Below are 144,179 nucleotides of genomic sequence, written 5' to 3'. Positions count from 1 at the left end.
CGCAGGATCGTTTTTTGGTGGGAAGGCTAGAGGGGTTTTAGGGGTTGTCTTTCTCCTTTTTTTATCATTAATATGCGTGGCTATTGTTTCTGTTGTTTATTTATTTATTTATTTTTTATGTTTGTGTCTATATAATGTATCTAAAATTACCCGCATTCCCTTTTATGGAAACATCTGTTTGCTTATTTGCAATAGCGCACTCCGAGAAATGGCTTCCCACACATCATGTTATAATAGAGGGGGGCAAAATTATAATAACCACAAAAAAAAAGCTGAGCTGATATGACTGATCTTAAAATAATTTCTTTAAATGTTAAAGGGCTTAAAGGGTTAAAAGACAAAAAACTCTTTCATTTTTGAAGAAGGAAAAAACACAAATTGCATATTTATTTAATGTATTAGAAAGATTTGGCTTAGGTGAGGGTTTTATTGCATGGATTAAAACTATCTCCAAACTTCCAGAAGCTTGTGTCATAGCTAATGTTGTACAATCATCAGCATTTCCACTTCAAAGAGGTACGAGGCAAGGCTGTCCCCTGTCCCTGTCTCTCGGCATGTCATAGCCGAGAGACCACTTTATTGGCTTTCTCCAGGTTCGTAAATTTGTTCATTCTAAAATTCCACAGTCTTCAGAAATAGTTATATATGATGATATTGAGACATTTCTTATTAAGCAAAAAGACAGAACTCATTTTATCTCAGCCCTTTACTCTCTCCTATATACTCTCAGTAGCAACACATTGAGCGCTATTCATAAATGGGAGAGAGATCTTACTAATCAATATACCGAAGAGGAGTGGAAAGGAGCCATTAACATGGGTAGTTCCACTTTTACTTGCAACCGCTTGCGAGAAACCCAATACAAAATCATACATCGCCTTTATATAGCTCCTAATGTCTTGCATAAGATTGCATCGCATATTTCCCATTTTTGTAATAAATGTCAAAAAGAAACTGGTACTTTTTTCATTACTTTTGGGAATGTAAATTAATCAAAATATTTTGGAGCTTCATATCTCAAGAACTAAGTAATATTTTCAACAATCTGATTCAAAGGGACCCCGGGTATTTTCTTCTTGGCCTGAAAATTATTTTTAAAGATACAGCAAATACTTACTTTTACTGTTGTTCTTCAGAAAGTCTTGAATCCTCAAACACTCTTCTGATCATCAGGTTGGGAAAAAAATCCATATGAAGATAAAAAGTGTGAGCTTGGTATAATCCATCCGCTTTCCCTGTAAGTCAAAAGGAACCTGATTAAGCTTTGTTCAACACGAGCAATTATAAAAAAAAAAAGTGAAAAAGTGGCTGAACTCAAATCTGTACCATGTAGATGAACCAACTGACTCTTGTTTCGCTTTGACATCCTGTTTTAGAGACGCGTCTCAGGTATGTTTGCTTAGCAAAACCAAAACCAATACATTTGACCACATATGCAATGTGAAAAGGGGTTTTACATTAACAGGAAATGAACATGAATATAAAGCTCTTCTGGAGAACTTTGTCCACCTTTGATTGTCTTTAAGTTGTGTTGGAGCCACAGAGAGCAAATCTTTGTTCTTCATGTAGAACCAGTGAGGCTGTTTGGACTTTCCTATGAAACATCAGTGCAGGAGTCTCTCAGTACATCTGTTTACAGTGAGGACAAAGAAGCAGCAGAAACAGAGAAAACATGGAAAAGACAAGCAGCAGCAAATAGTCTGCAGGGCGAGAGAGCATGCTGCTGCTGCAGCACTTCCTGGAAATCACATGAATGTAATCAGAGTAGAGGAGAGTAACTGAGTGCATTTGATCTTTTTGATTGTATTAATTTTGTCATACTGAAAACAATGACTTCAAGTTCCTGCTTTTAAAGCTGAATCTACAAGCTACTGAGTTATGGGGTGTACTTAATATTTCACACACTACATTTTGGCTTCATTTGTGTTGATTAAATTATGACAGTTTATTAGGTCACATGCTTGTTATTTATCTCAGGTTGTAACCTAAGACCCAGTTACAACATTATTATCATGTTTGTAAAAGTCTGAAAGATAGATTTTTTTTAAATACTTACTGTTGTTCAGATGAGATCTATAAAATCCCCAAAGACTCTTCTGATCATCACAATGGGGGGAAAAAAATCAATTTCCAAGTTCTGTCCCTGTTTTTATACAAAACAAAGGATGGCAGCAATCAGATGTCTGACTTTCTTGTTCTGAGAGATGAAGTAATAAATGCTCGACTCTGTTATCCAATCTTTCATGAGTCTTCTTCCTCTTTACCAACTAAGGGTCGCCTCACCCACGTTCCTTAATTGGATAAGTGAAAACCACCGGGAGAAGGCTCCGTGACAGACCCAGGATACACTGGAGAGATTATATCTCTTAGCTGGCCTGGGAACGCCTTGGTGTTTCCCCAGACACACTGGAGGAGGTGGCCGGGCAGAGGGATGTCTAGGCTTCTCTGCTTAACCTGCTGCCCCCACAACCTGGCCGCAGATCAGTGGAAAAAGATGGATGGATGGATGGACAGTAATTGTTGGTGTTTGATTGGTGGTTGGAATCAGAATTGCATTCCTATGTTTCAAACTGTTGTTCTAAAGCAGGGGTGCCCAATCCCAGTCCCCGAGAGCTACTGTCCTCTTTTAGATGCATTCTTGTTCTGACACACCTGAATCAAATGAATGGCTTGTTACCAGGTCTTTACCAAACGTGATGGCATGCTGAAGAACCATTCAGTCAACCATTTGATTCAGCTGTGTTGGAATAGGGATGCATCTGCAAGCTACAGGACAGTAGCTCTCGAGGGATGGAGTTGGAGACCATTTGTGGCAGGGGTGTGGTCTCAGGTCTGCTGCAGTGAAGAGGTGGTACGGTACGCTCACGGGGCAGTGCTGGGAGGCCGGAGGGGACAGGTAAGAGAGAGATTGGGACTGATGTACGCTCCTCTCTTTTAGTGTCTAGGATTGGCAAGAAGCGGGGTGTGTGGTGTAGGAAGGAGCTACAATCTGGCTTTCCAGTGGAACAAAAGGTATTGAAGCAGTGGGAAACGCTGTGTTTTCAAAATAAAGGTGCTACAATTGACACCCGAATGCTGTGTGGGTCCTGAACAGTTCACACCATTGTTTTAACCCTTTATTGACCGGCCCTTCAAATTTACCTGTAAAATGGGCCCGCCGGTGGGCCCATGGTCAATAAAGGGCTAAAATATTCTTCATATTCTTTATGTTCTTAATTATCATTGTGCTACACTTTCTAATGCAGGAATAATGACTTAATGACTATTTATGTTACCTTTCTTTTCTTTCTAAGCGTGGGTAATCTTAGGGAAATGATGCATCGCGATGACAAGAAGTGAAGTTTCTTTTAAAAAGAGCAGCTGGTTTTCTGAGAACAGAGACGTGTTATATTAAACACACACAGCCTCTGTTGTGACCAGAATCTTCCACTGTGGTTAAAATGTGTTAAAACTTCGTGTTCACTGTGCTGCAGATGTTGAGAAATTAGAGCAACGGGTTTAATGAGCTGCAGCAGTTCCTTAAAGCTTTTTTTTCTCTTCCTGTCACCTCTGCTGTGGACCAATGAATGATGGATAGAGATATGAGTTGTTTGTGTGAACAGGAAGGTGGCGCCCACAAACCTTTCATCTTCTTTCAGTGCAGACTGAGACACCTCACCACAAGCTGCAAAAACCCCCTGCAGCGTGAACTCTCACATTCAGATGAACTACGGTCGTCAGCAGGATGTTGCTGCTGTGTTTTACATGCAGAACTTTAGAAATGACGCTTCACCTAAAGGACAGATTGAGAGGCTGAAAACACATAACTAAAGATCTTTGGTCTCTTTATGTGTCTCATCTCAACGACTTGTTTGTGAAGCACATCTGGGCCTCATACGTGCAGCTACTGCACTGCCAAATACTCTGTGATCCAGATTGTGGCCCAAAAATCAAGATATTAAAGGTTAATAACTTAAAAGCTATATCACAGCAGAGGCGGAGGCAGACATTTGAAACACCCGGGGCTTAGCCCTAAAGGGTAGTATGCATGTGGGATTTGGGGTTGGGTTCAAACCCATGCATTACTACATGCATTACTTACTACATGCATTACTTACTACATGCATTACTGACTATATTAATTTCCGTGTGGATAACACCGTACCTACCAGGACTGTACGGTGTTTCTCCAACAACAAACCTTGGATTACCCCGGAAATTAAAGCCGTCCTCAAGCAGAAGAGGAGGGCCTTCAAAGACAAAGAGGAGTTGAAAAGGGTGCAGAGAGAGCTGAGGGGACTGATAAGGAATGGGAAGGACAGCTACAGGCAGAAGATGGAGAACCAGCTTCAGCAAAACAACGTTGGTGAAGTCTGGAGAGGCCTCAGAACCATCTCAGGCCACAAACATCAGAACTCTCTGCCTGGCAGGGATGTGAGGTGGGCAAATGAACTGAATCATTTCTTCAACAGATTTGATTCAGCCATGAGGCAGTCTCCAACATCGGCTGCAGACTCACCCACCCCCACTGCTGCTGTTCCACCTCTGACACCTCAGACACTTCACACCTCCTCTATTCACCCTGCTCACTCCTCCCCACCCCCAACAACAGCATCCAATACACACTCAACACAAGGCTCCAGCCTGTCTCTCTCAACCACCCAGGTTAGGAGGGAACTGAGGAGGATTAAAGCCAAGAAGGCAGCGGGTCCAGATGGCATCAGCTCGAGGGTCGTCAGGTCCTGCGCGGACCAACTGTGTGGTGTGATGGAGCACCTCTTCAACCTGAGCCTGAGGCTGGGAAGAGTCCCACAGCTCTGGAAAACCTCCTGTGTTGTTCCAGTGCCAAAGACTTCACGCCCCAAGGACCTCAACAGCTACAGGCCGGTGGCTCTGACATCCCACCTGATGAAGACCCTGGAGCGGTTGGTCCTGGCTCAGCTTCGGCGCCTTGTGAGCTCATCACTGGACCCACTTCAGTTTGCCTACCAGCCTGGCATTGGAGCGGATGATGCCGTCATTCACCTCCTACATCGTTCCCTCGCTCACCTGGAGACCGCTGGAAGCACTGTGAGAATCATGTTCTTTGATTTCTCCAGTGCCTTCAACACCATTCTTCCCTCGGTTCTGAAGGACAAGCTGGAGAACTCAGGAGTGGACCATCACCTCACTACCTGGATTTTGGACTACCTCACCGACCGACCACAGTACGTGAGGACTCAGGGCTGTGTGTCGGACAGGGTCGTCTGCAGTACGGGGGCCCCACAGGGAACGGTTCTGGCTCCGTTCCTCTTCACCATCTACACTGCAGACTTCTCCCACAACTCCACCCAGTGCTTCCTGCAGAAGTTCTCTGATGACTCTGCAATAGTCGGCCTCATCACTGATGGGAACGACAAGGAGTACAGAGGACTGACTCAGGACTTTGTGGACTGGTGCCAGCTGAACTACCTCCAGATCAATGCCAGTAAAACAAAGGAGCTGGTGGTAGACTTCCGCAGGCACAAACATCCTCCACTGCAACCACTGAACATCCAAGGTATGGACATTGAGGCTGTGGACAGCTACAGGTACCTTGGTGTTCATCTGAACAGCAAACTGGACTGGACTCATAACTCAGACGCCCTCTACAGGAAAGGGCAGAGCAGGCTGTACCTGCTGCGGAGACTCAGGTCGTTTGGAGTGGAGGGCCCACTCCTGAAGACCTTCTATGACTCTGTGGTGGCCTCAGCCATCTTTTATGGTGTGGTCTGCTGGGGCGGCAGCATCTCTGCTGGGGACAGGAAGAGACTGAACAGGCTGATCCGAAGGGCCAGCTCTGTTCTAGGATGCCCTCTGGACCCAGTGGAGGTGGTGAGTGACAGGAGAATGGTGGCTAAGCTGTCATCCCTGTTGGACAACACCTCCCACCCCATGCAAGAGACTGTGACAGCACTGAGCAGCTCCTTCAGTGGGAGACTGCGGCACCCACGGTGTGGGACGGAGAGATTTCGCAGGTCTTTCCTCCCCACTGCTGTCAGACTCCACAACAAAGACTTTAACTGATCAAACACACACATCCACAAATATGCAATAACACTAATATGCAATAATCTTTTCTGGCATCGTTGTATTTTTACTGAGTTGTATATAACATGTGTATTCTATTTTTATCTTATTGTATATTTTATTCTACTGTGTATATAGTATTTTATTTTATTCTGTACAGTTGTGTACTGTATTTATTCTTATTTTATTTTATTCTAATTTTTGCTTCATAACTTTTGCACTGTCCACTTCCTGCTGTGACAAAACAAATTTCCCACGTGTGGGACTAATAAAGGTTATCTTATCTTATCTTATCTTAAATCAAAATCAGGACTACTTAGGACTTAACCAAGACAGATCTAGAATCAGAACTAGATGACAATAGCACTAAAAATCATCATAGACCTGCACTACACTTATTTTTTAATTCTACCAAAGTACACTATTTAGAAAAGTTTATATAATTATTTAGCCTTGTTGTGCAAACAAGCCTGCATAACTTAATAAATATAGAAATTGAGAAATAACAAACCTAAAAAGAAACACTAGGTACTAGATACATGAGTACCTATGATACAGTGATACTTTTGGTAAACAACCATTTGACTAACATGTGTGTCTCACCTGCTCTTGTTCCATCTCTGTTCTGTCCTCATTCTCCATCTCTCTCTCTGCTCCTCTCTCTCCCTCTCTGTTCCTCTCGCTCTCTCTCTCTTTGTGCTGACAATCATCAAATATACAATGGAAACCAGATATTTACATACTCTTCAGATCAAAACACAAACACTTTTTTAATTGTAACATCAAATCAGACTAAATGTTTATTTTTTTAGATTGATAAATATAAAAAACATATTTGTTAACTTTAAGAGTAAAGAGAGAAATTGTCTGTATTTCTTAATTGCAAATGGCACCAAATTGTATTCAAAATTGAGCCACACTTATGGAGCTCCACAATTCTTTTCCTGGTGTTTTGGTTGACATCTCTTGATTTTCCCATGTCAAAGAAACAGGCTCTGTTTCTTTGCCTTATATGCATCCACAGCTGTGCCACCAATTTACTCACATGGACTCTACGAACCTATCAGAAGCTTCTTCAGCTCAGAATGGAATCATCTGGAGTTTTCTTATTAATTAACAATAAACTTAGTGTATATGTACTCCTAAATTTGATGAAAGTGATAAAAAATAGACAGCTCTGTCTCTCTTTATTCTGACATTTAACTAATTCAAAAGATATTTCAATATTTATTTATCCAAAACAAAACAAGTTTACTCTAAATTGATGTTGTACAGTAAAAAAAAAAGTTCTTGTGTTTTCCATAAAGTGTATGTAAATAGCTGGTTTAAACTGTGAATATACTGCTGAAATTCCTCTTGTTTTGCATAGAAATATACTGAACAACATACAAAGTATAATATATAAAATAACATCTACCAGAGCTTTTTCTTTGAAAGAAGCTCCTTATGTCCATTCTTGTATATCAGTACATTACTGAAACTGGTAACAACTGAAAATATGAAATAAACACACGTAAGCTAAGACTCTCTAAAGAAACAGCATTGTTGTTGTTCGGCTTTTCATTTCACCATTTGTTGATTCACTTGAAGAGCAAGTAACGTAATATGGGTCAAGTGATCAGTTCGATAGCAATCTTTCGTGATAAACCGTCATATTTAAATTATTTATACAGTACAAATGATTTGCTTTGGTACCTGGTCGAACTTAAGCTCTCCTCTGTCTGCCTGGCACTAGCAGGCAGCAGCTCCCCCCGCCCCCTCGCTCCGTCGCTTAGTGCCTGAGCTCGGATCATACCAATATTAGAGGGGATTTACGCACAGTCGTAAATTCCCACAATGTGCGCTATGTGCTTCGAATTTTGTGTGTAGTTTTTTGTTTTTTAAAGTTGTCAGCCAGGCATCTAACTATGACAAAATTACACTCCAAAAGACCCCGGGCTTCTGAAAAAACAACCCGGGCTTAAGCCCAGTAAGCAACCCCCACGCTCCGCCAGTGATTGTGCTCTCAACCAAGCTCTGGTCATGTGACCATTGCAAACTCTACCTCATACAAACGTTACAGCACTTTACATATTTAACAAACCCATATTTTGTAATCAGATATTTTAGACATGTTTTTTAATCAATGATTAATCAGTGATTAAGCACTTAATTATCAGCAGGAAATGTTTGGAAAGGGTCACAAACATCCAGTTTCTGGGATTTTACAAAAACAAGGGCCTGAACCTGTGGTTTGGTGGTTTGGGAGTTTATAGAACAGTTGTTTTTATTTGCAATGTTCTTAATTAGTTTTCATGACTATTGTGATTGATCACTGCACTGTTCAGTGGAGAGTATTTCAAAGACTGAGGATGTGTCTACACTAAACAGAATAAATTTGAAAATGGTGTCTAAAAACGCTCCGCGTCCAAACAGTTGTTCATACACACTGAAACAGCCGAAAACGCTTATGTTCCAGTACTGCGCATGTGTGAAATGTACGACGAGTCAACCTGCGTCATTTCTGACGCTCTTTGAAACGTTGCGGAAAAATGTTGAGGAAAAGCACAGAGTTTTTTAAATGGACTCACAATGAGGTGGAGTTGTTGCTGCGAGTAACACAAAAGTACAAAGTTTCAAAAGCAAGTGAGAATTAAAGAATTTGAAGTGAAGCTATCTGGAGCATGTAGAGACTGATATTAATCTTTATTAGGGCTGTCACAATTGAGCGCAAACAAAACAGTTGCTGTGTAATGCCGTCTGCTATAGTTTAATTGGTCACATGACTGCATCACAGGACTAAAACGCATCATCAGCTCATGTCTCTCTTCTCTCCACCTCAACAGGCTGAGCTGTGATACTTAAACACAGAAACCACCAGCAGAGTCTGAAACCTGTCTGCTGAGCAGCTTTGTAGAATCCCCAGTTCACAGTCATTTAACCTGATTTTGGGCCTTGGTGCAGCACCTGAGTTCATTTATGTGAAAATGTCTTATCAGAGTTTCATTCTTAAATATTTTGTGTTCAGAAGAAAAAGAAGATCTGGTCTGGTTGACACATTTTTATACACTTACTGCATGTTACAGATGTGTTTAAACAGTATTTGTAATGAAGCATCACACACACAGTAAGTGGTAATTTTTATAATTTTTTATAAACTGTTGCTATCAATGGAAAATTGTACTTAGTAGCCAGTATAAGCTTTCAATGATATAAGTTTGCATATGATAGAATACTCCATGGTGACCTTTTTATGACTTAGACCAGCGGTCCCCAACCTTTTTTGCACCACGGACCGGTTTATGCCCGACAATATTTTCACGGAAAGGCCTTTAAGGTGTCGTGGATAAATACAACAAAATAAAACTAGTACCGGTACTGTAAAAAAGAAGATTTATTCATAACACACGTGAAAAGACCCAGGAAAACCGAGTTAACAATAAAAACGATAACAAAATAACGCTGAAAACCGATTAAAAACCCTGAAAACCATACATTTCACACCTGAGCCTCAACTCTCGCGGCCCGGTACCAAACGACTCACGGACCGGTACCGGTCCGAGGCCTGGAGGTTGGGGACCGCTGACTAAGACTGTTGTCCACTATAAGATTTGTTTCTGTTTTCTAAATTCTTTCCCGCAGCGATAATAGCTGAACAAGCAGTTTCTCTCCTACCAGGAAGAGGAGAGCTGGACACTTTTATCTGTGCTCCCTAACAAGAAGAGGGGCCGCGTCCTTCTGTATCCCACAACACACATACGCACTAACATTCCTCTGTCTATGAACAGACGTATTCACTATTGTATTATTTTTTTGTATATAAATAAAGACCAGAGTGATAACAGAGGGCACTTCACAGGGCCCCCACTCTCTGATGTGAGCGCTCTGTGACCAAAACACTATTTTGGTTAGGATTCGCCGAAATGAACCGAATTAGACTTAGGCTTTAGAGGTAGCCGTAATTACTTCATAACAAATTGTAATAGCGCGCCAATGTCTATATGTGTATGTGTCTGGAAGTAAGTTGATTTTACAGCACAATACGCTGCTGAACTACTTCTATTTTATTTTTCTTTGCTGAGGCTCACGCACTGGTGACAAAGGAGAATGCTTGAGTTTCTTCTCATAAAACTCATATTGCTTCACCTCTAGGGTGAAGTCGAAGGCCGTATCAGGAAACCACTCTGAAGTCAAGCATGCCCGTGACGGCCCACCAAAATCATTGAAAATGGAGAATAAACAAGCAAAATTAACACCTGATGAGGAATGGTTAGAAAAACAACAAGCCGGAGCAGGAATAATCCAAAAGAAGGGGAGAGGAATGCATACGGCAAGAGCAAGAGGTAGAGGCAGGTTTAGACACACACCAAACAGTGGCTTTAGCACTAAATGCTGGGAGTGTGGAGAAAAGGGAAACCTTGCACGTGACTGTAAGACACAGAGAATGCCCGACACAGAATGTTTAGCTGCAACCACTGTGGCTGCAAGCACCCAGACAGATGAAGGGGAGAGGCAGACCAACCCGTTCTCACTCCCGAGGCGTAAGGAGCTTCTTTCAAAGAAAAAACTCTGGTAGATGTTATTTTATATATTATGCTTAGTATGTTGTTCAGTATATTTCTATGCAAAACAATAGGATTTTCAATACACAGCAGTATATTCACAATTTAAACCAGATATTTACATACACTTTATGGAAAACACAAGAACATTTTTTTACTGTACAACATCAATTTAGAGTAAACTTGTTTTGTTTTGGATAAATAAATATTGAAATATCTTTTGAATTAGTTAAATGTCAGAATAAAGAGAGACAGAGTTGTCTATTTTTTATCACTTTCATCAAATTTAGGAGTACATATACAAGTTTATTGTTAATTAATAAGAAAACTCCAGACGATTCCATTCTGAGTTGAAGAAGCTTCTGATAGGTTAGTAGAGTCCATGTGAGTAAATTGGTGGCACACCTGTGGATGCATATAAGGCAAAACACAGAGCCTGTTTCTTTGACACGGGAAAATCAAGAGATGTCAACCAAAACACCAGGAAAAGAATTGGAGATCCATAAGTGTGGCTCAATTTTGAAAACCATTTTTGTGCCATTTACAATTAAGAAATACAGATAGTTTCTCTCTTTACTCTTAAAGTTAACAAATATGTTTTTATATTTATCAATCTAAAAAAAATAAACATTTAGTCTGATTTGATGTTACACTTAAAAAAGTGTTTGTGTTTTTATCTGAAGAGTATGTAGATATCTGGTTTCCACTATATATTTGATGATTGTCAGCACAAAGAGGGAGAGAGAGGAGCAGAGAGGGAGATGGAGAATGAGGACAGAACAGAGATGGAACAAGAGCGGGTGAGACACACATGTTAGTCAAATGGTTGTTTAACAAAAGTATCACTGTATCATAGGTACTCATGTATCTCGTACTTATAGTGTTTCTTTTTAGGTTTGTTATCTTTCAAGTTATATATTTATTAAGTTATGCAGGCTTGTTTGCACAACAAGGCTAAATAATTATATAAACTTTTCTGAATCTAAATAGTGGACTTTGGTAGAATTAAAAAATAAGTGTAGTGCAGGTCTATGATGATTTTTAGTGCTACTATCATCTAGATCTGATTCTGGTTCTGTCTTGGTTAAGTCCTAAGTAGTCCTGATTTTGAACTGTTGTAGTCCTGTTTTAATTCTGGATCAAAAACTAGTTTAAGGTGTCCTGCATATGTGATATATATTTTTCCCTATATGAAGTCATTCTTTTTTGAACAAAACTCAAAACAGAGCCAATTAATCTTTCAGTCATTTCTAGACCCCCCCCTCAAAAAAAAAAAAAAAAGAATTCCACATGCTAACTACCCGTTAGGGCTAAGCCCCGGGTGTTTCAAATGTCTGGCTCCGCCTCTGATGCACACAATTTTGCCATTTTATTTATTTTCTCTAATTAATTTTAAACAGCAGCCCTATGTCTAATGTAGGCCTACTGTGTGTTTCAGTGTTAACAATAAATTTTGTTCAAATGTTTTTAACTTGTATTTTCATTGATTTGACAGTCTATTGTTCATACGTTCAGATATTGATTAAAAAAAGGCTGCTCTATCAAAATCATAACACAAGTGAGACATTATGATGTCCCGGACCTCTGCTTGAGAAGATTTTCTCCAACTGGACCTCCTCAAATTTTTGTTTAATACCCCTGTTCTAAATGGTTCTACTTCATGCCGCTCTGTGAGGTCACCACATTGACTTTCTGCAGCCAATAAGCAAAAACCTGGCTGTGACCCTGATAGTGACGTTTTCATCTGACCAATCAGGAGTAGCTCGCAACATTTAAACTTCTACGTACTTCCGGAATTAACGTTCTCGTCTCTCACACTGATGATGATGAAATGTAAACTAACAACGGTAAGCTGATGAAATGCACAAATAGATAGCTGAATGTTGAGATGGCGGTTGTTTGTGTATGATTTGTAGAAACAATAGATCATATCTGACATTCGATCGTACCTCCATTCATTATACAACTAGCGCAAGTGACAGGAAGTCAGCTTTTATAGGTACGCCCGATACATCTAGTCAGCCGTACTTGTCTTTCTTAAAGTGAAATGCTGTGCAGCGAATCTTGAATCTACTCTCATCTATTATATTTTGCTGGGAAGTTGGGATGGACATTTATAAAGCGGAAACTGAGTTTGTGTGACTACTTTTTACTCTTCAGTGCAACCCTGAATCTAACAAATTCAGGGTTAGATAAGATAAGATAAGATAACCTTTATTAGTCCCACACGTGGGAAATTTGTTTTGGTTGCAGGTCCACTTAAGCCTATTACAGTGTGTTGCTAGCTAAAGGTCCAGCTGCTGTATTTCCCAGGGAAAGAAAAGAGTGTGAGATTTTTTCATCTGTGATGAAGTTGGTTTAAAGAAAAGACAGGACAGGAGTGGAAAATAGTGGTGTGCGATACTGCATATTTTGGTATCGATCCGATACCAAGTAAATTCGGGCGAGTATCGCCGATACAAATACCGATACAATACTTTTCAATAAATAAGGTGGATGCCTCATTGAATTGCTAAATCGCAATTAATTTTCATGACCTTGAGTGTTTTTGTGATGTTTCCTTTGGTATTATTAATTAGTTAAAACCCAAGACAAAATTAGGAGAAATAATTTATTTATAATTAAATAAAAAAATGTTTTATTATTGTGGCAGCTCGTGGTCTGCGCTGCAGGTGAGATGGACTCACCTTCACTGCATCTACAATGATGCCTCGCCGGGTTAAAACCTGTGCGCTGCTTGTGCTGTTGTTGTTTTTGGTGTTGATGTGTACAGCTGGCAGCAGGAGGGCTGCAGCCGTTGAATGCAGGCTACTGTTACAGCAACCGTGTGATCACTGTAAGGGTGGACAGCGCGCGGCACGGGGTGAGCCGGAGGCTGGCGCGCCAGCGGGACCTGCCAAGCTGGAGACAGAGGTCAAGGTGCGTGGGGGTCCTGCCACGCCTGAAGGCGGCATGCTGTCAACTTCGGCACGCAGGCTGCGTGCATGCCGGTGTTCCAGATCAACTGGCGTTTTGATCAACTGGCGTTGGTTGAACAGATGTGTGGCAGTCTTGCGTTTCAGGAGCTGCTACCGACAAACCAGCAAAAAAACCGCCAAATGTGTCATCCGTGACACTTGTGAGGTTATCTCAAACACACTCCGTCAGTCTTGATGCCGTTGAACAACAAAATGTGTAAAAATGTCGCGAGTTTACCTGGTGATATCCTCATGCGCGACGCGATCGCGAAAACCGCAAACAACTAATACCACGCCGGTGTTGTTCACAGGACAGGAAGAGTAAACGATCAGGAGACTCTTGTCGTCGTTTTCGTTCCCCTCGCACATTTTATTTCTCCGGTTTCAGCGTTTTTGCGTCACGACTAAACCCTATATGAAGTCATTCTTTTTTGAACAAAACTCAAAACATGTTACTTTGTGTGCACTAACATGGACTCGAATCAACCAGCGCCACCTCTGGCCAAGTGCCACAGCCTACAGCCAGATCAACTTGTGACACACATCTGCAGCACGTTTGAATTCGTTTCATGCACAATACATTTGTACCTGTCAATTGTGTCTGTTTGTGCATCATGCAAATAAACCTTTGAAAAGAATGAAATGATATCATATATTTATTGTGGCCTATATTTGTACAAAATTCCAAATTATATACACAAAGTCATAGAAATCACCACTCCAATTGGTCATCATGATTTTAATATTCTCTTTTTCCATAACAATGAAATACGCCTTGGACAAATATGACACATCAATATTTCATTAGTGTTGTCACATCACATCCTGTAAGCATCTTCTGTCTGTGTCTTTTCTCTGGAAATGAATATTTCCAGCCAATATAGGCAATCCATCAAAATGTCTGTATAAGTGTGGTTAATCTAATGAACATTTGTAAGGAGATGGCAGTTACACAGTGATTAGTAATAAAAAGTCAGATAATGACTCTGACAGTCTTTCAGATTGAATGCACCTGCTGCAGAAAGTGGTACCACACAGTGTGTGTGGACTTCCCCTGTGCAGAAGGTGACTACAAATGTTGTGGGTGCTAAATAAACAGAAAAAATTGATCCCTGTTGTCTTTGCTTACTGATTGTTTTTAGTGTTGACAATCCACATTGCTGGGATTGCATCTTTCAACATGTTTGTGGGTAGATTTGGATGTACCAGGGGTAAGTGCAGCCACTCAGCCTCTACTCAATGTGATCATAGCAGCAGGTGCAGATGTGTCACAAGTTAATCTAGTAGTAGGCTATGGTACTTGGCCACAGGTGGCAGCAGTGGACTGGCCTCATTTGAAACTGCTCCAGCTGCTATGTGATAGTGGATCTGCTACAAATTGAAGATCATATGCACGTTTTGGAAATTAACCCTTGTATTATGTTGAAAAACAAAAAAATGACATTGATTTTGTTGCAGGTCATTTTGACCCGTACTGTGTAAATCCACTCAGAATTGTCAAGAAACTGCAATAAAAGTTTTTATTTTTTTACCCATATTCTATCGTAATACTTTATTTTCTTATCGTTGCCCAACATTATACCATTATACCATTATTACTGTGAACGGTATGATATGGCCCAGCCCTAATTAGAGCAGATACTTTCTTCTACAAACAGGATGAAAAGTAGCACATTTAAAACATATTTGACTTTATAACAATTAAATCTAACCTGCACAAGCTTATCCAATGAAATGCCGTTGGTTGCATAGCCTTGTGTTGGAGAGGAAGGTCACCAAAAATGTTCAGATTGAGTTTCAGTGGAGAGATGTTTAAAGTTATTTTTAGCCTTTTTGGGAAAACATTGTTTCATGCCTGTGGGGAAACTTCTATTGGTTTCTTCCACCTCTTGCTGATACTTAGTGTGTGCGTGTAATATTGTTTTGTATTAGCATTAAAGCTGGTGAACTGACTGCATGTCTAAGGCTTATGACCTATTCAAATAGTGCCTCCTACAGGTCACATATATATTTTCTGCACTTTAGTTTTGTGGCAGCTGCACATTTGAGCTCAGAATCTTCACCGTAGAAACATTTAAACACTGAGGTTTAGTCAGTGTGTTCAATTCTGTAGTGATGGGAAGTTCAGCTCTTTTCAGAGAGCTGGTTCTTTTGTCTCCCAAATGGCTCTTAATTTATTATCTTCTGTAGCCTCATATTTTAGCTTTACTTGGCAAACATGAATGCTTTGCGAGTTTAGTTTGTGGACTGATTTAAGTGAAATTTATTACTGACTGAAGGTTATTGTCAACTCCTGCAAATTCAACAGTTTATAATCTACACACTCATCTTGAAGAAGAACAGGCACTCATTCATTACCTAGCTCTTGGAAGTTTAAGAAATTTTAAAGTGTTTGTGTTGATTTTTTAATTTTTTCCTGATCTGTAAGATGCTTCACTCTGTTTGATCCGTCTGCCACATTTGCTCATGGTCAGTGCTCTGTGTTTGTCTCATTCAGTGAGTCACAAATACACAAGCATCACAGTACTGATGTTTATGTCACCACTCCCATCCTGGACTGTGAACTCTGGTTTGCTGCAGGTGCTCTGACATTCAAGTTGAAAATCCAAGTTGAGGGAGTGTTTCATTTAAATTCAAAGTGGGAACTTATGTTTACGTATACGTATTTGGAAATGCAGCACAACCAGGAAGCTCATATAGTGGTAAATGTAATGTTTTAGTCATTTGTTATCAGTAATGATAGTTGTTACTCTATAATACACTTTATTACAAAGTATATATTCAGACACTGAAATGTGTGAAACAAATAATTTTATTGAAACTTAAAAAACTTAAAATAAGTCAAACATTTTCACCATTATTGAGTCTGCTTTTATTATCAGGTGATAATCAAGGTTTATTAGATTAATATTTTGGGAGGTGTAATTCCCCCCATGACATAATTTTTTTCTAAGTGTTATCACGACTTATTCTGCCACATTTAGCACCTGCATTATTTTAGTCTGAATATCACATTTTTTTAAGCCACAGGAAGCTGAAATGTTTGGACGGGGTGATGTGATTTGGCCTGATCGGTCACAAACATACTGAACTGTGATTACTGGCCATTATATAATGAGATCATCATCTTGACATTTCTGATCTCTCTGTACTGATTCAGTGTTTAATGTGCATTTTAAAGGGAGCTGTTTAGTGTTATGAAACTTGATTCTTTTTACTGAATCGAGTTTGAATGAGTCACTCACCAAAATTAATCTGGTTTTTTGAGTCGTTTGAGTCACTGAGTCAGTTGCCCAGAGAGTGTAAAAAATGTACATTTTCACTCAAACTTAATTTATTTCTCTTTTCCTGTAAATCCTAAGATGAGTGATTGAAAAAGAAAAACAAATATTTTATAGAGCAAGAAAGAGCAAGAAAATTAAGATTTCTAAAGGGAACATTTATTTTATTGTATTGTATTTTCCAAAAATGTGTCAAATATATATTTTCTCATCTAAATAAATTAGTGAAATAGCAAATACTGATTATTTTACTTACATTATTGCAGTAGCAGAATGCGAGTCAGACCCTGTATTTTTTTAATAGTGGTGGAACTGAGTTAATATATATTTTTTCTTTAGTCTGCTTATTATCTTTGCAAAACAAACAAAGTGTAGCCTGAATGTTATACTGCGTCAGTCAGACTATAAGACTTCATCTCAGGTGAAGAAGCGTCTCTTCCACGGTAAAACGCTTGTCTTGATGTGAGCTTTCTACTCAGGATTTTTTCTTTCAGTCCAGAGCAGAAATGTTTTTGTTAAGAAACTGGCTGTTGTTGTCTTTTTCTCACAATTTTAATTATAAGCTAGATATATTGCTGCTAATGCAATTAGTTGGCTAACAGTAACAGGGATGAGTTAGTGAATGACTTGGGAATCATGATTCACAAGTCAGTAAAGTGATTCTTGACAAGACAAAAACTGAGCCAACTCTAATAAACTGAACTAAAACACAGAAACTCACTCTTACAGAGACCATAAACATAAAACAAGAATCATAATCTCACTGGAGGATCATCAGAAACATGTTCATCATGAGAAAAGAGGTGAAGTCACTGTATAAAAATGTATATTGTACTGGAGGAGGCAGCATTTAGCTGTAGCCTCCATAAAACCACAGAGAACTTTGTCCACCTTTGATTGTCTTTAAGTTGTGTTGGAGCCACAGAGAGCAAATCTTTGTTCTTTATGGAGAACCAGTGAGGCTGTTTGGACTTTCCTATGAAACATCAGTGCAGGAGTCTCTCAGTACATCTGTTTACAGTGAGGACGAAGAAGCAGCAGAAACACACACAGAGAAAACATGTAGAGACAGGCAGCAGCAAATAGTCTGCAGAGAGCTCGTCTGCCTGCTGCAGACTTGTTGTAAGTCACAGATCAGATTACTTGAAAACAAAAGTGTTTTTAACACTTACTGTTTTGCAGGGATCACTTGAAGACTCCTCTGATCATCAGGATTGAACGTTTATCCATTGAAAGATTAAAAAAAAGTGTGAGGTCTGTTTTTTCAGTGGTAAAAAGAAACCTGCAGTTTAATTACACTTAAAAAGTTTTACAAAAGTCAATTGTTCATTAATCTAAAGATTAATAAAGAAAAAAGTTAGGTCTCTGTGGGTAAAGCGACCTCTGTACCAAGCAGCCACAGACCAAACTAACCTGTATTATCGTGTATCAGCCTGTTTTACACAACACACCCTGCACCTGTGTGACATCAGTGCCATAGCAACACCTTAGCAAACACATTCCTATCTCCACTGTTGCACACCTGCAGGGGCAAAGTAACAAAGTAACAGCCTATGGATCCAGATAAACTTGGTCTTACAACATGCTGAGAGCAGAGGTTCAAAATATATGTTACATTCAAGAGGTAAAAAAAAACAGATGTTATGAATCAAAGCAGTTATGAACAAAAACTCAAACAAAGAAAATAAAAAACAGAAGCACTTTCTATTACAGCTCGGTAATAAAGTGGCAATAGTATTGTAACAAGGTGAAAATCGAACGTAATGATGCTAATAAAAGGTTATTAATACTCAATTACCAGTAATAACCAGTTAGTATTCATGTAATATCATTGTAGCAACAGTGGTTACAGTTGAGTAATAGTGCACTGAAATTTATGTAACTGCATAATAAGGGCCCAAAAACCTTCTTTAGATCGATGTCTCTCTTCATTGTAGGAGTCCGTCATCTGGTTCAGGGGATAACACCACAAAACAAGCATGGCCCAGATCATGGATCAGACTAGATGCCCCAAGCCTTTCTTGTAATGCTGTTAAAGTTCTGCCGCAGGTGGGAGTTGAAAATCTCACAGACTAGGACCTCTGCCAGGTATTCTCAGCTCGCCCTCACCATATGTTTAGGAATACGAGGTCTGTCTGGCATCCTCCCTGCCATCTGAATACCACATGAGTTTAGAGCTGGCAAACTGTTTCTCCCAGTCACACCCGTCCAGGTTTTGCTGTCATTGTCCACATGATCATTGACATCTCCCAGTGGGACAATGGATTCACAAGCTAGAGCACCCTTAAGCACACACCCAGTAACTCCAAGAAAGATGGGTACTCTAAACTCGTTTGGAGCATAAACACAAACAAAGGTCAGAACCCGTTTCCAGTCCTGGAAGAAACCCTCCAGTTCAGTGGCTACAACCCAAAGTACAGACAGCAAGCTGAAGGAACACAAGAGTACCCATCCCTGTCTGCCGCCTCTCTCCGAAGACTAGGGCTAGGAAGGAAAAACTCCTTTGACAGGAAGAAACCTCCGGCAGAACCAGGCTTAGGGAGGGGCGGCCATCTGCTGTGACTAGTTGGGGTGAGAGAAGGAAAACAGGATAAAGACATGCTGTGGAAGAGAGACAGATTAATAAAAACTCATAATTAAATGTGGAGCGTTGTATAAACACATGGTGACTGAAAATGGATGAGACAAAAAGAAACACTCATGGGAAGCAGGTCGAAAAGGTCAAAAGAGCAGTTGTAAATAATCTACAAAAATACAGCAATCACAACACAAATGTACTAACCAAACACACAACATAATTTGCTTCTACTTTGAAAACAAGATCAGACACAGTGAGTCCAAACGTTCCAGTGTTTGAAGCAGCAAACAAAAGTGTGAAAAGAAAAAATAGCCAAAAACTCTACAGCACACAAATACTTTACAGATATTTCCATTGCAGTTTTAAACCATTGAATGGTCTTCCTACTGCTTTAAGTCTGCGGTTGTGGTCTAATGTTTTCTGTTTGTTTTCCGCCCTGAAGAGAGGAGTGTAGCAGTTAACCACAATCAGACAGAACAACTCAAATGTTCCATCTGACACTTTGGTGAAACCCACAGAACCACACGAGGAAAACAATCGAGATCTTTTTACAAGAAACAAGAAACATTCACTTGGTTGGTTGTTGTTAAAGGTTTCTTTTCACCATGGAAATTATTCTGCTATACCCAGGTCTTTTGCCTTGCTGAGTGCTTTCTTTCTCTCTCAGGATGAGCCAAACTGCAGATTTTTGCCACTTTTACTATTGCAGCAGTTTCTCAAATGTCTTTTTGCTGTTTTCATAGCTCAGGGATGGTTTGTTTCACCTATATGGAGGAACCCGCATGTTGTCTGTTCACAGTTAGCGCCATACCTCAAATCAACTCCAGGCCTTTTAATCTGCTTCATTGTTAATAATATATTGAAAGAACTGCCCACACCTGCTAATGAAATAACCTTTGAGTCAATTGTCCAAATACTTTTACTCCCTTTAAAAACTGGATGGCACATTTTAAGGAGGAAACTCCTAAACTGTTCGTCTAATTTTAATTTGGATACCCTCAAATGAAAGCTGAGAGTCTACACATTGTGTTCATGTCCATTTTATAACTATATTTGGAATATGTTTCTTTTGACTGTATCCAAATACATACGGACCCAACTGTATAAGTGGCCGTTATTCTTTTTTACAATCTGTATCTTATATCGTTAATTCCACTAGACTCAAAAAGCTTAAAAGAAAAACCTGAAAAATCTACTGTCCTCTGTAGGGATGGGTATCGTTTAGGTTTTATCCGATACCGGTGCCAAACCGGTACTTTTGAAACGGTACCGGTGCTTAAACGGTGCTCAAACCGGTGCTTAAAGAATGGAAAACACAAAATTGGTCCAAAAACCTCTCATGTTTAGCTGTTTTTTTTGTAAAAAGATAACAATGTTAGCCTTTTCTTCAGCTATAAGGCATATATGGTATCACTCTTGGCTGGAAGCAGTGCTTAATCAATGGAAAAAACACAAACTTTGTCCAAAAACCTCTCATGTTTAACTGTTTTCCACTTTTTCTTTGGTCATTTTAGCCTTTTTGGCCAGGGTGAAGGGAGTATCTGCCATCAAACAAGAAGACAGCCGCATGTAACTACGACAGTGTTTGCTAGTTCATCTTACATGCATTAATGTAATAACGTGGTTAGCCTACTCAACATAAATTACATACGAACAACATTAAGCTACTCATGCAGAGAAGAACGGCTGCTGCTGCCATCATCATCCTCATCATTTCTGCTACACTGGCAGGGCTAGGGGCCAGGACTCTACTCTTCGGGTTTTTGGGGGATGTTGCTAACTCCGGGTCCGATAACAGGCACCACACCCGCAGTAGATGTGCACGGTGTGAGGTCTCGCAGCAAGCTATCAAATACAGCGCATTTCTCGGCTTTAAAGAAAAACGCTATGCCTCGCCAGGTGTTTCATCAGATTCGAGGTGTTACCTCCTTTGACAGCATCACAGTATCACCTTAAAGCACTTGTTGCAGGCTGCTGAGTTTGCATCTTTTGCTGCGAAGTACAGCCAGACTTTTGACCGCTTCGCCTTGGGCATTTTTAATGTGTAGCTCTGCTCTAAAAGAACGTACGTACCTGGGCCCGCCTACTATCCTCGGAAATGTAAAATGATTGGCTGGAATTGGATGAGGAAAAAAAAAGCACCGAAATGTGCACTGCTTTTCGGTCTGGTTACTACCGTTTGTGTCAGAACGACACCGGTACCCATCCCTAGCCCTCTGATATCATATGTGTTTGGTTGATGAACAAATTTCCACGTAGTTATGTCCCCCTCAGTGAGAGAGGCAGATATGAGCTGAAACACAGGAATCAAACCAGGGACGCTGCTGTTATGGAGCTGAACTGGAACCATTCAGACACTGAGGCCCTCTGAACACATTTTAATTACAGCTGTGCAGAGACACACTGATGACTGACTGGAACACTATGGTTCACATTTTACATTAACACCATCCTCACACATGCTTTATATATGGCCACTGTTGGACTTTAAATGCCTCACAATGACACAGATGTGCATTTTTTACTCATAAGGCAGTTTTTTAATTCACTATACATAAAGTTAGTCTCCATAGATTCATCATTGAGTTCCAATAATCTTACTAAAACACTTAAACAGTTCACCCCTGCTGATATTCAGCAAGGCATCTGCTGATTTAAGCTCAGCTGAAAGTAACATTCAGGTGTCAGTGAGTACTTGCAAAAGTAAAAGCACTCAATTACAATTGACAGTCTTGGTGCTCATCTGTCTGACATTGTGGTGGAGTTAGAGGGAGCTGAAGTCCAATTCAGTTCAGTTTTATTTATACAGCGCCAAATCACAACAACAGTCAGCTCAAGGTTCTTTATATTGTAATCTAGACCCTTCAATAATAGATACAGAGAAAAACCCAACAATCATATGACCCCATATGAAGAAGCACTTTGGCGACAGTGGAAAAACTCCCTTTTAACCAGAAGAAACCTCCGGCAGAACCAGGCTCAGGGAGGGGCGGCCATCTGCTGTGACCGGTTGAGGTGAGAGAAGGAAAACAGGATAAAGACATGCTGTGGAAGAGAGACAGGGATTAATAACAAGTACGATTCAATGCAGAACATTGTATAAGCACATGGTGAGTGAAAATGAATGAGACAAAAAGAAACACTCATGGGAAGCAGGTCGAAAAGGTCAAAAGAGCAGTTGTGAAAGATCTACAAAAATACAGCAATAACAACACAAATGTACTAACCAAACTTTCTGCTTTTAAAAGTCGAAACGTTCCAGTGTTTGAAGCAGCAAACAAAAGTGTGAAAAGGAAAAAATACCCAAAAACTCTACAGCACACAAATACTTTACAGATATTTCGATTGTAATTTTAAACCACTGAACAATGTTCCTATTGCTTTAAGTCTGCAGTTGTGGTCTAATGTTTTCTGTTTGTTTTCTGCCCTGAAGAGAGGAGTGTAGCAGTTAACCACAATCAGACAGAACAACTCAAATGTTCCATCTGACACTTTGGTGAAACCCACAGAACCACACGAGGAAAACAATCGAGAACTTTGTTTATCCAAAAAAACATAAAGATAAAATAAATTGTTGATTTTACAGTAAAATACATATTTAGATAGAGACAAAAGACATAAAAGATATAAAAAATCTGTAGATGTCCTCTTGTCTGAGGTGCTGGGGGGACCAGTTAGAGACCAGCAGCTGGGTGTCAGTGGTTTGACTATTGGACTACTTCAGTGAAGAGTAGACGACGTCTGGCTCTGATTTAAAGTCTGAATACAAACACACACAGTTCAAACAACAGGAAACATGATTACAAGCTTTGTAGTTCAATCAACAGCTCCAATCTCCACCTCTCTGCATCACACACAGTCCCAGTTCAGACTTTACTGGGAACCAGCTCAGATACAAATCACAGATTGTGAGGTAGCATAACTTAAGCAGCAAGGAAGATGATAAGTGGTGATGTGTCCTGTGTGTCGAAGCGTCGAAGCGTGTGTTGGGTAATCTCGGGGGAGTTTTTGTGAAGCGGGTATCGAGGCTCGCTTTGATTACGTATGCAGTGACTTTCGAGGCCTCGCAGGCAGTCTGTACCATGTGACTGATTCAGGAACTGTCTCGCCGGTTTGCGCCAGATTCGAAATAAAATGGACAGCAAAACACAGCTGATTTCCCATCACATTGTGTTCTGGAATTGGATTACGTACGTGCTACATAGTTACTTGAGCATTTCTTCTTCGATGGAGCCTGCAAGGAAGAGGTTTTTTTATTTCATCTCTCCTAATAAAGTATGCACACAGTAATAAATATTACAAATGATAAGTACCATAATATAAATCAACAACACTACAGATCCCATAATCTGATTTCTGTCTTTTAGTTTATTAAAAAGTGAAGCACCACACTAGTTTGTGTCATTATCCAGATGTACATAAGCATGATTACACAGTTACACAATCATACCAAAACTCTGTCCTGATAGTTTCCATTTTCTATTTTGAATCAGACATACCAAGACAATATTCGGGATAAATAACCATGAAAACAATTTATTTATTCAGTTTAGAAGTTAACACATCACATCATTATAATCACAGAGCCTGTTTCACTTTAATCGTCCACTTGATGGCGCAGTCGAGCAAATGAATCATCACAGTGCTTTGAACCATGAGTCGACCAGTTGGATGGAAAGCTTCAGCTCATCACGAGGCTTCATCTCACCATCAGTAGTGATAAGTAAATAGCATCAGCAGACCATTTAAGCTTCTTTTAAGTATACTTTCTGGCATCTCCATTCTACCAAAAAACAATCAACCAGGCATGCAAAAATCCCACTTGCTTTATACAGGACTTTGCCCACACCTGACCTCATTAGTCTCTACCATTGAAACAAATAGGTCAAGTATCTTTCAATACTCGAGAATCACTTTACTGACTCGTGATTCATGATTTACAAGCGCAACTGACTCAAATGACTCAAGAAACCCGATTCACTTTGGTGAGTGACTCATTAAAACTCGATTCAGTAAAAAGAATCGAATTTACCATCACTAGTAAGTATAACCAAAGCAACATAAAGAAACATAATTTACCTGACATTTGCCTGTGAACAGAAGAAAATTCAAATGACCTGATGGCTCATAGTGTTTGCTTTACAAAAACGTGTGCATGGATGTAATGGATGTAACTACTGCTACCACAAACAAACCCAGGATACTGTGTGTTAAGCAAAGTTACACCAGCAGTGTCTAAATTAAAGCGATATGGCTGACTGTAAAATAACAAAGAAATAAATTATCAAAATGGTTAAGGGAAAAGTGGTAAATGACTTCATACCTAACCACTTTGTCACACAGATTTCCATCACATGTTCTAAGTCTGTTTCTGTCCTGCTCAGCTTGGTGCAGCTTGAAGTGGTTTATTCTTCATATGCCTGAGATGTGAGTTCGAGTCATGGTGTGGTTTGGTTAGCCTAGCTTAGCATGTCTGTAAACAGGGTGAGCAGCTAGCTTGTCTCTGTCCACAGTCAAAGATAAAGAGCAGCTGTACCTGGGCCTCTTTGATTGTCCATAACTGACGTCTTCAGCTGGTTCACGCTCTGCAGATTAAAACACGTTTAAATTATTGCAGGTGATTTTTTTATGCAGCTTCATGAAAAGATTATTTTAATAAAAGACAGCAACTTTTTACAGTTTTCTCATTTTCACACCTCTGCTGTGAAACACAGAGTGACCACAGAGATGCATCTTATTCTAAACTGACACATTTAACCACAGAGCAGAAAGCAAACACATTCTCACAGCATGAACACTATTATTAGACAAACCACAACACCCTGCAGTATCATCAGCTTCAGACTGCAGTTAAACTAAAATCTAATTTTTCAACATGTCAAGTCTCAGAAAATAACAGATTATTTCAGATTTAGAATGAGGCCTGAGAAAAAAAGTTAAACGTTGGAGTCACATGAAAATGAAAAGCCAAAACTTTAGATAATAAGTTCTTGATGTAATTCATCATTCACTTTGAATTAACTGATGGTCTGTTTTTAGAGTTTATTGAAATGCTTTTCCAGATGATGTCTCCATGTTCCTTCCTGTGTTTAAAATAAACAGCCCTGTGTTGAAACACCTGCAGCTGAAGTGTTTTCTTTCTATCAGAAACAGGATGCTGGACGACTGCAGAGCTGTTAGCTTCAGTTAACCACAGACCACAAACACACAGTCCAGCACACAGTGAACAACACTCAGTAAGTACAGAGTTAAACACATATGTGACCATGCTTATTTAATTGTAATGTTTTACTATTACAATCCACATTTATACATTGCTGATCAATTCAATTAATTTTTATTTATACAGCACCAAATCACACCAACAGTTGCCTCAAGTACTAATGCCATCCCCCACATGCTCTGCAATGTCCTGATAATCCATCTTATCAGAGACAGAACAATCTTCATGAAGATCAATCTGATTCTACCTTTATACTAAACTCAGTCTGAAATGTTTGAAGAGGAAAAGATCAGAGAAAATGTGCATCATCATTATTCTGATGATGCACATTTTCATGTTTCTTGTTTCTACAATATTTTATTCCTAGTTTCCACAATTGTTCCCACACTGTAAAGATTCACAAAAATTCAATGAAAAGCAAATCTAACCACTCAGCATGTTGAGTGTCAGAATATTACCTCTGCTTGGTCTGATTGACTGTGGATGATGTGATAGTTTCACAATGTTGTACACGACATGAGTGGTGATGTCATCTTTTCCAGCTTCTTCTTGATGTGCTGAAATTTTCCAGAATGAACAATAACATAAATTAAATATCAAAACAGAGATTATATTTAAGAAAGTTGTTGCTGTGATCATAATGAATGTGAACTTTATTCTACTAAACAAACTCAGACATGAAAGATCAGGAAGTCTGAGTCTCACCTTCAGGTTTCCTGTGAACACATCGTCTCACCAGCAGAACCAGTAACACCAGTAGAACCACAACACAGACTGATCCAACACATGACAACACAGAGAGAACAGGAGGAGAGGTGGATGTAGGTGGAGGTGTGGATGTAGGTGGAGGTGTGGTGGTGTGCTTGTCTAAAATAAAGCAAACACAGTCATTAAGTTGTCGTCACATTGTGAATGTTGAAAGCTGCAGAAACACAGACAGGTGAGTGTGTCACCTGTGACAGTGATCCAGCTGGATGGAGACTCTCCATGACCGCTGATGTCACACTTGTAGAGGCCTTCATCAGACCTGGAAACATGCTGGATGGTCATGTGACCTGTAGGCTGCTTCCTGATGAGGGAGCCATCTTTATAGAAAGCAGCTGGGAGGTTGGAGGGAGTGGTCTTTGTTTTACAGAGCAGAGTGACGTCATCTCCCTCCATCACAGGGAGGACAGGACTCTGCAGGATCACTGATCCACCTCAACACAGAGACAAACTACAGCATTTCATCCATTTACACACAGCTTCATCAACACTAACTCCACACACTCAGCTTACCAGTGACTGTCAGGTTAACCATGTTACTGATGGGACCCTCTCTGGACTCACACCAGTAAACTCCACTGTCCAATGGGAAAACATCGATGTTACAGGAAGAACCAGCACCTTCTCCCCACCCATCTCCACACTGAGTCGTCTGTCGTTTGCTTGTATTTCTCCTCAGACTCCATCCAGCAGAGCTGTCGTCCTCCTCACAGCTCAGAGACACAAAGTCTCCTTCAAAGAACTGAGAGCTGCTGGGACTCACAGTCAGACGAGCTGTGAGGGTTAAAATGAAAAACTGATGATCTGTTAAACCATGAACCCAATCAGGTCATATCAGTGAGCATTTATCAGGTTTAAACTGTGACAGAAGAAGGTTACTGACCTTGGTTTGTTGTGCAGCTCAGCAGTGAGATCAGAACTAAAGAGAAATGACACTCAGGCTGATTTGAGGTGAACATAAAGAACAACTCAACACAAACAGCTGACAAACATATAAACTCATCTCTCTGATATATCTGCTCATTTTCTATTTGAGCAGATATATCAACGTGTATTGATAGATGTTTCAATACATTTGGTTAATCGATCCATCTGATGATCCATTTATCTGATTTAGGATAGAGCAGACCTTCCCAAAGTGTGGGGCCTACCCCCTAGGTGTGGGGCGCAGAGCCATTGCAGGGGGGGCACAGTATGAATGGGGGGGGGGGGGCTTCATTCTAAGCCCAAGACTAGAAAACATGGTGAAGCATATCTTCTCTTTGGTTTCACCTGCATAAGTGCTGAGGTAGGTCTCCCCTGCAGAATTGGTTTTCCCTTCATCAGGAGCAGCGCTGGACTGTTCAAATCACGGACAAACAGTATCCCACACTTGTTTATGTTTTTAAACCCATTTTGCACGGAGAGACATTTCTTGACAAATGTATTGATAGCAATGTTGAACATTATTACACATGAAAAAAAAAAAACCTTCAGTAAAATACTTACATTGTGACGCCTCTGCCTTTGTAAATGGAGGGACAGTAACTGCGTGTATATATATACGCGTGTGAAACCTCCAGATCGTCAGATTAACAGTATTTTGTCTCTATCTGTCATTCTGCAATTCATCTCATGTAAGCAATAACGTGGCGCACAGCGTGACCAAAAAAAGGCACATACCTTTGACATTGTGTGACGAACTCTGTATTCCTGGTCCACACGTAAACGCAAAAAAGGAGTTTTAAAAAAATCTAAGTTTTCAGTGATTCAAAGCGCTGTTTACGTGTGGACGAAACAGCTGCGTATTCACAAATACCCGTGTAGTAACTTACGCTACGTAAAAGAGTTACTAGTTTATTTTATTACTACCTAGCAAAAAAGGTTTGGAAACCACTGGGATAGAGGAACAGCTGGAGATAATCACAGTTGTTATATAGAGAGATGTAAGCTCATCAGTCCCTCACAGACTAACATTCACACCTACAGGCAGTTTAGAATGACCAGTAAACCAAACATGTCTTTGGAGGAAACTTAAAAAGACACTATGTACTTTTTAATATAATTTACAAACCTTTGCATTTTATTATTATTTCAAAGCATCCAGAACTTTCCAGAAGATTTTCTTTCTTACTGTCATAAATGTATCCAGACAGTTAAAACCCCTCAGTATGAAAATTAAAAAAAAGATCATTACAATTATGAGCACCGACTACGCTGTGAGTATATACAAAATATGCACTACTCTTAAATTGCTGTGCAGCTGTGTTGATATACTGAGTGAATGATTTGATCTTTTCACTGCCTGCTGTGTTTCCTCGACTCCTGAGCAAAGATAAAGAGTCAGTTCAGACCTGCAGTTGGTCCTCGTGGTGTTTTGAACTTGAATTCAGCCTGATTTGTTTTTCATGTCTTCTCCTCCATCATCAGTTATCAGGAGAGCAGACAGTCAAAGTACAAGAATTCAAACAAACACAGAGATTCTACTTACAGAGCAGACACAGCACAGATGTTTCCTTCATCGTCCTTCTCACTCATTTGAGCTTTTTCTCATTTCTCTCACTGACACCAAGTAAAGCCCGCCCTCTTCCTCTGAGCACCAGCTTTCTATTGGTTTAAGAACAAGTGATAAAAAAACTATATAAACATTTAATTCACAGTGACCTGCTTCAGATATTTATTGGTTCACACCGATGAAAAGAGAAATAATGAAATCAAATGTCCTCTGCTCTCAGTGATCTGTAGTTTGGTTGATGAACAAATCCATGTCCATGTAGTTACGTCCCCCTCAGTGAGAGAGGCAGATATGAGCTGAAACACAGGAATCAAACCAGGGACGCTGCTGTTATGGAGCTGAACTGGAACCATTCAGACACTGAGGCCCTCTGAACACATTTTAATTACAGCTGTGCAGAGACACACTGATGACTGACTGGAACACTATGATTCACATTTTACATTAACACCATCCTCACACATGGTTCATATATGGCCACTAGAGGGAGATGTTGGACTAAACACTAACATGGACACAAACAGATCATCGGTGATGATAGTGCAGGAATATCATACGGAGCGTCCGCATCTCCTAATAAACTTAAACTTCAACCTCAAAATTTCTTGTTGCTTTTTTTCTTTCAGTATCACAATGCATTCTTTAAGTATGTGATCTACTGAAATGTTAGCCAGTTGGTTAAACATGAAAGTCTGGGAAAAAATATTTTTTATATTTAATATATACTAGCAGTGACACTAAGGTAACATTACTAGAGTTTTGAGTTAAGAGGGCAGTAGCCTAAACAGAGAGGCCCAGACTTTCCTCATTCCGGCCACCTCAACCAGGAATCTCTCCAGTGAGTTCTGCATCAGACCTGGAGCCTTTTCCCAGTAGGATTTCCCTCAAACTCCTCACCCAGAAGTAGTGATGGGTCGTTCGCGAACGAAATGGCTCTTAGAGCCGAATCTTTGAAGTGAACGACGCGAGCCGGCTCCTTATCGCGAGCCGTGTTTTTTTTTTTTTTTTTTCTTTCTCTCACCCTCTCTCTCGCCCTTTTTTCCGCTTCACTCTGCATGCGAGCCTTGTGCTTTGCGCTGGGGGGAGGGGCGGTAATTACACTCAGTAGCAGAGGAACAGAGCGGGAGGGAGAGAGAGAGAGAGAAAGAGAGCCATTGACAACAACGTCACATTAGAAAGGTATAGTAATCATCCACAACTATTTTCAGTTGCAGATGATAAAGGAGTCAGAAAGTTTATTCATGCAGGCCCATATGACAGAGAATATGCATCTTCTTTTTGTTTTCATATTTTAATTTATATTTAATTGTGTTGTGGTTTGCAGTGTTTAAATTTGTAAAAGGAAAAAGCTGAAAATTTATTTGGTTTTTGTATTATATGATTTATTTATTACATTTTATGTGGAGTGAATAAATAAAAGTATGGTGACCCCCAGAGACAAAACACGTAAAAACTCCAAAACACGTAAAAACTCCAAAACACGTAAAAACTCCATAGCACGAAGCATGTACAAACTGTACAACACGTAAGAACTGTAAAACACGTAAAAACTCCATAGCATGTAAAAACTCCAAAGCACGTACGAACTCTGAGGCACGTACAAACCCTGAAGCACATACAAACTCCAAAACACGTAAAAACTCCAAAACACGTACAAAAGACAACAGAAGTGCTCCAGGATGCTAGGCACAGTGTTGAGCTTTTGTTACCTAGTGGCTACACAAGCCAGCAAGTACCAACGACCGGATTTGGTGTGTGGTAGTAGCAGGTAAATGAACATTTTTTTAAAATTATTTGATTATATATGCGTGCTTGTGTATAAATACACAAACAACACACATATGCTTTCAATTGTGTAATTTAAGTGATCTAAGTAGCTCTATTTTGGAAGTTCAGTTCATGCTAGACATGTGCTTTGGAGTTTCTCTCTAGGGGCCACCGCATATATTTATATATAAATAAAACCACTTTTTTTTACATTAGTAATTTCTTTTGTGCATGATTTTATATTATTGTTAATAATAAATTAATTAAAGCAACAAAACAACCTGAAGAGCCGGTTCGGAGCCGAAAGAGCCGGCTCTTTTTAGTGAGCCGAACCGAAAGAGCCGGTTCTCTAAAAAGAGCCGGAAATCCCATCACTACCCAGAAGTCATCATAGTTAAATGTCCAAAGCAGCTCAATTGGCTTCTTTTAATGTGAATAAGCAGTGGCTTTGCTCCAGATCCATCTTAAATGACCGAGGTCCTCACCTTATCTCTAAGGTAGAACCAAGCCAGTCTTTGAAGGAAATTCATTGCTGCTGCTTGGATATGTGACTTTATTCTTTCAAGAACTACAATCACCAGCTTTGCTTTTACACTCAGCTTCCCCTTCAGCACCACAGACTCCAATATGTCTGTCAGTGAAATGTAGTGCTCCACTTTCCCGTCACTCATAGACAACATCCTGAGATACTTAAACTCCACTTGGGGCAGCAACTCGTCAGAGCGTTAGAAGTGCTGATTCTTATTCCCTCCACTTCACACTTTGCTGTGACTGTTTCAGATAATGACTGACTGGAACACTATGATTCCATTTTACATTCACACCATCCTCACACATGGCTTATATATGGCCACTAGAGGGAGATGTTGGACTTTAAACACTAACATGGATACAAGAAGATCATCAGTGATGCTTAAATGATACATTTGATATAAAATAAAAAATAATGTTGAACACTATGTGTTTATTGAACTGTGAGTATATATTGGCTTCGTTTATATAGGAGTAAATAAGAAAGGTCATGAAACAGACTGTTTAGGGTATTTCTTGAAAATGCTGAAACACTTCTGAAACAAACTGAAGAATATAACATTTACAGAACATATTTAATAAACATAATCAGCATTAAAAATACTTTCTTTTTCCATATTTCATCTTGACAGTTGCTAGTACTGTCAGATTTTTTGTTTAATCCTGGTTTCTTCCTGATGATCTTACTTTCTTTTTCATGTGAAAAAGGCCTCATTTTTGTTTTAGAACAGTGCAGGAACTAATTATAAATGTACTCATCTTTTTTATCCATGTTTTCATGAGTTATTTAAGATGATCAAATTTTCTGTTCAGTTTGAGTCTAAGTTTATTCCTGGTTCCATCTGTTTCATCAGTTTGTTTGTTCAGATTACAGATCTGCTCAGTTGTTGATATTCAATTCAATTCAATTTTACTTATATAGCGCCAAATCACAACAACAGTCGCCTCAAGGTGCTCGTATTGTACCCATGCTCAGTCTGTGAAGGTTCTCAGTCATCCAGGTCATCGTAGTTTAGGGAGGGTTAGGGTTCTAGGGAGCTCAGAAAGAAAAGTGTCTGGACTAAGTTGCTTGAAGACGTCCAAAGAAGACGCTTTTCTTTCCAAGCTCCTTAGACTACCCATGCTCAGATTCAAATCACTGACAGCTGAATATAAAAAATGCAAAAGTGTAAATAATACTGTTTAAGAATCAAACCTAACCTGAGAGATAAAACAACCTAATAGCTAATACTGTTGCAAACAAAGCAAACAAAAAACAAACAAACAAATATAATAACTTAACTACACTGACAGCTTACTAATGTCTCTCCTCTGGATGTTCAATAACACTACTGAAAGTCAGGATCAGCAGGAGACTCTGATTTCAGCTGCTAAAAAAAAAAAAAAAAAAAAAAAAAAAAAAACACGAGACGTTTCAAACAGGCTCCAGTTCAGCAGGAGGCTGGTACGGATCCTGACTCTTTGTTTTTTCATGTTTTCTGTAGATCAAAAATCCAGCAGCAGCAACAACAACAAGCAGAGCAGAAACTAACTGTCACGGTGAGTGAGATGAGCCGTGTGGAAAATAATAAAGGAGGATCCAATTGCAGGCAAGAATGAAGGTGAGAAGGTGGTTTATTAAACACAAAATGAAATGGACAAAACAGCAACACGGGACCGAAACTAACTAAACTGAGAACAACTAGACTACAGACAAAAACCAGGACCTGAACATGAAGGAAGAAGAGCGGAGGTGGCAAGCGACGGACAGCAGGGAGACACACAGAATGGAGCAGGGTGGATACACAGACGGACCAGCAACAACAATGACTAAAGACGTGACTTAAATACACACAGAGAAACACAAGGAGATTACACACAGGTGGTGGACACAGCTGGGAGTAATTAACAAGACGAGACAGAGGTAAAACTGAACACACTCACATGAGACGCAGACCTTCACAATAAAACAGGAAACAAGAACACTACACCGAGACGCAGACCTGACACTGAGAAACAGACAGAAAATGACACATAGAACTAAACCCACACCAAAACATGAGAACACAAATCCTAAATATCAATAAACAGAAACATGGAACTCAAATAACAATAATCACCATCACCACAAAATGAGAAAACAATCCAAAACACCAAGATAACTGAAACACAAAGTGCCAGAGAAACATAAAGAACAATCCATAATGCAAAAGTAAACCAAAACATAATAAACTCAAAATACTGGGTCCAACGGACCCAGAACCGTGACAGTACCCCCCCTCCAAGGGCTGGCTCCCGACAGCCCTAAACAAAAAGCACAACAGAGCACCAGACCAGGGCGGGTGGAGGGGGTCAAGGACGGAGGGTCCGAAACAAAAAACCAAGGAGCAGAAGAGTCCAGAACACAGGAAAACACATCAAGAAAGGAAACCAAACTGAAGCTCAACAAGAGTCCACGAACAGACCAAAAAACACAAGAACACAGGTCAACACAAAACAAGGCCATTCATGAGTCCACAGTAAGTCAGGGGGTCGACCCGGAGGTCGGCCATACGGGAACCAAAACAGGTCAGGGGGCCGGCCATGCACACGGCAACGGGCAAACAGTTCAGGGGGCCGACCGTGCACCCAGCAACGGCGGCGACGGGCAAACAGTTCTGGTGGCCGACCGTGCACACGGCAACGGCGGCGACGGGCAAACAGTTCTGGTGGCCGACCGTGCACACGGCAACGGCGGCGACGGGCAAACAGTTCTGGTGGCCGACCGTGCACACGGCAACGGCGGCGACGGGCAAACAGTTCTGGTGGCCGACCGTGGACACGGCAACGGCGGCGACGGGCAAACAGTTCTGGTGGCCGACCGTGCACACGGCAACGGCGGCGACGGGCAAACAGTTCTGGGGGCCGGCCACGTGGAAGGCAGTGGCGGCCACTGAGCAGATCCGGAGGTCGGCCGCGATGCCAGCGGCGGCGACGAACTCTTTCTGGAGGCCGTCCTCGACGGCCATGATGCCAACTTAGAGGCCTGGAAAACGGCCGGCAGAGCGGAGGCGGAACAGGACGGACCGGGTCCCATGACGGTGCGGCAACCGCAGGGCCAGGCGTGGACGAAGACACAGAGGCCGGGCCAGGCGTGGACGAAGACACAGAGGCCGGGCCAGGCGTGGACGAAGGCGGAGCAGAGGCCGGGCCAGGCGTGGACGAAGGCGGAGCAGAGGCCGGGCCAGGCGTGGACGAAGGCGGAGCAGAAGCCGGGCCAGGCGTGGACGAAGGCGGAGCAGAAGCCGGGCCAGGCGTGGACGAAGGCGGAGCAGAAGCCGGGCCAGGCGTAGGCGGAGCGGCTGCGGAACCAGAGGGCAGCGAGACGGCTGCGGAACCTGACGGCAGCGAGACAGACGGCTGCGGAACCTGACGGCAGCGAGACGGCTGCGGAACCTGACGGCAGCGAGACGGCTGCGGAACCTGACGGCAGCGGGACGGCTGCAGGCGTGGATGAAGCTGCGGCTGCTGCAGGCGTGGATGAAGCTGCGGCTGCTGCAGGCGTGGATGAAGCTGCGGCTGCTGCAGGCGTGGATGAAGCTGCGGCTGCTGCAGGCGTGGATGCGGATGCTGCAGGCGGCGATGATGATGATGATGCTGCAGGCGGCGATGATGATGATGATGCTGCAGGCGGCGATGATGATGATGATGCAGCTGCAGGCGGCGATGATGATGATGATGATGATGTGGGTGACGGCTGGACAGCCCTCCCCGGACCGCCAGCAGACGGAAGGGTGTGCTGTCTGGGTCCTCCAGGACCCTCAGCTAAAGAGGTGTGGTGCTGGGTGGGCTCCTCGGACCCACCAGCAGACGTGGCATAAGGCTGGACGGGCGACTCGGGCCCTCCAGCTGACGACACTTGAGGCTGGCTGGGTTCTCCCGAACCCCCAGCTGACGACACTTGAGGCTGGCTGGGTTCTCCCGAACCCCCAGCTGACGACACTTGAGGCTGGCTGGGTTCTCCCGAACCCCCAGCTGACGACACTTGAGGCTGGCTGGGTTCTCCCGAACCCCCAGCTGACGACACTTGAGGCTGGCTGGGTTCTCCCGAACCCCCAGCTGACGAAACCTGAGGCTGGACGGGCTCCTTGGGCCCTCCAGCTGACGAAACCTGAGGCTGGCTGGGTTCACCTGAACCCCCAGCTGACGACACTTGAAGCTGGCTGGGTTCTCCCGAACCCCCAGCAGACGACACTTGAAGCTGGCTGGGCTCCTCCGAACCCCCAGCTAACGTGGCTTGAGACTGGACGGGCTCCTCGGGCCCTCCAGTGGAAACAGACACTGAGGCAGCAGGTACGCAGACCTCTGCCGGTGTGGACACTGGTTGGAACTGAGCAGCACAGTGGCTAGACTCAGGCAGCAACAGTGGGATGCAGTCCTCAGAGGGCTGAAAGTGTTCCCCAACACCCTCAGCAGAGGACGGAGGCGGACGGGTGAACTCACTTGAGCTCTCAGGGGGTGCTGAGAGCTGAGACTGCTCTGGTGAGTTCCCCGGTGAAACTGCTGGAGCTGGCGTCTTGACCTCTAGGGGTCCAGAGTCAGCTGGTGAACGACACCCAGCCTCTGGGGAGGCCCTAGAGGGAGTAACGGTCTCTGAGGTGGCCAGCTTAAGAGAACCAGCAGATGTTGTGGTGAAGTGTGTTCCCTGCTTAGAATGAGACGGTGAGGATGGTGACTGAATGAACGGGTGGGTAGGCTGCTGAACTGGTGGTAGCGAAGTTGTAACAGGTGGTGGAGTGGCAGACTGAACCGAGGGCAGCGCGGCTGCTGACTGAACCGAGGGCAGCGCGGCTGCTGACTGAACCGAGGGCAGCGCGGCTGCTGACTGAACCGAGGGCAGGGCAGCGCGGCTGCTGACTGAACCGCGGGCAGGGCAGCGCGGCTGCTGACTGAACCGCGGGCAGCGCGGCTGCTGACTGAACCGCGGGCAGCGCGGCTGCTGACTGAACCGCGGGCAGCGCGGCTGCTGACTGAACTGCTAACTGTCCTGCTAGCTGTGTTACAGACCCCACATTAGACTGTGGTGAAAGTGTGGATGGGAAAACATGGTCAGGAAGCACTGTTCCAGTGAGGTTTACAGCTTCCCCTGAATAGACCAGTGCAGATGAAAAAGAGTCCAAAACATTTTCCTTCTCTACACTCACAGTCTTAAACTCAGTAACCCCAGGCTTAGAAACAACAGTGTGAACACAGTCATTAACACAAAACGTGTTAATGACTGTTTAACACGTTTAAACAGGGTGAGGAGGGTGAAGGTGAAGCTCGTAAAGAACAAAATTCTGTACGAGCGGGTGCAATGAGTCCAATAACCAGGGGTAACTGGAAATAAGGTGTTGTAGGTCGGCTTCCACAGTGTAAAGAGAGGCTTCTCCCTCATGCTCCAACAACTGGTAAATTAATATAGAAGCAGAGTTGATAACGGCCTCCTGAAGCTCCCTCGGTGGACTGAATGCCGCTGGATCCATATCTGGCTGGTCCGTACTGTCACGGCGAGTGAGATGAGCCGTGTGGAAAATAATAAAGGAGGATCCAATTGCAGGCAAGAATGAAGGTGAGAAGGTGGTTTATTAAACACAAAATGAAATGGACAAAACAGCAACACGGGACCGAAACTAACTAAACTGAGAACAACTAGACTACAGACAAAAACCAGGACCTGAACATGAAGGAAGAAGAGCGGAGGTGGCAAGCGACGGACAGCAGGGAGACACACAGAATGGAGCAGGGTGGATACACAGACGGACCAGCAACAACAATGACTAAAGACGTGACTTAAATACACACAGAGAAACACAAGGAGATTACACACAGGTGGTGGACACAGCTGGGAGTAATTAACAAGACGAGACAGAGGTAAAACTGAACACACTCACATGAGACGCAGACCTTCACAATAAAACAGGAAACAAGAACACTACACCGAGACGCAGACCTGACACTGAGAAACAGACAGAAAATGACACATAGAACTAAACCCACACCAAAACATGAGAACACAAATCCTAAATATCAATAAACAGAAACATGGAACTCAAATAACAATAATCACCATCACCACAAAATGAGAAAACAATCCAAAACACCAAGATAACTGAAACACAAAGTGCCAGAGAAACATAAAGAACAATCCATAATGCAAAAGTAAACCAAAACATAATAAACTCAAAATACTGGGTCCAACGGACCCAGAACCGTGACACTATCAGACCAACGATCAGTCCAACGGATCCATCCACCTTCCCTCCATCCTGTTTGTCTCCTCCTTTGTGACCTGCAGGTGAGAAACAGGTGTGAGGTGTCAGCTGTCAGGTAGGAGATGAGTGAAGCGGTGTGCGCGGTACGTGGCAGATGCAAGATGTACAACAAAGATGGATAAATATTTGAAAAGAAAAACTGCGGAAGTACGAGCGGTAGTCAAAAGAAAGCAAAAATGGTGAGCTCGAGGCAGTACAGCAAAAGTTATCTTTTGTTTGGATTCACTTTCACTGGAGATCCGACTGCACCGACTCCATTATGTTTGGTGTGTGGAGAAAAGCTCTCAAACAGTGCTATATTCCCAAGCAAGCTTAAATGCCATCTCCACATCAAACAGCCCTCACTTCAAAACAAGAACACAGACTATTTTGTTCGCCTGCGTGAACACGCTGAGAAACAGGTAACTTTAATTAGAAAAACCACAAAGGTGTCTAAAGGAGCTCTCAAAGGTAGCTACTTGGTGGCTGAACTTATAGCCAAATCCAAAAAAACCACACACTGTAGCAGAGACATTAATACTACCTGCCCGCAAAGCCATTGTGAATGAGATGCTCGGCCCTGACGCGGTTAAAGAAATAGCCAACCTCCCGCTCACAGATAACACAATTGCCAGATATACTGATGACATGTCTGCAGACATCGAAAGTGTGGTTTTGGAGAAGATACGCTTCAGTGGGAAGTTTGCATTGCAACTTGATGAGTCTATGGACATTAGTGGACATTCCCAACTCTTGGCCAACATGCGTTTTGTGGATGATCAGAGAAAACGTTCTATTTTCTATTCTGGCAGTGCCAGAAAAAACGACAGCAGAGGACAGTTTTCAGGTTTTATTCAAATATCTTGAACAAGGAGGACTTAAGTGGGAAAACTGCACGAGTGTCTGCACTGATGGAGCAGCAGCCATGGTCGGGCGCACCAAAGGTGTCGTTAGCAGAGTGAAAGCGATACACCGAGATGTTATTGTTATGCACGGTTTTCTGCACCGTGAGGCGCTCGTTGCCAAGACTTTACCAGCTCCTAGCTCCTGTGTCGGATGATGTCGTGCGCATGGTAAACTTTGTCAAGACAAGACCTCTGAAAAGCCGCATATTTGCATCTCTGTGAGAGGAAATGGGAGCAGAGCATACAGCCTCATTGCTCCACACGGAGGTCTCATGGTTGTCACGCGAGAAAAGTAGTGGCCCGCGTGTATGAACTGCGAGAAAAGCTAAAAGTGTTTTTGAGTGAGGAGAGGTACAATGATGCAAAGCTGCTTGCAAGGCTGGCTTACATGGCAGATATATTTCAGCATTTGAATGAACTGAACACACAAATGTAAGGAGGAGATGAAAACCTGCTCACAAGCACAGATAAAGTAAATGGATTCCGTTCAACGGTGCATCTCTGGCAACAACATCTGGAAAATGCCAACCTTGGCATGTCCCCACTCACTCAGAAATGGCAAGGAGATATCAAAACTGCCACACTGTGTGAAATAATAGGTAAGTAACGTTTATTTATTTATATAGCACCTTTCACAGACATATGTCACAAAGTGCTTTACAAGGTAAAAGCATAATACAGTCATAAAATACAAAATAAAAACCCTGGTCTAATTAAAAGCTTTTTGAAATAAAAATGTCTTTAGCTGCTTTTTAAAGGTCTCCACTGAGTCCAAACCCCGTAGAAATGGGGGAAGTGCATTCCACAACCTGGGGGCAACAGCTTGGAAGGATCGGTCCCCTCGGGTTTTAAAACGAGTGTGGGGGACCACTAAAAGGTTTGGTTTGCTGACCTCAGGTTACGAGTTGAGGTATGTGTATGAATCAGATCAGCAATGTAGGGGGGGCCTGTCTCTGTAATGCTCTAAAAGTTAAAACTAGAATTTTAAAATGGAACCTGAATCTGATTGGTAGCGAGTGCAGCGACTTTAAAACAGGGGTCATATGAGCACCCTTGTTCGAGCGGGTCAGTAGCCTCGCTGCAGAGTTTTGAACAACCTGTAGGCGGGCTAACCCTTTCATGTTTAGACAAGTAAACAGGCTGTTACAGTAGTCAAGTCTTGTAGAGATAAAAGCATGTATTATCATCTCGAGTTCACTTGTTGACACGATGGATCTAAGTTTAGAAATGTTCCTCAAGTGAAAAAAGCAGGTTCTTACTGTCTGATTTAAATGTCCCTCCAAAGAAAAAGCTTCATCAAAAATAACACCCAGGTTTCTAAGGTTATGTTTCTGTGAGGAACCTAAGTCACCCGGTCGCCGTTTAATATCAGGTATTGCACTGCCTGGTGCAATAATCAAAGTCTCTGTTTTGGCCGGGTTTAGCTGTAAGCAATTATTGTTCAACCATTGTTTAATGTTGGTTAAACAGTCAATCAGATTGGAGAGCTTATGAACTTATGAGTTCAGCTGCAGAGTTAGATGAGGGATCAACAATATGAATGTTAAAATCCCCAGAATTAAAACTTTCTCCAGCTTGATAATAGAAGATAAGAATTCCATAAAATCCTTTAAGAACTCAGTAGCATGGCCAGGAGGGCGATAGACTAAAACACAATAAAAGATGTTTGTAGAGCCCACCTTAATTGTTTGCGACTCAAAGGAAGAATAGTTTTCAGTTTGCATACATCTGTAGGTGAAGCTGTCCTTAAAGACAACAGCAAGACCTCCACCACGGCGACCTAAACGGGGGGCGCCCAAGTAAGAGCAGTCTGCAGGACGCAGTTCGTTTAGGTGAATAAATTCGACATCTCTCTGCCATGTTTCAGTGAGAAACAGAAAGTCCAGGCTTTTCCTTGTGAAGAGCTCATTCAGGGAGAAGGATTTGTTTGCGATGGAGCGAGCGTTCAAGAGCGCAATCCGAGTAAAAGCTGGCAGTGCAGGTTTCCCATCAGCTTGTCGGAGTGGAATAGACAGCAAACACCGTGTCCGCATGCGAGGTCTCCATCGCACAACCGGGGCCAACCACCGGTTGTGAGATGCGGGCTGTGAGGGCGCAGCGGTGGGGAGATAATCGGCGAAATCCAGAGCATCAGATGGGCAGGATTCACGCTGTAGTGGAAGCAAGTACGTGTTTCCAATCAAATCCGGAAGGGTAACTGGCAGCAGAAAACGGGGTTGCCTCCAGACGAGTCGGGAAATCTCCGATCTGTAGGCTCGTCTGATGTGAAAATGGTCTCTCATCACCACTCTTGCACTGAGATGAGCGACTAACCTGGAAGCTAAAACAAACTAATAACTAATACTGATGCACACAAAGCAAACAAATAAACAAAAACAGTAACTTCAAATCACCGACAGCTGACTGATGTCTGTCCTCAGATCATCTTCTGAATGTTCAATAACAATAAATGAAGTCTGGCTCATCAGGAGACTCAGACTCCAGGAGTTCAGCTGTAAAGAACTCACATTTCAAACAGACTGCAATTCAGCAGGAATCTGGTACAGCTCTTGACTCTTTGTTTTTTTCACGTTTTCTGTAGATCAAAAATCCAACAACAGCAGCAACAAGAAGCAAAGCAGGAACACTCAGACCAACTTTCAGTCCAACAGATCCTGCCTCCTTCCCTCCATCCTCTGTGTCTCCTCCTGTCTGACCTGCAGGTGAGAAACAGGTGTGAGGTGTCAGCTGTCAGGTAGGTGATGAGTGAAGAACAGAACAGAATCCATTTCCTCTTCAAACTGCTGTCAGACATTATCTACTGCACTCTGATCACATCACTCAGACCAGCTGCTTTCTACAAAGTCTCATCAACAACATCTTTAGAAACAAACATCAACAACCAGGAAGCAGCTTCACCTCTGATCACACACACACTCAACTCTACTCACTCACCTGGAGGAACAACATGAAGGTTGGTGCTGTTGATGAGCTTCGGCCTGCCTCCACCTCCGGCAATGACAATACACTCGTATGTTCCAGTGTCATTAATGGTCACATCCTTCAGAATCAAAGACACGTCTCCATCCTTCATCTGTCTGTCCTGCAGATCCACCCGGTTCCTAAAAGATGGATGCTGGTCATCTGTTTCAAATTGCTTATTCTTGTACAAAAGCAAATACTCATCTCCCAGGTCAGCTCTGCTCCATTTTAAAACACTGATGGGATTATTATTTGGAGCTCGACATGTCAGAGTGACGTCCTGTCCAGACTCAGCTGTGATGTTTTTCTTGTCTGAAAGAGGGAACAACACAGAGCAGAGAGGTTAAAGGTCAAAGTACAACTGTTCCCTTCAACATCAGCCAATCAGAGTGAGTACACACACACACACACACACACACACACACACACACACACACACACACACACACACACACACACACACACAGATAATAAACAAACATGATGTGTGAGAGAAAGCAGCCTCTCATTATAAGACACTGTGGGTCTCTGCATGCTGCCTTTATGGAGCTACAGCTGTTTGTATACACTGAACAAAAAGCTCTGTAGCTGTATACTGACTCCTGAAACTACAACACATCACACTGACACACACATTACACTTCTTTGTCTCTGTGCTGCAGTTCATTTTAACCCTCCCAGACCCATGCTGCCAACATACATGTACTGGGATCATTATTACTAGTTACATTACTTCAGTGTTTAATGCTGCTTTATATTTGAACTGAGACGCTGGAACTGACTGCAGGTCAGATTCAAACTGATAAATAACCCTCTCTACTTCGTGAGCCACTAATTAACAATGGTCATGCATCACCCACAGAAAAGAGAAAGAGCTCTGAGATGGTTGAAGTGAATGTCAACAGTAATAAAAAAGTAATACTTGTAATGTGTTGGTCAAGTCCACCATCACAGGATTAAATGACTACAGGCCTGTCTGCCTGATGTCTGTGGTCATGACGTCCTATGACAGACTTATGTTGAGCCACCTGAAGGGCATCAAAGCCTCTGCTGGACATCCTGTAGTTTCCCTACTGGGCAAACAGGTCAGCTGAAGATGCATCAGTATGGGATTGCAATAAATCCTTCATCAACTCGACCAACCTGGGACATGCGCCAGTATCCTGTATCCAACAAAGTCATCCCAGACATCCTCCAGCAGAAGTTCACCCAACTTACTGTGCCCACCTCCACCTGTCAGAGGACTACCAGCTAGAGATGGACCAATCCGATATTACGTATCGGTCCGATACTGATGTAAATTACTGGATCGGATATCGGCGAGAAATAAAAAATGTAATCCGATCCATTAAATATAAAAAAAAGCACCTCACAAAATTTGTGACACGGCGTAACTTGCCTCATAACTGTAGCACGTTGGAGCAGTGTGCTCACGTGATAGAGCGGCTGTGCTAGTAAACCAGCATTTAATCTCCGAGGAAGTTATCCCAGAGTGAAGTAAAGCAAGTGTGTAAGTTAATCTCTGAATGTTTGTAAAGCATTCCAGCGTTAAGCTCAACAACCGATATATGGAGCATCCGCCTCTTCTCTCTCTCTCCTGCCACTTCATGAAACTGCTTAATGATCAGCTGATCGGCTTTTCTCTCGCGAGTCTGTCTCTCTTTGTTTTTGGCCCACTTTGCACCAGAAAGAGGAAACCAGGGGCTGAACAACAGCAGGACGTTTAAGCTTCATAAGCTGTTGTTAGAATTTATTTAATATTACTTTCTAGACCTTTTCTACGTAGCTGACGGCTGGTAACTGTGCAGGGGCGGATCTAGCAAAGTTTAGGATAGGGCATTAAGAGGAAAAAGGGGGCACAAAGATATACTTTTCTTTCTTATTCTCATTTAAAATGTCTAACTTTTAAAAAATAATTATCTGAATCTTACACCCAAAGTTTTAATCTTATGTAAAATATATAGAAGTCCATTACTGTATATAGTAACTGTTAATTCTAATATACCCTAGTAAGCTATATTACTTTTTCCTTTGGGAAGATACCATTTGTGCAGTCTGCAATTCTGTAGAAGATAGATGTTGAATCTATTTAATTATTCTTGAAAAATAATTTATTTCTGTGCATTTTTTTCCACACTGCATCAAATTAAAGTTGATTACGTCGATTAAGCATCATGAGGTGGAGGGTGGGGGTGGTTCCCTATTTTGCTTTTATTTTGCTTAATATTTCTGCTATTACTCTTTAAAATACCAGAATAGGGAGGATGGTGCAGGTTTAAGTTCATTAGATTGATCAGTATTGCTGAACTATGAAATATTTTGGGTGCAGTGTATTTTTTACATACAGGTATAACAGAATAGCTTTAGTGTTGTTGTTTATTTAAACTTGAGTATGAACTTATACAAAATGCAGCAAGTTATTAAAAAAACAGTTTCATTGATTAAAAAACACACTATATCGGATTCATATCGGTATCGGCAGATATCCAAATTTATGATATCGGTATCGGACATAAAAAAGTGGTATCGTGCCATCTCTACTACCAGCTACCTCAAGATTCAAGATTCACATCATGCACACAGACCATCAACAGTGGGCTTCACCAGAGGTGTGTTCTCTTGCCACTGGTCTTCTGTCTCTACACTAATGACTGCACCTGAAGAGAACCTCCTGAAGTTTGCAGATGACACCATTATCACTGGTCTGACTGGGAACAATCAAGTTCTCCTAAAGACAGTAGGTGGACCAGTTGCTTCCAATGATACAGTCAAAGACTGTCAAAATGAGAAACCCCCAACACTCCACTTTCCAGCCTTTCAACAATACAGTATAAACTGCGAATCACTTCAGATTACCAGGATCCACCTCTTAGAGGAACTAGTCCTTACAGACATAAAGCATTTTTCATTAGTACCTAGGTGGATCAGCTCAACACTGTATGACTCAGCTCGACTCTTTTTCCATTACAATCGAGAACAGCTTAGTAAACAATCATATGACCCCCTATGAGCAAGCACTTTGGTGACAGTGTGAAGGAAAAACTCCCTTTTAACAGGAAGAAACCTCCAGCAGAACCAGGCTCAGGGAGGGGACGCATGTGCTGTGACCAAGGGACAGAAGACAGGAATATATGAGATATATGGAAGGTTGGCAATTGGCCGATAATGAGCCAAGACAGCTAGCTCAAGAAGTTGCGTTTTTGAAGTAAAGGTTTACCTACTGCCAGCTTGAAGGCCTGTGGTACATAGCTGATTATTACAGACAGGTTGATCGTGTTTAAGATTGAAACATTAAGTCGTGGTAAAAATCATTAACCATGTACTGAAAAGTGCCCGTTATCAGGTACTACCACCCGATGGAAAACTCTAAAATCCAGGATGAGCCAACTACAGTAGGTAGAAATGGGATAAAGGCTAATAGGCTATTCAAGAGAAGGCCCAGCAGAGGTTGTTTTTCCTTTGGTAACTCAGGAATTGCAGCGTCTCACAGTAAAATGCAAAAGTGTTTCAAAAAGAAGAAGAGATTAATGCGACAGCAAATCATTCGTACACTTCCTGTATCGCTAAATCCGTTCACGGACATTCCTGTAAGACTGCGTCATAGAGCAATTTTAGTGGCTACAACTTAACACGCTGCACATATAAGATGGTTTCCCCCAGCAGATAGTTTATATTTCACTTTAATGTGCTGCGTGTAAAAGAATCGGTAAAACTGGCGCTTCCTGCTGTTTTTAAACCGAAACTCTGAACCAGGAAATGTGTTCAGCATCTGTTAACGAGCTGATCTAGAGACAGACACCTTCATGGAAACTCTGGAGTTAAATTCAACATAACTCGTTAAACCATTATTGAAAAAGATCGTCTAAGGTGTGGCATCTGAAGGTGCCACCGGGGGTGCCAGTAACCGAGTCACTCTTTCATCATATTTAGCCCAGAATAAAGTACCGGCCAGTTTAAAACAGCAGCTTTACAACATGTTTGACTTTATAATAACTAAATTTAACCTGCACAGACGAAGGCAACCAGACAAGTCCACCAAAACGCGATATATATTTTGGTAGCCATCACAGTTTGGGTAACGGGAAACAAGGTTTGATCAAACACTTCCGCATGTGATGTGTTGTGATGCATTTCATTGCACTCGGAAGGCTGAGAAAGTGCGACTCGCTCGCACTGTGAAGGTTTTCATTTACTACTTTTAGTTAGAGCCATTCATTGGTCAGTAGCAGAGCGGTGCAATGCTAGCCTTGTTGCAGGTAAAACCATGACTGCAGGTTGTTCATATTAGAGTTTGGTCAGTGCTCTGTGCACCGATTATTTAGCAAGTCTAAAATACACCACAGTGGGAAACAGATTTAAAGGATTTACAGTTTTATTACAGGTACATTCCCCGCCTCCATCTCGGATTGTTAACTTGAGATTCATGAAGCTGTCTGACTTTCCCAGTTTGAAATACAGACTGAGGACGTGATCAAACTGAAAATTCCGACTGGGATCCGTTTCTAGCTACTCCGTTTCTTCTTCGTCTGGTTATTGGCCAATCCGCTTACAGTACGGTTACTTTAGCGTTTCCTACTGGAGTGACTGGAGAATAGCAGGAGGAAAATTTGTACGGTAAAGAATAAGAGAGAATAATAACTCTAAATATGTTTTATATTTTATATTACACAGAGTAGCCACCTTTTGCTTTGTTGACAGCATCATAAACCATTGGCCTTCTCTCAGTCAGCGAGCTTCATGATGTAGTCACCTGTAGTCACCTCCATCATTACTTTAAGAACTGAGTCAGTCAGTCTGGAAAATTGCTAAAAGTTTGAATGTTTCCCCAGGTGCAGTCACAAAAAACATCAAGTGCTATGATGAAACTGGTTTACATGAGGACCGCCCCAGGAAAGGAAGATCAAGAGTCACGTCTGCAGCTGAGGATAAATTCATCTGAGTCACCAGCCTCAGAAATCACAAGTTAACAGCACCTCAGATCAGAGCCCAGATAAATGTCACATAGAGCTCCAGCAGCAGACACATCTCTACATCACCTCTTCAGAGAAGACTGTTGAATCAGGCCTTTATGTTCAAATAGCTGCTAAGAAACCACGACTGAGGAAAAGCAACAAGCAAAAGAGATTTGTTTGGGCCAAGAAACTCAAGGAGTAGACGTTAGACGAGATAAAATCTGTACTTGGGTCTGATGTCCAGTCAACATGACTTGGGATGAGATGGACTCCAGGGTGAAGGCTAAAGGACCAACAAGTACTCTGCATCTCTCAGCATGCTCATCATTGGAGGGCGCAATATCACTGCCCCCATAAAATATTGAGAGGATATAAATGGATCACAAAAAATTACAAAAATAAACACATATCGCAAATAACTACAATTTGCTCATATAGCGCTCGTGGTTGCCTGCATGTTTCTGTCAGAATCCTGCTTGTGGCCAAACTCCATTAAAATAAGCACGTGTAAAATATCCTCCTGAGAACCATCCTATTCATTTATGTCCCCTATAATGGACATTTGTTTTTGGTCTATATCTTTTGGCTTATTTGAGCTACTGTACTAGTCCTGAAGTACTAAACAAGGGCCAACGTGAGCATTGCATTGAGGTATGAAGTCAAAAAAAGTTCAGTGGGAAAATTCTTTTTTCTCTTGGTTGTCAGGAGGACATGACACACTTGATCTCAAATCTGCTCATGCTATACAAACAAGTTTAAACTGGCTCAGACCACATGTACAAACCTGATGAAGGCACGCCTGACTGAATATTACTGACATCGCTGTTACTATTAATATTTCCTTAAACATAATTCCTGCCAATCACTCAGACCAGCTGCTTTCTACAAAGTCTCATCAACAACATCTTTAGAAACAAACATCAACAACCAGGAAGCAGCTTCACCTCTGATCACACACACACTCAACTCTACTCACTCACCTGGAGGAACAACATGAAGGTAGATGATGGTGATGAGCCTCTGACCACTTGTTCCTGTCTGGATGAGTCGACACTCGTATGTTCCAGTGTCATTAATCGTCACGTTGTTCAGAATCAAAGACATGTCTCCATCCTTCATCTCTGTCCTGAGGATCCACCCGGTAATCAAAAGATGGATGCTGGTTATCAAGAGGCCACCCCGGTAAACAAGCACATTTTTATATCTCCCAGGTCAGCTCTGCTCCACTCTACAACTATGATGTTGTTGTTTGAAGCTCGACGTGTCAGTGACATCTTAGGAGACAGACTTAGGTGTGATGATTTTCTGTCTGAAAGAGGAAACAACACAGAGCGGAGAGTTTAAAGCTTAAAGTTCATTTCTGCAACAGTTGCACATGTCCCATATACCATCAGTAGAAGAACCAGAGTCTGGGGACGTCTTGATCCTCAATCATCCAATAAGTACGTCCTCAAAAGTTGATTCTGTTCATCTGGATGTAGTGTTTTCAGTGGGACAACCGTTTCATCACTCATCCAGTGACTTCTTCAGTCTCAGCTGACTGCAGGTTTCCCCAATCTTACAAACAGTACATTTGCATAATGACTGAAACCACTGAAGGAACAATGGGCTGTGAGGTCAGTTCCTTGATCAAAAATATGCAAATTCTCATGACCATTGATCAACAACTGCTGATCAAAACTCATTAATCAAAGACCATTGATCAACTGAAGTTCTCAATTCAGAACAGTCTAAAAACCAAGATCAATGATTCTTCTAATTATGGGATCCTGAACAGCTCTGTTTGTCTGTCTGTATGCAGGTGAAACTGCTTCAACAGTGAGTCTTTGTCACTGATATCAACTGACTCTGTGTGTTGTGTGTCATACTGTGACAAGAGACAACAGCAAAACAATAGGTGTGGTGGCAGAACGTTGATGTTGAAAAGGGAAAATCCAACAACTCTACCGGAGAAATTTTGTCCAGGTCATATTTACCTTTATTTACACATTCAGGCAGCAGAGTGAGAGAAAAGCTGAGAGAAGCTTTTTTAGGTCTGTGTGTTTGTTTTTGTAAACACTTAACTTCTCTTCTGTTGAGGTTCATCACGTTTGTCCTACTGGATTTGAAAAAGTCTTGCTGGCAGCTGTGACATCTGTTTTGTCTGCACACTTTTCCTGAGCAATCATGATGTAATCAACTAAAACTAAACATGAGGCAAATCTCAGCCTCCTGAAAATTCTCTTCTTTATCCAAGGCTATGATGTCCTCATGTAGCCAATGTTAGATTTTTTTCCCTTTACAACCTCATATATATATATATATATATATATATATACATATATATATATATATATATATATATATATATATGAGATATCACAATGTGCTGCCTAGCAACCAGCTATCAATGGACCAAAATTATCCATGTTTATGCTTAATGCGCTACAACAGGAACAGGCCAAACCCTGCTGCAGCATGGTCATGTATGAAGCAAAAATAAATACATGATTATATAAATGCTTCAAAACCTTCTCTGCCATTTTTCACAAATTAAATATTTTTTCTTGTTTGTAGTGAGGTTGCAAAAAGAAACAGAAAAATAAAGTGACTTTTGATTTCTCTTGTTTGAGGATTTTATATTTTCCCTACTTGATTCTTTTTAGTTTCATTTCCCTCCTTTTGATTTAATTCTGTTTCCTTTTGGTTTAAGATTTAAACTTTTTTTCTTTATTTTTTTAAATTGCCAAAGTGAAGTCGAGCTTATTTATTCCAGACACAGTGAACATATTTAATAAACACAGTCAGGAATAAAAAGCACTTTCTGATTACAGTCTGTAACTGCACACATTTGAACAACACTGCAAAGTTCATTCAGTCATTTAATTTAGAAAAGCAGGAAAATATCAATATTTTATGTTTTTTAGACAGAATTATCTTAAATGAATGTAAAAGTTAATTGAAGAGTCAATTTAAATTTCCTATTTTGTTTCAACATCTCTGAAAACCTCATTAGACTGATGTGCTCATTAGAGCAACACAGTAAAGTTCATTCTGTGTACAGTCGTGGCCAAAGGTTTTGAGAATGACACAAATATTAGTTTTCACAAAGTTTTCTTCTAAACTGCTTTTAGATCTTTGTGTCCGTTGTTTCTGTGATGTACTGAAATATAATGAACAGCACTTCATATGTTTCAAAGGCTTTTATCGACAATTACATGACATTTATGCAAAGAGTCAGTATTTGCAGTGTTGGCCCTTCTTTTTCAGGACCTCTGCAATTCGACTGGGCCTGCTCTCAATCAACTTCTGGGCCAAATCCTGACTGATAGAAACCCATTCTGTCATAATCACTTGTTGGAGTTTGTCAGAATTAGTGTTTTGGTTTTTTTTAATTAAATAACAGTTTATTGTAATAGCAGTTTGTGCCTTGTTCTTAGATGGACAGCAAGTGGAGAGTGATAGATGAAGTGAGGAAATAGAAGGAGGAAGAGAAGCAAAGAGTGAATCACAGGCAGAGTCGAGTTTATTTCTCACAGTTTTTTGTTGCTTTATGGTTCCAAACACTGTCACCTATATTTGCATTTTGTTATTATCTCATGACACTTGTTTGATCAGCTGCCATTTCTCCTATGGACTTTTTATAGTCTACAGTCTCAAATCAGCACAGCCCTCCAGCACCATCAGCAGCAGGAGCAGCAGCAGCCCCTCAACAGCAACATTGTACCCATCAGGTAAAACTACACTACGTTTGCTTTGCCTTGTCGCCACCTCACAACAGTGATATAGCAACGTCCCAGCATAAAAGTAACATTTTATGCTGGATGTTACGGCTCAGGAGTGAGAACGTCTCAACATAGTATGATGGGATGCCATATTAGATTCTAGATGAATGTGTGTTGTTGTTGAGCCTGGTTCAATGTGCCCCTTTTTAACTTTGAGCACCCGCCCCTTTAAACGTCTCTGCACGGCCCTGCAACATCAACTCTCCCTCTGCACTTTTATTTATTTGACTTTAACATGTTGAAATGAGCTTTGAAGAAACATTTACTGAAATAAAGCTTTCATCATAGGATTCATGAACTTTACAAATAATCGGTGGATTTATCTTCTGTTGTAGATCAACCTTTATCACTTAGAGCCATCTTAAGTCCGTTTTCCTAGCCTTTCACTCACTAACATCTCATATGATTTTAGATCCTTACTGTTCCCGACCTGTAGGTGGGCTCAGTGCGCCACCTACAGGGCAGACGATTAAGTGTTGTTCATAGTTCATATTTAAATAGAAGACGTTGGACATTGAACAAGTTAAAACACGTCCATTCATCCATGAACATGCAAGAAATAAAAATAATGGTTTACTTCATGTCTGAAATATGTAGAAAATATTCTTGGTATAACAGTTTGGGTCTAAGTGCAGATGTTCCAGATGTTCTGCAGTCTCTCCGTGTTTCATATTAACATGTAGATGTTGTACCAAAGTGAAGCTTTTTGATTTCACTGCAGGAATGTGAATAACTCTGAGCTTGAAAGGAAACTAAATGGACTTTTTCTCATTTATTTATTAGAAAGTGTAGGAGAGCACCAGATGAACAAGTGTTACTGTAACAGGAAACACAAACACATCATCAAAGGATCTTTATGTTCATCATTATCAGTTTCCTTCTCTTTCTCTGACGAATCTGATTGGCTGGTTCACTCAGAGCTGCTTTCACAGGAGGTCAGGGTGTCACACAAACAGCTTTAACTGCACAAAGACACATTTAAATCATCTCAGTGTTTGATTTATGAAGAAATAATAAAGAAGTGTTCCACAGGTGTACATAAAGCTGCTTCTCACACAAGCTCTGACACTTCAGTGACTTCCTGAATTTCTTTAAAGCTGTTAAATAAAGAGCTGCGACTGCTATGAGCTGCTTATGATGCCTAGATTAAGCTCTTTGTGAGGATTACAATGACAGATGTTAAAGCCCCTTTTCCATTACTACCTATTCGGAGGGAAATTGTGAGAGGTCGGCACCAGTTTTTTATAAACAAACTTTGTGAAGGTGCAGCAGTTGACCTTTGTCCTGTGAGCTCCAGCCGAACATCCTTTTTCATTTGTCAGGGATGAGCTGTGTTCAGTCTCTTAATCTGAACCCCCTCCCACCTGTCCTGCTTCAGGTCGAGTCCTTCCTGGAAGCAGCTGACCTGTGTGTCCGTGTTTAGTGTATAGAAATTACTTTTTGTACAGAAAACCCAGCGTGGACTCAAAGTCGAAAACAAACATAACTCTTTTAAAAAAACAACCTTGGAGGCTTTGGTTGTGAACTGAGGAGCTTCCACGTGTTGAACAGCTGCACTTAAACTGCTGTGAACAGTTTAAGTGCAACACATGATTTGTGTTGCTGTAGCTGTGTGTGAAACATGGTTGCATGCCCACAGATTTAATGTTCAAAGACAAACAGACACACACTGGATGCGAAGCCATACACTTGAGTTTCACATGAAGATTAATCACAGTAAACCAGTTTAAACTTGCAGAGCTTGTTTTTCACTGTTAGCTTTTGTTGAACCGTTCAGACAACTGTCGTTACCTGATGGAAGGAGAAAACAGCTGTAGTATTAAAAAGTATTTCAAAGTCTAAAAATGTATGAACTGAAGTGAATTTAATTCAGAAACTTTTAGAATCCTCGAAATGTTTCTCTCAGGCTGTGAAAACTTTATCTATGCTGTTTTACAGTCTTGTACAAATGACTTTAATCATTTTGTTGATAATTATTGCTGATAAAAAGTCACTCTATTATTTTAATAAATCCTGAATCTGCTGCGAGACAAAAATAAAAACGTGGTGTGACGTTACAGGCATTTAAAAACAAAGTGCTCTTGTTGTGAAAATCTGTCTCTTTCACCCACCTGCCCTTAGATACAGGTGGAGCCCCGCCTCCTTCCAGGAAGAAGCTCACCTGAGTGTCCGTGTTTAGTGTGAAGTGGAGCTTATTTTCGCTGTGTGTTTGAAAAAACTGTAAGTTTGCTTTGTTTCCTAATTTAACAGTTTGTCTTTAGGAACTTTACTGTTTGTTCAGCTCATGTTTGATTTCTTCACACAACAAACTGTGTGTGTTTTTATTTCCGGTCTCTCCGTTAAAGTCAGTGTGTAATGTTTTCTGTTTCTGCCATTTTATCGATGTTCGTGATCTGACTCTGGAAATCAGATAAAACACACTGAATGTCTCCACAGAGCTGCTGGAGAAACTCTGAGCTCTGTGTTTAATAGTTACAGCAACAGCACGAGAGAAGCAGATTTTGTAAACGAATATTTTGTATAGATGTTTCGTAGAGATTGGTTGAACATGTCGGTCTTACAAATACTGCGCCACTAACTGTTGGCTCCGCTCCCAACAGGAAAAACAAGTTTTTTAGAGTTGACTGAAACTAAACTAAATCTAAACTAGATCTCAAAATACAGAAAACACTAAATTATTAATAAGGATCAATGAAAAACATTAACAACAAATTTCCTGTTAATGGATTTTAGTTTGATTAGGAAAAAAGGATAAAATAAATAAAAAATAAAAACTTGCCTTATCTTTTACAGACACATTTATTAAGATGTTGGATTTCTCCAAGACTGTCAGTCACTGCTTTCAAAGAGGCGCAATGAAAGTAATCTAAATCAGTCGAGCCTCTGAAATACACCCTAATTACATAATAAATGAAAAATAAAATCTAAACTGAAAGGAGCAATCTCACTCTGGAAACTAACTGAATTAAAAAACAAAAAGTGAAACGAAAAAACAAACAAAGGCAAAAAATGACAAATGTATAAAACTCTGCTGTCTGTGATTTCAGCCACCGCAGACGTCTTCCTTCATTTAAAGATGAATTTCTACTCTCAATGTGTTAATTTAAAGTTCTCATCCTCGAGGAGGGAGAGCAGAGGACTTTGTAAAGTGTTGTTTAAAACAGCCAGCTTCGATTTAGGATATCAGCAAAGATGCTTTCATATCAGACTCATTTTTGTATTAATAGACGTCGGACATTGATCTGTGCATGACATTAAAAAAAAGTTGAGCTTTTTCTTGTTGCAAAAAAAGAAAAACAAAAGTCTTATATGTATTTTATTATATATTAATGTTGAATTAAAACTTTACTCTTATATCTGTACAAAATAGTTTTGATTAAAGTGCAGATGTTACAGATGTTTTAATTATGTCTACATTTGCTGTGAAACAGAAAAATGAACAAAACTGTTATAAATCTATCTGTGGGGTTATTTTTGAGCTGTATTACTGTATATACAGTACTGTTATAGTTTCATGTTTTTTATGTACAACAGCTTGAGCAAAAAGCTTAAAAATTTAAAACCAGGACTTTAAGTTTGAACAGAGTTTCCACAGTGAGTTAAAATATTTGTACAGCAGCTCTGAGAACATTTACCAACAGTTTTCTGAATCCTTTAAATTCCTGATCTTTATTCATGGGTGTGGCACTGTTCATGGGTCTCAATAAAGTTTATTTCAAAAGTAAAAGATTAACACAGACACATCATCAGTCTGTGTTCATGTCATATAAAACTTGGAGTGGAAAGTTCCTTCTTGTGCTGCATTCAGGAACACCAGCGAAATGTCTCAACAGGCAGCTGCTCCTCAGAGTTTAGAAATAGGTTGTGTCACTTTGAATAAGGGCCATGAAAACAACTTTTTGTATCAGTCCCAAGCTATGTTTATTTTAACAGTGAGGTATTGTTCAGGGAATATTAGTGGTAATAATGAATTTTGAGAAAGATACAAAGTCATTTTATTATTTAAGTAAAAGCTGAATCTCCTCAGTGAAAAATCGAAATGAGTCAAGATTAAAGACACAAAGTTAAACAGAAAATCATCTGAAAATCTGCCTCTCCTTACCTGTCCTCCTTCAGGTGGAGTCCCGCCTCCTTCCAGGAGCTTACCTGTGTGTCCGTGTTTGGTGTCCAGGTGTGGAGTGGAGCTTGTAGTTGGGGTGTGTTTGAAGAAATTGTAAGTTTGCTTTGTTTCCTCCTTTAAAGGTTTGTCGTTATGAACTTTAAGAGCAGGATGTGAAGTAAGACGTTTTTATTTACGTAACATAACATAAATCAAATATATGATCTGAATTAGTGTAAATTAAACACACTCCTGATGTGTGTTAGTGTTTTTACAGGTCTGTTAAATAACATGTTATTGTTGATACCTCACAAAGATCATCTGTGCTGCAAAATGAAGCTATGCTGCAGGCAGTTACTAGTTTTAATGTTTCCTTGGCTCAAAACAACAAACATAATTTGATGCAGCTTTGTTTGTCCTGAATATGTAGAAGGACAGAGGACAGAGCTGCTTGTCTTTTACTTTCTTGTTTTTTCCTTGTATGTCAGAAAACCGTAGTGGTGTAAAGGGTGTATTCTGCCTCTCGCTCATGACAGTGGGGGATATGTTTAAGCTCCACCATAGCCAAATAGAAAATGATGGATAGATGTTTAGTAGTGGTGCAATGGATCAAAAATCTCATGGTTCAGATCGGATCACGGTTTAAAGTCACGGATCAGATCAATTTTCGGATCGGCAAAAATTAAAAAAAGACAAAAATTTGACTCGCCGTTTACTTATTTAAGTATTTTTTGCCTATTAAAAACATTCAGACTCATTCCACGCACTTATATAAAAACAAATTAAGGTGCAATATGGACATTATGGACCATGCTGGGCATCCTCTGCATCCTCTGCACACGGCCATAAACAACCAGAGGAGTCTGTTCAGTGACAGGTTGCTTCTCCCAAAGTCAAGAACCAGCAGACTTAAAAAGTCCTTTGTCCCACATGGCAACAAACTGTTTAACTCCTCGCTGGAGGGGAAACAGGGACAGAGGAGGGGGGAACAAGTAAGCTGTAGTGCCTTTTCACTGTGCAATCCAGCAGTGTAATAGACTCACAATACTTAAAATGTGCTGTTCCCTTGTATTCTTATTAAGTGTGCCTATTTAATGGCACACTTATTACTGTTCGACAGATTTATTATTCTTATTCCTAAACTTATTATTTTTCTTCCGCCTGAAATTATGAACTTTTTCACGGCCCGCAGGTTTGAGACGACCCCACATATGTCACACCGTTTCGTGCGGCTCGATCGGGAATAGGGTGCTATGACTTTTGGTAGGGATTCGTCGCACAGTTTTCCCAAAATTCCCCAAAAAAGACCCCATTTTTCCCCATTCATTTCGATTGGGAAGGGCCCGAAAAAAGGCGCCACCCCAGGCCACTTTGAAGGCCTACCGTTCGGCCATACTTTGTCGTAGAAACGTCATTTAAACTTTAAACGGGTCACAAGATTTTGGACTTTTATTGACCAAATCCTCGTTGCGATATCTTTTACGGTTGTTTCACAAGAGCAGTTTAAGTTTTAGGAAAATTGGCATTTTCACGGAATGTTCGCCCCACGGTCAACTGCCAAAAAACCAGAGTGTGGAGAATAATTGAAAAAATTTGTCTTTCTCGTCCTGTCCCACCCAAACCGTTTGCCCTACATCGATAATTTATACATCAAAACGTAGCTATTGTTGTCTTCTTTCATCCAATGTGTTTCTTATCAAGATCAGATTTACGGTTTTCTCACAAATGCCATCAAAGCGCAGCCTCCTCCCTCTCTGTCCCCCATAGACGACCATTCTAAAACTGCTCTCAATTTTCAGCTCAAACTTAACATCGAAGGGTGTCTTTACACTGTCACCACGTCAGTATGATACACTCTACAGGCATGAAAATTTAATATGTTGTAGTCTGGAAGTTCCTGCCACTCACGGTGAAAGAAGTATTGCGATCGGACCTACAGTTTTCTCTTGGCAAGCATTTGTTTCAGAGCTTAATTCCTGTTTGCCCATCTCTCTGTCTGACCCCAACTGCAGAGTCTGTGTGTGTGTGTCCCATCCCCTCCTGCCACTCACAGGAGTTACTATAGCAACAGGCCCTAACAGCTGAGCACAGGAACAGCTGATGACTCTCTGCTTAAAACTATGCAGTGTTTTGCTCAAACCGCATACATCCTGATGTGTTCATACATCTGATCCGGCAGTAGCATAGGCACACTTAAAATTTCTTCGGAAATTTTCGCTTTCTAGTTCCTATTTATTCTATTTATCCCTTTTGTATTCTCTGTATTTATAAATGTGTATATTTGGTATATTTCTGCTCACATTCTGCAACTTCTGTCGGTGCTGTGCTACTGGAAACTGAATTTCAGTTTGAACCCACTCGAGGAGATAAATAAAGTTTCATCTAATCTAATGTAATCTATAGGGCAGTGCAGGGCTTTGTATCTACCACTCTGCTGTGATATAACGAGCAGTCACGGTCACCTGGCTTTCCGTTGCCCTGGAGCTCCACCCATTTGTAGTTAGAGCAACAGATGTATGTGCCGAACTGTGGAGTGGGATCGGTTCAGATTTTGGATCAACCGTGATCCGTTGCACCAGTAGAAAACAGAGCGCTGCTGCATCTTTTCATGTTACTATCTGTAGGATTCATTGAAAAGCACTGACTTAGTTCACCAACCAGCTTCAGAGGAACGACTGCAATATTTTCCAAATAGAAGTGTCCAAATAAATAAATAATGATAATATTGGTTTCTTTTTTTCTATCTTTTTTTATGGTAGAGTTATTTGTCTGAATTTCCACAGCAATGGGAGGAAATGGTGTCTCCATCAGCAGAGTCTGTTACTAGAACAGAAGTCAGTGGATCGGCAGGTCCTAAAGGAGAATTCAAAAGGCTTCACACAGAGGATAAACTGAGTTAAATAAGGCGACACAAAATATGCTTAAATAACAATCAATAATTGACAATAAATATACAGTAAAATATAGAATAAAATTATAAGCCTCAACTAAATATCATCATCAAACAACAATAGAGAGAAATAAAACTGTTTGCGCAATGAAGTAAAAATATCCCACTCAGTTAGAGCTAAGTACTTTACAGGCACAGTAAAAACATATCAGACAAAACCCCATATTACAGAGGAACATTACCAAACTGCCAGTCTAAATAGTTTTGTTTTCAGATGTTTTTTTGAAAATGGTGTGTAAAAGGGGAGGTAAACTGCTCCAGAGTATTGTCGCTATGGTTTGGAACGCGCAATCCGCCTTTGTTTTCAAACGGGTCTGTGGAACAGTCAAAAGACCAGTGTCAGTACTAAGAGTCCGGTTTGGAGAGTAAGGCTGAAAAAACTCAGTGATATAAGTGGGTGCCTCACCTCATAAAGACATAAACGTAAAACTGAGGATTTTACACTAATATCTCTAACTAACCAGTAGCCAGTGCAAGGACTTAAACAATTGAGTGATATGACTGAATTTATGGCATTTTGGAGAGCTTGAAGGTGATGTAATGAAGCCTTTGACATACAAGAAAAGAGTACTTTACAGTAGAGGTGGGTTTTGATTATTGATTAAAATCGATTCTAGCTTGGATAACTTGATATCGATTCATTAAAATCCTGAATTGATTTTTAAATGTAAATTTATTTTACCCGAATCGCCAGAATCTCAGGTTAAACCTCACAAAATCTCAACAACCACCAAACAGCTAAAACAGTAAATGAGAGCAGGAACACGGATTCTGCACAAAGACATAAACACAAAGCGCGGACCCGCAGACAGATCAGAATCAGTGGGATGTGGCTTTCTCACCCGACGACACAGACACAGTCAGGGCTGAAAGCCGACAGGTCACGGATTCTGGTATCTCTTAGCATCAGATCTTCAAATCTTCGCATCTTTAACTCTGCTATTTGCTGATATTTGGACAGCACATATGATGGAAAGTAGGATTCCAGTTGATGTGCACATGAATGATTTGTGTTTCCTCTGCAGGTGAAGGTAGAAAGTGTGAGCTGATGTGGATGTGAATTCAGAAGCATGGATCAGTGTGAGGACAGAAAGGAGGGAGTCCCTCCCTCTGAGACCACTCTGTGTGGGGAACATGCGAGCCAGACCAAAGCTCAGAGGTGAGATAACCATCTCTAACTGTCCATCACGATTCTCCATGTCACAGCTCAGCACTCACATCACTGATCCGTCAATGTTCACAGGAAGAAACGAGGAACTAAACGTAAATCTGAACCTGAACCCAGCTGTGTGTCCTTAAAGAGTGACCGGTCTAAAGTAGAACCTTTTCATTTTAAAGACCATCTTCCATCTGCTACAGAGAGGTGAGCTGTTAGTAACATGAACTCTTTGAGAGCTGATGTCACTGCCTGATGTTGTTGTATATAAAGTGCAGTCATTCCCTCAATCACATTTACACTTTCTCTTTAAGTGAACATGAAACGCTGCATGCATAAATGGAGCTCTGCTCTAAAACACAGCAGTAGATTTAACTCTGTCTCTGAAGCTGGATTTTGGAAAATACAAATGTTTAATGCTTTAGAGCATGTTTAGCACCATCTTGTCCCAAATGCAAAGTTGGATGGTTGGTTGCTACTAATGAACATGCTTTACTTTAGTTTTGCTAAATAGTGACAGAGTTAATAACTCAGAAGAATATACACCAAAACTACAAACCAGTCTAAGGGGATCACTGTTTTACTTTCCCTGGCTGCAACAATAACTTTATGTTAAAAACAACAATATATTTGTCACTTTCATTTGTTTTTCACTTAGTTATTGGTTCTGTTAGTACTTAGCTAACATACAGTTATGCAAATCTGTTGGCAGCAACAAACCTAATGACATGTTCTGTTACAATATGGCGCTAAACTAAACTTATTTCTCTAAATCCAGATTCTTAGATGGCGTTAAATCTCTGAGTATTTATAGTTTCTGTACTGTTAACCCTACGTGTTGGATATATTGTGTATGTTAACGCAGGTTGACAGCAAGACAAACTCAATTTTTATGAGCCAGGAAACTGCAATTCTTTACAATTGTGGCTTGAATAGCTCGGTGAAACAGTAGAGTGAAACTACAAATACACACAAGAAAATAAAATATGCTTTAGCTCTTTGAAATAAATACACCAAAAGAAATGTCTAGTGATAGAAAACATGCATGAAAGCTAGTCTTAGCTGATATTAATGATAAACAGTCATTTTAACAATCATTTCATATGCAATTGAGATCACTAGCAACAATGCTATCTTAACAAACTGTCCTAAAGCAAAACCGGCTAATTCCTGGTACAAACACATGACAGAACAACAAAACGATCTCTAATTTAGCTCTTAAAAAACATAGAAAGCAAACAAGTAGATTCAATAAACTTACAGCCATTGCTTTCGAAGGTGTAAATAAAGATTCAGAACACAGGAGGTGAAGTTTAAACATAAATAGTCAGGTTTTATGTACAATGTTTTTTTTCCCAACTGACTGCGCCTTCTGCATTGCGACCACAGATTACCCCTCCAAAATAAGATACAGGTGCTGACTATATAGAAAATATTTTTTTAACTAAATCACTCTCTTTTGTAACACCCAAACAGATTCAATATGACATGTTTTTATCACTAAATTATTATGAACCATTTTCAACCTTTTACTTGGGACAGAACATGCATCACTGATGCCATTACTACTTTTTATCAGTCACTTCACTTTCAAAAAGCATAACAACATCGGAAATGGAAGGGAAGTAAGTCTTTGAGACTCCCTGGGACGATGTCCTCATTTCCACCTTTATGACTTTCCTGTTGCTGTTTGGAATGACTGTGATGATGGTCATTGTCCATTCGTTTCTGGGTGCTTGATTTTCTGTCATCAACACAGTGTCTCCTGGCTGAAGATTGCGGTGTGTTTCATGCCACTTGCCCTTTGACTGGAGGGTGCTGAGATATTTTTTTTATCCAGCGACTCCAGAATCCATTGGCAAGTGCCTGCACTTGTTTACCATTGGTTACCATTGGCAAGTCTTTAACACAAGAGAAGGAACGTGCTGATTTTGGATCAATATCAAACAGCAGGAATGGTGAGAAGGGTCCGTTAGGCCATTAGGGTACAAAGCACCTCATGTGTCAGATGGGTGTGTTTGTTTTACAAGAGCATAGAATCCAATATTCGCTGAGTTACCCCAATCATCCCATCTGCAACCGCTGGTGTGAAGACAATTGACATCCGAAGCTCCACACTTGCTGCGATGAAGTTTGTGCCCCTGTCTGATTGCATTTGTTTTCCTGGGCTTCTTATTGCAAACAATCTGGTTATTACATTTATGCAGCTGCAAGTGTCCATAGATTAAATGACTTCTCCTCCTTACATCTCCTCTGGAGTGAGTGGTTTTCTACATTTATGCCACCTCCTACATTATTAATTTGACGAGTCTCTTGATAAGTGAGAATGAACGTGGTGAATAAAAAAAGTCAATGGCATATACCAGTTAAGTCCAGTTTGAGAACCACTGGGAGCAGTTTGGTGTGAGTCCAACTGTTTGGTTTGGCATAGTCTCTTGGTGGCGCGACAGTTTTCTCCTCTACGTAGCTTTTTGTGAGTGGGGTGGGGAGGAGGTTTGTCCAGATTTCCTTGGTGTGAATAAAGTCATCTTTGTTGTTAGTTCGACTTAAGGTGTTCCACCTTCAGCCAGATGTGACCGTAGCTGGGTTTGATGTTGTACATACTTTATAGTTCTGTCTGACAACTTGTGATGGGACTGAGCTTTTAACGCTTTCTCCCTTTTGTTGCTCAACACCTGCTGCAGCTTCTAGAACCTCTCCTTTTGTCATAGCGGCTGCAGCTTTTTTTCTATCTTATCTTTCTTTCTCCAACATCTGTAAATCTAGTTCCAGATTTGCTTATTGCTTTTTAATTTCCAATTTTCTCCTATTATATTGCATAAAATCTTGAAAAAATACCATCTTATATTATAAACAAAAACTGTGTTTAGTATGGAAATCAGGCCTCTTTCCTCCTGCAGAGAGGTAATGTGTTTGTAAATGTTGTTGTGACTCAGGGTTTGTGAATAAATTGTCCATCATGTTTAATGTCAGCCAGCTTTTTTCACACAAATTTCTGTGTGTGTGTGTGTGTGTGTGTGTGTGTGTGTGTGTGTGTGTGTGTGTGTGTGTGTGTGTGTGTGTGTGTGTGGTAGTGTTTCCACAATCACATCAGTCAGAGTGTAAAGAATGGATGTTGTAGGAAGTGTTTCTGTGTTGAAGAGGCTGAGTGTCTGTAGGACTTCAGCTGCTCCAGCAGGTTTGCTTCAAACACAGAGTAGAGAGGAACTTACACTCAGGTGTTTCAGGTGTTGCTGGATGGGGGAGGACAAATACTTTTGTGAGCGTGACTCCACGTGAGCGCTGCTTTGATGTCGGGATGGAAGTTTACATTTTTTTTTCCAGACAGAGAACTAGTTTTCATAACTGGTGATATGTGTCTTCAATTAAATTCAGTTTTATTTATGTAGTGCCTAATCACAACAACAGTCACCTCAATGCACTTTATACTGTAGGGTAGATCCTACAATAATACATTTTTGTCTGTTGTCTTTTTTAAGTCAACATTTATCCATAAATTGAGAAGTAGGATGAACAGTACAAGATTGAACTGTAGTTTAAGTAAACTGTGTACTAACAGAGAACAGGAACAACCAGCGAGTGGCAGACAGCTGATGACAGGAGGAAGTAAAAGCAAGACATGAAAGTTACATGGTACATGAAAGTAAAACAGGAAATAAATAACAGAACTTTTCACTGACCCAGGTAGGGCTGTTCGATATAGCGATATATATCGGATGACAATATAAAAATGTCTATCGTTTGATTTTACGCTATCGTTTGTTTCGTGGTGTCGCAAAATAAACTGTTTACGGCAATATTTTTTCATCGTTTTGATGGCTACTTTAGTGGATATATTAATTTCTTAAAGTTTTCTCTTTCTCTTATATTTAATATAACCACACTACGGAGGGACAAGCTCTTGTTTTTATGCTTTGTCGTTAGCAACAACGACGGTAAAACCACTGCGTGTCCGCTTGTTTATTTTCCACATAAACCTTTCACAATAAAGCTCAAGATCCTGTTGAGACTTTTCAAAATAAACTGAATCACGTGAAAGATGCAGAGTATTTACAGATGAGAAGCAAAAAAGAGCCGTCAGGTGCTAAAAAATAAACCTTAGACTCAAATGTTAGAACAGGCTTTTCCCCGCAGCACGTTGTGTAATAAATACTCACAAAGAAAACGGCGGCCGTTACAACCTATGTCAAAAAATGTATTGTTTCATGCATCGGTTAAAACACTCGACTCCAGGTACGCGACGCCCAGCTGGAAACACTTCACGCAACTCGAGCTGCCCGAGATTCACAGAATTTACAGAAAATGTTACATTTTTGTAATTTATATCGTTATCGGACGATAGATGTCTTAATATCGGGATATGAGATTTTGGTCATATCGCACAGCCCTAGACCCAGGAATAAAAATGACTGAACAGAGTGCCACATAAAAGCAGAACACAGTAAATACTGATGGATTAAACATGCAAGAAATGAATTCAAAATAGGAAGATTAAGTTTAATGAAAACCAGCAAAGCAACCTCATCACACACCAAAAACTCCACAGAATTTTGGAGAGAAAAAAGAACAAGACATTAAAAAACACAACAAACCTAAAGTTAAAATACTCGAATCATGATAAGATGGGGAAAAAATCTAAATCGACATGCACAGAAATCTCAATGAAAATGAAAAGTGATGACTTATTTTATGTTTACTGATGGGGGATACACTGCACACCAAAAACATCTATGTGTACTTTAATTTCTGTGTGTCTTTCTGTGAACAGAATCAATGTGATCTAACTCTTCATGATTCCTCCACAGAGTGGACCAGAAGAGCTCAGAGGATCCCAGTGGTCAGTCTGCCCAGCAGCATCAAACACACCTGGACTCCATATTTATGGTCTGTAAATGTACAACAACTACATGTACATCTATTCTGTTCACAGTCATCTCTGTGCTGCTCTTTATAGACCAGTGGATTGTCAGTGTGTCCAACATGGATCTGATGTGTGGGTCATTCATAAAGTATTCTGTTCCAGGTGCTGGAGGACAAAATCATCACTTTTGTGAAAAACGAGCTGAAGAAGATGCAAAATGTTCTGAGTCCAGATTACCCAGAATGCTTAGAGAGTCAGAGGGAGGCTGATGAACAGAGGAGCAGCAGAGAGGCATTTGTGAAGATCACAGTGGACTTTATGAGGAGAATGAAGCAGGAGGAGCTGGCTGACCGTCTGCAGAGCAGTAAGAGGATTTCTAAAGGATTTTAACTGCTGAATAAATGGGACATTGAGTAATGTCATAACAGAGGGACTGATACATGTGTTCAAAGACTAATTTTTTAGGGAATTAAGATTGAATTTGCATTTGATAAAACATGAATTCACATTATACATTTTGTTCTTTCTTTTCCTTCCCATTCAGATCAGTTTTCTGGTATTGGTCAACGTAAACTTAAATCTGCACTGAAGAAGAAGTTCCAGTGTGTGTTTGAGGGGATCGCTAAAGCAGGAAACCCAACCCTTCTGAATCAGATCTACACAGAGCTCTACATCACAGAGGGAGGGACTGCAGAGGTCAATGATGAACATGAGGTCAGACAGATTGAAACAGCATCCAGGAAACCAGACAGAGAAACAACAATCAGACAAGAAGACATCTTTAAAGCCTCCCCTGGAAGAGATGAACCAATCAGAACAGTGCTTACAAAGGGAGTGGCTGGCATTGGGAAAACACTCTTAACACAGAAATACACCCTCGACTGGGCTGAAGACAAAGCCAACCAGGACTTCCAGTTCATATTTCCATTCACTTTCAGAGAGCTGAATGTGCTGAAAGATGAAAAGATCAGCCTGGTGGAGCTTGTTCATCGCTTCTTTACTGAAACCAAAGAAGCAGGAATCTGCAGCTTTGAAGACTTCCAGGTTGTGTTCATCTTTGATGGTCTGGATGAGTGTCGACTTCCTCTGGACTTCCACAAAACTACAATCCTAACTGACCCTAGAAAGTCCACCTCAGTGGATGTGCTGCTGATAAATCTCATCAAGGGGAAACTGCTTCCCTCTGCTCGTCTCTGGATAACCACACGACCTGCAGCTGCCAATCAGATCCCTCCTGACTATGTTGGCATGGTGACAGAGATCAGAGGGTTCACTGACCCACAGAAGGAGGAGTACTTCAGGAAGAGATTCAGAGATAAGAAGCAGGCCAGCAGGATCATCTCCCACATCAAGACATCTCGAAGCCTCCACATCATGTGCCACATCCCAGTCTTCTGCTGGATCACTGCTACAGTTCTGGAGGATGTGCTGAAAACCAGAAAGGGAGGAGAGCTGCCCAAGACCCTGACTGACATGTACATCCACTTCCTGGTGGTTCAGGCCAAACTGAAGAAGGTCAAGTATGATGGAGGAGCTGAGACAGATCCACACTGGACTCCAGAGAACAGGAAGATGATTAAGTGTCTGGGAAAACTGGCTTTTGATCAGCTGCAGAAAGGAAACCTGATCTTCTATGAATCAGACCTGACAGAGTGTGGCATCGATATCAGAGCAGCCTCAGTGTACTCAGGAGTGTTCACACAGATCTTTAAAGAGGAGAGAGGACTGTACCAGGACAAGGTCTACTGCTTCATCCATCTGAGTGTTCAGGAGTTTCTGGCTGCTCTTCATGTCCATCTGACCTTCATCAACTCTGGACGCAATCTGCTGGAAGAACAACAAACAACCTCCTGGTGGCCAACTATAAGTAAACCAGGCCTACCATCTCTCCACCAGAGTGCTGTGAACAAGGCCTTACAGAGTCCAAATGGACACCTGGACTTGTTCCTCCGCTTCCTCCTGGGTCTTTCACTGCAGACCAATCAGACTCTCGTACAAGGTCTGCTGACACAGACAGGAAGTAGCTCACAGACCAATGAGGAAACAGTCCAGTACATCAAGAAGAAGATCAGTGAGAATCTGTCTGCAGAGAAAAGCATCAATCTGCTCCACTGTCTGAATGAACTGAATGATCGTTCTCTAGTGGAGGAGATCCAGCAGTCCCTGAGATCAGGCAGTCTCTCCACAGATGAACTGTCTCCTGCTCAGTGGTCAGCTCTGGCCTTCATCTTGCTGTCATCAGAAAAAGATCTGGATGTGTTTGACTTGAAGAAATACTCTGCTTCAGAGGAGGCTCTTCTGCGGCTACTGCCAGTGGTCATAGCCTCCAATAAAGCTCTGTAAGCAATATGTCACTGTAGTGAAAGCTGTTACCTTTGGGTTGAGAAGTGACAATAAGTAATTTTCTCTTCTTTGCTGTCATTGTGTTTTCAGACTGCGTGATTGTAACCTCTCAGACAGAAGCTGTGAAGCTCTGTCCTCAGCTCTCAGATCCCCGTCCTGTAACCTGAGAGAGCTGGACCTGACTAACAGCAACTTGAATGATACAGGACTAAATATGCTGAAGAGTTCAAACTCTACAATTATCAGGTTAGATTAAGTGATGCTTTTTTCTTTTAGAAAATGAGCAATAAGATCATTTCTTGCAGTCACACCAAATTATTCATTTATTGGCATTTTTAATATATATTTTAATGTTATTTAAACTTTAAAGGTTTTTTTAAATTATTGTCATTCATTTAGGCACATCATTGATTATAGTATCCAACAACACTGAAAATGTTGATCAAATGTAGCCATAACATCAGATACATATATTAGCAAAGTGTTGAGCAACACCACTCTAACTAGTGGTAAAAGTATGACATTAAGAACACTACATAAGCAAATTATCAAAACATGTCAGATCAGGGCTCTAGACTAACTTTTTGACATGGGTGTACCGGCACAAAAGTTAGGCGCACACAAATTTTATAATAATTTATATAATATAATGTGTTTTTCTGGATACACTGTGCTTTTTCAGCATTCAAAGATTGATGACACCGTGTCAGAGCACTGGCTATGAATTTCAGAAGGATCAGGCCTTAACTTAACAGAAAAGTTAGCAATAGTTCTTTTCTCATTACAGCTACGTCCACTTCTGTCATGCCTAGGCTGCTCACTAGGGCTGGGTATCATCACTGATTTCTATAATCCATTCGATTCCGGTTCTCAAAGTCCTGATTCGATTCAGTTTAGCCTCAGACAGTCAGAAATATTATAATTCTGATCATTTATCAGCACTGATACATGTGAGACTTCATCAGTATTGTGAACATCACAGCAGATGCCTTTGTGTGAAAGTAACTGAGAATAAAACACAGAAAAACATGAAGGAGATTTTTCTGGTCTGGCTTTTTATAGCAGATAACCTTAAAAATATTCTGCAATGTTCTGCATATAAAGTTTAAATTTCTTCAGTATTGAACAACAGAAAAAATAGGCTTTCTTGTCCATTTAAGTGAAAAAGACAGCGCTGTAAACAACGGTAGACTGGTGGGTAATAAGCCTATGACTAGTGGAAAAGTATGACATTAAGAACACTACATAAGCATATTATCAAAACATGTCAGGTGGTTTGGAAACAAATGTTTTTTAGGTGACTGTTGTTGTGACGTTATATCAAAAATATATTAGATTGAATTGAATGATGAGAAACTCTAATAAGACAGACTAATTTGGGCTCTGGCTGTAGTGGTGTGAATGTTTCACCCTCCACTATGGTGACGAGAGAGCTGAACATATGTCTTTACTGATAGATCTGTGTTCAATCTCACCGGTCTTTAAAAAAAAAAAAGAAAAGATAATGGATACAATGAGCAGAAACGTGCTTCCACCAAAGGGTGACTAGCCTCTGCTTTAGACATTTTTACATGATTTTTTTTGTAGTCGTTTGCACTTGTGGATTAAGGTGTTTTGTAAAACTGCAAATAATAACTAAAAGGTCAATCTATTAATAATAATTTAAATTATTATAGTAGTAGTAGTAAATGATGTCCATTGAGTGTAGACTTTCTTGTATTCAGTCCAGGCAGTAATGCCAGGTCTGCCTGGCATACTGCTCTATGAGGCACAATCTGATACTATGACTTTCTGGTCTTATTGTGTGTGTGTTGACTCAAATGCCTAATCAGCTTAGTGGTAATGATACCTAAAAAGGGCTTTCATGCCATGGAGAGGTAGTTGATTGGCATTTGTTTAATGGTGGTTTGCCCTTTGGGATCCTTCATGATCACGCTTCTTCTGGTCTGTGTTAGCTATTCTGGATGGGAATGGTAAATGACCTGCATTTGTAGAGCGCTTTATTAGTCCCTAAGGACCCCAAAGCGCTTTAAACATCCAGTCATCCACTCATTCACACACACTGGTGATGGCTACATAGTACCAGCTTCTGGATAAAACAAACAGATGTTAGTAATATTTAACGTGTAACATAAACACATTCAAAAAGACTTGCTGTATTTGACCATACCGCGGACATACACTGGTGATCTACAGCCATATAAATTTTGTCCTTCCAGTCATGTACCACAATTACAAACCAAAATAATCACTCAGAAATAATGTTTTTTTGTCTTGATTTTTGGTTTTTATTATGTTCATCAAAGTCAGAATTATGCATACAGGGTCTTTATCATTGCATGGACTTAGAGCTCCTGTTTAATCCTAATGTCTCCCATTGTTGTTGGTGTGTTTTCCTGTTCTGATAGTCATACTTCCAGCTGCTGGGGTTTAGTGTACAAAAGACTTTGATGTGGATTAGAGGAAGAGTGCAGAGGACAAAGGTGAGATCAAGAATCCAACACAGCAGAAAAGGACAGAAACAACATTCGGGCAGCTTAAAAGAAGCACAATATAAAAAAGCTTAGCGGTGATGTGAAAATTAAAGGGACATACTAGCAGGAATACTGCAGCACTTTATGAACTTATGAGCTACAAATTGTGTGGAGTACAGATAAGAACATGAATGGAGTCAGGAAACAGCAGCAGTATCATGTATTGGGTCAAGGAGCTCCCGTAACTGCAGAGGAGTGCCTGCCACTCACAGGAGTTGCTATAGCAACCGGCCCTCACAGCTGTTCGTCTGCAGTTCATGCTACAACCACATCCTGATGTCTTAGCATAGGCACACTTACATTTTCTTCACAAAGTTTCTGCAAAGGCAGGGAGGTGTCTTTTCCAGCTAAACAGAAGAGGAATAAAAAGATAATGAAGGTCAGCTTGAATCACTCATAATTCATTCAATACAGATCCAGGATCAGTCTAAATCATCAGCAGTTTGATCCACGTATGGATTGAAGTGTATTTGTGAAAACGTTGGACTGTGTCCTCATCAGTGTCTAACAGTATGTGTATGAGAGCCATGTAATGTCCATGTGTGCATGCTGACTGTGCTGCTCTGACCCCCCTCCTCCTTTCAGGAAGGGGCCTTCTGGAGTCCGATTGTTGAGACCAGGTCTGAGGACGTGTAAGTGTGTTTTTAATGTGATTCATGAAAACAAAGCAGCACACATTCAACCATCTTCAAACTGTCACATCACTCATTCACATCTCTGATGTCAGGAGTCTTCATCAAAGTGTCAATCAATGAACAGACGATGGATCAATAACTGCAGCTGGATTTTGTTTGTTCTCTCCATCAGATTCCCGTCAACTCACAATCGACACAAACACAGTAAACACAAACCTCAAACTGTCTGACAACAACAGCAAGGTGACACGTGTGGAGGAGGTTCAATCATATCCTGATCATCCAGACAGATTTGATGTTCATCCTCAGCTGCTGTGTACAAATGGTCTGACTGGTCGCTGTTACTGGGAGGTCGAGTGGAGAGGAAGGGTTGATATATCAGTGAGTTCCAGAGGAATCAGAAGGAAAGGAAACAGTACTGACTGTATGTTTGGATTCAATGATCAGTCCTGGAGTCTGTGCTGCTCTGATGATGGTCCTCAATTTGCCAGACACAATCATATGGAAGCATCCATCATCTCCTCCTCCTGTCTCTCTAACAGAGTAGCAGTGTATATGGACTGTCCTGCTGGCACTCTGTCTTTCTACAGAGTCTCCTCTGACACTCTGAGTGAGCTGCACACCTTCAACACCAAATTCACTGAATCTCTTTATCCTGGATTTACACTCCAGGCTTCTTTAAAGGGATCAGAAGTTCAATATGGTTCAGTGCGTCTGTGCTGAGTTGAGTGTAAAGAGTGTCCTCTTGTTAGAGAAGCGCTCTGACTGTTGAACAGATAGTTGAGTGTGTACATCTCTTTCACCCAGAAACATGTTTTCAGATTCATGTATTCAGTCAATTGATGTTTTAAATGATTCCTTGTAAACTTCTTCCTCTTCAGTCCTTTAAAGATGGAAACTACGATTATTCCAGGATCCATATGTTGTTTTTTTCTATTTTTGCCATTTAAAGCTTCACAGTGAATATGACTATTGTTATATATATAATAGTGAATGATAGCTTAAGATTTTAGATGTGTAGACAGTGTAGAAGCTCCAAGGTGAAGAAACACTAAGTCTGATGATAAAATGGGTCCTTAGGACCACTTGAGACAAAACAATATCTGGCATCTTAATCAGGGTTTCATTTAATGGTCACTAAGACGACAGGCTATTAGGTGAGAGGTAAGAGAATAGCAAAAATCATTTAGTACATGTGTAGTAGAGACTTTGCTTTGTAGGTGCTGCTCCCCTGGATTGGATGAAGCTCAGTGCTGAGAGGCTGGGACCAGCCTGAAGCACCAATAAAGGGAGAATTAAGTTAAAACAATGATTCTCAGCAGTTTTCACCAGTCAGATAGATGTGTTTCTGTTTCTCTGAAGCTCAGTTCACAAACAGCTCCTCTGCATTTTCAACAAGTCTAAGCTGTTTAAAAATAATCCAAATGTTTGATTTGATTTCTCTTTCTTAATGTGATTTTCGTAACTTTCCACGCGCTCTTACTGTTTCACTCATTTGAAAATGTTTCAGCCATATAAGCTGAAAATAGTGAGTCAATTGTTTTTTTGTTTTTTTTTTAATGTAGTTATAACCAGAATATGATTGTATTGAGGGATCACAGTGCTTGTGTCTTATCTAATAAGCAGCAAACACTTCAATCCTAGTCTTATGTTTTTCCCATGTTGAATAAAATGGTGCAGGGAGTTGGTGTTGGTTGTAAAACTCGTAGAAACATGTAAATATGGGTGTAGTCTATCACTGTTGTCTATCTAGTTGGCATGAAATAAAAATAAAGTTATAAAAAACTTCACCATAAGAAGCTGAACTTTGAATATCGTGGATGTTTATTTTGTTTAGCACTAACAGCTGATCTCAGGTCACTTTTTTCAAATATCCCTGCTGTTCCCCATATGTCCTGTAGGAGGCCTCAATTCAATTTTCAATTCAATTTCAATTCAATTTTATTTTTATAGCGCCAAATCACAACAAAAGTCGCCTCAAGGCGCTCAGTGTGTTTCTCATTGCGCCCAGTCAGCTGATGTCCTCCAGCAGAGAGGCCGTTCCCTGATCTTTCATGGCTTCCTGTGATGTTAGTAAAATGTCCACAAAAAGCAGACAAAGCAGTGATTTGCAGTCACTTGCGTTCACATTCAGGGTAAAATCCTACAGAGAAGATAGATCAAACTCTGAAACTGGAAACTTTCCTGTTTTTAAACACACATTTGAAATTTGATGGCAGTGAAACGTTTGAAACGAGCAGGGAAACTGGAAAAGATGCTGAGGTGTCACAAACAGCTCGCAGCCAGTAAGCTCTGCTCTCTGTAGCCTCCTTCAGCCTGTTTCACTTTGCATCTCTCCTGTCAAATCAAAAAGTTCACAGAGTTAAATTTAGTTTGAAAGTCAAAACAAAGAAATCCCAAATTTACATTTTAATGAATAAAATGACTTTATTAAAGTCTTTCAGCTGTTTTCTTCTTTATACTTGTAGTAGGAATTCCTTTTTTTTTGACAAACAAAACATCCAACAAGTTCAGCAACTGCTGAACTGTGGTTATATTTTGTATTCAGGCAAAACAAGTCCAATGTCCAAAAACGTTGCGTTTTATAGGTTACTTAATCAGTTCGGCAAGGAATGGCAAAGATCAATTTTTGTTGCTTCCTGCTGCTTCTTCTGATCTTATTTAAAATGTAGTAAAACTGGGAGATGAAAAAGTGTCAGTGAAAAAGAATTATTTACTAAACACACGTAAATCTAATATTTTATGTTCAAATAAACATTAAAAATGGGCTCATCTCATCGAAGAAGACTATGAGGAAGGAGAGAAGGACAGGGGACTGATGGAAGGAAACAGGATTGAAGGAGGTGAGATTAAGGAAAATAAAGATAAAAGGAAAGGGGTGAACAGGAAGTAAAAAAGAAAGGGAGGACAGAGGAGACGATAATTGAGTAAAGGAAAGAGGACAAAATAAAGGCTTTAAGGAGGTAGGAAGGACGTGGCTCCTCTCCATGAAAGGATGGCGAGGCCTTTCAGACGTTCTGGTCCTTCATCTCACAGGAACGTCTGCTTCTCGTTAAGGTGGAGAAACACCTCTGAGATTCAGCCGCTGTAATGGGAGTGACGATGAGGATGTCCAATAGTCTCAGTCTCAGAGGAAGTCTAAGACTGGAGGTGGTGCTGCTGTAGAACAGCTTGGTATCAAAATAGTGCTCCCAGCAGCCCTCGAACTGGAGACTGTCATGGTAGAAAATCATCGTTCCATGTTTGGATAATGACATAATTTCACTCACAAAACTACATTTTCAACAACAGAGTCTGAATGAAGTTCAGGTGTTGGACGGGTGGTTTCAGCTTTGTTCTCAGTCTTTACTGCATCAATCAAATAATAATTGTCTTCACTCTGCTGACCCCTGACAAGAGATTCACCCCCCATTATGAGCACCTTCTACAGAGGCACCACTGAGAGTATCCTCACCAACTGCATCACTGTGTGGTAACACTCCTGCACTGCGTCCTGCATTGTGGGGACCTCTCTTGCCTCCCTTCCGCAGGAGATCTACTGCGCCTGCCTCATCCTGAAGGTCCTCTCCATTACAGGTGACTCCACTCATCCCTTCAACAGCTTCTTCAGTTTGCTGCCATCAGGAAGGATACTGAAGAGCCTCCGGGCCAGAACCCACAGACTGAGAGACAGCTTCTTCCATCAGGCTGTCAGGATGCTGACCATCTCTGAATCGAGAAGGGGGGCCCAAGGGTACATCTTTCGCCATCTTACAATGCTTTGATTGCAGCCATTATAGTACTGTTTATAAGGCTGGGGAAACCTGAAGTCACTTGGATGAGTAACAAAACTTTTCTCCCACTGAAAATGTCCAGATGAACAGAGTCAACTTTTGGAATTTACTTACCTGGATGATTGAGCACGCATCAGGACATTATTTTATTTATATCTTTAAAATGATAGCAGCACAAACGAAGATTTTTGCAGCACAAACGTAGCGCAAACGTTTGATACCACTTTTGTTTGATTTGGGTAATGTGGGGGGGCTGGTTGACCTTTTGACCTTTACATTTTCAATAATATCTTTAAAACAGAGGCAGCACAAACTACAATTTTAGCAGCACAAACGTAGCACAGTTGATTGACACCAGTTTTGTTTGTTTCCATTAATGTGGGGGGGCTGGTTGACCTCTGATGACCTCTAGAAATTTTCTGAAATATCTTTAAAATAATGGCAGCGCAAACGAAAATTTTTGCAGCACAAACCGGCACAAACGTTTGACACCACTTTTGTTGGCTTCGAGATTTCTGGTAGTTAGAATGACTCTGGGGTGTTGACTCATTTAAACTAACATAATCATCCTGCTGCAACCAGGTTTCTGTAAGGCAAAGTAAAGGGGGGTGCTGATGATCCTTTCTGCTGCCCGTACAGTCCGCTGCAGTCTACTCCTGTCCTGTTAGTGGCTGCACCATACCAGACTGTGATGGAGGAGCACAGGACAGACTCAATAACTGCCATGTAGAACAGGATCAGCAGCTCCTGTGGAAGACTGTACTTCCTCAGTTGTCTCAGCAAGTACATCCTCTGCTGGGTCTTTTTGAGGATGGAGTTGATGTTGGTCTCCCACTTCAGGTCCTGAGAGATGGTGGTGCCCAGGAACTTGAAGATCTTCACATTCGACACAGGGCTGTCTGATATGGTGAGGGAGGCAGAGTTTAGGGATGTCTCCTGAGGTCCACTGTCATCTTTACAGTCTTAAGAGTGTTCAGCTCCAGATTGTGCTGACTGCACCAGATTACCAGCTGCTCACCTTGAGTTTACACAGCACCATTCTTGCATGAAAATATCTTAAAACATTTCAAACTCCTCCACTCTGTGCTCTTCCACTACTCCACGCCTCGTTTGAGTTTTGGACGAAATACACTCTGGGATATTGCATTTCGTCATTTCGAGATGATTGGAGACCAAAACAGCTAATCAGATTTTTTTGCATCCAAGTCTGTGATTGGCTGGTTTTGTGGCACAAATATAACGGTGTACAGAAAGAGTTGAACGCGCAACAGCAGAAATGTTGAGAGCACGAGCAACACATTGCGAGCAAGTGCAAATGCAAAAACTGAGCGAGAGGGGCTGCTATTGTGTGTGTGTGTGTTTGTGTGGATAATAGCAAACACTGAAATACATTTTTTGCACGCAGCAATGCATTTTGTTCACTCAAATTTAGCTTTTCTTTGCTCAAAATAAATTTCTCTTCAAAATGCGAGACTTGCACATGCAATTTTTTTTTTACATGCGCTCAGAATAGTGGCACAAAAATAATGCCATACATACCAGTTGGTGGCGGTAATGTACCAGTTACTTCTTTCCCAACCGCCAATAAAAATCAGAAGGTGCAGCTTTCCGCTAAGAATCAGGTAGTGACAGGCCCGCTTGACCGCGGTGGGAAGTTTAAGCGTACTTTGAATCAGATCAGTAACTGGTATGCGACTGATGAAGTATCATAAGTAGTGATGGACAGATGAAGCTTCATGAAGCGCTGAAGCTGGTTCACTCCAGCACAAAGCGTCTTGAAGCTTCATTTGCTCTAGTAGGACATCTACTGGACGTAAAAATATTAGTTGGCATGAATTTGAAGAGTGTGCCATTTTGCACACAGCCTGTAAATGTCAACAACAACAGGAGTGTGTAAAACATGTATATTGTAGTGATGGCAGTATACTGTGTATATTTATACTGGCAGTATGGAAAATGATTATTTGGAAATGCTTAAAATGGAAATGATCATTTACTGTGAGTTGAGGTGTGGTTGGGGTATGGACAGTGGTGGTGCTTTTGTAATGTTGAGGTATGGACAGTCCTGCCTGTTCACATTTTATTCTGTAAAAACTACATTGTCACTGCTTTTATGGCCTTTTTAGTGGGGAGAACATAGCTAGGATTTAATGATTTAACAGATCTTTTAAATCCTTTGTCCTCCACAATGCTAAATGGCTGGGAGTCCTCAGTCACCATGCTAACCAGGTCTTCATCTATTTGAGATTGTTCTCCTGAAGAAACACAATAAAAACAAAGCACAAATATAAATAGCACACGTAACTTATTACAGTTGTATAATATTGTTATATCCTTTAGTAACATTACTGCATGCTATATTATCATGGCATTTGATGGCTCACCTGGTCTTGCTCCACAATCCATGTTCCCCTTATTCTCATGCAAAGCTCTGTAGTGCCTGAGCATGGATGAGGTGTTGCTGTTATATCCCAGCTCCCTGGCACAAAGCAAACACTTCCCCTGGTACAAAAGTAAAGACAGCTTAACATAAATTGTATTGCACCATCAGTATTATGAAAATACATCTTCTGTAGAAATTTACATACCTTGCTGGGAGGAATAAGATCAAAATGTTCCCACACAGGGGAGGACATCCTCCTCTTCTTAGCTGGCTCCATCCTCTCCTGACTTTCTCTCCTCACTCTCATAAACCTCCAAACTGTCTCCAAACTCTCACTAACTGCAACTCTCCATCAAACACCCACATTTTGAATGAAGTCTGAGCGGTTTACAGCGCTGTCATAGCTCGCGGCAAAGTTCGAACCACTTCCTGAACCAGTCACGTGGTACAGCCGGGCAGCGAGGTTTCGGACGTCATCATTTTCAACTCCTCCCATAAGTGAAGCGAGCCTCGTTACCGTCGACTGTTTTCTGCAGTCATTGCTCGTTACGCGCATCGCGGAAACGCCCCCTCCATTACTCGACACAAACTTTGAAGCCTCGGTACAGAACGTCACATCACTAATCATAAGTACGCATGAGAGCTAGTGGTGTGCGATACTGCATATTTTGGTATCGATCCGATACCAAGTAAATACGGGCCAGTATCGCCGATACCAATACCGATACCGATACTTTTCAATAAATAAGGTGGATGCCTCATTGAATTGCTAAATCGCAATTAATTTTCATGACCTTAAGTGTTTTTTTGTGATTTTTACTTTTGTATTATTAATTACTTAAAATCTGGGACATAATTAGGAGAAATAATTAATTTATTATTAAATAAAAAATGCTTTATTATTGTGGCGGCTGTGGTCTGCGATGCTGCTGCAGGTGAGATGGACTCACCTTCATTGCATCTACTATCATGCCTCATCGGCTTAAAACCTGTGCGCTGCTTGTGCTGTTGTTGTTTTTGGTGTTGATGTGTACAGCTGGCAGCAGGAGGGCTGCAGCCATTTAATGTAGGCTACTGTTACAGCAACCGGGTGATCACTGTAAGGGTGGACAGCGCGTGGCTCGGGGTGAGCCGGAGGCTGGCGCGCCAGTGGGACCTGCCAAGCTGGAGATGGAGGTCGAGGTGCGCGGGGGTCCTGCCTGAGGGCGGTATGCTGTCCGCTTTGGCCGTCTGCCCAGCTGCCTCTGAGCCCCGGCTCACTTCCACTCCTGCTCCGCCGCCTCTGCTTGCCATATGGGTGGCCATCAGGCCAGCTCCCGGGCTTCCACTGGAGGCGCGGGCGACCGCCAGAGTGGACACTTCCCCGTCGCTGGGCCGTGGCATGGGGCGCCGACGGTCCAGGCCGATTCCCTCGCCTGCTCGCGGGGTGGGGTGAAGCGGGCAAAGGGGTATGTGGCAGGGCGTGTTCTGCGATGCCGCTGCAGGTTTGGTGGTGGTGATGTGTACGGCTGCCAGCCGGAGAGCTGCAACCGTTGAATGTACTGTTACAGCAACCGTGGGATTATTGTAAGAATAAATGATGCGCGAAGCATGAAAATGCCATCGGGTCTGCCGTGGTGGCGATCTTTTTTCTTTCTTTTTTTTTTAATCTTAAGTGCACGCAAACCAGTAAACAAATTAAAACAAATACTGTTGATAAACTATTAAAAAATGACAATTAAAATTCTCAACAGCAAAAACAATTATTAATATGTAAACAACTTAACAACCCCCAAAGTGTCTAAGTCACGTGACGTGTCAGCGCAACGCCGAAACATAAGGGGGGGGCAAAGTGTCCCTGCTCTCCGCTGTCACAGGAGCGGCTATTCCAGCGACCTGGCTGTTTCGTTTTTGCCGAAAGCACAGCGTAGCAAGCAAGCAGAACTCAAAGTAAAGAATCAATCTAACCAGGCTAGTATCGATCCGATACCGATCCCGACTTGGGATCGATACTATCGATATTTGGATCGATCCGCCCACCACTAATGAGAGCACAAGCAGGAAATGTGAAGCCGAGGCAAGGTGAGTGTTAACACAACAGTCTTGTTTTCCTGTCAGCCTCTAAGTCAGGAAAGTGTTATGGGAGAGGAAACGAGCTTTATTGGTCATATATACAATCCTACAGAGCTGCGGGCGAAGCCTGCAGGGCTTGGATGTTTGGCATGGAGGGCTTAGCCAGGACTTGTGATTTCCGCTCCACAGGTGTCTGGTCTTCCCACTACACTGTCCAGCTGCTGCGCAGTATAGTTCACTGCTTTTACGAGGTGCACTAAAAGCTTGATGAATCTCAACCGCATATTGAACCGTAGCCTGCATAACCATACAGGTACAAAAAGGAAGAGAAGTGAGACGCGCCAAAATAAAAGAGTCTAAAGAGCTTGGAAAGAAAAGTGTCTGGACTTCTTTAGGTTGCTTGAAGACCCTTCACCTCTCACCCGAGAAGCTTCTTCAGTTCTAGGGTGTGGCGCTTCATTTTCTTCCTCTTTGTTTGACTTAACAGACTTGCTTGTACTGGCGGTTTTTTCTGAGTTCACCGTTAGTGTTTGTGGTTTGCTTCTCAGATTCATGATGAGTGTTCCTGTAGAGGAAGAGACAGATAAACCAGAGTCTGCAGGGTCTAGCAGTCTGCCCATAAAGAGTGAACAGTCCAAAGGAAATTTACTAACCTCCAGTATTGAACCTGGATCTGGAGACAAAAGGTAAGAGAACTACTGCTAACTCCTTTACGATTTATGTTCATTATTTCTATTCATTTTTTGTTCTTAATGGTTAACTTTATGTTAAAATATTTCCTACAAATATTTGTATTGTTGTATGTAATTTGAATTCACAATGCAGGAACTCCAGCAACACTTGAGGGAAGATCAACAACTTTAATAATTGACCAACACGTTTCGGATTGTGGCCTCCATCAGGGTCTTCCCTCAAGTGTTGCTGGAGTTCCTGCATTGTGAATTCTTTCATCCTCTCCATGGACATTGGAAGTAGATGAAGTTGTGTCAGAAGTTTTTGATGTAATTTGATTTAAGCAATTAAGTAAATGATGGAAAGACAAGAACACAGTTCTACGGATGTGGTCCAATCTCCAATTCCGCACTAATGAATAAATGGTGTGGAAGTGGAGCGTGGCTTTCCTCATATTCCACAACATGCTTCGTTTCTTTGCGATCACTGTTGCCCGGCTTGCAGCTGCTGCAATGCTTTCGATCAAAAGAGGCGCAGTTTGATGACACCATCAACATGGGCTTTCACAGTAGAGCGGTATGGTCAAAATCTCTTTTTTTTTTTTTTTTTTTTTTTTTTTTTCTTTTAAACCTGTCCCGTTTGGTTCTTTTGCCATCAGAATTATTGTCTAAAGGCGAAGAAAGATGCCCAACGGATTTACTTTACCAAATGGACCATCCCAGCCTTGCCGTAATGGTCCATTTGATTTACCTTTTATTGTTTATTTTATTTTATTTTTTTTACTTGCTAGATACGGGACAGGGGAAAAGAAAAGGGAGAAAGAAAGAGGGGGGAAAAAACAAAACAAAACAAAACAAAAAACAGCGGAGAAGAGGGACGGGGATAAAGGGCAAAAAACAAAAACCAACAAAATAAGCAGACAAAAAATACATATATCGATCACCTGGATCACCTGTTGAGAAAGAAAAAAGAAAACAAGCAGAAGAAAACGAGAGTAATAGAATAAACAACATCACAATGATATATGGGAATATAACACTAAATACTTAATATTAAACATTATTGTGCAGCACGTAAGATCGACAGCGCACAGTGTGCTTTGAGGTAGGAGCCAAAAAGGGTGTAGTTTGTGTGTGTGATCACCTGTGTGTACACCTGTGAGCATGAGCGCGCTTGTATTTAAAAGGTTCCTTAATGTAATGATCTGCTAGAGGGTGTGGGGGGCCACAGTCCCATCCTCCAGGGCATGAAGCAGGTATGGAGGAGATCAAAACTCCAGACATCCAGAGGCCCCCAGAACACAAGAGACCAAGGAAGACCAACAGAGGGGCAGCCGCGCCACTGTCCCAGAAAGAGCTAAGGAGAGTCCCAGATGAGGGATCACTCAGCAGCCGCGGAGCAGAAGCCAGGGGGGGTTGCAGTGACGTGCCCGTGAGCTCCGCCGGCAGCCAGCTGTGCCTGAGTGACCGAGCCCCAGGCCGAGAGGCCGAGGGCACCCCACCCCCGAAGTGGCCCGAGCGAGCCCCAGGTTCCAGGCCCCGATAAGCAGCCACCAAGGAGTGAGCCGGTGTGTACCCGGACGCCCACCCCCGGACACAAAGAACCACCAACGCATCGATGTCTGAGGGCGTCTGCCACCGGCAGGGGAAGTGGTGGGGGGAGATAGGCCTCCAAATCTTGGAGGGCCTGAGATGTCCCCAGAGAGGTGGCGTCTGATACCCAACCTGACATATAGACACAGACATACAGGCACACTCAAATACAAACATCCATTCCCACCCTCATGCTCTCATAGGCAATTACTCCACACTCAACCAACGTGGAGACAGACATAAAGAGACGCTGTACACACAATCACACTCCCCAAGCGTACTCTAAGAACCGGGTCTAGGTACCCTTGCCCCTGGAGGGGGAAACTGCACCCAGACCCGATGTGGTCCAATCTCCAATTCCGCACTAATGAATAAATGGTGTGGAAGTGGAGCGTGGCTTTCCTCATATTCCACAACATGCTTCGTTTCTTTGCGATCACTGTTGCCCGGCTTGCAGCTGCTGCAATGCTTTCGATCAAAAGAGGCGCAGTTTGATGACACCATCAACATGGGCTTTCACAGTAGAGCGGTATGGTCAAAATCTCTACCGTTGGCCAGATTTGTATTGTTTCTACCGTATAACGTTTATACCGCCCACCCCTACTTTCTTTATTACAAGAGTTTTTAATGATCTTGATTAATCCTATTTATTGTCCTTGTGTTGCTTTGAAACATAGTAAACTATAAAATCTCATGGAGTTTTCCACCATCATTACCTTTCTTACATTATCCTCTTCGTCTTAACAAAAGGACAAAAGCAGTCCAAATTCAAAGATTCCTCCAAATGCGGCCGACAAATGCGTCCTTCATTTCCCCAGATTTGAGGGAGGGGGTTGGTGTATCCCAACCCTATCCCAGAATTCATAGCGCCGGCCCAGCACGACCCTGCTCAGTTTCCAACAATGGCAGCAGCTACTTAGTTTTAATATCACTCTTATTTCTGGATCACAAAATGAATGTTTAACATATTTTCAGTCGACAATGTAACTGTGTAAACCTCAAATATCTGCTCAGTTTATCAAGACACCACATATTTTCAAAAGCGCTCTGACGTTTTCGGAGACATCCATTAACCACCAGCTCGATAGCTGGGGCGATCGTGGCTCAAGAGTTGGGCGTTCGCCTTGTAATCGGAAGGTTGCCGGTTTGAGCCCCGGCTCGAACAGTCTTGGTCGTTGTGTCCTTGGGCAAGACACTTCACCCATTGCCTACTGGTGGTGGTCAGAGGGCCCGGTGGCGCCAGTGTCCGGCAGCCTCGCCTCTGTCAGTGCGCCCCAGGGTGGCTGTGGCTACAATGTAGCTTGCCATCACCAGTGTGTGAATGACTGGATATGTAAAGCGCTATATAAATACAGACCATTTACCATCTAGCTGGGGTACTAGAGCTGGTGAGAACACCAAACTCCCAGCAAATCGTTTTCAAACCCACCGCTGTCTTTCGCTACCCAGGTTAAACATGATATAGTCACTTGGATAACATAAAAATGTTATTGTTTGGCTTTTTTCAGTGTTTTATTTGTTCCTGAGTAAATTGGTTTGGCTGAGATTAAAGTTCTAGTTTTTACACAACTGAATAAACGGCAAACAGAAAATGGATTAAACAGAAGTGTGAGATGAGAAGTTAGCACATACCTTAAACACTTCAAGCTGTAAGCTAATGATAGTTATATAAGAGCAGATGCATGCTTTTGCAATAAGCTGTAAGTTTTATGTCCAATGGGTGCATGATCTGATTAGTCGACTAATCACAAAAATAAAAGGTGACTAGTCGACTATCAAAATAATCGTTTGTGGCAGCCTTAGTTCTACGTAGCAAAAAACCCAAGCCACTTTTGGTGTACCATCTTTTCCTCAGTAACGATCAGACATTCATCCACAGACATTTGAATGGTAATCGATGAGTTTTTAGCGTGAAATGAATGAAAACATGGTTGTTTTTTGCAGAAATCAGAAAATAGCATCTCCAGTATCCAGCTCTGTGTCTATCAAGAGTGACAAGTCTAAAGAAGAATCTCCATACTTCAGTAATGAACCCTCAGACACAGGGTAAGAACTAATTTCAGAACTGAGTAATAATCTTCTGCAGAGATCAAAAGTTAGAGTGGATAACTATGAAACAATAGGTCTCTCTTCTAAGTCCATGTTAGTAAATGATTTCATGCTTGATCAACATTGATTTATGCCAAGCCAAGATTATTTATAAAGCACTTTAAAAGCAATAACCACTGAACAAAGTGCTCAAGGAAAAAAAAGAATAGAAATGCATCAAAATACATTTTTAATAACTAAATAAAACAAATGTAAAATAAACTATACAATCAATAAAATAAAAATGCAAAATGCAGTAATACAGTACAAGGTACAGTTAAACATGAGTAAAACAAAAGTATAAAAAGGTAAAATAAATGAACATTAGCTTGTCAAACTGGGTCAAACACAAAGCTGAAGAGGTAGGTTTTAAGATGGGATTTTAAAATTGTCAGTGAAGAGGCAATCTGAAATGGCAATCAATTCAACAATCATGGACCCAGTATGGCAATGCCATGACTCATCTGATCCTAACACATCCAAGAGCAGTTAGTCAGCTGATCTGAGTGACTGGGAAGGACGGTGCAAGTGCAGCAGCTCAAAGAGTTAAGTTGTGGTAAACCAAGTTGTGATAAAAGCTTGAATTACTGTTTTAAAGTGGTCTTTTGTTGGAATGGAATTTATTTTAGCTGATTATCTTAGCTGAAAGAAGCCAGATTTCACCACGACATGAATCTGAATGTCCAATGTGTTTATTTATTATTTTTTAAAGCCATTCATGCTTAAGTTTTCTTGAGGTCTGTTGTAGGCAACCATCTGATTTAGGGGTACATAAAACTTAGCATCATCTGCTTAACAGTAGAAAGCCATTTGTGCTTTCTAAGAATGGAACCAAGTAGCAATAGGTACAGAGAAAACAGAGGCCCAAGTATTGAGCCCTGTGGAACCCCATAAGCTAATAGAGCAGAAGATCTGAAATCTTAAAGATGAATTCAAAAAGTTCTCAGAGACAGGTATGAGCTGAACCCCTCCAGAGTAGTGGCATGAATCCCAACATATTGATATTAGAATATTATGATTCACTGGGTCAAAAGCAGCTGTTTAGTCTAAGAGAACTTAGATCCCACCCCTGAATCTGTAGCCAGGAGGCTGTCATAAAAATTGTCAATGGTGCAGCTTCTGTTCTATGAAGAGACTTAAATCAGACTTAAACCTCAAGGACATCATTTGACTGTAAACACATTTTTCCAGAAGAAAGGAAATAGGCCTGATTCAAGTGACTCACGGCTCAAACTGGTCAAAAGCAGCAGAGAGAGAGAAAATATAGATTTAATGAAAAGATTGCATTAAAATATGAGAAACTAAAGCATTTTCTAACACAATCCCATAATTTCAGGGGCTCTAACGTCATTGAACAAATTATATAACTGAAAATAAAATGTTAATTTCTAATACTTGGATGAAAACTCTTTGCTGGCAATGGCAGCCTGAAGTCTTGAACTCTTGAAGTCTTGAACCCCCCCCCCCCCCCCCCCCCCAAAAAAAAATAGTACCTCATCATTATTATTATTATTATTATTATTAGTAGTAGTAGTAGTAGTAGTAGTAGTAGTAGTAGTAGTATTAGTATTAGAATTATTATTATTGATCACTGTATAAAATTTGGACAAAGGCTTCAACATACCAGGAGAGTTTAACAATTGTAAACCATAGGTTTGACATCTTGAGAAACAGCAAACAAACAAACAGTGACTTATTGCAAGCCATACACACTGGCACCATCCCACACGCTGGCACCACATTCCGCCTCACAGAAACCTGGTTACAGTAGGATATTACCAAGCCCAGAATTCCCTCTTCATTTCATGAGTTAATCGAAAGCCAGCTTTGGATGTCGTCTGTCTTAACAAGACAAGCCTTTCCCTAGAAAGTTTCCCAATTATCTACAAAGCCCACATTGTTTTTTGGACACCACTTAGACCACCAGCAATTTAAGGAGAACATGCAGCTAAATGTGTCACTCCTGATCCAACTGGGAAGGGGACCAGAGGAGTGACCTTCCTTTTCTTAATGTCTCCTACTCTGGCCCCTATGCCCCCTTCTCACCTTTTCTCAGGGGCCTGGCTGGCCATGTGTTTTTCAAAGGTTCGGAGCTGGGTCTCCAAGTCATTGGTCCTGGCCTCCAGAGCTGAAAAAAGGCTAAATTTATTAGAACTACCAGTATTAACTAAAAGAAGCTGAGGAATAACTAAACATTTTACACACAGAGCAGGACTGTGAAGCAGCGACAGGGGAATAGGCCATGCTGCTAGTGAGTTGACTATGAGCTAAGCTAAGACTAAGATATAATTAGTAGGTGATTCAATTGTGTTTGGTCTTTGGACAAAGCACATAAAGATTACATTATGAAAGAGTTTTTAAATAGTTTTTAATTAAATGAACCATATAAATAAGCTATTCACAACTCTGTTTATTGGAACAGGAAGAGACAGAGGCAATACCAAGTCAGAGCACCACCAGGGAATATGCAGTCTATACTGCTTAGATTGCCTAGCATCTATGATGTGTTCCACAGGTGGCTGACTGCATTGTGATTCACACTTTTATTAAGTAGATGACATTCGTAAAATTAATTCTGTTTTTATTCACCAAAGAGTTGAGAGAAAAAGAAACAACTCGACTGCAGTACCAGCACTACCTGCTGCTCTTCTGTTCCATGAACTCTAGCCTGTCCATCTAACTTTGAGGAAAAATCTTATTTTTAAGTGAAATTAATAAAAATATCTTTGTTTGCAGAGATCAGAGAAAAGCATATCAGGTATCCAGCTGTATGTCTATGAAGAGTGACTGGTCCAAAGATGAATCTCCATACTTCAGTAATGAACTTGGATCTTCTGACACAAAGTAAGAACCTGATGTCATGAGAGTGATTCCTCTACAACAAGCAAACATACAATTTTTTGTTTTGTTTTGGTTTTTTTTTAAACCCAACAAAAAGGAAAATGGTTACACACAAACCAACACTATAGTGCGATGATGTCGTGCAGACATTTACCATCAGTTAACACCAGGTATACCATCACCTCGATGTCCTCCATTGTTGTCTTAGGTTTGTGTCTCATACAAAGAACATCATGGGACCTTTGGGCTGCATTGTTATAATAAGCCCACCCACATTGAACTTTTACTCAGTTGTTGTTAAGGAAAAATATCATAGCACAGTGGAGTAGAGTCGAGAAGTTGAGCCGAGTAGGTGATAGTGGAAAGGGGGCATAAGGCTAGACTGTGAAACACCATAGGGCATTCATCTTTTTTGGGCGATGCTTCTGCAAGCTTGTTCTTTCTGTCCCTACCTTCAGCTTTGTGGCCACAGGTTGGAGATGGAAATTGATCAGTAGAGTGACCAGTAAATTGACAGCTTTGCCTCTTTCTCTTTTCTCTTTCCCACAAGAAACCTCAGTGAAAGAGTGTTAGAATGAGTTTTTCGGGGAATGTGCCTCATTAATGTTAAGTTCCCGTCCTAACCTGGACATAACATGATGCACAACTCCCAACTCCAACCACACCCAAGAAAAGGGCAGCAACACAGCAAATCAACAGGTCATTCAGCAGTTTATCAGGGTCAGTAGTGAGAAAAATGCCAAAACAAGAAACAAAAGTCTCTAAGGCTATGTCCACACGTACCCGGGTATTTTTGAAAACGCAGATTTTTCTATGCGTTTGCACCTTTCGTCCACACGTAAACGGCGATTTCGGTCACTGAAAACGGAGATTTCTAAAAACTCCGGCCAGGGTGGATATTTCTAAAACTCCGTTTTTTCATTTACGTGTGGACGAGAAAAACGGAGAAAACGCAGCGTCAAAGGTGTGCGCCTTTTTTGACGTCACACTGTGCGCCACGTTTTGTTTCGGTGAAATGAATTTCTACAATACTGTTAATTGTCCTCTCTGCAGTGTTTAAATGCTTACATATACACACACAGTTACTGTCCCTCCACACATACGACTCGGTTCTGCTTCTATGCCCCAGCTTTGTTTACTATTTCCCACCGAGGCTTCTAGACTTCTGATTGGCCAACATTTCTACACGGTTAGGAATATAGCGCCACCTGCTGCTTTGGCATGTTCCTAGCAACGTTTTCCTTCATTTCTGCCTTTACGTGTGGACAGGATTATTTTTTAAAACGAAAACGGAAAATCTCCGTTTTCAAAAATACCCGTGTATGTGTGGACGTAGCCTAATATTGCCTAGTGTTACCTTACCAAACATAAAAAACAAACAAAAGACAAATCTCTAAACAAAGCCATTAACCAATAAGGAGAAAAAAGTTAAACAAAAAAAAGCTTTTCACTGTTGCGGCGCTCAATTATATACAATGTAATATTCACAATTAGCTATTTGCAAAAATAATTGGTGGCATACAATACAAACCACACAACTTGGTCTACTCCTCTGATGGGAGGAGACAAAAAAAGAGCAGACATGATTCTGGATCATAACGATGTTCTTATCCTGCACAAGAATTTGATTTGTAATTTGTACATGCCAGACATACAATTTTATTTTCTTCCCACTGTGTGTGTGTGAAAATTGTGTCAGAGGGAGAAGCCAGGATAATGTTTTCATGTTTTATTAAATAAATTCAGGCTGAATATCTGAAGTTTTGAATATTGTTTCCATGAGAATTTTCTGTAATTTTATTTACATCTAAAGCTCACCATGCTGTGAGAATAAAGGTTAGTTAAAGGCTGTTAGAATGCATTATAATGTCAAATCTGGATGTTTTACTAATAAAGAAATGTGTTCACAGAAAGAGGAAAAGGAGTGGTGTATGTGAGGAGGAGCAGCTGTCCTGCTGTGCTGTGTGTCAGGACGTCCTGAAGGATCCAGTCTCTACCAGTTGTGGACACTGGTTCTGCAGACAGTGCATCTCCTCATACTGGGACCAGTTGGCTTCATCAGAAGACTCCTCTTGTCCCCAGTGTGGAAAAAGATCCAGAACCAGAGCTGGACTACAGACAGCTAATCAGAGCAGCTGTGTACCAAGTAAGACTGAACACTTGTCTGCTGATGGACTCATTTCTAAAAACCTGATGGAAATATTAACATTTTTCCACAGCAGCACAGTGGTACGGTGGTTAGCAATGTTAGCGCACAGCAAGAAGGTCATGAGTTCAATTCCACCATCAGGCCCGAGTCTTTCTGTGTGGAGTTTGCATGTTCTCCCCGTGTTTGCGTGGGTTCTCCGGCTTCCTCCCACAGTCCAAAGACATGCAGTTTGTGGCAATTTATTGATTTAATTGATTTATTGATTAACATACAAATATAGGTTAATTGAATGTTCAAATTGCCAATAGGTGTGAATGTGAGGGCGAATGGTTGTCTGTCCCTGTGTGTTAGACAGACCGGCGACCTGTCCAGAGTGTACCCTGCCTCTCGCCCTATGACCGCTGGGATAGGCTCCAGCTCCCCCATGACCCTGAAAAGTACTCAATATTCCCAATGGATGGCTTCCCCTGCCAGATGTTCCCAGTACACCATGACTATACGTTTGGGTACACCAGATCTGTCCAGTCTTTTGCCCACCACCTGATTGATGAGCATATTACCAGGTGGTGATCTGTTAACATTTCAGCTTCACGCTTTAGCTGAGTGTCCAGAACAAATGGCTGCAGATCTGATGATACAACTACAAAATCAATCATCAACCTGCCACCAGGGGTGTCCTGGTCACATGCGTCTCTTATGAACACCCTTATGCTTGAAATTTGTGTTTATTATGTGCAAACTGCCGTTAGCACAGATGTCTGATAACAGAAAACCTCTCAGAATCAGGTCAGGCAGGCTGTTCCTCCTTATTCTCTTGTGGCCTGATTTCAGGGTGGGAACCCCGAACCAATGTTGAAAACACAGTACCCATTCACTGCAATAAGATGGCAATTCACTGAGGAGTTCATTTATTTATTTAGATTGATATTTATTAGACTGTTAAACACCAAGATTCTGAATATTTTCCTGAAGAATTTCAGTAGTTTTTAAAAGCAGAAATCCACAACAACAGATGGCTATTTTCTGCTTCTTAAACAATGCAGTCCTCAAAAATGTAGTGATGAAGGAACTGAGGCAGTGATCGGTTTAGACATGCACATTCAGCTTATCTACTGAGGCTCAGTCTGCTGTTTCTGCGTTTTCATGTATCACAAACACTGGTAGACCCCCTGCAGACTGATAGAAAAATTATATTTATTTTATGTCTTCTAACAAATTTGTTTAATTATGGAAAGAAAAAATAACTCATTTTAGAGGAGTTATGGCTCCAGAAAAGGATGACGGTATCACATTTTTGTCTTTCAGCAAATGTTGGTTTACAGGAGGTTTCAGATGAACATAAAATCAGTTTGATGAGACGGTGTCAACATGTGATTGAAGGAACTGATGAAACGGGACCTAAAATTCTCCTCAACAAGATCTACACTGACCTCTACATCACAAAGGGACAGAGTGAAGAGGTTCGTATCCAACATGAGGTGAGGCAGCTGGAGACGGCTTCCAAAATAGAAGCTCTCCATGACACTCCAATCAGGTGCCAAGACATCTTTAAAGCCTTGCCTGATAAACAGAGACCCATCAGAGTGGTTCTGACGAATGGCTTCGCTGGTGTTGGAAAAACCTTCTCAGTGCAGAAGTTCACTCTGGACTGGGCAGAGGGCTTGGAGAACCAACATGTCAGTGCGGTGGTTCTGCTTTCATTCAGGGAGCTGAACTTGGTCAGAGATGAGCAGTACAGTCTCCTGGAGCTGATCCATGTTTTCTATCCAGCATTACAGAGCGTCACAGCAGAGAAGCTTGCCGTGTGTAATCTTTTGTTCATCTTTGATGGTCTGGATGAAAGTAGATTTTTGTTGGATTTTACCAACATGAAGCTTGTGTCTGATGTCACACAGAAGTCATCAGTCAGTGAGCTGCTGACAAACCTCATCGAGGGGAATCTGCTTCCCTCTGCTCTTATCTGGATAACTTCCCGACCTGCAGCAGCCAATCAGATCCCTCCTACATGTGTTGACAGGGTAACAGAAGTATGAGGCTTCACTGACGCCCAGAAGGAGGAGTACTTCAGGAGAAGATTCAGTGATGAAGAGCTGTCCAGCAGAATCATCTCCCACATGAAGACATCCAGGAGCCTCCACATCATGTGTAGAATCCCAGTCTTCTGCTGGATCACTGCTACAGTTCTGGAGCACATGTTGACTACAGAGCAGAGAGGAGAGCTACCCAAGACCCTGACTGACATGTACTCACACTTCCTGCTGGTTCAGACAAAGAGGAAGAAAAACAAATACCATGAGGGACATGAGAAATTGTTTGTTGAGACAAGTCCACAGGAGCTGATGGAGGCTGACAGGGAAGTTCTTCTGAAGCTGGGGAGGCTAGCATTTGAACATCTGGAGAAAGGAAACATCATGTTCTACCAAGAAGACTTGAAGCAGTGTGGTCTGGATGTCTCAGAGGCCTCAGTGTACTCAGGTGTGTACAGAGATCTTCAAAAAGGAGTGTGGAATCTTCCAGAAACCAGTTTACTGCTTTGTTCATCTGAGCATTCAGGAGTTTCTGGCTGCAGTCTACATGTTCCACTGTTACACCAATAAGAAGACCGAGGTGCTGCAGGGCTTCCTAGGAAAAGAAAACAGTGAGGATTTGCAGAAAAATACTAATGGACGTGATAACAAATATGATAGTGATGAAGATGAAAATCACGAAGAATCAGATTATGATGATGATCGAGATAGTCATGATGATTTTAATATAAATGATTATGATGACGGCGATAGAGATGATGATGATGATGATGACGATCATCATGATGATTATGATATAGATGATTATGATGATAGAGATGATGATGATAGAGATGATGATGACGATCATCATGATGACTATGATATAGATGATTATGATGATGATGTTGGCGTCATGATGATTTTAATGTAGATGATTATGTCGGTATTTGGGATGATGAAGATAAATCAACAAATGATGATTACTTCGAAAAAAAAAGGTACGATGAAAGCAGTGAAGATAAGAGCTCACTGAAAGTTTTCCTAGGCAGAGTTATGGAGAAATCACTCCAAAGTAAAAATGGCCACCTGGACCTGTTTGTTCGCTTCCTTCATGGCCTCTGTCTGGACCCCAATCACAGACTCTTAGGAAGTCTGCTGGGTCAGACGGACAACAGTTCAAAATCCATCCAGAGTGTCATCGAAAACCTGAAGAAAATGAGTAGTGAGGAAATCTCTCCTGACAGAAGCATCAACATTTTCCACTGTCTGATGGAAATGAATGACCTCTCAGTCCATCAGGACATTCAAATGTTCCTCAAGTCAGATAACAGATCAGAGGAGGAGCTATCTGAGATCCACTGCTCCGCTCTGGCCTACATGCTGCAGATGTCAGAGCAGGTTCTGGATGAGTTAGACTTGAGGAAGTATAACACATCAGAGCAGGGAAGACTGAGGCTGTTCCCAGCAGTGAGGAACTGCAGAAAGGCTATGTAAGTTAGATCACCATCTTTGTCAAAAGAAGTGATTGTGCAGTTAATATTACATAGTGATTACATATGCTCCTGTTACTGAAAGTGGATGGTTATGCACGTATCTATTTTTCTATAAATGAAGGCCATCATATAAGTTTCTTGTTTCTCCAAGAGTGAACTGTTTAGATAACAGTGTAGCAGATTACCACCCCCAGAGTGTATAAATACAGCTCTGTGCCTCTTGTTTTTCTATCTGGGCCACACTAATCCGTTGAATAATCCAGTGAATCGTCTCAAAATGTTGATTTCATTCTTTTGGATGTAACATTGTCAGTGGGAGAAACGTCTGAAGAAGTCCCTTGGCTGAGGGATGAAATGGTTCTCCTATGGAAAATGATTTTGTTCATTCGGATGATCAAGCATGCATCAAGACACACTAATGGTGTTCTCCCTTTCATTCATTGCATCAGTTAGCCAAGTAGCCATTCTATTTGCAATTTTAATCCCACCATATTGATCAGCACTATAGCAAATTAAGTCACGGTTCACTACTCAGAGTGTATGTTCACCAGTAAATTAACAGTGTGTTTCTTGCACTCTTTACTTTAAAAGACTAGTGTAGCATCCATATCACTGCTAACTAGGGATGCAACGATACCAATTTTTTCAAACCGATCCGATACCGATACTTGGATCTGAGTACTTGCCGATACCGAATACAAAATCCGATACTTCTACCACACACAAGTTAAACTTAACCAGTAGTAAAGAAACGACCCCAGACAACTCTTTAACCCAAACGAAACGTTTACTGAACGTAAGGGCAGAGACAAATACTGTACAACACATCCCTTTTTTAAACTCAAATGATATTCCAATTCCTTAACCAAATGAAATACACTGTATAAATGAAATAATTCCCTTTCAAATTATATTAAACAACCCAACTTATGTTATCACCTTTTGGTAAGTGACTCACTAATATACACTCCAAAACACGCTATATAAATCCACTAAACATACAATATTCACACATGGGCCCCACACACACTCACATTCACACTTGTTGCAGGCCTGTTTGCTGCTCACGCCGGACGATGGCGAAAAATCCTCTTCTCCCCAGTAAGAGCACAAAAGTCTGACTTACAGTTCCGTTGCTCGGTAGGTCGCCTTCACCAGTCCCACACTAAATCCACTCCCTGCGGACCCGATGCTGTCTCTGCTACAGCGCGTTAGCGAGTCACTGTCCAGCTCTCTGACAGTCCATAGCGGCTGCCTCCTTGGCGAAGCCAAGCAGTCCGGGCTAGCCTTTAGCCTCGGCGGTCGTAGCTGGAAACACAGCACGGTGGTGCGACCATTGAAACAAAAAGTCACTTCACCCACACTCTGTTGCGAAGCTCCCACACGGTTAGCTTTGTAGTCACACTCTTTTGTGCTAGTTAACCTCAGTAAAACTAGCCGAGTCTCTCACTTAGGTTCAGCTAACCTCGTGCATCTCCCCATGCAAGGTCCCGTTTTATGCTACCTTCACAGGCCTCCAGAAAATTAGAACTCTGAAAAATATTTTAACTCCCTTCAGAGTTACATACCATAAAATAATACTTTTATGATTAACATAACAGTTTGATTGCTCTAATTACCTGTATTTACCTTGCGACATATTACAGGGCAAATTATATTCAGGGTAGAGTTACATCACATAACATCAACTGTGAACACCTTATGTTACCGTGGCCAGGTTGATGTTTGCTTTCCATTAGCGACACAAAGGCACGGGGAAATAAACCTGTCATCCACTGCAGTGAGTAGGTATGCCCACACTCTGAAGTTGTCCTGATTACAAGCCAGTTGTCTTACAATCAGGGCAACTTCAGAGTGGAACAGAGTCCAGCCCGTCTCTGGTAGACTGGTTCCAGAATCTGAGTTGTTCATTAAGCCGAACTTTATCTAGCTGGTACCATACCCTTTTCTATACTAGCACCTAATTACCTTCAGGTCATCTTCTAAGCATCAAACATGTGAGATAATTCAATTAAAAAAAATATTCATAATTAATTATTTTTTTCATTACTTTTCTTTTCATAAATGGCAGCAGATAGCAGTTAATCTATATTGTTGAATTTTTACATTTGTTGTATTAAGATATTAGCCCAACATCTCAATCCGGGTATTAGAAAGCCCACTGTAATAAATTTAATATTAAACTACATTAATATGTATTCACAGACTTCATAACTGTGGACTCTTAGACCCTCATTTTGAAGTTGTGGCTTCAGCTCTCAAGTCCGAACCCTCACATTTGACAGTACTGGACCTGAGCAACAACCATCTGCATGATTCAGGAGTGACGTTACTATCAACTGGTCTGGACAGTCCAAACTGTAGACTGAAGACTCTGAGGTGAGGTCATTGACTCCATAGAACTTGCTCTTATAAATTACTTTTGCCCATTGAAATGTATTTTGAGACTGGATTTTAATCTTAGCTGTGATTAAGTATCAGTTTCCATTTTACCTTTTAAAATATAAATATGCAAGCTTGTAGCTTTGTTATTAATTAACTATTCCTTACTGATCATGCTATAATGTTGGGGAAATAATTTTTTCTCTTTTAAAATAGAGTAGATGAAACATACCCACATTCATGCTTATGAATAATGACACCACATACAGTTGTTGTTGAAAGTGTGCATAAACTAAATAAGACAAAGTCATAGATATTTTGGGCTTTTAATTATTTATTCTTTTACTTGGGTGGAATGATACAGCGTACATCTTTAATGGCTTGAGTACTCAGTGTAGCAGTTTGACATTTGGATTTTCTCAAATCCACACAAGAGTGTATCTACTTTATAGGCTTAAATACGTACACACCCCACTAATATTTGGTTAAATGTCCATTAGCAAGGTACATCTTGACCAGATGCTTTGGTAGCTGAAAACACATATGTGGTATCATTCTGAATGGATATTTGACCGCTCTGCATGGCAGAAATATTACAGTGCATCTGCTGGCGTGGACCTAGTTTTAAAGCCTAGTGCAAAAGTCTTCAATAGGGTTTAGGCTGGAGCTTTAGGAAGGCCATTCCAGAAGCATAATGTTAGCCTGCTTTATCCATTCCAACAAAAGTCTAGTTGAATGTGTTGGGATCATCTTCACTCCTTAGCTCTATAGTTCAATCTTTGTCTTGTCTGACCATTTGGTTTTTCCATGTAGTCCTATGCAAATTTCAGTTGATGTTGAAACTGTCGATTTTGGACCAGAGGCTTCTTCCTCTTTCCTCTCAGTCCTTACCAAAATAAAATTGGCTTAATTGTGGACAGTGACATGGGTGTTCCAGTTCTTTCCAGTTAATTGAAAGGCTTGAGCCTTGGTGGTTCCTGGATTATTATTAGCACCAATACCACTTTTTTGGGAATACGAGTACAAGTACTTACATTTCAGTACTCCCCGATACCAATACCGAGTACTTAATAAAAACATGATTTAAATTTACAAGTAACAGCTTTAGTCCTATGATTAAAAAAAAAACACAAAAAAAACAAGAGACTGGTTTGGAATTAAAATTTATTTAAAATGAAAGCATGTTGTATGCAACACATTACAGAATAAATAATTATGAAAAAAAAATTAAACAGTGTCAGTGCAACTCAAGTATCATTTTCAGTTTGTTGTAAACTCTGCCGCTTTGAACAACACAAGGGGCATTAAAAACATCTTTGCTATTTAGTGCACAATATTTGAATAAACTAACAACATCCACCAACATAGAACTGTGACAGTCAGTGCAACTGAGGTAGGCATTGACATCAAGTCTAAGACGACTCACTTAATGGAGAGAAAAAGTGAGTGGCAGGGTTTTGGTTTTTTTTTTAAGAAAAAAAAAAAAACGATCCGCTCCTCACGTGTTAACCTCTTCGACATGTCAATGGCTGTGAACAAAGAGAAACCTGTAAAGAACTCATGAAAGAATAAAGTTACGTTGAAACCAAGCACACCATTGTTTGTCTTGTGACATTACCAATAAGTTTGATGTGTCACGTGACCTTCTTCCTATTGAAAAACAAAAGTTGTATCCAAGATGGCCGACTTCTAAATGGCCACCATGGTCACCACCCATCTTGAGGAGTTTGCCCCCTCACATATACTAATGTGCCACAAACAGGACTTTAATATCACCAACCATCCCATTTTATTACGGTGTATCTATATAAATGGCCCACTCTGTATAAATAGAACTGACCTGAGGTATAACAGGGTACGCACACAGATGACTCATCTCTTATTGTAAGCCTTAAATTACTTACTGCTGCCTTAAAGGCTGTGGTAACAGCCCATTATTAGAGAGAGATCATGTTTAAAATTCTATCAGAAATCAATAGATGTAGTTTAGGATAAAGTGCATGTAAACTTTTGACCACAGTGTACAATTAACAAAGGTGGCTGCTATGCTTTACAAACACTTTTAAATTGTTTGTTTTCTACAGTGATTTAATCATCAAAGGACAAGGTTGTAAACACTATTACAGGACAATGTTTCTAGTGTAATGCACATTTCCTGTAAGTAAAGACTGAATTTCTTTCTTTCTTGCTTTTTAAGGTTAGTTTTCTGTAGGTTATCAGAAATCAGCTGTGCTTCCCTGATTTCTACTCTGAAGTCCCATCCCTCACATCTGATAGAGCTGGACCTTAGTTACAATCACAAGCTACAGGATTCAGGAGTGATGCAGCTGTGTGGTTTCCTGGAGAACCCAGACTGTAGACTGAAGACTCTGAGGTTAATGCAGTATATTATTCAACTTTTCTATATATTGCAAACAGCTGTGTTTGAGGTTAACTTTAGTTTCAACCTGATCAGTGCTTCACAGCACGTTCTGGTTACTGTGAATACTCAAATTAATTTGTATGAAATAATGTGCTTTTGAAAATATGTTTGGGAGGTTTAACTTTGTGCACAAAGACCCACATAAGAACTAAAAACTATTTTTATCGAGCAAAATTCATTCTCCTTTTCAGGCTGAGTTGGTGCAGCTTGTCCAAGATCCACTGTGCGTCCTTGGGCTCAGCACTGAAGTCCAACCCCTCTCATCTGAAGCATCTAGACCTAAGTGGGAACAACCTGCAGGATTCAGGAGTGATGGAGTTGTGTGGCTTCCTGGAGAGCTCACGCTGTAAACTGGAGACTCTGAGGTCAGTCACAATGTATTAGTTGTGCTTGGATGAATGTCACATACTGATGCTAATCTGCAGACATAAGGCTGATATTAAAATGAGCCAAACTGAGGATCTACATGGTAAATGCAGTTTTCTTCTTCAATGAATTAGTCCATTTGCTGAACCAACAGAACAACTTTCATAATTAAAACCTTTTGACTACCTTTACCATTCTCTAGTAATTTACTCTTAAATATCTATAAAAGCAAATGACTGTTGTGTTTAGATCACGTTTACCTTTTATCTTTAGCCATTTTGTGCTTCACTCTTTCTAAACGTCTACATTCTGAACCTTCTTCATATGTTAACATATTGTGAAGTGCTGAATGTTTTCAGGTGGTGAGATTTAATTTGCATGTTTTATTTGTTTTTCAGATTGAGGGAGTGCAGGTTGTCAGCTGTGAGTTGTGCTTCTCTCGACTCTGCTTTGAGGTCCAGCCCCTCTCATTTGAGGATACTGGATCTCTGTGACAACAGCCTGGTGGATTCAGGAGTGAAGCAGCTGTGTGATCTTGTGAACAGCCCAGATTTTAAACTGGAGACTCTGAGGTCAGCAGACAGTTGGAATCGCTCCATTCTGCTTTCAGCAGTACTATAATTGTTACAGTTAATATGCAGACTAACTACTCTAAACAAATAAAAATATCGCAAGTCTAATGATCTTATTACTACTGTACCTTAAAAGAAATCTATAGAGCAAATAGGGCTGATGCTAACAGTCTAGGAATGTGCGAAATGTAAGCTCAGTGTGTCAATCCCACCGAGACTGGTTGAACTCGAACACAGGACGTTGTATCCACTTCAAAACATTCATACTAGAGCTGAAAAGGACTAGAACTAAGAGGAGCAGTGCTGCACAGCTGCTCTGCTGTTGCTCCGAAATGGATTAAAATCCCCACCGTTATACTAGATATGCTGAATCTGACTAACAACTGATGAGAAAACACATTTATCTCCCCTCTGTCTTTTTCTCTCTGCAGGTGGAAACTAAGTGATTAAACAGAGCAGTCTGTGACTGGGGCATGCAACTGGAAAGTTGAGTGGAGAAAAGAGCTTCATCCAGCAGTGACTGACATAGAAATGAGAAGAAGTGCAGATCACTGTCATTGCTCCCGACTGAACTGCTCTAACAGCACCACTGTTATACACACGATCATTCTTGATTATCCCTGATTATCCCTGATTAACCCTGATCTTTGTGTCTGTCTTTAAATGACAGTAAACTGTCATTGTTGGATTGCACTCAGATTTCGACTGCAGCGGGGAGTACACCAAAGACTGCAGTGTAACACTGTCTCCAGGTGGAAAACGGGAGGAGTGATACACCTCCTGCTGTCAGGCCTGCAGGGTCTATCACTGTTGTGTTCTCCTCTGTCTTGTTGCAGACAAGCTAATTTTTGCACTGGCACAAACAGTTTGTGTGCCTTCTTATTGTGACACGTGATTGTTCTTTCATTTTAGTTTTTGTATTTTTAACAAAATACAAAAAACTCCAGATGCAGTTTTAGGATCATAGTTGTATATAACTTTATTGTTTACAAAATTTGTGCATAGCTTTTTTTAATATAAAATTTCTATTTGCATTTCACATTATGGAAATCATTCACTAAGCATGTCTGTGGTTTTTACAGTAAAAGTGTTTGTTTTTTCCCCACTTGGTTTTAACGTTATGTGATTTTTAGATCAGTTATGTTACTACAAAAAATAACTGTTAATTCAGACATGTGAGGTTGAGCTGAAAAGAATGATACCAAACAAGGCATAAAATGTGAAGGTGAAATACAAAGGTAAAATGAAAAGTAGGCAAAAAAATGTTTGTATATGAACCACTTCATGTTGTGTATCTTTCCTGATTTTGTACTCAATCTACATACTTATTTCTTATATAGATGATACAGTACATAAAATCAAAATAGACATGTTTTATGTAACTGAAATGTTGAAATTATGTGGGCTAAAGAAAATAAAGTTATAGACTATATTTATATGAAACATGTATACTTACTGCATTTTATTTATTTTAACTATACATTTTGTAATATGCTTTATATGAAACCTGTGTAAAGAAATTGCTTCCATGTCCCTCTAAGAGAATTTCTCTAGATTCACCAGCAGAACCAGTAACACCAGTAGAACCACAACACACACTGATCCAACAGATGACAACACAGAGAGAACAGGAGGAGAGTTGGATGTAGGTGGAGGTGTGGATGTAGGTGGAGGTGTGGTGGTGTGTTCCCCTAAAATAAAGCAAACACAGTCATTAAGTTGTCGTCACATTGTGAATGTTGAAAGCTGCAGAAACACAGACAGGTGAGTGTGTCACCTGTGACAGTGATCCAGCTGGATGGAGACTCTCCATGACCGCTGATGTCACACTTGTAGAGGCCTTCATCAGACCTGGAAACATGCTGGATGGTCATGTGACCTGTAGGCTGCTTCCTGATGAGGGAGCCATCTTTATAGAAAGCAGCTGGGAGGTTGGAGGGAGTGGTCTTTGTTTTACAGAGCAGAGTGACGTCATCTCCCTCCATCACAGGGAGGACAGGACTCTGCAGGATCACTGATCCACCTCAACACAGAGACAAACTACAGCATTTCATCCATTTACACACAGCTTCATCAACACTAACTCCACACACTCAGCTTACCAGTGACTGTCAGGTTAACCATGTTACTGATGGGACCCTCTCTGGACTCACACCAGTAAACTCCACTGTCATGAAGCATCATAGAGGTGTTAAAGGAAGAACCAGCTGGTTTTCCCCATGTACTTCCACAATGAGTCTTGCACTTGTATTTTCCCTCAGAGCTGTCGTCCTCCTCACAGCTCAGAGACACAAAGTCTCCTTTAAAGATCTGAGAGCTGCTGGGACTCACAGTCAGACGAGCTGTGAGAGTTGAAATCTGTTAGACTTTACATTGTGAAACATGAACCCAATCAGGTCATATCAGTGAGCATTTCTCAGGTTTAAACTGTGACAGAAGAAGGTTACTGACCTTGGTTTGTTGTGCAGCTCAGCAGTGAGATCAGAACTAAAGAGAAATGACACTCAGGTTGATTTGAGGTGATCATAAAGAACAACTCCACACAAACAGCTGACAAACACACAAACAAACACAGAGATTCTACTTACAGAGCAGACACAGCACAGATGTTTCCTTCATCGTCCTTCTCACTCATTTGAGCTTTTTTTCATTTCTGTCACTGACACCAAGTAAAGCCCGCCCTCTTCCTCTGAGCACCAGCTTTCTATTGGTTCAAACACAGAGGAGAGAACTATTTCTTTTCCATGTAGTTATGTCCCCCTCAGTGAGAGAGGCAGATATGAGCTGAAACACAGGAATCAAACCAGGGACGCTGCTGTTATGGAGCTGAACTGGAACCATTCAGACACTGAGGCCCTCTGAACACATTTTAATTACAGCTGTGCAGAGACACACTGATGACTGACTGGAACAGTATTATTCACATTTTACATTAACACCATCCTCACACATGGTTTATATATGACCACTAGAGGGAGATGTTGGACTTTAAATGCCTCACAATGATACTTCTTCAGATTTGTTTTTTCTGAGTAACAAAAATTCACATGTTTTTGTTTTTTAATTCACTATATATAAAGTTAGTCTCCATAGAGGCTTCATTGAGTTCCAATACTCAACCGTACTAAAACACTTCAACAATTTTTTGAGAACAAGGTCAGACACGGTGACTCCAAACTTCCCAGTGTTTTAAGCAGCAAACAAAGTGTTAAAGAAGAATCTACATCTCACAAATACTTTACAGATATTTCCAATGCAGTTTTAAACCACTGAACAATGTTCCTATTGCTTTAAGTCTGCGGTTGTCGTCTAATGTTTTCTGTTTGTTTTCTGCCCTGAAGAGAGGAGTGTAGCAGTTAACCACAATCAGACAGAACAACTCAAATGTTCCATCTGACACTTTGGTGAAACCCACAGAACCACACGAGGAAAACAATCGAGAACTTTATACAAGAAACACAAAGATAAAATAAATATAAGTGGAAATGTTGATGCACGCAAATATATTAACATACTTATTTTCTTATCGTTGATTTTACTGTAAAATACATATTTAAATAGAGACAAAAGACATAAAACATATAAAAATCTGTGGATGTCCTCTGGTCTGAGGTGCTGGGGGGACCAGTTGGAGACCAACAGCTGGACGTCATTGGTTGGACTGGTGGACTACTTCAGTAAAGAGTAGATGCCGTCTGGCTCTGGTTTAAAGTCTGAATAGAAACACAGACAGTTCAAACAACAGGAAACATGATTACAAGCTTTGTAGTTCAGTCAAGACCTCCAATCTCCACCTCTCTGCATCACACACAGTCCCAGTTCAGACTTTACTGGGAACCAGCAGAGATGCAAATCACACAGCTTTTTCAAGGTAAAGCTAAGGCTGAATGACACACAGAAATGTTTGTCTCAGACTTGAACCCAACTCTGCAGTCTTTGAGCATGCCCAAAACGTAACCACATTTCACACCTTGCAAAATGAACGCAAAAACCTAAAGTTAAACTGTTACATCACAGTTACTGTAAGCTGTAGTTGATGAAATGATACAAAGGAAACACAGTGTTTTCCATTTCCCATCCATTTTTAAGATAATCAGTAAAAATGTTGTGATCTGCTGAGTGAAACGCTACAGTTTTGTGTAAAAGAAAGCACCCATGCCCCAATAAAGCACCAACAGGAGCGGATTTATTTAAACAAGTTATGTTTGTTAAATTGCCATAATACAAACTGCAGTTGAGGGTCTGTGGCACAGTGTTTAGCACTGTTGCCTCACAGCAGGACGATTCTAAGTTCAATTCCACCGTCAGACTGTGGTCTTCCTGTGTGGAGGTTGCATGTTCTCCCCATCTTTGTGTGTGTTGTTTCCCGGTACTTCCTCCACAGTCCAAAAACATGCACTTGTTGGGGATAGGTTAATTGGAAGCTCTAAATCGTGCATAGGTGTGCATGGTTATCTGTCTCTTTGTGTTAGCCTGCAACCTGTCCAGGTGGTACTCTAGCCCAAAAGGATAGGAGGATTGATAATTAGTAGTTGGTTGTATTACTGGACAACCTGGACAACCGCTGCCCAGGCGAAAACCTGTAGTGATCCCATATGTGTCAGGAGTATCGGAACAGTTGAGACGCATTTTTTCTAAACACTGTGTCTCTGTGGCTTTTAAACCCCAAAACACGCTGCGGTCCACCCCAAGGATCGGGTCCCCCGACACAAACAGAGTAACATAGTGTACGCTGTTAAGTGCCAGGAGGATTGTCAGGATTTATACATCGGGGAAACCAAACAACCTCTAGCGAAGCGGATGGCACAACACAGAAGAGCCACCTCGTCAGGCCAGGACTCTGCAGTTTATTTACACCTACAGGCCAGTGGACACTCTTTCAATGATGAGGATGTACACATCCTGGACAGGGAGGAACGCTGGTTTGAGCGCGGAGTCAAGGAGGCCATTTACGTGAAGAGGGAAAGACCATCTCTGAATCGAGGAGGGGGCCTAAGGGTACATCTTTCGCCATCTTACAACGCTGTGATTGCAGCCATTCCCCAACTCTCTGTGAATGGTACTCATGGCCATTGATCAGTGTTCTTTGATCAGTGGATTTTGGTCAGTGATTGTTGATCAATGGTCATGGGAATTTGCATAATTATGATTAAGGAACTGACCTCACAGCCCATTGTTCCTTCAGTGGGCTGGTTTCAGTCATTATGCAAATGTACTGTTTATAAGGTTTGGGGAAAGCTGCAGTCAGCTGAGACTGAAGAAGTCACTTGGATGAGTGACGAAACGTTTCTCCCACAAAACGCTACGTCCAGATGAACAGATTCAACTTTTGGAGATTGGTTGTATTATCTTTTTATTTAGTTTCAAATTAATTTCAGTTAAAGTCTGAGATAAACTGGTTGCTGGCTAACAGTGCAGTAAGAGAAAATATTCCAACACGAGAATGACCCTAAGCACTCTGCAAAGACAACACTGTGGTGGCTAAAGGACAACTCTATGTTATAGGGCATTCTAGCCACAGCCCAGACTTGGAACAATTTAAATATGTTTTTTCCCAGATAATCACCATCAAACCTGAGTCACCTTGAAAGGATTTACAAAAACAATGGCCTAAAACCCACAAATGCAACCAAATACCAATACATAGTGGCAATCAGAGTGCTGTTGCCTAGCCTGTAAACATCTGTGTGTTCTTATGGATACAGACCATCACTGACACACCTCCAAACCAGTGTTGCTAAACTGGAGGAGGTCAGGCCCAAGGCTCACCCTTATAAAGTCAGTTTCTGATTGTTTGATCAGAGATATTCAAACCAGTTGCCTGCTGGAGGTCTGTTTGTAGCTCTGACAGTGCTCGTCCTGTTCTTTCTCACACAAAGGAGAAGATTTCTTCAAACTTCAAAACTATGCCAGGCCTTGGAGAACATGAGGATGTGAGCTGGCTAAGTATGTGACCTTAACCTTCATTATTAGTGTCTTGACTTTGAAAATATATTTCAAGAAACCATATTAAATAATAAATCATATGAAAGGGCCTTAATAGAGCTGCGCAACACATTTATTCTTTAAATACAACAACTGCAAGTTCTTGAAGTTTTTACAGATAATAGAAGCTTTCAGCCAGTTCTGTTCCAATCATATGGGTAAAGAAAAAAAAACTATACAACTCTAGTATGCAAAGGTCAAAAATCAATGTGTTGTTACAAAAACAGGCTGATGTCAGCATATTGTTATAAAAAATCAGAAAACATTAAAGTGTTAGTATAGCCTTTGCCCTTCAGAGGGTTTTGTTAATGTGGAAGTTACAACATTTATAATTAGCGGCAGCCTCTCACTGTTTTCTATTTTCACTTCTTAAAGCCTGTGATGAAAAATATGTGAGTACAGAGACCTTGTATGTGTCTGTGTGAAAGCAGTGACCACAGAGCAGCCAGTTTCTGTCAGTGTCGTCTAACACACTTCACATAAACGCACAAGTCATTTTCACAACATGAACACTGTCAACGGCCAAACCAGAACTCTCTGTGGTGAAGCGTTTCATCAGCTTCAGACTAGAACTAAACAGGAACGGGAAGTAGCAGCTGTGGCTTTACATGAACAACTTGAAGCCAGATTAATGCTTTGTACAAAAGGGTGCTTGGTGTCTTTGGTCTGTCTCTTTGTACATATCATATTTATTCACCCTGAAATTTGTTTGTGTATCAACTCCAGACAGAACGCCCATCTGAGCCTTATCTGGGCTACCTCTAGATTTATAGCTCAGTTATCACACTGCCAAAAGTCACAACACACCAAGGAGCTGACCTACTTAAGGTGTACTTGTGGCCAAAAGACGACTGCTAATGTGTCATATTTGAGCCAAACAAAACAGAAATATTTTGTGTCTCTTTTTTATTCCTTCATTACAGGTGGTGTGGGACAGTGTTTGTGGAGGTGGGGATTGGGTGTGCACTGAAAGCTGCGTGAAAGCTGCAGAGAGGCATGCAAGATTGTAGCGACTGCTCAGACATGGGTTTGGTCTTTCAATAGATTTGGCCTATATTGTATTAATTTACTTCTTTACCTTTAAGGACATTTTTATAATTTTTTCACCAGAGTAAGAAAAACATAAAGAATTGCCTGATAAATGTATGCACAAGGCAAAACAGACACAACTACTAAATGAGCTGTTTACAAGCAGAAACTGGCTTTCCTTACTGACATCTGCTAATGGAAAATCAAAAGTATCCATTCAAATGAAGTGTGCGTTGTAGATCACGGATATATCAATATTCCTCATGCTTCAGGCTGTGGGAAAGGTCTTAGCTAAATTATACAGTTTACCTGAGAGTTTGCTAACACAGAATTGCCGTATGTTGATTGGATAACGCTGTTTTATTGTGTTTTAATCTATAAACTTCCTGTCTCAACAGGATTGTTTTTAACTGAGGTTTTAAATATTTGATCCCCATTATTAAAGTGGACAAATTGATAGATTATAACTCGAGATTTTAAATTGCAAAGTTATGAATCACACTAAACATGTGCTTTTGCAATATCACTGTATCCTTTAATTTCAAGTAATACACTTCCGCTGCCTCTGATAGAGACAATCAAACACTCAGCCATGTTTTTCTTTAAAAGATGATTTTGAGCCTATCACAGCGTGTTAGCATTCTAATGTTAGCGTGTAGCCTGAACTAAAGCCTGTGTGTTAAAGCTGTGAAGAACCATGATGGCGAGAAAGAGCAGCTGTACCTCTCATCTTTGACTTTTTTTCAGTTTCTTTGATGATGATGATTTCTTCATAACTGACATCTTCTGTTCTCACTGTTGAATCCACTGCAATTGAAACCCTCCCTGTACACGAAGCACACACAGAAGTCGTAATTGCAACTGGTCGTACACTTCTGCTACTGGAGAACTCTTCAAACAAAAAGCATGTGGGTCATTGATTTTAATTTACATTTAGTGTCTAGATGAATAAAGTTTACACCGAAAACATGATAGATTATCATCAGGGGACTGCATTTAGTCAACATTTCAGAAAGTCACAAAACTAGAAAATAACAAACATAAAATATAGATTCAGAAGTACGGGGACTAATGAAATACAAGTAATTATAAATGTTTCTAAAGGAGCCATATAATGCATTTAATGCAAAGTTAAAAGACAAAGTTTAATAGTTTAGTTCAGTGATTGAATTTCAGTTAGAAAAATTATTCGTAATTACATTTTCTCTTATATTGTTTTAATACTAAGAGCTCTGTGGAACAACACCTACAGGTGACTTTTTAAGAAGAGAAACAGGAAACTATACGACTGCAGAGCTGTAAAATTAACCACAGACCACAAACACACACTTGAGCATAGTGTAGACTCAGTAAGCACAGAGTTAAACTTTAAAGACTGATTTAGATGTCTACATGCTTATTGTTTTCTAGTTTTTCCCACACCACTTAGAGACTCTCATTTTTAGATGGGCACCAGCGCTACTGGTCATTCTAGTGGCAGACTTGTGAAATAGTCCCTGGCCCCAAAGCTCTTCAGGAGTGCATTTTTAGTTGTTCCATCAATATTTAGTAGAGCTTAACTACTGTACGTGTGTACTAGCCAATGCCAACATGATGAACTATTATATAAGAAACTATTACCTAAGAAACATGAAAGAGGAACACAAAGACACCATAACCATGGGACAGAGAGGAATGACTCGATCTACAGTAAATATTCTACCATCTTAAATTGTATTAACACTAAATGTTTGTGTTACTGGGGGAGTGGTCTGTTCGACTGACAGGTGAATGGTGACACAGGCAGCTGTAGCTGAACTGGACCTCTAGACAGACTCTGTGCTGTGGAGATTTTTAAAGCATTTAAATTTTTTTATCTCACAATAACTTTGGATTTCTCTCTGGTTAATTGTGCTATTGCACTGTCCAAGAAGGAGAACTCTAGATTTGGTGACTGAAAATCTAGGATTTTCTTTGGACGTTACCAGGTACCTGTGATTCACCCACAGAAAATCTCTTTGCAATTACACACACACACACATAATGAAAATCATAATTAATGTGTAGATTATTCTGACAAGTCTGAGTCTCACCTTCAGGTTTCCTGTGAACATATCTTCTCACCAGCAGAACCAGTAACACCAGTAGAACCACAACACACACTGATCCAACAGATGACAACACAGAGAGAACAGGAGGAGAGTTGGATGTAGGTGGAGGTGTGGTGGTGTGTTCCCCTAAAATAAAGCAAACACAGTCATTAAGTTGTCGTCACATTGTGAATGTTGAAAGCTGCAGAAACACAGACAGGTGAGTGTGTCACCTGTGACAGTGATCCAGCTGGATGGAGACTCTCCATGACCGCTGATGTCACACTTGTAGAGGCCTTCATCAGACCTGGAAACATGCTGGATGGTCATGTGACCTGTAGGCTGCTTCCTGATGAGGGAGCCATCTTTATAGAAAGCAGCTGGGAGGTTGGAGGGAGTGGTCTTTGTTTTACAGAGCAGAGTGACGTCATCTCCCTCCATCACAGGGAGGACAGGACTCTGCAGGATCACTGATCCACCTCAACACAGAGACAAACTACAGCATTTCATCCATTTACACACAGCTTCATCAACACTAACTCCACACACTCAGCTTACCAGTGACTGTCAGGTTAACCATGTTACTGATGGGACCCTCTCTGGACTCACACCAGTAAACTCCACTGTCTGATTTGTAGGTATTGGTGATGTTACAAGAACAATTGGCTGAACCAACTGTTGTTCCCCAATCAACTCCACACTGAGTCCTCTGTCCTTTGCTTGTGTTTCTCCTCAGAGTCCATCCAGCAGAGCTGTCGTCCTCCTCACAGCTCAGAGACACAAAGTCTCCTTCAAAGAACTGAGAGCTGCTGGGACTCACAGTCAGACGAGCTGTGAGGGTTAAAATGAGAAACTGATGATCTCTTTACTTTTGTCAGATCTGACATAGCTGTTAACATGGTGCATTGCTTAATTTTTCATTTCCCACTTCTATATATACGATCCATTGTGAAACATGAACCCAATCAGGTCATGTCAGTGAGCATTTCTCAGGTTTAAACTGTGACAGAAGAAGGTTACTGACCTTGGTTTGTTGTGCAGCTCAGCAGTGAGATCAGAACTAAAGAGAAATGACACTCAGGTTGATTTGAGGTGAACACAAAGAACAACTCCACACAAACAGCTGACAAACACACAAACTCATCACTCTGATATATCTGCTCATTTTCTATTAGCTGTCATCTTTCAAGCACAGTTTGGACAACAAAATGTTAACATTCACAGTCAGTTTACAATCACCAGTTAACCAAACATGTCATTGAACTGTGAGAGGAAACCTACACGGATGCTAATTACTACATCTCTATGACACCTGTACTGTTAGATATGATTTAGTAACCTTTTCTTTTTATTATCATATAACAGCATTCAAGCTTTTATTTTATATTTGTTAGTGACATAAATGTATCCATACAGTTTGAACTCATCATGCTTTTTATATAAAAAAACAGCTATTAAAGTGATCATTATAATTATGAGCAAAAAGTACAGTGTGATTATAGACAAACTCTCCACTGCATTTAAATAACACAATAGATTAATGTGTCCACTGTGCAGCTGTGTTGATATAATGAGTGAATGATTTGAGCTTTTCACTGCCTGCTGTGTTTCCTCGACTCCTGAGCAAAGATAAAGAGTCAGTTCAGACCTGCAGTTGGTTCTCGTGGTGTTTTGAACTTGAATTCAGCCTGATTTGTTTTTCATGTCTTCTCCTCCATCATCAGTTATCAGGAGAGCAGACAGTCAAAGTACAAGAATTCAAACAAACACAGAGATTCTACTTACAGAGCAGACACAGCACAGATGTTTCCTTCATCGTCCTTCTCACTCATTTGAGCTTTTTTTCATTTCTGTCACTGACACCAAGTAAAGCCCGCCCTCTTCCTCTGAGCACCAGCTTTCTATTGGTTCAAACACAGAGGTGAGAACTATTTCCTTTCCATGTAGTGGACCTTCCTCTATTGGTTCATTTGTGGGGCACTGGTGGGGGACTGACTTCTTTTCTTTGTGGAAAGTTATAACGAATACAATTAAGAGAAAATATAAATATAATTCAGTATACCACAGGACTTCTTCATTCATAAATCCATGTACATTCATGCACAGCTCCCAGTTTAGATCTGGGAGACTAACACCCTCGCTACTTTTAAGAATCAGCTTAAAACTTCCCCTTTTGATAAAACCCACTATTAGGGTTGGTTCAGGTGACTCTGAATTCTTCCTTAGTTACTGCAACAGACTTAGGCTGTGTTTCTCCTTCTTTCATGTTTATTCACCTCTTTATTTAATCATCATTTACTATTTATCTCTTACTCTCTTCTACACCATGTTTTTTTAATCTTCCTCACATCACCCCAACCAATCAGGCTGCCCCTCCCTGAACCTGATTCTGCTGGAGGTTTCTTCCTGTCAAAAGGGAGTTTTTCTTTTCCACTGTTACCAAACTGCTTGCTCATAAGGGGTCATAAGGCTGTTGGGATAGTCTCTGTTTTCTTTGTACTATTGTACTTGAGGCAACTAACAACACACTATATATATTGGGTCTATAAATAAAAAAGAATTGAATCATGCATATATCTAAAACCAGTGCCACTAGACAGCTCAGTGGTCTCTTGTCTTGAAAAGGAAGTGCATGCATAATGTGGTGCATGAGGTGGCAACAATAGTTTCACTCTAGTGAAGGTTAAGAGTTTGGTCCGTGGTAGGGGGAGGTTTCTTGTTTGTTGCTGCATTTCACAGTCGCCTCGGTTTTTGTGAATGTCGGGGGGCTGGGTCTGCATTTTTAGTGTATGTTGTATTTTTTGATTCCTTGTAATGTATTATAGTAATGTTAAGTTCAAGTGTATTATTAGTATGTCTTAGTTAGGTTTTGTTTAAAGTTTCATCCAAGCTCCCTTGTTTATGTGTCATATTCTGTCCTATCTGTATGATTTTTTGTTATGTCTGTGTCTCGTTCCCCTTAGCTGTTTTGCTGTTCCTCTTGTTGTGTATCGTTTGGTCTCCCCAGGCTGTTATGAGTTTTTTGTCTGTGTGTTCCTTGTCCTATTTTCAAGCTTGTACAGTCGACATCTTTCCATGTTTCCTGTTTTATTTTGAAATTTTTGTATTTCCATGTTCAGTGTGTTTAGTTTTGCTTCACCTGTGGCGTCATCTTCATGTATGTCAGCTGTGTTTCCCCAGGTGTTTCCATTTCCTTCATTACCCTTCTGTGTACTTGAATACTCTGTCTCCCTCTGTTCGTTGTTGGCTCACTTTGTGTTAGACTTTAACCCTGTCCCTTGTGTCTCTGCTTTTGGGTCTATGCCTAAACACACCAGCTATAACAGTGAATGCATTTTTGAGGCTTTGATCTTCTGAGAGGGGAAACTGATGTAGCGATTATAATTACAACTTTTTTAAATTCATAACAATTTTTAAAGTATTTCTGAGAACTGTATTTTAGAAACTTTTAATTGATAATTTGTGTTACAGCAATTATTGAAATGACAGTCTCCTGTCTTCTTGGTTTGTAGTTTTGCTTCAGTTACTCTGACTGGCTTCGAAGGCTTTCAGACAGAATCATATTGTGTGACTGTAAAAATGAAGGCAAACTAACTCTTTTGTTAAGTTGGTTGTTTTTTTTATCTTGTCCAAACCATCTTTCATACTGCTAGCAGTGATACTGAGACCCAACTTGTTGAAAGTGTGTGGGTTAATGTTTGAAATGATTGTCGTGGTTTTAAAAAGAGGTTGGAACCAGCACAGCGCAGTGACAAATGTTTGCAATTTTGATTTAATGGATCATACTGTATATGACTGGCTCTCTATTATGAATTAATTGTCTATGATCATTTTTATTTCAAGAAAACTTTATTTGTCACATGCAAGTTGCCTTGAAGTGAAATGGACCCCCCCCCCCCACAACTTTACATACACAACAAAGACATTACATGGGGAGACAGGTTGGTAGTATTACGGAGAAACACTGAAATGTACAATACAATGGGCAGGTCCAAGGGGGAAAAAGGAGACCTCTACTCATGCTGGGCTCCTATGGGAGAACAGCATGAGAACAGAAAACAAAAAAACTCCTCTGCACAGAAAGCACATAAATGTCCACATCACAACATTATGAAGCACGTGACAAGCAACAGGGGTGGGTGGGAGGTGAGGAGTAATACGCTTCACTGTCACTTGCTCTGTCTTTCATACATCTCTATATGTCAAAGTATTTAGGTAATTTGTATTGCGTTTTATGTCGAAGGGATTAATTAATATATTAATAATCTCTTTCTTGTTGCACGGTCTAATGTACAACATACTCTAACCTACAATCACGTGTGAACCAACCAGTGTGACAGATGTATCTACTGCTGTCGACAAACAGCTTCTAAAAGCCACAGGTAAGAGTTGGTTAAGAAGGACTGGTGTTGTGATTCTCTCGGTATTGTGGTTGAAACAAGAGCACTGCTTTACAACTACATCCCTATATCCTTGTTATGAGATTAATTTAGGTGGTTATCACCAGAGATGGGCAGTAATGCGTTACTTGTACTTTTTTCAAGTAACGAGTAATGTAAGGGATTACAATTGCAAAACGGTAATTAGATTACCGTTACTTTCCCGTAGAAACGCTGCGTTACTGTTACTAAAACCGTGATTTTTTTGCGAGAATGTCTCATGACAGTGACGTAAGCGAGTGCGACGTTCGTGACAACAGCTGTGTGCAGATCAACAATGGATAATATATCAAGTGCGGGAGAGAGTATGAGCGTGCAGCGTTTAAAGCGTGGAAGTACTGACCTTATTTTGAGTTTGATTCCATAAAAAGTGACAAAAACATTAGTGTCCGTTGTGCGTGGGAAGAAAACGCCTTTTTACAGTGAAAAAACCCCCTAAACTTCCAAGCAAACACCGAGTGCGCTACCACGTATTTCCGTACCACGGAAATTCACAGAGAAACTCGCGGATTCTTCAACTGACCGCTGCGGCACACCTGCACCAGGGTAAACCTCCGCCTACCCCAGTCCTGCTTTACAGGTGAAAATAGAGCAACAGGACCGCTAGTCTTTGATTTTATTTATTTTCTGCTGTGTTTTACTTGCATCTATTTGAAAGAGTGAGTGTAAACACACACACACACACAAAAAATATTTTATATGCTGGAATGTGCAGAAAATAGGTTTAAATGTTAAACAAATTTCTTCCAGTCAGAGAATGTTGCATATAATTTAATTTTTGCTTGATGCATAAAGTTAAAAGATTAAAACTAATAAAACAAGTTTTAAAAAGAGACTTTTTTTTATGCCGAAAAAGTGGCTGAAAATTGGGCTGAAAAAGCTATCGCTTTATCACGTATTCAGGTTGTAAATCGTGTTTTTAAAAAGTAACTAAGTAATTAATTACTTTTGAAAATAAGTAATCAGTAAAGTAATGGGATTACTTATTTTTTTTGGAGAAGTAATCAGTAATTCGTTACTGATTACTTTTTTCAAGTAACTTGACCAACACTGGTTATCACATTATCACATTACCCCTACACATGAAACATCCTCTGTTCAAGACTAGGAGGAGACATAAACCCAGTTTTAGGGGGTCACAAGCCAGTGTACTCCTAATGGTGGTCCCAGTGGGACAGTTCCAGCATAAAATGTGTCAAATTAAACATGCATATCAACTGTTGTGACCACTTGGGAAGTAGCTAAAAGTATCAAGCCACTGTATGTGGCGAAAGACCTTTCTGCCAATTTTAACTTTTACATGGTCAAACGGGTGCAGTTAATCATTCAAAAGGACCAAGTCTTGTTAATCTTATCTCAAAATGAGACATTTTTAACCCGAGTTGGCAGCCACCATTTTGAACCTATCAATAAGGAAAGGCACTATGCATGCTTGAAACAGTTTAGTCACATGAGAAGAACCTATTCCATGTCTCTGTGAAAAGCCACTATGAAGCTTAGGTAGGGAGTATGCTGCAGACTTGTCTGACAGGCAGATGGCCAAACTAGTCAAACAGCAACTTGCCCAAAGCACTTTACACATCCAGTCATCCACCCAAGACTTGTTAGGGCCATTTAAACCAGTCACAACCACTGCCCTGGGCTTAGGACCAACGTTCTGGTCTAAAACCACCACGAGAAAGCAGTAGGCTATGGTGGAGGATGGGATAACCAGACGGGCCTGGACTGCTTCCATGTTAAGGTTATATCTCAGGGCAACCAAGGAGCCTGGACAAGATGGGATGATACTATTAATAGGTATATCACCTAGGCAGACATCTGGAGGACACCACAATCCAGACCTGTTTCAGGTGGTACCATGATCAAATGCTGACAAATCTGGCTGAGATCCTGGAGAGCTGTATGCCAGAAGCAGCCAATCATACGCAAGCAGGATTTTTGAAGCCTTGTAGCACGAGTCAACCTCCTCTGAAATGGATGAGTATTTTCACACCAGGCAAAGAGTGGCAGATGTTGGCAGACCTCAGGAAACAACTGGCCTTCCAGAGAGAGGTATTGATAATTACTCTCAAGCCAGACATTGTCATGTGGTCCAAGGCAGAGAATAAGGTCCTGTTTTTCGAGCTGACCATGAAACTGTTAGGATCTGAGTGAGTGAGTGTGAGTGTCTGGTGTTTCTCCACTGGCTTTCTATGTTCAACTTTGTCCGCCTTCCGGACAGAACCCTGCTTCCTCACCTTGCCCTACTAACCTAATATCCATCAACAACAGTCAGCAAGGCTGTATTTAAGCTAGCTACCACCAGCTACCTCATGGTGGTAACCAGGCCTCATTGCTTCATGTATTCTTGTTTATGCGTTCTACTTACCAATGCTAATTTTCTCTATAGTTTCTGTCATCAAGCCACCACTTTGCTCACCTGCAATTCATTCCCCAGACGCTGGTAATCTTTGCACAACTCTCTGAAATCTAATCTTTGGAATCAAAACAGCTCACAATTTTTACCTGCCTGTCATTTCCTCTTGAAAGTCGGGAAAATAAAGTTGGAACCACATCACTCACCTTTCACACTCGGTTACTCTCCACAGAGTACACCCCCACAACCTTTCAAGCTGGACATTTATATGATGACTGTAACTGGCACTGACTAATAATTGGCCAGGTCCGTTTCATGATCATTAACATGCAGATTTTAATGACTGATCTGATAATAAACAAGTCACTTAAATGAGTAATGAAACATTCTTCCCACTGGAAAGAAATAAAAGCATCTGGAGGAAGAAAAAATCTACTTTCTGGTAAAAAAAGAAATAATTTCTTTCAGAGTCCAGAGTGCTGATTAACACAACACCATGAAAGGTAATGAGCAGCAACTGAGATTTAAGGTGTCTTTATCAATTCATGATGTCTCTTAAACATTCCATCTTAAAGGTCACTGGTGCAGGTAGCTTTTCAGCATCACAGTATATTCAGTCACTTTACAAATGAAGACTAATTTTATTCTTTAATAAGCAGAAAAAACTACAAATTATGTAAACTGTTTCAGGAGTAGTGTCTACACTAAAATCAATGTTTTTCCTGTGTTGATTTGAAATTAAAAGTCATCTGACACTGAAACATTTAGAAGAATGTGTTGATGAAAACTATGAATGATTTCAATTTAAAATAAATAGGACATCTAAATTTTGTCTTTCTAGTAGTGACTGGATTCAAGGAGAAGCCTTGAGGCAGACCTGAGCGGCTCTGTACAAGCAGAGCCACTCACCCCATTATTTGGCTCCTCCTACTGGTCATCCTAAACCTTTTAGTGAGGCACAAGCCCCAGCTTCTGAACACTACTTGTTAGCATGGGCAGTAATGGCTGAATTCAAGTAAGAGACTTGAGGCAGAGATTAGTTGCAGAGATTGAAATGTTTATTCACCAACAAGTCAAGTTTACATAACATAAAAAATCCCCACATAATACATGGTGCTTTATATTATCTCTGGCTCTCTTCTAGTGTCCTTTTTCCTGTCTTCTTTAATTTGATCAAGTTGGCAATAACTATTAAATAAATATTTCATCATCTGGTCAGCAGTCTCTAATGTAAAATGGACATTGTATGCCCATTACAGCCCCTTCTCAAATGCACTTGGTGTGTACCTGGCACCCTTAAAGGTGCTCAGAATGGCTGGGCCTTTTTATTTTTTGGTTGAAAGATCTTTGGGTATGAAACACAAATGCAATAAAATGCTATATTTATCAAGATACAAATTAGTTTTCTGCACATTACCTCAGAGGTACATTAAAAATTATAATTTCTTGTTGGCTTAACCAAACTGCTAATATTCACAGGGACAAACCTTCACAAAGTTCAAAAACATACATTTAATCCAGTTTTGTCAAGCTGTCATGCTCATGGTCCCCATTACCTTTACTGACAATACAGCACAATATGTGTTAAAAACCATCCAGCATAATCACAGAGGCTGGTCGGTGCTATCAGCATGGCATATTTAGTGAGCTACAAATGCATTCAGTCACAATACAGCACACAGGTTTTAGTATTACAGAAGTTTAAATATCAATAAAAAAGGTTAGTTGTCCCTTAAACTCTCAACAGGTGAGAGGAGGACATTATCCAAGCTGATGTCTATTATGGAAAACATCTCTCACCCCTTGTGGTTCAGTGTGCGTGGCAAACTCCGAGTTGCTCTCTGATGTATCCATTAGAGTATGAATGTGCATGTATGTTAGGTAGAAAGCACTTATATATATATAAAAAAACAAACAAACAAAAAACGGACCTCATCTCTGTTGTTTACAAAATAATGGACGAAGGCCTGCTTTTCTTTCAGCACTGCTTTATCATGTTATAAATAGTACATTTGCATAATGACTGAAACTATGGTGGTGCTAGTTTCAGTCATTATGCAAATGTACTATTTATAAGATTGGATGACCAAACGTTTCTCCTACTGAAAACGTCCAGATGAACAGAATCAACTTTTGGGATTATTAATTTGTCCATTCTCTGGTTATGTTTTTCTTCCACATTTCATGACAACACTGAGAACAAAAACATGAGACTCTGATACATTTCAAACATGCTGCCGTTCACTGAGAAGCTGAATCCTGACGTTGTGATCACTTCATGTTCTCTGTGGATCAAAAAACAACAGCAGCAGCAACAAGAAGCACAGCAGGAACTGATAGACCAGCTTGCAGTCCACCACATCCATCTTTCGTAAGTCCTCTTGGCTGACCTGCAGGTGAGAAACAGGTGTGAGGTGTCAGCTGTCAGGTAGGTGCACAAAACAAAGCTCTGCACAGACAGGCTATCTCTGCATTAGTTTAAAAACAGTAAAAGCTTTCTTTGAATTAGAATAAAAAATGAATTTCAGACACCAGTTTGAAAAAAAAAGGTATCATGATGACAGTTAAATGTCTCTGATAAGAAGGACTTTCTGCTTCAGGCTCTGAGCATGCTCACATTAAAACAAAAAAAAGGGGGCGGGCATTTTATGGATCACATGACTCTTCAAACTTTAAGAAGGTTGTCATACAGTAAAATTATCGATTAGTTATCAGATAGGGGTACTCTGATGACATAAACTTTAAGTAGGAACAGGTCATGAATATTAGTTACTGAATAAATAAATGGACATGAATAAACGTATTATTATTCTACATTGTATACATTACACACACTAGAAATGATTAACCTGACCAGTGGTGGGCAGATTGATCCAAATGTTGATTGTGTTGAGACAGCATTGGTTATTGGTATTGAATCGATTGGATCAATACTTTAGCTTGTTTCTCTCTAAGTTCAGGACGTTGCTCCTGTTAATCAGAAAATAGATATGGTGGTGCCAACTCTCGTCCCATCATCCCAGATCTCCACTTCTGCAGGAAAACCTACGCAAGTGTCCGATGTCACGGCTGGTAGTTTTGCTTGCACTGGTGGATTAGGTGTTAATTACCACATGACTGTGTCCTGATGTTTCATAAGCAACAGAAAACAATACAATTCTGGGGCTTTTGTTTTTCGTTTTTGGGAGTTGCATACCAGTTTACAATACAGATTTCACGGTAAAGCATAATTCAGACGTCATGCGAACTTTGCTCTGCCGTGGTGTGTTTAGATGTCCTGTGGTCGAGTGAGTTAGTAGAACTGAGCAGAGCCATGCAGGCCGCCAGGTATTGAAGTGACTCACCTGGAGGATCAACACTCAGTGTGACTATGCAGACAGGATCACTGTTCTTGTTGCTTGTCCCTTTCTGGACGACACGACACTCGTATGTTCCAGTGTCATTAATCATGACATCCTTCAGAATCAAAGACACGTCTCCATCCTGCATCTGTCTGTCCTGCAGATCCACCCGGTTCTTAAAAGATGTGTGCTGGTTTTCTGGATCAAAACGCCCATCCCGGTGCACATAAACATATTTTGGCTCCAGGTCAGCTCTGCTCCACTCTACCGTTAAGATGTTGTTGTTTGGAGCTCGACATGTCAGAGTGACGTCCTGTCCAGAGTCAGCTGTGGTTTTTTTCTGCCCTGAAGGAGGAAACAACACAGAGCAGAGAGGTTAAAGGTCAAAGTGTAACTATTTAACTCTACAGCACATGGTAAATCTGTCTATATCATCTGTCTATATCACAAACTTGATAACTATCAGCTCTGATCAGGTGATACATTGTATTTTCTAATGTAGTTTAACTCATAAAATAATGATTTACATGAAGTGTAAGCGATTAATGATCGGGAGCTGGTCGTAGGGTTGCCAACTCCCTGAAAAATAAATAAGGGACACCTCGTGGCCAGGGCCAGGCGACCCAGTTGTCTTCACCCTTCCCAGTGTGGTGAATTTTGTAGCTCTTTTTTTGTGTGTGAAATTATTTTTTTAACCATTTGACTTGAAGTTGATTAAAGTAGATGCATATTCTTTGTGATATGAACACATGGGAAACAAATGATCATTTAGCCATTTATTTTTAGCCCAAAATGACAACATTAACACAATAAAACAGGTCTCTTTCTTGAACAGAAGCCTGTCATGCTTAACTTTTGAGAATATAAGTAAATCTTTCTTTAAAAGAACTCTGTCCTGCTGAACTTAAAATTATATAAATTTATAGAAAACAATAGAACGAAAAACATTCTTGTAACAGTGCACATATAGTGCTTTTAGTACAATTGGCTTCAGTTGAGGTATTATTTCAGCTTTTCTAATGCTAATCAGCTGCTGCCGTTTGTAATGCCGTTCCCATGATTACGCATCATAACTCATCATCATTATTCATCTATGTATTACTTTTATGTATTAGTCATCTATTTGTTGTAATCATCTATCCTTGCAGTCGTTTATTACACAAAATAAATTATATTATCACTCTTCTGGCCACATAGCGCTGATATTCACTGCACATGCCCATATCAACCTTAACCAGAGGGTTTAAAAAAACAAACCAGTGTTTACATACCATATCTGCTTCTGCCGTGGCCTGGTGGGGAAAAAATTGGTTAAGGGTTCCTCGAGCTTTCACGCCCCTCATGTTCTTCATGTGCCCACCATTAGAACCATGCCTATGGAAAAAGTGCGCCGGCACACAGTGCAGTGCGCTTTATAGTTGTTATCGTGCACTTTTCCAGCCTGGTGTTTTCTTTTTCCCATTCCTCCCTGTACTTTTGCAGCCTTTTTTCTTTCTCTGAGGGGAACACACATTGCTGCTCTAATGCTGGGCTTACACTGTGCGATGTTTTTGGTGATCTGCCCGATTTTGGCCTTCATCGTGCGTCGTGTAGTATACGTGGGGTAACGAGAAGCGATTAACACCTCACGACCAGCTCCCGATCATCAATCGCTCGTGAGGGTGTCACCGCAGCCACGCACACTGCTTACGCGCAAACACATAAACGTCGGTGAAAAAGACGGAGCAGCACAGCTGTGCAGCGTGTGATCTGGACACAAGCGATGGAGGCACAACTTGTAGAACTTTGGAAAGCTCATCCGAGCCTTTTCGATGTGACCTCACAAAATTATCAGGACCACAACAACCGTGAAAATAGTTGGATTGCTGCTCAATCACAGCTGCCTGATCAATGTTTTTCATTAGCAATTTAGCAAAGTTGATGGTGGTGGTGTGCGTGTCTGTGTGAGTGAAAGACAGAGAGGGAGAGAAAACGACAGCATTTCTGTTATAACCTTCATTTTATGGAGGCACAGTGTGAGCACTCAGGTCGCATCAGAGCATCGAGCGGTATAGTGAGACCCTGCATCGTGACCCATGAACTTATAACCTCTGTGAGTCAATCGTACAGTTTGAGCAGCAATAACAACACTGAAAAATAGCAGTGTATGCCCAGCTTTGGGTGTACTGTCGTCCGAGACTTGCACCGCAGTGTCGGCGTTTGTTTCCCTGTTGGCCATGCTTCTTGTTGTGGTCATCTGTTGTCTTCCGGTATTTTCTCCGCAAGCGACCTTTCCTCGACCAATGAGATAAGCGGTAATCTGAATTGTCATAAGTGTGCTGTCAGCTCATTGGTCACAAAGCAGGAGAGGGGCTGGGAATTATGTTTTCAAACAAAGCGTTAATTCCATTAAAAGTTATAGACTACTTCTCACTGTATTACGGGACAAAGTGCGTCCCTTATTAGCTCAATACGGGACGTGTACTTTTGTTTCTAAATACGGGACGATTCCGTTTTTTAAGGGACGGTTGGCAACCCTAGCTGGTCGTGAGGCGTTAATCGCTTCTCGTTACTCCACGTATACTACAAGATGCACGACACGAAACTAGGGCCGATCACCCAAACGGTCGCACGACTGAAAAATCGGTTCAAAATGAGCCAAAGGTCAGTGTATGCTAAATGGTGACAAGCATGCACACTGGGTTGCAAAGGAAATCTAGACAGAAATTTTAAGTGTGCCTATGCTACTGCAGTTTTCAGAAGACATCAGGATCTATGTGGTCGGAGCAAAGAAAACACTAGTCGATCCAAGTCCATGTGTTCGGACCCTTCATTCATTCTTCATTCACGGAAAGTTATTCAGCTAAAACCTGCACCTGAGTGCGATCTGCACAAGCGACCCCATCGTGGAGGTAAAAGAAGCGAAGTTCAATTGACGCCGCTAGTGTGAAAACACTCTGTGATAGCTGAAGCTCACCTGAAGCTGCAGACAGCAGAAGACAAACGCAGACGTAAACCGCAGCATGAGCCATGACCATTCAAAAATGCCCGCTCTCTGACATGCTCCCGCATGTCTGAGAGCGGAAACAGCAAAATTAAAATAAAAGCATTACCGCCACCAACTGGTGTGGAGTGTGGACTGAAATGGCAAAAAAAAAAAAAAAAAAAAAAAATCCTCCCAAACAAATGAGTCTACATTAAAAACCAAAATATAGCCTGATAACTTTCACGTCCAGTTTCACTTCCATATCGCCAAGCTTTTTGATCAACTGACTTCTTTCAGCATCATATTTTTGACAATGCAATAAAACATGTTCTATTGTTTCCTGTCCTCTGCTGCACGTGCATGCGAGATAAAACCCATATCCTTGTTTGTTTGTTCAACAGTGTGAAATCCACGACTGCATCAGGGAGTACCCATGGTGGTATTGTAGGATGTCCTTGTAGACTTGCCCAGTAATGCGCGATTGCAGTGTCTAGAGTGGACTTATGTATCTTTTAAGAAAATAAATAAATCTTTATTAAAAAATTACAAAACACAAACACTCTATGCAACTCTCGTAGTTTAAGGATTGCATTACAATAAATAAATAAAGTAGAAAAAATTAAATAAATACTGAACCCTAACCTACAAAAAATGAGGACGTTCTCTTGTGTGAAGAATCTTTTAGAATTATTTGTTGAGAATAGAGTTCTAAAAGTTCCAAAAGAATCCTTTATTTCTAAGATGCCACACAAATTATTTGTGCCGGTGTAAAAAACAGTTTTTCCACCACAAGAGGAAAACGCCCCCCCACCCCACAATCAAACAAACTGATGTAAAACAGTTATCACTAACACTAATGGTTGACCTTTGACCTTTAAACTTTTATTAATATCTTTAAAACCAAATCAGTACAAACAACACTTTTACCAGCACAAATGTTTGACATGTTTTGTATTTGATAATTATATTAATATAATTTATTCAATGTTAACTGTAGCTAGGCTCAAAGTATTAATGCTATCTTATTTTAATAAATAACACTGTTACATGCAAAACAGGGTGACAAGCTATTACTTTAGGGTGGCACACACCACCCCTGTAGAACCGCCCCTGCTCAGTTACTATTATATTCTGAAAGAATGATGACATGACTAATTCTGTTTGTGACGGTGACGCCTCACACTGCACTGATTTCTATGGCAAAGTCATTTTATTGACAGAAAATACTGCAGCACACCTGTTTGGATGTGTATGTCGAAAATCAAGTGTGGAGTCAGAGGAAGCTGCTGAAATACAGTTTCAGTAACTTATTTAAAAAACCTTTTTAGATTTAAATGTGAGATCAGTTATTCCCACAAAATACCATCTTCATCTTTGTATATGTGTCTTTCTGGCTGCTGTTACAACCAAATTTCTACTTGTGGGACAATTAAAGGATTATTCTATTCTATTCTATTTAAGCGTGGATCAGCTGAACTCCACATGGTGGAAATGTCTGGTGAAGCGTGGGTGTCACTCTGTCACAGTCAAGAGTACTGGACTTCACTTCTACATCATCGAGTGTTGGAGGTCATCGCTTAATGAAGCCACAAGCACAACATAAGGGTCTGAGCCTGAGGTCATCATGTCAGGCATCTTTATTCTTCACCTGAGTCTAAACTCACTGGAAATGAGCCTGAAAATGCTCACATACTAAATAGATGGTGTTGAACACAGTCACTGATTCAACATGTCAGAAAACATCAAATAATAAAAAAAAAGTTATAGTATTAAAAAAAGAATTAGTAAACATTAGATATTAATACAAGTAAAACTTTATTAACAGTTAGAAAATGAAGTTAATTGAAAAGCTAAATAAAATAAATGAACAGTATCTGAACAGCTTTATAAATGTTAAAGCAACAAAACTTGCATAACTTTTCATAGAGGAAACAGCTGATGCTGCTGTAATAACACTGTAGTAACTACTGTTATTGAGGACTTAACTCACTGCCTCATTTGTACTTGACTTACGGATGAATCACAAGAGGCTGATTTGAATTCTGATCTGATTGTTCTTTATGTTTCCTGCAGGTCACCAAAACAACAAACAGACAGACTTGCAAACAGTCCATTATGTCCTCTATTTCCCTCCATCCTCTGTGTCTCCTCCTGTCTGAGCTGCAGGTGAGAAACAGGTGTGAGGTGTCAGCTGTCAGGTAGGTGATGAGTGAAGAACAGAACAGAATCCATTTCCTCTTCAAACTGCTGTCAGACATTATCTACTGCACTCTGATCACATCACTCAGACCAGCTGCTTTCTACAAAGTCTCATCAACAACATCTTTAGAAACAAACATCAACAACCAGGAAGCAGCTTCACCTCTGATCACACACACACTCAACTCTACTCACTCACCTGGAGGATCAACGACACTGAGGTTTATGGTGCAGGTGAGGTTCAACCAGGCCGCTTGGTTTGGTTCTCCCCATGCAACATAACATTTGTATGCTCCAGTGTCATTAATGGTCACATTCTTCAGAATCAAAGACACCTCTCCATCCTTCATCTGTCTGTCCTTCAGATCCACCCGGTTCTTATAAGCTGGATTCTGGTTGTCTGGATCAAACTGACCAATCTGGTAATAAAGGAGGTTCCAAAGGTCTTTGCTCCACTCTATGGCTACAATCTTGTTGTTTGGAGTTTGACATGGCAGAGTGACGTCCTGTCCAGACTCAGCTGTGATGTTTTTCTGGTCTGAACGAGGAACAAACACAGAGCACAGAGGTTAAGGGTCAAAGTACAACTGTTCACTTCTACCGGAGTCAATTAGATTGAGAAGCCACACACACACATACACACAAAAACACTGCTTTTGTGTTCATCACAGAACATTAGACATACATACTTTACATTAGACAACATAGAAACATAATACTTACTGGATAATATAAAAAAACATATTCATCATGCTGATGATGAGGGTCTGTTGAAGAAAAGACTGGCTTCAGAAAGCTTGTGTTAAGCAAAAACAAAAACACGAGATGTGCTGAGTGGACTATACTGAATGTGCCACATAATGTGGAGATTATTTCTTTTCATATGTAATTTCATCTCACATTTGAGCTAGATTTCTGGTAAATTTGATGTTGACTGTGTCAGTTTTACATGAATAGAAATAGGGGTTATACTACGTCTGTAGTGGTACAAGGCAAGTACACAGAGAGTCGGGGTACCGGAATAGATGTGTTCGGAAAAAGTGAAGTCAATACTCATTGAGAGGGAGAGAGAATGAGAGGCAGATACTAGATACTGATATTAGAAATTAATATTAAATAAATTCTAACAACAGCTGATCAAGCTTAAACGTGCTGCTGTTGTTTAGCGCGACATCCGCTGGTTTCCTCTTTCTGGCGCAAAATGGGCGATAAACAAACAAGAGAGAAAAGCCGATCAGCTGATCATTGATCAGTTTCATGATTAAAGTAGAAACAGGAGAGGGAGGGGGAGAGAATGAGAGAAGAAGAGGCAGCTGTGCAGCAAAGACACAGAATAACTCCAGCTTTGTGTCTTTTTCATTGTAGCTGAAGTACGGGACAAACGGCGTTCAATACGAATTGCATAATATTTTCTCTCAATACGGACGATTCCGTTTTTTACGGGACGGTTGGCAACTCTACTAACTAACCTTATAAATAAAATAAAGTTTACTCTGAGTAAAATCATAGCACCCGCCCAGCTGTATAGAAACTCCATCATGCCAGCTAGTACGCAGTACAAGTTATTGTAACTGACTGTAAAAAGTCAGCATAACGAAAATAAACTCCACCTAAACCTGGTTTATATCATGCACTACCAACTAGTGCTGGGCGATATGGAAAAAATATTTATCACGATATGAATTATTTTATATCACGATAACGATATATATCACGATATACCACCTGACCTGTGGTCATCTGGAAAGTATGCAGTCTGTAAACAGCGAGTGGAGAGGGTGCAGTCTTTGTTTTGAGTTACCGTAAAGCATGTCGCAAATCCGGGTGCACGTAAAGCAGCACCATGTCGCAAAACCACAAGATGGAGTTTCTTTGCGAAAAATATCATTTTTTTTATACTTTATTTTCTCTTGTTAAGAGTATGTATAGTGAGAAGACAACACTAATATATTTGCACAGGCTATTTAACCCTTTAAGATCTACCATAGAACCAAGTCCGCCAGAGCTTATCTTTACATTTTACATGCTGTAGTGCCATTTGTGGGAGCATTTCAAGTTGCTATACATCAATACAACTGTTATAGCCCAAATTTTAATAATATGTATGCATTAAGTCCATAGTAACTACATAAATTGCAAAAAAGTGCAATAAACTACCAAAAATTGAAAATCTTTTTTTTTCTTTTTTTTTTTTTTACATACATTTTTACATTTTCTAGTTAGAGAAATTTAAGAGGCTTATCCCTCAAAACTGTAAATACAAAAAAGTTGGACAAAATAGTTTCCAACCACGAGAAATTTATTTTGAGTGTCTTCATAGTTTTATTTTTGAGATACACAAATTTTTATATACTACAGGAAAGATGAAAATAAATAAATGCAAATTTGCAAAAACACAGTATGTGCATCAAAATAAACTATTTCCAACAGTGTAATTTGACTTCTAAGCATCCCAGAAACGATACAGAAGAGCATAAAGTCAAACATGACTTTTAAAAACACCAACATAAGCTTTGAAGCTTAAAAAACTACATCTTCCGCGAAATGACGTCACTTCCGGTTTCGGACAGGTAATGGCGGACATGCGATAGTTCGCGCTGACTTATATTCCAACTAGGAAGTGTTATGAACAGCTGATCGGATCGGCAAAGCCTGTTTCTGGAATATTATGTTTTTGTTGCTGCAAGTCTGGAATATTATGTTTTTGTTGCTGCAAGTCTGGAATATTATGTTTTTGTTGCTGGAAGTGCTTTTTATGCAATTTTTGCAAAGCTATATGTGGAAGAAAACCGTGACCTAGGGCAAACTAATGGAATAAGATGTAAGTACAACTCCTACGGTTTCATATGCAAAAAAAAACCATTATTGCGCTACCTTACGTGGTTCCAGTTCTACAGGGATTTAAAAATAGTTAGGGAAAACGGAGTGTGCCTGCTCCGACCGGCTGTAAAGGGTTAATGATATATTTTATGTAATAATTTATAAAATTCGGGTTAGAAACGATAGAAAAAAAATGGCACGATAGACACTTTTCTATCGTCCACACGATATATATCGTCATATCGCCCAGCACTACTACCAACCAAACAAACAAACAAACAAACAGGGCGATACTTTTTAATCCTCTTCATCTCAGAGGAAATAACAGTTTGGTAGTGATGGGTCCTGCAACACTGACGCACCGACGCATGTATCAAGCTCACAGAGTGAAGCCTGTATCGGTGCGTGCGTCGCTTTAAGAAAAAGTCACGTGATTGATACAGCCGCTGTATCGCTCATTGCCAACGCGCCAAACTGTGTTTAAAAGGTACCGCATCTGTCAACAGAATGAGTCGCAACCAAAACCCCAAAACACAAAATTACTCTCGCAAAGATAAAAAAAAATAAAAAAAAAATCTCTCTCCATAACAAAATGGAGCTCGAAAGAAAAAGAGATGTTTCTGCTGTGTGGGTTCATTTTGATCTTTTAACCGCAAATAGTTTGTCTGTCTTTGTTTCAGTGTAATCTATCAGAATAGGAAAAACAGCAATGTGACCTGCAGTGTAAATTATTTATTTCATTTTTTGCAGGTTAAATGTCGCATCTGCTCTGCGGAGCTTTCTTACACAAACAAAAGCACCTCCTCAGTGTTTAGGCATTACAGAGCCAAACATGAAAATGAGGAGACAAAGACACCGAGAATGAACACAAGTAGACCTATATAGACACTGAACAGCTTTATCATCACATTTTCTTTTTGTATTTATATGTGTTTTATTATTTTGAAATCAAACAGCCTGAACTCTGTTCTGGGCCAGGCAGTCCTGAATTTTATTATAAAGGACTGCCAACTCCTTAGTATTGTGGAGAGTGTCGGAGAGAAACATTCCAAGATCAGAGGACCCTTTAATGTACTGGGGGAATAGGAAGACATCTTATCTGAACCTTTTCCATCTGACTTTACAGTTTTTGTGTACCCCAGCTTCATCTGTGCCTGTAAGCGTGTGTTTTCCAAAGCTGGGGAAATGGTGTCAAAAAAACAAACAAAAAAAAAAAACCCACAATAGACTGAATGCAAAAATATTGGATAAACTTATTTTTTCTGAATAGAAATGTACAATAAACTGAGTCAATTACATTTAAATGGATAATATTATATTCACAATACTTTCATTTAATTTTCACTTAATGTAATTCACAATATATTTTAAAGCTTTCTACAATATTTGCAATGTAAAACATATAAAATGATTCCATGGAAAGTACAATACCTTACAGTGTATACAAGTATAAAAGTATAATATAACTAGGTCATTGAATCGGTGTCTGTTGTGAGTCTCAAGTAAGTTGCCTGCAATGATATTTAAAGTCCAGCAGGTGTCAGTATGGAGCAAAACAGCAACACTGTGTCGACACAGTATCGATACAGTTTGGGGAATGTGCTGAAACGCCTCAGGAGGCCTCATCTACCCATCACTACAGTTTGGTTTCTAAAAGTTAAATCTCACCTGCAGAGACAAACGCGAAGACACTGACAAACATTAAACAGTAGAGTGGCGCAGCTGTTCCATCAGTCATTTCTTCTGCTTCTTCTTCTTCTTCTTCTTCTTTCAAGTTTAACGGTAGCTCGCATCCAAAATTGTTGCATTACTGCCATCTCCTGGCTTTTAATTTTCCGTCACTCCGGAGTCCTCAGATCCTCTTGATGAGACCAGTATTCCTCAAAAAACGAAAAACCACCCCTTTCCCTTCACCATGACTTCCACCAGTCGGATGTTTCCCTATCTTAAAAAGAGTACCATTTAAAAACAGTGGCCTGTTTGTATTCTACTGATAACAACCTCCTCCTGTCTCTTTAATCCTCTACTCCTCTTAGCTTCTATTGTGTTTTGCACCCTATATAAATGTCTCCCTTTTGTTTCATTATCCCATGCCATTTGCCAGAAGTTCTTACTTTCTGCCCAAACTATACTTTTCCCTTCAGATTTTGACAATGGTATCTGTACATCTATGTCGACTCTTTTGACAGCTGCTCTGGCCAACCTATCTGCGCTTTCATTACCCAGAATACCCACATGAGCCGGAGTCCACATTATTACCACATGTTTATTTTGGTCAGACAGTCTATGATGAGCAAAAAGAATGTCATAAAAAATCTGCTGATGGGTAGTTGTGTTTCCTTGTTCAATACTTAATAATGCTGACAATGAATCACTACATATCAGTACTTTTGAGATGCTGCTGTCTTCCACCCATTCCAGAGCCAACAGAATGGCATACAACTCAACTGCATATACACCCAAACGATTTGACGTTCTTTTTGCAATCTTGATACTTAACTCCGGAACTACCACTGCACACTAGTTGCTTCAGTCTTAGGATCTTTTGACCCATCTGTATACACCTGTAAAAAGTCACTGTATTTGCTCTCCAGTCTGTTATAAAATTTTTGCAAAATTTCTGTGGTCAATTTCCTCTTCTGTTAATGATCTGTCTACTTTAATGTATTTCAATGTCCATATGGGTCGTAAAGGCCACAACACTGTCTGACTGAAGTCTTTGTCATACACTTTGAAAGTTCTCGCCCTATCATCCCCAATCCACCCAAACTATTTTTAAAAACTTTTTCCTGTTTCCCAACAAGTCCCTAACACTTTCAAATGACCTTTTAAATTTATCCAATAATTAACCATCAGCTGTTGCCTTCGAAAATGCAGTGGCATTTCTCCTGATTCCACTTGTAGAGCACATAGTGGTAATTGTACTAATTGTTTTAAATGGCCTCAAATCTTCCACCCACTGTACCGCTAATAGAATTGCTATCATTTCTCCTGTAAAAGAGCCAGAAAATCCATCATTTATCCTCTTCCCAATTTCTACCATGAAGTCTGGAATTACTACTGCCATCCCCACTTGACTAGCTGGATTCTTTGAAGCATCCGTATATACTTGCACATACCCATAATACTGATCGATGTAACCCTGAACTGTATTTGAGTCTACACTGTAAAATCTAATTAGTTCCCAGAACTCAAAAAAATTATGGAAACTCGTTGCCTCAAAAAAATTGAGTAAAGCTTAGCTAAAAATGACTAAGTTAGGACAACGTATTTATTTTGAGTACTCTGTACAAGCTCATTTGTTCCCAGAACTCAAAAAAATTGGATCAAGTTTACGTAAGATGACCAAGTTAGGGCAACTTACTCATTTTGAGTACACTGTACTCAAAATGTACACAGCCGTGTTAGTTCCCAGAACTCAAAAAAATTATGGAAACTCATTGCCTCAAAAAAACTAAGTAAAGCTTACTTAGGATGACTGTTAGGACAACTTATACATTGCAAGTCTGTAGTATTAAGAATAACTTGATATTTCTGACTTTCTGACAATACTAATTGTTAACCTACTGACAAACATTTCAAGTTCAACTAAATGAAAAAACAATTTGTGGTAACCTGATTATGACTAAAAATAATTAACAACACTTTTTGTAATGATGTTAAAATGAGCACAAGTTTTATTTTCAAACACAACAAAGTACAACAGCCAACATACTGGACACTGTTCTGCTGAATAAAAATTATATTGCCATCACTGTTATAATCTTACAATGAAACAAAGTCTCAGATGTAATTATTCTGAAAATAAGTTTAGGTCTACCACAAGTTTGTTTTGTACTTACATTACTTATATAATCAACATAAAATATTTATTGTTCTGTCACAAGTGCAGTCTCTAATTTAAACAACACATTCGTTTTTCATTCCAACACAGGAGCTGGAATGTTGTAATATTTTAAGGATGGCTTGTTTCCAGTCCAGGCATTACTGCCTGAATGACTGTCATGGATCGAGGTGATCCAAATGTAGGTGCAGAAGAAAGTCTTTAACTTCCCTTAAGTACAGTGGCAGTGGATGTGGGTTGGAGATGCAATGAGCTTGAACCTGCAGGTGACCATCTTCACTGACCACACCATCTGTGACGGAGGACTCATCTCTCCTGGTGTCCTGCAAGCAAACAATCATATTTTTTGGAACATGAACTTAATTGCTTTCTTAAAACATTTTTTTCTGCATTTGGTATAAAACAGACTCCAATTTAGACAATCTCAGGCTCCCTCCCCGCCGGAGAGGTGACCCAATGTCCCAATTGTCAGTCTGGATAGCCGTGACCACCACGCAACACACAATATTGTCATGAAAGCATCATTTTAAAAAGGGCTATGCAAACATGGGCAATAACTTTCATTCTAATGATGTGCAAAATGATTTGGGCACAAAACAAATTTTGCTGTTAGAAAACTTGCAGACTTCACTATATACAGTGTAGACCCTCTAAACTAAGTTTGGGGGATGTGAACTTTCAAGAAATGCAGACCAAACTGTTGTTGTTTGTTTACTTACACAGCATGTCTTGTAGAATTAACTGGAGTCACAGCAACAGCACAGTGCAGTCATATCTCAAGTCTAATAACAGACAGGAAAAGATCAGTAAAGAAACAACTTCCCCAAACCAAAGCACAAACAAAACAATAAGTAAAACAGGCTGATCTAAAGTATGATTAAAGTTCAGCCTGATTAATATAAATGTCACTGACAGTTGCTAATATATTGGAAAACCAAAATACTTACCACTGAGTTGATGTCTTCCTGTCCAACAACAGGAGTGCTGGTCCTGATCGGCCTCAAAGACAGTAAGAAGCAAGCAGAGGGAGAAAAAACAGAACATTTTTCAGAAACTGATTTGATCCTTAATGGCTATGCAATCATTGTAACATAGAGTTTGCTTATGTTGTTAAATAAAGGCTAGATTTGACATTAATAGATGCCACAGATGTTCTAAAGCTGCCACAAAGCATGAAAACGTCGGAGCATTTTTGCAAATATGTGATGTCTTGATAGATCGAGCAGATATTTGAAATTCACACAGCTACATTCTCGCCTGAAAATATCTTAAAAGTTTATTTTGTGACCCAGAAAAAGTAATACGTTTTTCAGCAGTGCTCCTCCGCCATTGCCGCGCTTACAAGTGCGCACAGGCTCCGACAACCATGGCCGACAAATGCGATCCTCCTTTTCCCCAGACTACCCTTTCTGGGTCACAAAATAACCTTTTAAGATATTTTCAGGCGAGAATGTAGCTGAGTAATGCTCAAATATCTACTTGATTTATCAAAATATCACATATTTGCAAAAGTGCTTCCACGTTTTCGGAGAGCTCCGTTATCCACCCCCCACACCCACCCCACCCCTAACGGCTGCACCTCCCAAAGAATTTTGTCTGGGCTCTTATCTCACTTATTTATTTCAAACAATCAACAAAAAAATTCACCGACATAGTTTTATGTAAGGTTTTTAAGGCTGTGGTGTTAATTTTTAAGTAACATGAGCACAGCGGCAGCAGCAACGCTAGGCTAACACTAACTAGCTAGCAAGATTATAAACCTGGTGCTAAACTAAGAGAAGCCACAAAATCAGTTTGAATAAGAGTAAACATTTACTCACCAAGTCAGTAAAGATCCACAGCAATGACAACAATAATATCTCCAGGTTTGCTCAATATATTCCATAACAAATGCTGGCGCCATGAATATGCGGACTGATCCGGGAGGGAGGAGGATGGTAGTCACGTGGCATTTTCAAAACACATCTTTCATCCTTCCGCCCTGAGAAGCAAAACTTCCAGCTTACTTAGTTTTTCTAAGTTAGGACAACTCAAATTAATCGAGTTTATCAGCATTTTTGCATAAAAAGTACTGGTAACTTATTTAAATTGAGTTCTAATAACAAATTGATAAAAATTGAGTTCAGCCTATTTAATATTTTTAATTAAACACAATATTACATTTTACAGTGTAGAGCGCCTGCCAGCACAATACCGATTTCTGCTCTCTGTATAGCTAATAAAACGCTCTATGGGTAACAAAACACACCAGTGGCAGGGTAGATTAAAGGTTTTACACTTTTACTGTTGTTCACATTTATTGCCCCCATTGTATGGTGTTAAGTCGGGGAAGGTGTGGCTTTTTAACTTGGAAATCTGATTTGAGGAGATGGCAGTCCAGTTTCAAATTCCAGCGGGGAACTTGGAAATTCAGATTTAATCTCAAACAAAGTGAGCACATAAAGCAAAAGCACAGGAGGTACCATGAAAGAGCTGGGACAGGATCAGTGGTAGATTTTTATCCTGCTTCACAGCTTTCTGATTTTGCTTATCTGCTGTAGATTTTATTTATAGCTCTGCTACATCTGTTACAATCGCCAAATTCAGTTTGAAGCTACACACATGTATAAACGGATTTGGCGAAATAAAATTGGTAGTAGAATTTTTTTTTTAAATTTTTTATAAACAGTACAGTGTGTATGAATGATCTGGAACCTTGGCCCATTGTCCCACTGGAAATTTATAACTTGATTTCTACAGAACCTTCATTACAGCAGTTTTATTAAGAAGTTAAAGGGACTAAATTTTAATGTGTGTTTTCAGAAAAAGAGAGAGAGATTGTCAGGTGTGCCGTGGGAAGTTATTTAATTTTAATTAGTTGCTCCAAAAAATACAATTTAATAATTACTCCAAGTAATAAAATCATAGTTGTGCATCTGTGCTTTCAATGCAGTGACTGGAAGAGTAATTACTCTTTCATGTCAGTTGAACGCAATATCACCTTGTTAAGTTGAGACAGAGTTAGTGATGTGCGCGGTACATGGCAGCTGTAAGATGTACAACAAAGATGGATAAATATTTGAAAAGAAAAACTGCAGACTCAGAACTGGGCCCTGGACAAAATTCTAATCCAGGAGAGCCGAGTACGAGCGGTAGTCAAAAGAAAGCAAAAATGGTGAGCTCGAGAAAGTGATACACCCAGATGTTATTGTTATGCACTGTTTTCTGCACCGTGAGGCGCTCGTTGCCAAGACTTTACCAGCTCCTAGCTCCTGTGTCGGATGATGTCGTGCGCATGGTAAACTTCGTCAAGACCTCTGAAAAGCCGCATATTTGCATCTCTGTGCGAGGAAACGGGAGCAGAGCATACAGCCTCATTGCTCCACACGGAGGTCTGATGGTTATCACGCGAGAAAAGTAGTGGCCTGTGTGTATGAGCTGCGAGAAAAGCTCAAAGAGTTTTTGAGCGAGGAGAGGTACAATGATGCAAAGCTGCTTGCAAGTGATGAGTGGTGTGCAAGGCTGGCTTACATGGCAGATATATTTCAGCATTTGAATGAACTGAAGACACGAATGCAAGGAGGAGATGAAAACCTGCTCACAAGCACGATATAACACAAGATATCAAAACTGCCACACTGTGTGAAATAATAGGTAAACATCTGAAAACACTTGAGGAGAAGTTGTCCACTTATTTCCCCTCAGTTCCACTGAATGCCTTGAGTGGGTAAAGGACTCATATAGCTCAGCAGCAGTTTTCGGAAAGGATATGACTTTGCAGGAGCAGGAGGAACTAACTGAACTGAGACAAGACTGTGGTTTAAAGCTGAGCTTTGCTGATCTATCTTTGGACAGTTTGGACAGTTTTTGGTTGACTGCTGCCAAGGAGTTCCCCATGGCAAACAGAGCCATTTTGACATTGCTCCCATTTTCCACAACATACGTGAGCAAAGCTTTTCGAACATGGCTGCTATAAAAACTAAAAACAGAGAGAGATTAAGAGCTGTGGAGGAAGAGCTTCGTGTATGCCTTTCTTCAATTCACACACAACGCGCTCTGTTTAGACCCAGACCAAACAGTGTTGTTTGATTGATGGCCCTTAGTATAAAGACTTGTCTCGGACTTTGTTTCCCAAGTTATTTGTTATTTACAGATGGCCTAATAATGATCCTTATTGCTGTTTTAGAGAGGAGCGGTGCTTCAAAGGATAGTTGCAGATTTCTGTCAGAATCTGCAGATTATACAGTACAAATAAAATGTTCACATTGTCTTCCCAACAGTTTCACTAACATCTACACTGGATGCCCAGGAAGCGTTCGCGATGTCTTCTCCGGCGCTGATAATTGGCGTATGTTTTGTGTCAGCGACCTGACCGTTCACACAGCAGTCACTTTCTAAAACATTGGATATGTATCGGATTCAGTACCACATACGAAAGTGACCCAGATCGGATTTGAAAATATTGGATTTGTGCCGTTCACACTGTCATACCATGATCGGATATGGGTCGCATAGGGTCAAAAAAGTTGGATTTGATGAGCTTTTGCCTGCAGTGTGAACGTAGCCAAAAAGCTTTGTAGCTGTATACTGACTCCTGAAACTACAACACATCACACTGACACTCACATTACACTTCTTTGTCAAATAGTTCATCAGAGCCCTCCCAGGCCCATGCTGCCATCACACAAGTATTGGGGTCATTATTACTAGTTACATTACTTCTGTGTTACTCTATTACATGCATGAGTCACATCACCACATAATTATCAGTCAGCAAACTTCAGACTAACCAAGAGTTTAGAATTAGTCTTTATCTGATATTCAGATGTGTATCTGATACATACACAGTATATTTCTTTCTACACGACTGTTACTCAGATAACAACCTTCTCCTCAGCTGATCATCACACACACACAGTCATAACTTTTTTCTACGGCTAAGCGTTTTTTACGATTTGCACACTCTCACACTCTGATCAAGAACAACTCAGGGTTCAGCATCCTGAGAAGAAAATACTTGCCCAAGGATACTTTGGCATGCAGACTACAGGAGCCAGTGATCGATACACTGACCTTCCAGTTGGTAAATGAGCCTCTCTATCTCGTGAGCTACGAATTAAAAATGGCCATGCACCACCCACAGAAAAGAGAAAGAGCTCTGAGATGGTGGCAGCAAATGACAACAGTAGTAAAAATGTAATCTGTTAGTCTCAAGAAGTCCACCATAACAGGATTAAATGACTACAGGCCTGTCCCGTTGACGTCTGTGGTCATGACGTCCTTTGAAAGACTCATGTTGAGCCACCTGAAGGACATGAGAGCCCCTGCTGGACGCCCTGCAGGTTCACTACTGAGCAAACCACTCAGCTGAGGATGCATCAGTATGGGACTGCACTGCATCCTGCATCACCTCAACCAACCTGGGACATGAGCCAGGATGTTCATGGCTCAGCTTACTGACCCGCCTCCAGACACATACAAGACATGTACATTTACTCTGTCTTCTTGGACGCCTTTCTGAGTTTGTTTATTTGTGGTTCTGTGTGTTGTGTGTGCAGTTAGTTAGCGAGTGTGTCTGGACACCTAAAGGAGAGTGTGGTGGCTGCAGTGAAGAGAAACGAGCATATCAGCATCCTGAAGTTTGCCCTGTTCTTTGATGCAAAGTTTTTGTGCTGCTAAAAATAAGACACAATCATGAAGTAGACATTAATTAGTATTACTGTCTAACCTAAAATCATCAGCTCAGCAGCTCAGAGCTTTCCTGGCCCACGTACAGAATGTGTACTTTATTGATCCCCATGGGAAAATTTGACCCATTCACTCAGTGAAGCAGTGGGATTAATCTGATGTACACCTCATGCCCTGTAAAATAGGACGGCTGCAGTCAGCCTGCTTTATAATTAACAAGTTAACAGTTATGTGTGGATGATTTTATTATAACTGAATTGTTTGAAATACTCGTTGAACCGTTGCAGCCCTACTCTTGAGTTAAATTCAATATCACTCTTTAACGCATTACTGACAAAGCTGCTGTAAGTTGTGGCATCTGTAGGTGCCGCCAGAGATGCCAGTAACTGAGTCACTCTTAAACCAAACGCTACTTTCCTTTGTTACAAACAGGATGAAAAACAGCAGGTTTAAAACATGTTTGACCTTATAACAACTAAATGTAACCTACACAGACGATAGCAAACAGCAAAGTCAAGTAAAACGGTCGATAATTTTCAGCAGCCATCGCAGTCGTAACAGGAAATAAGCTTTGACAAACACTTCCACATTCGTGGTGTGACGCGTTTAAATGCCTCGGAGGTTTGACTGTACTCTCGCCATCCGACAGCTCTGTCAAGGAGTTTTATTTTACTTCTTTACAAGCTAAAGCCATCCATTGATCAGCAGCAGAGCGATGCAATGCTACTACCTTTGTTGTTGGTAAAAACACCTCTGCAGGTTCTTCATTAATACAGCTTGGTCACTGCTCTGTGCACGGATTATTTAGCAAGTCCTAAACACACCACAGTGGGAATACAGATTAAAAGATTTAGCTTAATGAATGTTAAATTCACTGCCTCCATCTCGGATTGTTTAATCTTTGTTCGTGAGGCTGCCCCGACCGTCCTACATGAGGAAGCGATTTAACTGAAAATTCTTACTGAGCCCTCCTCCTCCTCTTCTTCTTTGTCTGTCTCTATGGGTTGGTCGGCCAACTTATCACTGCCTTCTGGACTGTAGTGTGACTGGAGAATAGCAGGGAAAACATTTGTAAATGAGATTATATATATATATATATATATATATATATATATATATATATATATATATATATATATATATATATATATATATTAAAGTTGCACGTAATTAATGTTCATGCAACTTTTTCTATATATTGGCTTACCAACCGGAAATAGCAGTAGCTCTTTCGAGTGAAATTAATTTCACTCGAAAGAGCTAAATTAATTCCAGCTAGCAACCAGCATTTCCCCCAATTAGTTCTTTTTTGTATATTTTCAGTTTCGTTTTGTCACTTGTCATGAAGTCTGTGAACTTCCCCTCATATGTTCCAGGCTAATTTTTGCATTTGCCGTTGTCAGGCTGCAACTGCACATTGACCGCAATAAAAAGTTTCTCTAATACAACATTTTTCAATTCTGTGATAAGTTGAATTTTTCAGTTTTCAAAACAAAAGCACAACCTGGTCACCCATAAGCTAAGTCCTTGAAAACACTACTCAAATCCTGGCTAACTCCTCTTTAAGGCTCTTGCTGAAGAACAGATGGTTGCATAACTGATGTCAACAGGTTCTTAAGCATTTTGCACAAATAACAGAGAGCAAGGTCGAGATTGTGCAGGTATGATCACATAACACAGGCACACCACATCACTGCTAACAGTGTTTCAGTACAAAAACACAAACTATTTACATGTCAAGCTTCATTTCCATTCATTCTTTATTCTCTTCAGCACCTTTGGTTACAGTAGTTTTATGTCACTACAGTTTAGATAGAACTCTCTGAAATTCAGTTTCCAGTAGCAAAACACAGACAGACATTTACATAGAAAAGAAGTAAGAATAAAAATCAAGACATTATGAATATAAGCATAAATATAGCATAGACTTCAGTCTCCTGAGGGAATACAGTCTGCTTTGGCCTTTTTATTCAGGTGCTACATGTTGTATGACCACTCCAGTTTGTTGTCACCCACAGCCCGAGGTACTTGTACGTGTTGACCAGTTTTGACTGAAACTGGTGGCAGCAGTATTCTGATTAGGCCAAGAAAAGTGCACCACCTGAATGGAGAAGCCATGATATGTGTGTCCATATGTAAAGTAGACTAATGATGCAGACTCAGGAAACATCACAACTGTATTTTTTACTTTATAACATAGGGGTTAACTACAGTTTATGTGAATTTTAGATTACACTAACAATAACTTCATTTCCTTTATGGGTAATTATCTTGATATTATTAGAAAAAAAAAATCATACATTTTAATTGGTTTTTACTCTGCATGGCCTCGAGGACTACAGTAAGGAAAAATGTACAATTTACACTGCTTATCCATAGTCAGTTAACAGTGGCAGAAGTGTAAGTGAGAACAAAACTATTGCCACAAGAAACACAAACAAAGTGTAAATAACAATGATGTTTTTGAGGACCCGTGTGATTCTTGAGTTTGAGTCTATTTCAGTGAAAAGAAAAACTCCATAAATATATCTTCAGCAGCTGTACCTGGGCCTCCTTGTTTGTTCATAACTGACGTCTTCAGCTGTATTTTTAATGCAACTTCATGAAGAGATTATTTTAATAAACCACAGCAGCTTCTCACAGTTTTCTTACCTTCACATCTCTGTTGTCAAACACAAAGTGACCACAAAGAACTTGTGAGTGTTTCTGTGAAAAACAAGGTGGACGACCACAAAGTTGCCATCATCTTTTCGACACTTCACCACAGACCAGAAATCAACCATGTTCTCACAGCATGAACACTATTATTAGACAAACCACCCTCCAGCAGATTCAGAATATGGTTTGAGAAAAAAAATGTAAATGTTGGTGTGAAATTAATATGAAAAGTCTAAAGGGTGTATTTATAAAGTAAAATAATGAAAAATATTTGAATAAGTTCTTGTTGTAATTCATCATTAACTTTGAATGAACTGATAGTTTGTGTGCAGAGTTTCCAAATGATGTCTCCATGTTCTTTCCTGTGTTTAAAATAAACAGCTCTGTGTTGAAACACCTGCAGCTGAAGTGTTTTCTTTCTATCAGAAACAGGATGCTGGACGACTGCAGAGCTGTTAGCTTCAGTTAACCACAGACCACAAACACACAGTCCAGCTCACAGTGAACAACACTCAGTGAGTACAGAGTTAAACACACATGTTTATGGTAAACACATGTGACTCTGCCAATCAAACTGTAATGTTTTACTGTTGCAACAATCCACATTTATACATTGCTGATCATCCCCCACATGCTCCGTAATGTCCTCATAATCCATCTTATTGAAGTCAGCAACAATCTTCATGAAGCTAAATCTGATTCTACTTCCATATCAATCTCAGTCTGAGACATTACAAGAGGAAAAGGTGAGAAAATGTGTTCGTAATAAATTCTCGTAATGGGCAGTGTCACATGTTTTTTTCTTGAATATTTTAATTCCTACTTTCCAGAAATATTTCTACAATATAAAGATCCACCAAAGTTCAGCTAAAAGCAAATCTAACCACTCGGCAGCCATGTTGCCTGATTTGTTTTTCATGTCTTCTCCTCCATCATCAGTTATCAGGAGAGCAGACAGTCAAAGTACAAGAATTCAAACAGTGTCAGGATTCGTTGTGTGTTGGACAAAAGGTGAACCCAAACAAAACACTGCAGTGAAAAGAAGTTAACTTAAACAAACTTAAACTTTATTGCTTTAATCCACAAAAATACAGAAAGTCAGGTGTAAATAGTCTAAATAACAAATACTCAGTTTGGAAACACGGGTGGAACAAATCAAGAAACAACAAGATTGAGGAACACAAAGTACACAAGACTATCACAATAAAACAGGAAATATAACGCTGAGACAGAGACTCTGACAAATGAAGTTGACACAGACAAAAGATGAACAAACACAGAGACAAGGCTGACTACAAGTGGCGTGGTGGAATAATTGAGAGAATGTCCAAATAAACACTACGTTGGGATTTTTCTCCTTTTCGATTATTGCATGCTTTTGGTTTGTTGTGTTTCTGTGTGAGGTATAGGTCACGCCCATGTGTTAGTCGAGATTCCACTCCAGTCCAGCTGGCAGCTATTTGGAGTTGAGTACTGGGAGAAGTTGATTGACATGGATCTGGGTCCTTCTCTATAAAGAGGAGAGAAAGGAGCACTAGAGAGAAACAGGAAGGATGACACCAAAGGGCTAAACAATATAGAAGCAGCACATAAATCACTTCATAAACCCAACCCCATGACACACTGCTCTCACTCACATAATCTGCCTTCATAAAATAAACATATCAGTATCTGCACTTTTATTGGTCATACTTTTCCTGTATTTACTTGGTATCGGGGTAGTTTCAAGTTTTCTAGTATTGCACAATACTACTAAAGATATACTCGATTATGAAATATCATAGCCGAAAGCAGAACTTCTATGAGGAAGCTGTGGCAGTGCAGAAAGGAGAAGTTACAAGCAACCTGGCTTTAAAGCTCTGTGGCTTATAAGAGCTCCGTCAAGAGTTTAACTTGTAAACCAAAAGCCTACATTTAGTTATGCACCATACATTTTGCTTATAAATTAAATTAAAGCTGCAAATATTTTCTCCAGAGTAAATTATTGCTGCTGATTATAAAGGGCTTATTAAAAAAACACTTGTACTTCCTGACCTTGCTTCCTGTCATTTGTGCAAAATGTATGGGAACCTGTCGACATTAACGGTACAACAGTTTGCTTTTCAGACAGTTTATTATCAAGTAGTTTGTCATGGCAGCAACATTTTAAATGTTTAGTGAGCTAAAGGAAAAAAGGGACGTTCACCACCAGGACTGGATCTGAGCAATGCTTCCAAAGACTCTACAGAGAGCAAGGCCAGAGAAATGAATTTTGATGGGTGAGCAGTTTGTCTGTGGCATCCAAGTTTTTCTTTTATCTTTATTGGCTGGGACAGTAAAGTAGAGGGAACCATCTGCAGGAAACACCCCTGCCACAATTTAAACCCAGGCTGCCGCAGCAGAGATTCTGGCTCTTGGTGCATGGGTCACATACTTAGCCTATAATCAATTCAAACTTCCAATTCAAGCAAGGGAGCTGCTCACTCATCACTGCTGTGTTTAATTGTTATAACTTATTAGCTCAACCTACAAAGAGTTCATCAGGATGTGAAAAACTGAGCGTCTGATACTCAAAATGTTTTCAAACCCCTACTAAATGTGTCCCTCAGTGCCTACAGCTTCATAGAAAATAACTGAATGCACTAGGTATTCATGTTAATTCTGTCTTATCTTTATATCACCAATTAACAACAGCAGCCAACTCTAGGCATCTGTGTATAGTAGATAAACCAAAGGAAAACCACAACCATTAGACAATGCCCTGCTCACAGGGAAGAAAGAACTCCATTTAAACAGGAAGAAAACAGCGGCAGCTTTATAAATCATATAAAATGTGGGGTTTTTTTTGTTTTTTGTTTTGCTTTTTCTATGACCCACGTCTGTTTCAGTCTCACATTCGAGTTCGAGTTGTGTGGTGGCTGCTGTTTGTGAAGCTAAGTGTTTCCAGAGGTTTAATGTTATCAACAGTGAACTCATGTGACAGGAGCCCCATCTTAAAGACTTAGATAGCCTTTCTAGTGGCCTGTCATACTAAACATCTGTGGTGACAAGTTTAGTTTAGGTCTTCTTCTCGTGTGTTTGCAGAGCTCATCTCTTTTATTTCCTGCTGTTAAATTGAGGACAGTGTGCTGCCTCAACGTGAGACAAAGCTAAGCAAACCCACTCAGCACTTGTTCTGTTCTTCTTGTTGTTCTGTTCTGCAGTCTGAAGACAAATAGTTTTTATATACTGTTTAAACATTAGCCCAGACCACTTTGTGGCTTTACATCCTGTTTACAGCTATGCAGACTAATGATGGATGGAAGCAGACTTTAAATGTGATTTGAGACCATTTCAAAGTTCACTGACAGATTTAACAGGAGGAGCTCTGAGCTGGATCAGGAAACATGACCAGAGGGAAGTTCGGTGTGAGTCACATGTTTATGAGGTTTAGTGAATTTAGTGACGCTTCATGTCTGTGCTGAGAAGCTGCCACGAGAGACTTTTTCAGTGTTTTTGTTAAGAAAGAATAACAAACATTCTTGCTGGTTTCTGGGTGATATAAAAATAAATATGTAAATTAAACAGCCGCAACTATATGCTTTAGCAAAAAGGAACATTTAAAGCGGAATCTTAAAAGTAGAGCTGGGGCCGCTTTGGTCTCAAACGTGCACATCCTGTACTGAAGGGTTTTTCTGTGCAGTTTTCAGCCACTCATCGCTTTTTTGAGTCTGTGGTTATTCCTTTTTTCTGTACTGCTCAGAGATGTGTATCAGTTAGCCACAACTAACAAGTCAAGTTTTCCATTTAATGTCTTTTTGAACCCTTGAGAGAAAAACAGAGTTATACAAACATTTATTAGTCCTTCAGAGAAATTACATCACTGCTGCAGGAGATGACAAATATGAATACAATATAAATAACAGTAAAGTTATCAAAGATACAAATCACATGAACATATTTATATTATTTATCATTGCTGATTTTGTAACAAACACATTTAAAGCACCAGTTATAAATAGGATGTGATATTTAAGCCACATAATTTAGCCAAAAACGATGAAACATGATTCCTTATCGTCATTCGTTATGAGAAAACAGAAGAATGACACGTAGTTACTTAGAGAAGCTACTGCACTGCTGCTCCATATGCATCATTATATTGAACACCACCAGAGCTCAGTGATTCTGTGTGGATGTCCTCTGGCCTGTGGTGCTGGGGGACCAGTTAGAGACCAGCAGCTGGACATGAGTGGTTGGACTGGTGGACTACTTCAGTAAGGAGTAGATGGTGTCTGTCTCTGGTTTAAACTCTGAACACAAACACAGTTCAAACAACGTTACAGTATTGTTTTTGACAGAGATTAGATTTACTGAGCTTCAGTGAAGATGTGGTTTGCTCAGCTCTGTACAAAGTTAAAGAGCAGCTGTACCTTTGGGACTACTTGGTCTGGTGGTTTTTGGTCCATAGCAGACGTCGGCTGTTCTCACTTCTGAGTAGATTGTAGTTGAATCGCTCTCTGCAGAGTAAAACACAGAAATTAAGAATTTACACACATAACATTACTGTTATTTTCTATACTGCAGCTATGGCAAAATATTTGTCCTGTTCTTCATGAAGAGATTAAGTAATAATCTTTTTATAGCTGCATAGTTTCTCCCCCCCTTCTTAGCAGCTCTTCTGTGAAACAGTAACCACACAGAACCTTGGGGGGATGTTTGCATAAAAAGGAGGGCAGACGACCACAAAGCTGCTGTCTTCTTTCAGGCTGACATATTTCACCAAAGATCAAAAAGCAAACTTGTTCTGACAACATGAACACTCTTACTGTCTGATCTGGAATCAGCAAGAGGAAGTAGTTTGTGTGGTTTTTAAACTGAATTTTAAAAAGTCAGTACTGACTCATTGGTGTGTTCAGTCTCTTTATGCCCTCCTGAAACACATGAGTCCCACTACTGATCTGTCAAATCCATTATGAACATGTACTGTAGTCTCTCAAGATTTACACTCCATCTTGCTTCCACAAACACTCAGAACAAAGTTAAAAAATAATTTAATAAAATGATTAAAAGAGCTTTAAAATATTTTTGGAAATGCCTCTTAATTATAAGTACAAGTGCTTAAAAAGGATACAGAATTTATTCAATGTTTGGCAAAAACACATTGTTCCTCTAGAATTCCAGGTTGAACCAACAGATAGACTCTGTTCATTGCTGCAGTGGTGTTGTAGGAGGTTAGAAGCGTGATCACATGCTATGGGCCTCTTTTCTTAAAAAGGAGACGTCACCACCCCAGGCTGACAATCAAGAGGGGAGGGGTAGATGACAAGTGCTTGACATCAAGTGATTGTCAATCAATAATTAACTCAAGTGATTTAAATCAAATAACTTAAAAACTTAATTAAAAAAATTATGCTGTACATCTATACTGAAACTCAGTTTGTATGACCCTCATGTGCTTCCATGTATTGCTAACAATGTCAGGGCATGCCCCTAATGAGACTGCAGATTTTGTCCTGGGAGATCTAGTTCAGGACATCACTTAAGATCTAGACCAAGGGTCCCCAATCCCAGTCCACGAGGGCTGGTGTCCCTGCAGGTTTTAGATGTGTCCTTGATCCATCACAGCTGATTTAAATGGATAAATTACCTTCTCAACATGTCTTGAAGTTCTACAGAGGCCTGGTAATGAACAAATCATGTGAATCAGGTGTGTTGACCCAGGGTGAGATCTAAAACCTGCAGGGACACCGGCCCTCGTGGACTGGGATTGGGGACCCCTGATCTAGACAGTCTGCGATGCAACTATGAAGCTTCAGATGGACTGAAACATAACATCCCAGAGATGTTCTGTTGGATTTAGGTCTTGTGAGCGTTAGGGCCAATCAATGGCATCAATTCCTTAATTCTTCAAGGAACTCCCTGCATACTCTCACTACATGAGGCAGGGCATTGTTGTACACCAGGAGGAACCCAGGACCCACTGCACTAGCATAAAATCTGACAATAGACATTCACACAAGTGACCTGCTGGAAACCCTATCACTCCTCCAGTCCTGCTGCATACCTAAGGAAGAGAACATAATTACCACACACATGGTGTGCTGCTGTACCCCTGGCACTGAGCCCTGAGCCATCCAACCCATCTCCTCCCTAAACCAGATCCACAAACCATACTCTGCCATCACATCACCTATGTGAGGCTGCATCTGTTCACTGCCCAAGTGGTACCCTGAACCATACCTCCATAACCATAACTACCAGAAACCTCGAAGCACAGGCCGAGGGGGCGGTGTGGCAGCAATTTTTCTCACCAGCCTATTAATTAACGAAAGACCCCGACAGACTTTTAATTCATTTGAAAGCCTGATGCTTAGCCTTGTCCACCCCAGCTGTAAAACTCAGAAACCAGTCTTACTTGTTATCATCTATCGTCCACCTGGACCTTACACAGAGTTTCTCTCTGATTTCTCAGACTTTTTATCTGACTTAGTGCTCAGCTCAGATAAAATAATTATTGTGGGTGATTTTAACATCCATGTAGATGCTAAAAATGACAACATGGCATTTAATCTGTTATTAGACTCAATTGGCTTCTCTCAAAATGTAAAAGAACCCACCCACCACTTTAATCACACTCTAGATCTTGTTTTAACATATGAAATAGAAACTGAACATTTAACAGTGTTTCCTGAAAACCCTCTGCTGTCTGATCATTTCCTGATATCATTTACATTTACAATAATTGATTACACAGCAGTGGAGAGTAGACTTTATCAAAGTAGATGTCTTTCTGAAAGCGCTGTAACAAAGGATAATCCACCCACTGTTATCATCTTCAATGCCCTGTACCAACATAGAGCAGAGCAGCTATCTGAACGCTACTCCAACAGAGGTCGATTTTCTTGTTAATAATTTTACCTCCTCACTACGTACGACTCTGGATACTGTAGCTCCTGTGAAAACTAAGGTCTCAAATCCGAAGTCCCTGACTCCATGGTATAATTCTCAAACACGTAGCCTAAAGCAGATAACTCGTAAGCTGGAGAGGAAATGGCGTGTCACAAATTTAGAGGATCATCATTTAGCCTGGAGAAATAGTTTGCTGCTTTATAAGAAAGCCCTCCGCAAAGCCAGAACATCTTACTATTCGTCACTGATTGAAGAAAATAAGAACAACCCCAGGTTTCTCTTCAGCACTGTAGCCAGGCTGACAAAAAGTCAGATCTCTTTTGAGCCAACCATCCCTTTAACGCTAACTAGTAATGACTTCGTGAACCTCTTCACAAATAAAATTTTAATCATTTAAGAAAAAAATATCAATAATCATCCCACAGATGTAATATTATCTACAGCTACTTTTAGTACCATTGATGTTAAGTTAGACTCTTTTTCTCCAATCGATCTTTCTGAGTTAACTTCAATAAGTAATTCCTCCAAACCATCAACGTGTCTTTTAGACCCCATTCCTACAAAACTGCTCAAAGAAGTCCTGCCATTAATTAATGCTTCAATCTTAAATATAATCAACCTATCTCTAATAATCGGCTATGTACCACAGGCCTTCAAGCTGGCTGTAGTTAAACCTTTACTTAAAAAGCCATCTCTGGACCCAGCTGTCTTAGCTAATTATAGGCCAATCTCCAACCTTCCTTTCACATCAAAAATCCTTGAAAGAGTAGTTGTCAAACAGCTAACAGATCATCTGCAGAGGAATGGCTTATTTGAAGAGTTTCAGTCAGGCTTCAGAGCTCATCACAGCACAGAAACAGCTTTAGTGAAGGTTACAAATGATCTTCTTATGGCCTCTAACAGTGGACTCATCTCTGTGCTTGTCCTGCTAGACCTTAGTGCTGCATTTGATACTGTTGACCATAATATCCTATTAGAGCGATTAGAACACGCTGTAGGTATTACAGGTACTGCACTGCAGTGGTTTGTATCATATCTATCTAATAGACTCCAATTTGTGCATGTAAATGGAGAGTCCTCTTCACCCACTAAGGTCAATTATGGTGTTCCACAGGGTTCAGTGCTATTTACATTATACATGCTTCCCTTAGGCAGCATCATTAGAAGACATAGCATAAATTTTCACTGCTATGCAGATGACACGCAGCTCTATCTATCCATGAAGCCAGGTAACACACACCAATTAGTTAAACTGCAGGAATGTCTTAAAGACATAAAGACCTGGATGGCCGCTAACTTTCTGCTTCTTAATTCTTTCTTCTTTCTTCTTCTTAATTCTTAATTCTTCTTAGCTCGGCCCTGAAAATCTTAGAAATATGGTATCTAAGCAGATCCTTACTCTGGATGGCATTACCTTGGCCTCCAGTAACACTGTGAGGAACCTTGGAGTCATTTTTGACCTGGACATGTCCTTCAATGCACATATTAAACAAATATGTAAGACTGCTTTCTTCCATTTGCGCAACATCTCTAAAATTAGAAATATCCTGTCTCAGAGTGACGCTGAAAAACTAGTTCATGCATTTATTACTTCCAGGCTGGACTACTGTAATTCTTTATTATCAGGAAGTAATAATAATAATAATGGATTGGATTTATATAGCGCTTTTCGGGGACCTCACAGCGCTGTACAATTCCACTATTCATTCACTCTCACATTCACACACTGGTGGAGCCAAGCTACAGTTGTAGCCACGGCTGCCCTGGGGCAGACTGACAAAAGCGAGGCTGCCATATCGCGCCCTCGGCCCCTCTGGCCATCACCAGTAGGCGGTAGGTTAAGTGTCTTACACAAGGACACAACGACCGAGACCGACAGCCTTCCGATTACAAGACGAACTGCCAACTCTTTGAGCCACGATCGCCAAAGTCCTGAACGTCCTGAAAAGCTTTCAATTAAACCAAAATGCTGCAGCAAGAGTACTGACAGGGACTAGAAAGAGAGAGCATATTTCTCCTGTTTTGGCTTCCCTTCATTGGCTTCCTGTTAAATCCAGAATTGAATTTAAAATCCTGCTCCTCACATACAAGGTCTTAAATAATCAGGCCCCATCATATCTTAATGACCTTGTAGTACCATATCACCCTATTAGAGCACTTCGCTCTCGCTCTGCAGGCCTACTTGTTGTTCCTAGAGTATTTAAAAGTAGAATGGGAGGGAGAGCCTTCAGTTTTCAGGCCCCTCTTCTGTGGAACCAGCTTCCAGTTTGGATTCGGGAAACAGACACTATCTCTACTTTCAAGATTAGGCTTAAAACTTTCCTTTTTGCTAAAGCATATAGTTAGGGCTGGACCAGGTGACCCTGAATCCTCCCTTAGTTATGCTGCAATAGACGTAGGCTGCCAGGGATTCCCATGATGCATTGAGTTTTTCCTTTCCAGTCATCTTTCTCACTCACTATGTGTTAATAGACCTCTCTGCATTGAATCATACTTGTTATTAATCTCTGTCTCTCTTCCACAGCATGTCTTTATCCTGTTTTCCTTCTTTCACCCCAACCGGTCGCA

At 40.5% G+C, this 144,179-nt stretch overlaps 1 protein-coding gene, 3 long non-coding RNA genes and 1 pseudogene across 4 annotated transcripts in view; 1 reads left to right on the top strand and 4 right to left on the bottom strand.

The window, feature by feature from the left end:
- LOC134624745 (uncharacterized) overlaps positions 1 to 1,634 on the bottom strand; it is a 6,895-nt gene extending 5,261 nt beyond the window's left edge. Inside the window, exons 1-2 of the long non-coding RNA XR_010093642.1 lie at positions 1,510 to 1,634; positions 1,118 to 1,235 (exon numbers count right to left, since the gene is read on the bottom strand). This is a non-coding gene — a long non-coding RNA (uncharacterized LOC134624745). The remainder of the gene's footprint in view (positions 1 to 1,117; positions 1,236 to 1,509) is intronic.
- Positions 1,635 to 40,625: 38,991 nt separating this feature from the next.
- On the bottom strand, positions 40,626 to 124,310 carry LOC134623883 (CD226 antigen-like). The gene is made up of 5 exons (XM_063468892.1): positions 124,241 to 124,310; positions 120,223 to 120,290; positions 114,592 to 114,868; positions 41,255 to 41,593; positions 40,626 to 41,016 (listed from the first exon to the last, which is right to left on the bottom strand). The coding sequence occupies exons 1-5, from the start codon at positions 124,308 to 124,310 to the stop codon at positions 40,847 to 40,849; spliced, it is 924 nt and encodes a 307-aa protein (XP_063324962.1). The 3' UTR covers positions 40,626 to 40,846.
- Positions 76,762 to 95,523, top strand: LOC134624739 (protein NLRC3-like; annotated as a pseudogene).
- On the bottom strand, positions 98,517 to 104,558 carry LOC134624744 (uncharacterized). The gene is made up of 3 exons (XR_010093641.1): positions 104,456 to 104,558; positions 103,107 to 103,208; positions 98,517 to 99,082 (listed from the first exon to the last, which is right to left on the bottom strand). It is a non-coding gene; the product is annotated as an uncharacterized LOC134624744 (long non-coding RNA).
- A 14,345-nt stretch (positions 124,311 to 138,655) lies between the features above and the next one.
- LOC134624743 (uncharacterized) overlaps positions 138,656 to 144,179 on the bottom strand; it is a 6,345-nt gene continuing 821 nt past the window's right edge. Inside the window, exons 2-3 of the long non-coding RNA XR_010093640.1 lie at positions 139,133 to 139,219; positions 138,656 to 139,012 (exon numbers count right to left, since the gene is read on the bottom strand). This is a non-coding gene — a long non-coding RNA (uncharacterized LOC134624743). The remainder of the gene's footprint in view (positions 139,013 to 139,132; positions 139,220 to 144,179) is intronic.

Source organism: Pelmatolapia mariae, linkage group LG3_W, assembly GCF_036321145.2.
Source record: "Pelmatolapia mariae isolate MD_Pm_ZW linkage group LG3_W, Pm_UMD_F_2, whole genome shotgun sequence".
NCBI lineage: Eukaryota > Metazoa > Chordata > Actinopteri > Cichliformes > Cichlidae > Pelmatolapia > Pelmatolapia mariae.
This window is presented reverse-complemented; position numbering and strand designations above follow the sequence as displayed.

Bases quoted from the DNA above. Each gene is read 5' to 3' on its own strand.
- LOC134623883 (XM_063468892.1), bottom strand. From the start codon at position 124,310: ATGACTGATGGAACAGCTGCGCCACTCTACTGTTTAATGTTTGTCAGT. The intron at 114,869-120,222 runs ATTGTAGCCATA...GCTCCAAACAAC, and splicing joins GTCAAACTCCAAACAACAAG to AACATCTTAACGGTAGAGTG. The intron at 41,017-41,254 runs GTGAGTGAGTAG...TCTCACCTGCAG, and splicing joins CCTTCATGTTGTTCCTCCAG to GTCAGACAGGAGGAGACACA.